General features: G+C 38.9%; 1 protein-coding gene and 1 long non-coding RNA gene across 2 annotated transcripts in view; both read left to right on the top strand.

Annotated features, from left to right (window-relative positions):
• Positions 1-5,136, top strand: part of RRAGC (Ras related GTP binding C) — a 14,753-nt gene extending 9,617 nt beyond the window's left edge. Inside the window, exons 5-7 of the mRNA XM_072885475.1 lie at positions 21-163; positions 1,553-1,701; positions 2,723-5,136. Coding sequence (XP_072741576.1) covers positions 21-163; positions 1,553-1,701; positions 2,723-2,874 — 444 coding nt within the window. The 3' untranslated portion in view covers positions 2,875-5,136. The remainder of the gene's footprint in view (positions 1-20; positions 164-1,552; positions 1,702-2,722) is intronic.
• A 26,619-nt stretch (positions 5,137-31,755) lies between these two features.
• LOC140662242 (uncharacterized) lies at positions 31,756-138,146 on the top strand. Its single transcript, XR_012046022.1, has 3 exons — positions 31,756-31,811; positions 35,786-35,921; positions 138,114-138,146. It is a non-coding gene; the product is annotated as an uncharacterized lncRNA (long non-coding RNA).
• Positions 138,147-144,179: the final 6,033 nt, after the last annotated feature.

The following is a 144,179-nucleotide window of genomic DNA, read 5'->3' as shown; positions in this document are numbered from 1 at the left end:
AATTCTTTCTCTTTCTGAAGAATTCCGGCATTGAAAAAGCTTTTCTCTTCGATGTAGTCAGCAAAATCTACATTGCAACAGACAGTTCCCCTGTGGACATGCAGTCATATGAGTTGTGCTGTGACATGATTGATGTAGTGATAGATGTTTCCTGTATATATGGGTAAGTGATGAATACTCTTAGGAAAAAAGTCCTTAAAAGTTGTAGAATAGGTTGAAAACTGTGCAAGTGGTGCTGGCTTTGTCATCCAGCAAGATGCTATCAAGATTGGTCTGTAGAGCACATTGGTTCTGTGGGTAACTAGAATAAAGCCAAATGATTTGGCAGCTGGATTGAGCGTTTGTACTCAGTTTGTATCCCTCCACTCATGGCCTTAGACAGCCATCTGACATTTGTAAAAGTGTTTCATGTAAAATACGAATACTGCTGTGTCTTGTTTGGCATGGTGGGCGCAAGTATGTTAAAACCTGCAAATAATTGGGGTCGATAGCATGCCACAGCTCGTAATGCGACGGCAAGTTACACTTGCTTTGAGACTTGCCCGCTATCTGAACAGATACCTAGCTTTTGCGAGGTCAGCTCGGGTCTCACTGATTTTCTCTGAGGGTTGCATATAGTGCCTGTTTCTCACAGTTTTTGGCTGAATTATACTTCACAACGGATTTTTGAAGTGGCTCTGGAGAAGCGGTAACTTTATTTTAGAACTGTGGTTGTAGCCTGGAAAATACAGTGCTGCCAAGAAGTACCGCAACATTGAATGGTCTGTCTCCTGATGGGTCAACCCAGGGCTGTGTAACTGTTTGTTTGGGGTTTTTCTCATCAGTGAGTGCATAAAGTAGCTTGCGATACATCTTTTGCTTCTACAGTAATTTAACTAACACTAATAACTTGCAGATAGAAAGCAGCATCCTAATCTTTTCTTGTACATGCAGGCTGGTTTAGCTTAAGACCAAAAAGTGTCCTGCTCCCTGTTCTACTCCCCGCCCACCCCCCAGCCTCACTAAGGAAGCCTTTCTATTAATTTACCAAAAGTAATTTTGCCGAGATGTCACTCCATTGACGTTTCTGCGTAGAAGTCCTGCATTAGAATCTTCAAAACAATCACTTGATACCTTACTGCGGCACTGTAAACTCAGTGAGACAGTGAGTAGCAGTGACTCCTTGGTTTGAAGGTAAACTATGCTATAATTAATGTACTATACTACCTCCATTAGGAATGCTCAGCTGTAAGCTGAAAACAGTATTGACTAAACAGCCACAGCTCTTAGTTTGATATCAAAAGAATGCATGCTGATAGCTTGCTCTTAACTGCTCATCTAAGATAGACAGTATCTAGTGAAGGCCTCTACTCTGTTTAGGCCTAGCTTTCCTGAGAAACTTAAGGTGTGATAATGGTCTTGCGATAGTATGAAGACCTGCATTGCAGGTTATTTACTTGCGTACTGTTCAGTACGAGTAATACTCTTCTAACTGCATTTAACAGGTGTTTGTCTTGAAGTTACATACGCATGCCTACTAGCTTATGTCTCGGGTTAACTCGTTCTTTCTTAGGTTAAAGGAAGATGGCACTGGAAGTGCTTATGATAAAGAGTCAATGGCAATTATCAAGCTCAATAACACAACGGTCCTGTACTTAAAAGAAGTAACAAAGTTTTTGGCATTAGTTTGCATTCTTAGAGAAGAGAGTTTTGAGCGCAAAGGTAAGGACTTCCCCTCATTGAACAGCTTTTATCTAATGTTTTTTATCAACTATAAAATATTAATATGACTTCACAAGTCACCTTGATTTTTGTGTAACTAAAATTGTTTCACTTCTTCTGGGAGGAATTTTCTCCTTTCCTAGAGATAATAGGTATAAAGAGGTCTTATTTTTATTCTTGTGAATCATCGCTTTAATCACTGTCCTGCTGAAATGACTTGTGTAGCTAATGTGGCCTGTGTCACTACCATCTGCTGTAGCTGAATCAGTAGAATGGAGTAATACTTACGATGTTCTGCTGGCAGCTGCTGTATCGTGAAGAGCCATATTCTCTACCACGTGTCGCACTGATGTGATTTTTTTAATGTATGACTGAAGAAATCAACAGTGGTAGGCTAGTACAGTATGTGGTAGGAACTTAAAACAAAGTGTTTAATGCATTGCAGGTCTAACCAACTAAAGAATTCCTTGGACCTGTAGGACATGATGGTATGAATGGTCTTGCATGTGTTAAGGGCAGAAATGACAGTGTAGGCCCTAATTTCAAAGTGTTTGACTTAAATGGTGACAGTACTTACCGTGGCATTTTAAAAAGAGAAAAAGCAGATGTGTTCTTTTAATAACTGTACTGTATTTGAGCTCAAAGTTTTTCTCACCACAGTTAGGATATATATCAATGACGTAAAGTGGAAGATAACATTCAAGTGATGGTCATGCTGTACTAGCATGTTTTTGGGGGGGTAGAGTCATGTGTTGTCCCCTCACATGCTGTTTAATTATGAATATACACCTTGCATTCCAAATGAGTACCTTTTTTTTCTAAAAACTGAGATAGTCTAAATAAATACTGGCATCAGTAAAACTTTGTTAAATCTTCTGAATCCAAATTCATACTAAAATAAGTAGCGAAATAGCTGTTGGTTAAATAAAACATTTTATATTTGTTTTGAAGCTCTGTTGATTACATAAATGTGCCAAGCTGAGCACAGTTTTTCCTCTCCCCTCCCCCTCCTTCTTGACAGGTCTGATAGACTACAATTTTCATTGCTTCCGCAAAGCCATTCATGAAGTCTTTGAAGTAGGTGTTGCGTCCCACAGAATCTGCAACCATCAATCAAGCACCTCAAATATGAAAGCAGTGACTCACAATGGCACACCTAGGAATGCAGTCTAGAGGAGAACTAAAGATGTTGGATAGACTTGTCAGCTCTTCACTCCAAAGTTTTGTGGAACAAGAGAAGAGTAGTCTGAAAGCCTGAAGTACGTTTCACAGAAGAGTGGTGCTAACTGTGGAACAGCAGCTTGTAACTCATGTTGGACAACTGAAACTACTGTAAAAATACTTTGAGGCCAGTGGAGTTAGAAATGCCAGTTTGAAACCAGCTTTATTGCAAGTGCAGTGGTTTTTCAGTTTGGAGTCCTATTTTAACAGTCTCTCTCTGACTGATTGCCCAGTCAAAACTTACAAATAATTGAGTTTTGCGTGAAACACTGAATAGTCACTTGCTCAACTTTTTTTTTAAATTAATCTGTAGAATATCCATCTTTGCTTAAGTTTACCCTTTTGTCATGAAAGAAAAAAAAAAAAACCAAAAGTTGTTCTTATTTAGGCTTGTGAAACTCAGGCTTTTTGTTTGGTGAGACGGGTCTCACAAATCATTCCATAAAGTAGTTCTTGCTCTTGCTGGTGTGCTCAGAGTATTCTCATGAATTCTGTACTTGTTAAGTGGATGCAAGGTAGAGCTCTGTTCTAGTGATTCTGTGTTTGTTTGGAGAGCTGACATGGAGCTTCATTTTTAAGAGATCGTGATATTTTGCTTTCAGACAGCGCTTCTTGGTATGCCCCCTTTGATGGAAGGGAAGTATTAAAACCAGAAATAAACTACCTGCTCTCTTTTGCAAAAACATGGATGTCATAAATCTGTGTGATTAATCCTATGCACAAAACAACTGCATGGCTAACTAAACTGAAACGTCTGCCATCTGTTGGAATAAAGCAACCACTTTCCGCTATTCCCAAGCAAAGAAATGACAAAGTTACTGACTTTTAATGGTGGATCTCTCTCTACCCTCTGACTGATAATCAAGACAATTCCTAGGAAAATGTCTGAGGGTGTTATCCTTGCATGGCAATTAAGTATCAGTGTGCCACAACCTACTAATAATACTGGACATTGAAAGTGCATTGATTCTATACTGTGGCAAACACCTTCTTGTTTGTCGCCATGCAATCTGAGTAGAATAGGTTTTTTTCTGATTTTGTGAATGCTGGCTGTCATGCTATGGGAAGTATATCTGAATTGTTTTAATCTAATTTATTGGTATTATTACTGCAGATGTCATACTGTACATCAGCCTTGCTATGCAGTAAGCCCAGCTACTGGCCCGTAAAGATCTTGCCTCTTTTGACCTGTCCCTATGTGCGTATAGGTGTTGCGAAGCCACTGGACCAACTGACTATACAAGTGCCACTATAAAAGTTTCTGCAAGAAGATCTGTAACTGTAAGCGATCTCTGCAACTGATGTATTTATGTGGTCAGAAATAACCACAGGATTGCTTCTGTGCTTATAGAATGGATTTTCATTGAACTATGTAAAAATTAATATACATGCATTAACATTAGGGTATATGCACATACTGTGTAAATGTTTTTCCTTTGTTTTAAAGATGTTGTATGATACTAAATACATAAAGGATCTGCTCTGAAAGTTACCACAGTCAGCCCGAGACTTGGGAATTCAAGTACTCTAGTTCAGTTCTCTTAATAGCAGTTGTAGTTCTGAACCTAGGCTGAGCCCCTCTTTGGTAATGGAACTGCAGGGTTTTTTTAAGGAAGTGCTGAGGGCTTGTAAGATTGGGTTTTGTAGCTTGCAAGCTCTATCACAGTGTTCTAGTACTCACGGTGAGAGGAGGAGTAATTGGCAAGATCACAGGAAGGAAGAAATTCCCATTTGTGCAGTGAGTTTTCTGTGTTCTAAGTAGACGTGTATGTTCCTCTCTTTGTCTTCACTCTCTACGTGATTTTGTGCTAATAAAATGAAAAAAGGTCAAACTGTAACACTATTGTTTCTGTGGGAGGGTGAGACACTTCTACAAAAGTCTATAAAGGCCTATATGGTTAAGCAAATTTTAAACAGCCATGTTATCTTCACAGTATTTTTAAAAGAAGTTAAACACCACCTTCCCATGTGAGGCTTTAAAAATTTTAGTCAACCTTAGCTTTCCTTTATTGAGAGCTGACTCCAAACTGAATACTCAGTTTTCAGAAGATGACTCTAGACTTTAAAGGCATATAAATGATGAAGTGACTTGTTCTCTTCTTTTGATTAATGGTGAGCCTTAGGCTGCGCCCTGAAATTCTGCCTTCTGGTGTGCATGTTGTGGTGGTTTTTTGTTTTGTGGAGGTTTTTTTGTTTGTTTTGTGGGGTTTTTTTTGTCAGCATTACCTTACTCTTGAATGGTTGCATTTACTAAAGGTTAATGGTAACATCTCAAAATGGAACACTGATCATTTTCACTATTACCTGAACAATATTAGCTTTAAAAGTTAAATTTGTCTCTAGTAAGGAGCACAGTATTTCTTTAGTTTACTAGAACTAGCCTTAATCAATTTAAGGCAGATGCTGCTATTCAAGTAGAGTGTTATTTAACCTGTTGCTGCTTTAGCGAGGCAGTTTTCAGCTTCTGCTGAAATCTTTATGCAGCCCGGGAGGGGGAAGGATAAGGAATTATGCTTTATTTTCTCCCTTGTGCAGGGATCTGTCTTGCCCTTTCTCTGCTGCCCTGCTGCAGGGAGAGATCCTATTAGAGATAAGGGAAGGCAATATCACAGTCTCTCCAATAAAAGGACCGAAATTGTAAAGACCATCAACTAGTGCTTCACGTTTCTGCCTGTTCCACCCCCCCCCGAACCTGTAGTGGTACAGATGCTCTGCAGTCTTTTTTGCAAACAACTGAGGATGTGTGTTTCTAAGAAGAAAAAAGGTGCAGACAGGGGAGTGCGTGGGGGGAAAGGTGACTGGCCTGCAGGGAGAAGGAATAAAACATCTTTCTGTTGAAGACTAAGGCAATCCCTTGCAAGATACCTTTCAAAGCTTTGAGGCGTCTGGCACCAGATGGTTGCTAATCACTGGCTAGGTTTCCGGTTGACAATCATGCCAGCTGTAGCACAGGAAAGGGAAGGAGGGAAAGGCCAAGCCTGGGAAGAGGAGGCAGAGTAATAAAAGATGGTGTCTATCTGCTGTCCTGAAGATTTAAATCCGCCTATCGTTTGGCTGGAAGAGCGAGTGGTCTTCCCTCCCCAAAAGCCACGCGTGACCGAATCACTCCGTATCTAATGGCCAGCAACTGTAAGCGTGGGGCTACGCGGAGCGGGTCTTGCCTTCACGCAGCAGGAAGGGAAGCGCGGGGAGAACGGTCGTCGCGTCGCGGCCTGCGGCGAACAGCCCTCCCTGCGAGGCGCCTCGTGCCCGCGCTGAGAAGAGTCGCTGAGGCGCCAATGGCGGCCGCTGTCAGAGCCCCCGCCCAGGAGCTGAGCGGGGCCGCGGCCGGGGCCGCGCCGGCCTGACGCGTCCGACGAGCGAGGCCGGAGCGCGGTCTACTTCCGCGGTGGCTGCCCCAGGCCACCGAATGGGGCGAAGGCGGCTGTCGCTCGTCTTCCGGACGGAGCGGGCGCTTTCCCGCCCGCTTCCGTTGTTTTCCGCGGCGGCGCGGCGGGGGGGAGCCCTGGCGCGGGCGAGGGCGACCCGGGCGCCGTCACTCCTCTGAGGGGAAACTTGCTCCCGTAGCCGCCGTCCGCGGGATCGCTGCGTGACGACCCGCGGCTTGGCGCGGATCAGCGCGCGCCGAGTTGCGGAAGGCTGGGAATGTTCCGTCCGGTGCTCGCAGCGGGGGATGTGAGGAGGGGCTTTGGGTCGGTCTGAGTGCGTGCCGCCTGACCCCTGCGTGCGTGGGGTCTTTTCTCGTTTACGAGAGGTTTTGCGTTCCCTTCATTGCGGAATAGCGGGTTTTTTTAGCTTTGAGTTCCTACTCGCGGTAGATGGCACTCTTGTAACATGTCTACAAGAAGATTTTTAAAAATGTTTCCTTTCCCAAAGCCATCTTCACTTTCTGTCTGAAGTTAGTCTTCCTTGGGACAAACATACATCCAGTTGCTGCTGCACAGTAGGACAAGTTCAGAGGCGTTCATACTTTTTCCTTGAAGACTGAATTGACTTTTAGAGCAGCAGAGGAAAACTGTCGTCTTTAAACTTTTCTGTTTTGTCAAGTGCTGTTGCTGTATCCCAGGTAAAGCGCTTTCTTTTATTTTTTCTTGCTTTACATTTCCACTGACTCCTGCTACTGTGCGTATGGCCATCTTCTCCCTTCCTTTCCTTTTCCCAATATGCCTTGCCTTCCCAGCACTGGTTTCTGCCCTGAGGGTTGGAAATAGGTAGCAGGAGAGAAGTATCCTTTAAAAAGGAGTTCTAGAGGTGCCTTTTCTGAATGCTGGAGTGTTTTTTGAGTCAACTTACATTTGGCAAAGTTCTCTTATATCGTCTGGATAAATAGGATTTTGTCCTCCTGTCAGTTTGTCCAAGTGCAGAGTAAATGTTTTTTGCCCGAGATCCACCATGTTAGGATTTTTTCCTTTGTGTTATGAACAGAGTATTTTTCCCATGTCTAGAACTATATTTCCTAATTTTCAATATGACTTTTCACCTCGTTTTTGCACCTACGTGATATCCTTTTTAATTTCAACATTTGTTCTCACCACGTGTGTGTAAATGGACCCTGTAGCGAATGAATGATTTAGATTGCTTAAGGAATCACCGTCAAAGATATTACCAAAAGTGATTTTGTTATGATGATGTTTGTAAAAGTGCGACTTAACAAAGTTCGATGGCAAGGTTCACTCTGTTAATTACTGCACAGAAGAAACATACGCAGGAAAACTGAGTTACACTTGAGTTAGAATGAGTCACAGAGGGACCGGGGATGCAAAAGGGTACGGAGAACCCTCCTGTTGAGTCACGAGGTTCTGAGTAGACCCCCTTGCTTTCTAAACTCCTGATGGAGCTTAGGTGCAGCTAAGTCTGATCTTAGTCTCAAACTTGGACAGTGGTTTATGTCTAAGGGATTATATATGCAAAATTTATCAATTCAGCATGCAATCAAAGTTACCAAGACAAAATCAAAGTTACCATACTGGAAGGTTATGCGCAGTATTGGTCGCTTACCAAAGATCTGCCGTTGGTAAAAGGTCTCTCTGCTTCGAGGAGCAACCTTGAGAGGTGTCCCAGCTCAAGGGGAGGTCACCGCCATGCAGCCATGATGAGTAGCAGGGAGAGCTCAAAGAAGGCTCCCTTAGGCTGTCATTTTTATAGATAAGGTGGTTGGCTCGTGGTCAAATTACATGCGATAGGAAAGACATGTGTGAGGCTCCTTGTACCCACAACTAACTTTGTTCCTTGCTAAATGAGTCTTGGAAAAGCCACCCGCTATTCATGTGTCAATCACATGATCGGTGTTCCAAGCTCATATGCATCGATGCTCACTGTGGCACTCGGCTTCTTTGTGGGTTCTCAGAGACCAGATCGGAACCGGAGGAGTTCTTGGCCCGGCCACGGCTCAGGCCTTTACCTCCTTTGGAGCCTGTGCCAAACTACTGCTAGTTTGGTGAAGAGGTCGAGTGCATCCATCACACTCCACCCCGTGACTACAGTCAATCCGCTTTATCGACTCATGAAGCGGTAGCACGGTTACCTCTTGCCTCTATGTCATAAATATGTGATGTATTGCAGATCAGTGGTAAGAGTCCAATTATTTGATAAGCTTAGTTTAAGTGTCCTAATTAATGTTAGTTATATACCATTTTACATACAGAATCAGTTGATTGTGTACATTTCATGTGCTGGATTGATGTAATTTGTTTCATTTTTTGCCAAACTTTGATATACAGAATGATTATAACCAATAAGCATGACAAGGTCAAAACTAACAAAACTACAATAGGATGCAGCATCAAATTCAAAATTCCAGTTGCTGTTGGGGACCATCCAAAAAGAGTTTCCCCACCAAAGATGATGTTCTCCATCTTTCTTCAGTCTTTCCAGGACATGGTGCATCTCCTCTGCATCGTGATGGATGGTCATCAGGGTTCTTTGTCTGTTGTTCTGAATTTATTTTAGCAATTGATTCAGGTCATCATGTTGCAACAGTTTTCTTACCAATGTAAGATTCATTCCAATAGGGGTAGGCAATAAATCTTGATGCAATGTATAGTTAGATTGTAGCAATTGGTGGGTTGTGACAGGAGCTGAATAGTTAAAGTGGCATCCCAGAGAGGAGGTACAGAGATGACAGAGCCAAGCTATTCTTGATAGTGGCTGATGGTATGATGAGGGAGAGTGACATCAAGTTGTAGCATGGGCAGTTCGGATTAGATACTTAAAGAAAAAAGTCTTTGCTGAGAAGGTGATGCAGTACTTGGAAGAGGTTACCTGGAGAGTTATGGGTCTCCATCCTTGGATATTTTGAAGCTTCAGCTAGGAAAAGCTAGGGGTGACCTGATCTAGTGTTGGCGATAGCGTTGAGAGGGCAGTTGGACATGATGCTGCAAAATGTTTCTAACTCTGCTTGCTGAAGAGTATAAGCAACAGATGAAACATTTTCTAATTTGCAGGATATATGCAGCTCAAAATACAGTATCACTGAAGAGAGATCAGTGGTAGGACCACCAGGCATAGATGTGTGGTCTGTAGTGTGCAATGTGTTTAAAAATAGTGAGAAAAATGCTTTTTTTCCTCTCTGTAAGTGCTTTGGTATTATTCCACAAGGAAATGTGAGGTAAGTAAGCAAATGCTTGATTACTGTTAGGATTAAAGCTTCATATTGATGTAAACATTGCACAGGACCAAGCAGTAAAGGCAAAATAAAGTGTGTATAACGTTTTTAAATTAAAGGCAAAATAAAGTCTATATCTCTGTTCTAACTAACTTGATAGTTTTAAAGGATAGATCACCTAAGTTTACTGGGAACCAAGCAAATCTGCCGAGCTTTTTTTAACATATGGCTATACTAGCTGCACTTTAGTCTGGATTTAAAAATTACTTGTAATTCTTCACTGCTCCTGAGCTTCAAAGCTGTATGTTGCTGCCCAGTTTGGTCTTAATGTGTGAACAGGTATCCCTTAAGCATGAGAAGGAAAGAAATACCAATTTCTTCATTTTAATCAACCTTAAATTAACCCTAGCTTGTTTTCTGGGTATGCTCTGAAATCCATGTGAAGATGGTGCTAGTGGGTGTTTGTGTATCTCCAGGTGCACAGCTTTATTAATGGCACCATTATAAAAATGCAGACCTTGTAAAACTAGGAGGGAGAGCCAATTCACAGAGAAGATTGCATAATCTCGGTATGATTTTATTTAAATTTGTAAGTTCTTCCCAGTTTTAGTCAGCAGGTAGATTGTTTTTTGAGTATAAGAGCTTGTTTGTTTTAAATACAAGCATTTTTGTGGTTCTAAATAGAAGTCAAAGTTGCTACTTTGCAATTTGGATACTTTCCTCCTTGGCACTCTGCTCCGATATTTGTTTTGAAAGTTATAATTTTTCTGGGCATGAGCAGCTACTGTTTTGTTTCTGTGATTCACTTTCCAGATGGTTGTGTTTGGGGTGAAATACTAGTTAAAGAATTTATAACAATGTAATATATTCAGCATGAAAAGAAATGTCACTGAAACAGGAAATAACTTAAGATGTGCTTTTTAAAAATTCAAGCTTCATTATTTCACAGAGGAATAGATCAATATTCCATCATTTAACAATTGAGTTTAAAAACGTGCTGTGAAGTGAGGCAATATATCTTATATTGGATGTAAGCTACTTTGATGTTAATTCCCTGGTTTTGTGTCACTTAGGGGCAAATAAGCCTTCCAGCTACAGTCATGACTCATTATGTCATTATGTTAGGCACTTAGTGTACCTCCACAGCTATGCAATTCATATACAACAACAAGTGTGACAGCATTTTTAGCTACTTCGTTAGGCTACTAATTTCTTTGTTTCTTAAAAAAATATCTTTTATAGCTTCAAGCAGAGTGGCACAGTTTGAGTTTATAACGTTGCTTGGGTCCTGCCTGGGAACAGTTTTCATGGTGTTTTAGAAATGTAAATAAAGGTACTACCGTTTTATTTTTCATTGTTGCTGTGACAGCACTGATCCCAGAAAGAAAACGTGAGCTGTATCAAATAAAAAACCCCCAAACACCCAAAAACCAAAAAGCCTCTAGTAAATACTTAGTGATAATACAAATTGCAAAGCACCTCCTTCACCTTAATGAACAAATATCCACAACACCTCAGTCCTTTGCATGGCACGAATATTGACTGTTCACTGGGCTAAAGATTTCTGTGCATCATTTAGAAAACGTTTCCCTCTGGCGATTCTTGAACACATACTATCATAAACCCCGTTCATAGGTGTAGGTATTAGGGGAGGACTTCCACACATCATGAGAGCGTTCTGAACTGTGTGTGCCTGGATTTGGATTACTTCTGCAGTTATTGAACTACTTGTGCAGCCTTTTGTAGTTCTTTTTCACTTGTCTTTGCTGTTAACTGAGCACAGCTGAAGATCTTAACCTGCCCCTCGTCCCCACTCCCACTGTAAAAGTTCCATATAGTGGAGGAAAAAACAGATGAGGAGGGAAAGAATCTGAAATATAGCCTATCTGGTGTATGTTTCTTCAGAACCGAACTACACATTGAAACATTTTGGGTAATCATCCAGGAGCTGGATGATTTTCATGAAGTAGTTGGACTTCCATGTAGCCAGAAGGCATTGAGTGCTTGCTGTTTGACACTGCTAGCCGTGCCCTTTAAACAAATTGTATTTCTATTTATAGAACGTGTCACTGAAATAATAGACCATTTTATATTTGATAATGTAATTAATGCTGACAATTTCCCAGTATTGTTCCAGGTGACAAATAGATTGCCCATTATTCCCAGTCTCTGTGCATACACGGAATGCAATCTCTATGAATGATTGGGTAACATACTATACAATCAAAAGCGATTACCGAGTAGGATATTTCATGTCAACTAGGAAAAGCAGCAGAGTCACTAGGCTTGTGCCACAGCAGCCTTTTGCTGTAATTGCACTCTGTGCAAGCACAGAAAGACTTGGCTTTAAAATAATTTGCTCGGCAGCATCAGAACCTGGTTACTGTCTTACAGCCACTAATTGTATATCATTTCCTCATCAAGTCTAAGAGGTATCCTGAAAACATGTTCATATGGGCTCTGGGGTGACAAATTTGATTTGAGTAAATCAGAAGCAGACTCTTTAAAACAAACCTTCATTCTGTGTTGTAGGTGAAAATATGACAAATACATACAACAACAAAGGAACAAAACCCACCAAAATACAATAAAATACAAAATGCAACTCCAGGTACAAAGCATGCCCGGTAGTAAATCAAGAAAGGTCCTTACTTACTTGTCCACTGACCTGGGCTTAAATTCCATACCAAGCACACGCGGGTATAGCTTGTTACCTACCTTTCACTTGAGGGGAACGATTGGCACAACTTTCCACGTGAGCTGTCTGTCTTTCTGCTGACGCAACTTAGGCAGTTTCTTTTTTCCTCCTGCTCTTTCAAGATATCAGTGTCTTCAAAAGTTCTAGCTTGGATTATAATAGGACTTACTGTATGTGAATACATTGTCTGTATTTTTTGTTGCCATTTATTTAGCTAAGACATTTTTATAACATAAACACAAAATTCTATAGAAGTACATTCACAGCTAGTCTTAATAAATTGGTCCAAGCTAAGCCAGACCAAATCTGTAAAAGGTTTTTGTAGTTTGTTACAGAGAAAACAGGTTAAGGGCTGATGAACCCTCCAGCAGACTAGTTTGTTGCTTTCTCTCTTTTACTGATGATGAGGATATGGTGGTCGGTCATGTTCTTCGGATTACTGAGGCTGCAGTCAGTGAGTGCTACTGGGTATTTAATTGTTACAAAATGAGGCTTGCTAATTAGGTTTGTGAGCAACTGATTTGTCTTTGGTAGCAGGGAGTATGACCACATTTGCTAGCCTTATGGACTTGATGGAGGACAAAAGACTGTTCTGACTGCCCTCTTCCTTTTTGTCCTTTATTTGTGTGTTAATGTTAGAAGATTCTAATTTCCTTTCCTGCTTTTTTACCTTAGATAATGTCACTTTTTTCAGCAATCAGCTAGGTAATTCAGAACTAATTACCCTGATTTACCGCTCAGACACCTGGTGAGGCAAGTGAAGAAAAGCAGTCTGGGACCATTCAGAAGGAAAAGGACCAATTAAAATAAATCTGTGTTTAAACAGGAAGTTAGAAAAATGCTGGAGGCTACAGCTGAGGCATTTGAAGAGTGGAGTGTTTGCAAGATTCAGACTAAGGATTCTGAATTGTGACTTTTCTCGAAACTGTTCTTTTCACGGCAAAATAGACAATATTCCAAATGCAGCAACAGAGCTCAGCTTCAGGAGATAAACTTTTTTTTTACCTAGACCTAGAACTCATGCAGCCATTTTAATAGGGTTTTCATATTTATTTCTTGCAACTACAAATGTTTGAAGTTACACACTTTGCTTTCATAGTGGAATCATCTGGAGGTGAATTAACTCTTCCTCTGAAGTCTGTTGCAATCCTAAGGTAGGACTTCCGTTGATTTAAAAAGTGGCAAATGTGTAAGTTAGGCGGCTGTTGATTCTTTAATGTTCCGTTTTCTTTCCTACCTTGAGAGGAGAAGCTATTCCAGTCTGTTCACATCTCACTTCTGACTTTGATTTTCACAATAGAGTTTTTATTGTTGATGTTGTGTCCATCCCCATCCCCCTCTCTCCTCCCCCTGCAACATCTTCCAGGCTGCTAGCTGCTTATTCTTTATCTGAAATCTGTAAGAGAAAAGCAAAGAGGAAATATTTGCATTTATAAACCTATATAATTGAGTTTTGAGGGACTGATAATTTTGATTACCATTGAAAGCAAGGAAAAAAAATCTCACTTCCCCATAAGCACGTTCGCTCTTCAAAAATTCTGTGAGCCTTCATGTGTCACACTTCCAATCCCCAGTGTCTCAAGGCTAGGTTTTGTCACACGTCACATACCTGTTAGCTGGAACTCACTGGGATAAAAACATGCTCCCAGGCTGATAGTACTTATTGTTCAGAGCCATCCTCTGAGCTGTTGCAGTCACTCGACAGGTTTTCAAAACTTGTTTGAAGATCAACCAGGTGCTAGGCCAGTCAGTTTTTGACCTGGAAGGTGACCTGATTTGCAGTCTTCCCTCCCCTCTGTGCGTGCCCCCCCCCCCCTTTTTTTTTAATATGACCTTGATGGTATTTGATGCAAATACTGATGTTAAAGGCTTTTGGAAAATGACACTGTGAAGAGCAGGGGGTTATATTACAATTTTGAACTACAGAGTGATGAACAGAAATGTTACCTTTGTGCGGGATGATCTAAATGTTAAACAGACAATTATCTTAAGACAGTGTCTTCATCTGAGCTTGTAATTTCAGCTGATGGTACACGATTTTTTAAATACTATTCAAAGACTTATAAGAGATTAATAAATAAAAAAAACCCAACAAAAACCAAACAACAGAAGAACCCCTAAAATAGTCCTGCTTAAAATGAAAGAATTTATTTAAAAAAAAATAATAACAGGAAACATCTATCTTTCTCTTGTCATCCAAGTACAAGGTACACCCTTTATCAGACTGTCTGCTGAAGGCATGACTCTGTAGTAACCTTCCATTAGCTGATAGATCAAAACCCTACCTTTTATGGTTCCTGAGAGAGTTTAACTTCTTCCCATTAAAAATGAATAGTAAGATTTAAAGCTTTCATCATAATGGGGTTAGGAGGAGGTGTTCTGCTTTTTATAGCTATACCAATGATCGAAAAGCCAGTTTAAACCATTGCAAAACTAGGGAAGAGGTCATCATTAGAAGACCAGTGTAAAGAATCTTTTAAAGAATACCTTTGGATTTAATTCAAATTTGGATTATTTCTTGCTGGTGTTGGTAAGTGGGCTATCCGCACTTCATGTCAGATATGAAACAAAGGGAAGGTGTGAAATGTCTCGGGCTCATCCAGAAATCTAGGGGATGAGGTACTTCAGTGTGAACAGTCTTCTGTAAACTTTTTCCTAAATCAGTATACAGTAGAATTAAATGTTCCTCCACACCCCATGCACCCCCCCCAATTCCTGAGTGACAGCTCAAGACCTTTACTCCATATTGTGGGAATGGCAAGAGATATGAGAGAATTTTGTATGCATTTGTCCCCATGCAATGAAAAATATGCCAGGTACCCGTAATAGGCTTAAGAGATGGCCTGCACTGGTCACAGTGTACTTGCTACTTTAAGAACAGTGTGCTGGTTTTGGCTGGGATAGAGTTAATTTTCTTTACAGTAGCTAGTGTGGGGCTGTGTTTTGCATTTGTGCTGAAAACAGTGTTGATAATACAGAGATGTTGTAGTTGTTGCTAAGTAATGTTTGCACTAGTCAAGGATTTTTCAGCTTCCCATGCTCTGCCAGGTGCAGAAGAAGTTGGGAGGGGACACAGCCAAGATAGTTGATCCAAACTGGCCAAAAGGCCATTCCATACCATATGATGTCATGGTCCGTATATAAAGCTGGGGAAGAAGAAGCAAGGGGGGGGGGGCATTCGGAGTGATGGCGTTTGTCTTCCCAAGTAACCATTACGCGTGATGGAGCCCTGCTTTCCTGGAGATGGCTGAACACCTGCCTGCCCATGGCAAGGAGTGAATGAATTCCTTGCTTTGCTTTGCTTGCGCGCGTGGCTTTTGCTTTACCTATTAAACTGTCTTCATCTCAACCCGCGAGTTTTCTCGCTTTTACTCTTCTGATTCTCTCCCCCATCCCACTGTGGGGGGAGTGAGCGAGCGGCTGCGTGGTGCTTAGTTGCTGGCTGGGGTTAAACCACCACAAACAGTTAGATCTCTGGTAGGGTAGAAAATGAGACCAACAAAAAGGAACTCGGTCGAGAGAGAGAGAGACAAACATTGCTGATTAATTATTTGTTTTACCCCACAATCTTCCCTCTGCCCGATCTGAATCAAAACTCTAGAAAGATTTTTCTCTGTACTTTCTTCAAATGATAATTTGGTTCTTCTGCACATTTTTCTTCATCTATAACATCTGTTCCAAAACAGCTACACTAACAGAACTGCATTAAGCTTTCCCACTGCATTCCATTTCCCACTGGAATTGATCTGAGTAAACAGTATGAATTACCCAGAATCCTTTCCCACTGGGCTCTAATCCCCAAATTTATCCAATTCTCTGATGTGCCAAGAAATAGCTACTTATAAAGATGCTCCACTTGGAACTCCCACTTCTATGACTTATTTTGAAGGTTTACAGCTTATCAGTTATGAACTGCTATGGGCATTATGGCCATAGATGCTGTTTTATGATACTGTAGTAAGGAAGCTCACTGCTAGTTTAGCTGCCTTTTTGTACTGTGTTTTGTTCTGCACCAGAGCCAGTCAGTACGGGAGAAGGAAATGATGAGTACAGTTATGTAGTTAAGAAGCTAGACAGAACTGACATCTTTATCCCTAATCATGGATCAGTGCTTTTGATTTTTTAGACTTCTGTGCCATATAGTGAAAAACATTTTGCTTTTATAAAAATATGTACTTTCTGTGTAAGTTATCATCCTAAAAAGAGAAAATTGTCACTTTTGGGGTTCAGGGTTATCGATTAAGTGAGTTATGTTGGAATACCAAGTAAAAATAAACTCCCTGGTGGGTAACGGTAATGTAGATTGTTTTCACTTAGATTCACATCTATTTGGCCGGGTTTTTTTCTGGCTTACAGTGAGTGAATTGGTCATTCAGTGTTCCCTAGTGATCTAAAGATAGTTTATTTTTCTTCCCCTCTAGATGGCTGTCTTGTTCTCTTGTAAAGAATCTGTTACACAAAGAGAGTCTAGTTTAGGGAGAAAGGGAGAAAGTTTATTTAAATAGTCACAGTTTTTACATGTTTGCATATTTGCAATGTACTTAAGCGTTCATGAGCAAAAATGTTGATATGTGACTATATCATTGAAAACCTGCTGTGAACAACTGTGAGCTGATACTACTGGGCAGGAGGGGAATAAGTGCTAACTTGTTTCAGAGAATTTAAAATATTTCCTAATACATTTTTCATTATATGTTGTGGTTTCAGCTGAGACAGAGTTAATTTTTATTATAGTGGCTGGTATGGGGCTATGTTTTGGATTTGTGCTGAAAACAGTGTTGATAATACAGAGATGTTGTACTTGTTGCTGCACTAGTCAAGGGCTTTTCAGCTTCCCACGCTCTGCCAGGTGCACGAGAAGTTGGGAGGGGACACAGCCAGGATAGCTGATCCAAACTGACCAAAGGGCTATTCCATACCATATGATGTCATGCTCAGTATATAAAGCTGGGGAAGAAGAAGGAAGGGGGGGACATTCGGAGTGAGCGAGCGGCTGTGTGGTGCTTAGTTGCTGGCTGGGACTAAACCACGACATTATATCAAAACACTGCTAATTTATCATGGGAAGAAAAATTCTCTTATGGTTCTAATAGGCACAGCTGTAGTAGTATTTTTCCATCTACTTAATTCTATAGGAATTTAGTTTAATTAATTTATCTTAAAATCTTATTTAAGTCTTTTGACTATAGCCACAAATGCACGGGGAGTATAGTAAAGATACTGAGGGAATGTTCTTGCAGTATTTGTAATGCGTTAGAGCACAGGACATAAAATAAGGTTTTTTGAGTGGGTTTTTTTTTCTCTTCTTTCTTCCCCCCCCCCCAAAAAAAAAAAAAAAAAGATTTCTAGCTTCATCTTGCAAATTTGTATTTAGGTGAACTAAGTTTTCAGAAGAAACTTGCGTAGAGGACTGTCTTTAAATGGACTATTGTGAATTGGTTTTTAAAATGAATAAGTGTTTCGTGCACTTTTCATGAAGGAAAGCCAGCAATGCAAAAATCTGTTTATTTTGTAAGCATTGTTTCAAAACCAAAACAAAAAAAACCAACCCACCAGAGGAAACCCCTGAAAACCCCCAAATGAAACACTGATCATATGTCCGTTTTGGCTAGTTTAATAATTTCTAAAACGTAAGAAGTGCTTTACTGATATTAATGAATGCTCATGAGTCTTTGCATGGGAAGTCAGCATTTGGTTTATATGAGTTTATAGGAGGACAATATGTATAGTTGAGCGCCATGCCACACTCATTGCTCAAACCTTTGATTTATTGGATAATTGTAAATTTATGTAATTTGGTAGAATTGTGATTTGTGTGGTTTTTTGCATATGCGTTTTGAAGTATGCACTGTGGCCCTCTTGCAATTACACGTGTAGCTTCTGACCGAGATTCTAAATAGTGACTCCTGAATCTAACTTTGTGGTACATGTAGGATGACCGAGCTTATGCATTCTTATTCCAATGCATTTTTTGAACACCCAAGTCATTACTTACAAGTCAGACATTTAACTATGTTTTGGGCTTTGTAACTTCTTGTAAATCATACAATAGGTGCCAAACAATAGCTTAATAAAACCAAATCTTCAGGAATCGCCCATCAGTGGTGTGGAGTGAAAACTTCCTGAGGTTTTCAGTTCTGCATTGGTAGTAAAACTAAAATTTTTGTTTCTTGAAGTCCTTAATTTATTTTGTTAGATACAGCTGCTTAACACAGGAAGGAGTGAGTCCAATGTTTGCTATTCAGTTGGCATTTATCTTTATTTGTAAATAAATCAACTGAGAACATGACCTTGGTATTTGCTGTGTTTAAGTACAGAGAGGCGGAAGGATGTATTCTACAGTTTTCTGAATTGTGATGAAGGCATTTAATTTTTACAGTGTTTCCTTTGTTTCTAAATGTCTTTACATATATATTTTTTCCTGCTTCTGAACTACTGAAAATGGAGTTTTCTCAATCAGTAGCACACTGAACAAGCAGTGCCCTCCTTTTGACTGCAGCACTGATCTTAGGCTGTTTACAAACAACTGTCTAGTTAATTGCTTTTAAAGACAATTGTTAAGGGATGATAACTTCTATGATTTAGCATTGATTAAAATAATTGCTTTCTGGAAAGGGCTTTCTCGTCTAATAAGTTAATGCTTCTGAAAGGGAGATGTTAAGATTATTAAGCATCCTCCTACTGTCATGAAGAAAGATGCCAGTTTCCGTAAGTGACAATTAGCACAGTCTGATAGTAACTTTGGTTAGGAGGTGACTAGCTTAATCTGCCACTCCTGCGTACAACAGGTCATAATGTGATGGATAAGCAGTTATGGTTACTCCATGATTAAGGATGAATCATGTTTGAAAATCATGATGTAGAGCATTCGGTGATCTTATCAGTCATTCATAATAACTCCTATGTCATGCAGACTTTTTATGAAAAAGAGCAGAGTAATTGGTATCCATCGCATGCACTTGTGTTAAGATCACAATTTCCATGACAGTACTGCGCTTTAATAGAGTCAGTCAACTTAACTTAGCCTATAATGGCTCACAGCACATCAGTCTTAAAGAATACATGAATCTATTAGTGAATAAGTTAACTGTACTTTTACATGGAATTGTACCACAGAAGTCTCTTAGGGACAAAAAGTTAAATATAGAGGAAATACAGTGTAATTAGGTCACACAGCTTCTCAAGTAGTAGGATGAGGATAAGTGGTCAGTTCACTTAAAACATCAAAAGCTAAATAAGAGTCTTTTGAGGTTAAGAAAAACACATCATGAGGTTTACATTTGACTTAATAAAGTTATTTGTTTTTATAGAATTTTCAAGGCTACCTAATTTAAATATATCTCCAACCAAGCAGATGGCTTGGTTGCATTCTTAAAAAGCTTCAAAACCTGCATTTGTTTTGAGTTTCAGAAATGCACGGTCACCTGAACTATTTGTTATTAAAAAAAAAAAAATCAGAAAACTCAAGGAGCAGGAGAAAGATTAAGGTTTATTCATTGTGCAGTTATGTTTGTATGAGAATGATGCGTCACCAGCAGTAGTGACAGTGAAAGCAGTTGTGTTTGAAGAGAGAGGAGGATCCCTGAAATCCGTCAAAAGTAAATGAATGGAAGAGTTGTTGGGGGAGTTTTCATCTTTGGAAAACCTGTTTTCAAGACAACAGAAAGGTGATTTTTCACTTCAATGTCTACAGCAGATCCCTTCAGTCAAAAGTTGGATAATCTTTTTTTATTTTGTGTTGCATTCTTTTTATTTTTTCTGATAGTGCCTTTTTCAAATGATATTTGTTCAAAATGTCAAAATGCCAAATAAGAGCACATCCTTTTCTCAAACTTAATTGAAAATACCATAAAGACAGTGTGAATTTAAATGAAGCTCTGAATTTCATGGTCCGGCTATGCACCTTGCAGGCCAACATGCTCTCACAGATGTGGGATGGAAGACTTACCAAGCTGATCATAATCTTTTTCAGCTATCGTTTTTCCCATATTTCTTCCTTTTGATGCTATATAGATAACGTGAGAAAAGTCATACTGAAAATATCAATGTCGTAACACTGTCAGTGTAGGATAGACACACTCGGCATTGATTGACTTTTTCAGCCTCACTGTTTCAAGGCTTTTTCCCCACACGCATTTGATTTTGCTTTCTTACGTTTTCTATCTGTGAAGCTTACTCCCTTTAGCCCACTGTCATGTGCTGCTAGTGTGAAAGTATGCTTGATATCAAAGTGAAGAAAAAAGAGAAATGTCATGGGTACAGGTATATTTACAGTTTAATGGCTTCTGTGACTGCAGCTTACATAGATACACCTGAGCTATCTTTAAACTAGTTCACTTGGACGCTGCTAACATTGTGACAGCAGAGTGGAATTGCAGTACATGTTAGAGAAGTGGAGAAAATATTCACGTATTTGGAACATGCTAAGATCCGTCCAAAGTATGCAGTTAAAAGTCAGCTTAAGTGAGCTTGATCGATTTGAAGGTAGTGATGTCCCAAGGAGAGACGCATGATTGAAACACCTGAGGTTTCCAATCATGTAAAATTAGGGGAGATGTGAGGTTGTGCTGTCATATTCAGTGTTCCTGTAGTGCTGCTGTTCTCTGATTACACAAAAATATTGCTCACTTAAGCTTTTTTAATTTTTAACACTCTCCTCTCTCATGTTTTATTCTTTCCAATAACAGTGCTGATAGGGTCTGTGTACAAGAAAATATGCAAATTCTAATGTGCGCCCTCTTTTTTTTTTTTTCCTGCTTAGCTGACAAGTCAAAGAAAAGACTTACAGTATTTGCCATCATTGTAAGGGAGTTGAGTGGGTTTTGCCTTATTCTTGTCCAATTGCCAGGACACAAAAGAATGCAAACACAAAAAAGAGAGGAGAATTATCAAAGACAGACACCGTATGTGAATGTTCCACATGTATAGCTCTGAAAAATTTTGTTTTCAGAAAATTTTGTTAAAAAGTAAAAGCTGGAGGTGAACTTGGAGAGCTTCACTGGCTTTTTTTCAGATTAGTGGTGTACTTTGCATGGATGTTTGACTTTGCAGTGGATCGGAACATATGTGCCTTATGGGTCTTTGCAATCAGTCAGTCAGTTTGGTTTTCAGGTTTTTCGAATCCTGTACAGAAGCTACTGCGTGTAACTCTTGATAAAATAGGAAATCATTACTGCAATTTTATTGACATTCCCATCTTTTACTCTCACTGGATTTCTCTTTTAGTATCTGATACTGTAATAATAAGGTGTGTATATGTAAGTACATCGCTCTGCAGAGGATTATTTGTAGCGCCTCTCTCCATTTAGTATTAAATGTATGGTAGAGTATCCGTAAGGCAACTTCAACGTTCCTGGCATGATAGAGTAGTCATGCTATCCATTTTCTGTCTGCTGTGGAATCACTTCTACGTTTCCCTGTATCTTTTGGGGATTCAGTCGAGCAGAACTGTATGTGCACATTCTAAGTCTTTCATTTTTTACCATCATGCTTCCTTTCTAGGAAAGTAATGATAAAGTTTGCTAGCACTCAAGTAGATCTAGGCCTTACATAAAGAATATTGAAATAACAAAAGGTTTCTAGCTACACAGAGAATGAACAAGAAGGAGTAGTAGCAACACCACGTGACACTGCATGTAATCTAGGTATGTCCCAAAACAGTGGGGCATTTTATTGGAGTGGCGTAATAGCATGAAAAAGTTTAAGTCCTGTGGCAAGTTTGTCCAGTGTGTTTGTTGAATTGGATGTTGCCAGACAGTTAGTAAATGGCAATTAGTAGTACCCTGTGTGTGTGGAAGATGTAACTGATGTAACTACATTTTGGCTTAAGTAACATTCATCAAATGCTAAAGGAATTGGCCGTCCCAAAGGTGCATAAGAATATAGGTAGGGGGATAAAAAAATCTTTTTTTATCCTAGCTGCTAGGGTGGAGCTAAATAAGTGAGTCACCTTTTTTGTTTGTTTGTTTTATTTTTAATTCTGCATAACACCATTAATGAAAGAGAAATGTGTAAAATACTTTACCTTTGTGACCCCTGTTGGTTGGAAGGAGGATGTCTATATCTCTCTATTAGGATGTGATAGAAGACTGTATCTTATCTTATTCTTCTGCATAGTACTCTGCCTTAAGTTTTATGACTACCTCACACCAGAAGGTTATTAAACATGAGCATACGGCTTCTGTCCTGGTGGTAGCACTAAGTACTCTCACTGAAATGCACCAAGCATTTGGAGGAAGGAAAAGGAATACAAAAGAACAAATAAAAAAAAAAAGAAGAAAAAAAGCTGTAAAATGATAATGAGGGAGCATGCAGTCCCTCTCAGCAAGCAGCTCAGCAGAGCAGAAGTGTGGCCTCAGTCACGGCACTGTGACTCATTATTAGAATCCTTTGCCTAAAGGCTTGGAGCAGTGATGCAGGAGAACTTCACGCTGAGAAGCTGATAGCTCGTTGGAGTGACTGTGAGACTAATCAGGCAGCCGCGGCTGCTGAAGGCTTGCGCTTGTTTCCTGACAGACATATTCAGAATCAAACATTAAGACTCTCAGGTTTCGTGCATTTCTGTGAGGGCACAAAGCATCCCAGCTTATTCGGTATGAAATGTTGTTGTTGTTGTTACAATAATAAAAATTATTATCATTACCAGCCTCAGTTCTCTGGGGAATAAGAAAATGGCCTTCTGGAACTGCTGCAATTCTGACATTTTGTTTTGTAAAATAATTCTGTGACTTGGACAGGGCAGGATGTTAATTTTCAACATTATTCTCATATTTTCTTGTTAGCCTAGGAAAGGCATTACTAGAATGAATATTCTTCTGGTGCTGCTCTCCATCATTATAGTGACAGCATGGGAATTACAATATTAGCCTAATTCTGAAAATTTTCTACCTTGTGCTCATTTTCTGTTCCTGATTGGTTCAGCGTCTTTGTGTAATGCGACTGCCACATAACTCCTCTTTTGTAATGATAAAGGTATTAATCCTTGGTCACCTCATAACATTGCAGATTCTTTATCGTAATATCTAAAAGTCTGTTGAAGTTTGCATAGCATGCAAGTTTGTGTGTTTGTTCTTAACAGTGTTGTGGGTTCTTAGCTATGTATAGCTGTATGCTTAGCTATGTATAGTTCTTAGCTATGTATAACTGTTCATAAAGAGAGCAAAATTTGATGTTAAATGGAAGCGTGAGAGGCCTACAGGGAAGGGAAGACCAAAGCCTGAGAAAGCCAAAAAAGCTAGGTTACACAGCAGGCTGTTATTTCAGCATTGTAGTTCCCATCTCTTACGTCTTATGGCACAACATAATATGCTGTCCTTTTTCCAGTGATGATGCTGGCAACAGTTACCTCACATTTCTTTATTTTGTCACAGGAAGTCCAGTCTTAAGCATCTAATTTTTGTTGTACCATATAGAGAAAATACCCAGTGCCCAAAATTGGGATCTGCAACAGCCTGCTTACCAAATTGCTTTAACCAGCAAATAGCAAATGCCAAAGAAAACGATGGGCTTAAGACTCTGCTTTGTTAAGGATTCAGATGCCTGACTTCATTAAACAACCAAGGCAGGTTAGTCTCTTTTCTTCATACAGAATACAGCAAGGAGAAGGTTCACTTATATCCAGTATTGATAGACAGGAATTCAAGTGCCTTAGGAATTTGCCCAGTGGAAACTTGGATACACAGGGAATTCGGGTACCCTTCAGAGCTGACTAGCCACTGAGTAGAGCATTTGGGAGTTAGGCTTATAGGTCCCACTTGTAAATTTATTGCTGAATCGTTCTTTTGAGTTTTATAGTTCCTTTTTTTGAAGATGGAAGAGGAGAACGTGTGGTTCTTTATGCCTATGTACATGACCAAAGCAGTAAAACTTATTCGTGCTCACAATGATGTTAGGAACAACAGTTATGGGTTCTTGGGATTTTTAATTGTCTTGCTTGGAAACATGAACTATTGAGATTCAGAAAATTGTTTTCTAAACCAAGTGGTCACGACGCATGCTTTTGTCATCTCATTTCCTTCTTTGATTATATTTGAAATGTATTGAATCCAGGAACGGTTTGAAGCAAAGCACTGTAGGTTGAGATGTGATTAAACCAGAGACAGTATAACGGGGGGAGCATCTGAGACTTTAGTTTGCCTCATCTAGCTGAAATGAATTTGAAATGTAGGATAAACTTACACCCTCATACGTTCCTGTGACAACGTACTTGACATAAACAGCAGTTATACAGAACTATGAATTTGACCTCCTTGTGGCTGGGTTTAAATAGAGTTTAAAATCTGAGCAAGATGAAGACCTAGATTTGGATGCATCTTTATGACTTTGCGTCATTGCATTATAACTCTGTGGAAGCGAATGGACTGCGTATGTCGATTCAGATGCATACAAGTCTGAACCTTAAGTATTTAAAATAGTATTGAGTAATAATTTTAATGGTTTGGAGGTTGGAAAATATTATTTCTGTCTGTGTGTACTTTGTTTTGTTTGAAAATTTCATCATGCTTTGGAATGGTAACTTTCCAGGGCATTATACTTGGCTAGAAAGTATTTGTGTGTCTGGGCTTATTGACTGATAAATAGTAAATTGCAAGCTGTATGGCCAGAATACTTGCCAACGATTTGCAGATTGCAATACACATACTGAAGAAATTTATGGAAAACTTTAGATTCAGGGATTTCGACTTTAAATACATTAAGTAATTGTCTCTGCTTCAGATGTAGTGAAGCTGCTGGTTGGTACGGTGCGAATGGCATGTTGGCAGCACCAGGTAAAAGCAGTTATTGGAGCGTTTTGTTCATCACTGAATACTTGCAAATAGCGCCCTAAATAAAATTAAATAAGGAACATAAATACAGTTTAAAACCTAGGCTTAATGCAAATATAAAGAAACTGTGTAATTCTGTATAACTTGCGAATACAATAAGTATCAAGTGTGGTCTTTTCTAGGTAAATGATGTGGGGCTGCTGGCAGACCTTGCATTGCAGTGACAATCATCTGGCCTAATTTTTGTATCATGATAATATTTTGGTTACTTGATAGGGTCTAGTCACCACTGACCACAGCAAATAACGTAAGTGACAAATTTTGCTCTTTCTTATCTGCGCGTTATTCCCAGACACATCTTGATTGATTTTTTTGTTTGTTTGTTTTGGTTTTAATTCTCTAATTGCTAAGTGAACAGTATAGGCAACATAATTATTATCTGTGCTGCAGTTTTCCTTTTCAATGTTGTTTGTTTCCTGAAGGATTACACTGCATGCTTGTCTCTGTTACTGGCTTCTTACAGCAGAAGATATGGTAAATGCGCTATTTTCTGCCATCTCTTCACTGTATTCCCTCACTGAGTTTTCTACTCAGTCTTTCTAAAGAATTCCTTGTTTCATCTCTTAAAAAGAAACTTTACAAAAGACGGTTTAAATGTCTTTACAGTGCATCTCTTAAGCCTCTAAATGGCCAAGGCATTAGTTAGGGCTTTTTGACTTTCCTTCTGTTCTGTTTATTGCTTTGGGCAAATAATTTGAGTGAAAATACGAATGCTTTAGTGAAGTGCAATACACTGAAAGAACATTATCTCTTAATTTTAAATATATTCTGAATACAGGTAGAATGTGAGACTTGTTTAACATAATATTCCAGTTTAGTTATTGTATAACAGAATAAGAAATCCCAGAGGAATTTTGTTAGCAAGGTAAAATAGAATCACATACACTCCTCATTATTGCAAAAGTTTCCTTAATCACATTGTTTAAACTTTTCAATACACTGTAATGCTTATTAGTGGTTTTTCATTTTCAACTGTCGGATAATTCCTTTTGCTAACTCTGGATAAATAGTAGTCTCAATACTTTTGGTTTTAGTTATGGATGATTTATATATGACCAGACAGCTGATATAATAAAGAAGTATTGTGTTTTCCACTGTGTTGAACTTAGAGGTTCAAATGTGTTAATGCAATTGATTTGATTGTAATGTTTTATAAAAGTTTCTTCAGCTAAAATACTGTTAGTGATTCTTGTTGTCAAAGGTTATGAAAGGAAATTAAAGGTACTTTGAGCTGTAATGACAGCAGATGGTCAGGGTTGAAACCAGAGGAAACAGAAGTAGTCTCATGGTCTCTTTTTGTTCCTGTTTTCCAATGAAAACCATACATTAACAAAAGTCCTTATAATTCAGAGGCACTGAAATGTATCTTCTTTTAAATGGGCATGTGTGAGGAAATAAATGAAAATTTTCCAAGATTTGGAATATCAGTTTGCTATGCAATTTCCAATGATGGTTGCCCTTTTTGGCTATGTTTTCCTTCTATTTCTTTTGTTTATCAATTTGAAATTTGATTTGTGTTTGAGTCGGAATTATTCGAAGAGAGAAGTGGGTAAGGATCTGGAATAGACCTATCAAAATTGTCATGAGCTTTTAAAAACAAATACCTAATTAATTCTCATTTTTTGTTGTTTGCTGGTTGGGATTTTTTTGTTGGTGAGAGGGAGGTACTGAACGTGGTGCTGGTTGGGATTTGTATCCTTTGGTATGGAAAAGTCACCTAGTATTCAAAGAGGAAGACAATGAATGAAGAATCTACTGTTTAAACTTATGAGTGCATTCATAAGAATTTTCAAGTCTAGCATGAGTCTTTAAGATTTGAACTTTATCGGATACTTTTTTTTTTTTTTAATTGAAACAAAGGAAATAAAGGAAGTGGTGTAGCTAGCTATTGAGGTGTTGTAGTCAGGCTAAGTGGTATTGAATAAAGGAGTTAATAGAATTTAAGATGAGAACAAAATCCTACCAATACTGAACTACTTACATTTTAAAAACTTGAAATTTAATAACTTTTTAGGAAACTTAAAGATGGAGAACAATGGAAATGGGACGGGCTAATACTGTATTTCAACCATTAATGCCTTCTTGAACCCATTAGCTTTTCTAAAAATGCACCGTACTCAGCTAAATAGGGTTGTCTGGAGCAGAAAGTGTTCGAAAATATCAAGAGACTGTGGACAATCGCTGTTTAAACTGGATCACCTCTACTATTTAAAAGTGATGATGCGGGGTGTTTGGGTTTTTTCACCCTATGTCTAATCTGTACATGTTTAGCTCTGTTTTCTTTCTTTTCAGACCAGTCTTCAAAAGCCTGCAGAATATTTGTCATTTTCTTTCCATGATGATCTTTATGATGATGAAGTTAGTTCTCAGAGACTTTTCATAAACAAAAAATACTGAGTTCTGCAAGTCTATTGTAATGGTGAGGTTCTTTCTGTAAGTCTTTATTATTCCTTTTAAATGGGAACACCAGAAGAACTTGTGTTACACTTGCTTTGATTAATTGATGCAAACAGCAATAATGGAATAATTTCCCCTTGTCTTTTCTACTCTTACATGCACCCAGTTATTGCTTTCATCCATTTTTCCACAACACCGGAGTGGAAGCTTAAATTGGAGTGCTTCCCTAAGTCCTTCCCGGAAGTGTTCTTCTCCCAAGATCTTGTCCTCTAATCTGTACCTGTGGCTTGAATCCCTTTTCAATATCCACGTTTTTGCATTTTGTTGTATTAGAATATGGTAGAATACAATATATTAGAATATAGCAGTAGTAGTTTGTTAAAAATCCACACCACTTTTTATGCCTGAACAAATCTCCTAATTGTTAACGACTTTGCCAATACTAAAAACGATGGAGAGAGAGGACTTAAGTCTGCAGAGCAGTATTTTTGTTTCAATAGGTCTGTGTATAAAACTTTTCCCAAAGCAGAGATGCTTGAAGAAAAATTGTGACGTTTTCTGGTTTTATAAAAAGTGTCTGGAACCTCTTGGATTTATAGAATTTTAATTAGTGAAGGCATTATGATTTCTTTTATATCATACACTGTGTATAATAAACGTTCTTTATTAACTTTGGGATACTGCATTGGGTTTGGCTAAGTAGAATTTCTAGAGGGATATCAAGTTTATACTTGAAAATATAAAGAGAGAGAATACGCTTTTCCTGCAGCAATATGTTTTAGTTATTGATCCTTTTCCTTTAGCGAGCGTGGCCAATGTTGTTGCGTGGAGTTTTAATAAAAGTACCCGTAATCCAAGACAGAAAATGCAGGCAAACATAAGATCAATCAGAAATCACCGATGATAATTTTTAGTCATTTTTCTGGCCAATGGAAAAGGAAGGGGTGATCCTTCTTGTCTGATCTGCCCCCCTTAACCTTACTAACTGTTGTAAATTATTGCCATTAAAAGAAGTCGCCTCTTTTCAGAGTAAGTCTTTTGAGATAAGATAATTAACATTTTAGTAAATTACAAGGGGCAGCTTATCATGTGAAAATTTGAGTTAGTTGGCTTATATTTAGATTTTTTTTCCTTTCCCTTGTTTAAAACTTAGGAGACTGGTGTTTCCATGCTTCTCTAGCTTCAAAATGTTTACAGAAAATAAGTGACCGCTGCATTTGAACGCAGAGAGTGTCCTTCGTGCCAGCTTCTCCCTGTAAAGTTCTGTGGCTAAAATAGAATTCTGCTGGAACACTGAGTCACGAGGGCTGACCCAGCAGAGCGCTGTGTATGTGACACATAATGAAAGGTTGAACTGTCTGTCTCTGAGGTGGCGTAGCAGATCAAATCACAGAGGATCAGGCGGAGATACGTTGCCTTGCTCTGAGTGACAGAAGTTAATAATTAGTGACAATGATTGACAGATACACTCCATCTGCCGCTCTGACGCCTAGGAGCAGTTATTCCACAACTGTCTGCAGGCAAAATGAACTCCTCTGGGAGAGAAAGATGGTCTGTGATTGACAGCTGCCTCCGAGAGAGACAGGCCACTGACAGTAAAGTCACTGTCAGCAAAAGTGTTGGAGTTTCCCCCTGTTCCCTGGAAGTTTCACTAGCTGTATACATTTATTCTCTTTCATTTATCATGTCAGGTGGTGTTTTAAATATATTACTAGCCAGCCGTTTTCTTAACTGCAGGTTTTTTTTCTAGTGGTAGTGTAGAGATCCATATACAGTGAGATGACTTCACCTATCTTTGGCTAAATGAAATACTGCACACCAGTGTACTGACATAGCTATATCTAATTAATCTGTCTTTCCGTCTGTTGGGAAAGAAGAAATCTTGCATTACTTTCTCTGTATATTGATAGTTTGAATGTTTATGTGACAAAATGTTACATTTTTAATATTTCCAAATGCAGAAAAAATATTTGGAAAGACTTTGTAATTTAACTTAAGTCATGTGGTATTACCCCTTCAGATTTGCAATAGAAATATAGGTGGTTTTTGACAGAGATTGTAATCTATAGCTCCTAGATTTTAATAACATGCGCAGCAAACTGATAACTGATTTGTAACATAAAATTGTACTTAAACAATAAAGTCAAACTAAATTTATTCTCAATTCTGTAAGGTAGAAACATGTAAGAAAATGTATTGTAGCATGCTTAACATATGTATTTCATCACTTTACCTAATTATAGATTATTTGTTCTATGAAAATAAGTGCAAACAGCATTAAACTTTTGTGGGTCTAATTTCTTAGCATAATACTAGCAGCCTTCAATATTTGGGAAGATTTAAGAGTATAATACTTCTTTTTAGTGTTTTTTTGTTTTGTTTTCTTTTGAGTTACATTAGTATATCCAGAATATGTTTAGCCAAACCCTATATAAAATTGCAATTGTGGAACATTAGGTACCAAGCCGTTTCCATTTAGCAGGAAGTAGGTTGTACCCTACCACATGTATAAAAATAAATTCTGCGATCCATTCATAATTGCCTACTTTCTTCCTTCTGGCATATGAAACCACAGAAAAGAATAGAGTTGCTGCTCCAACAAATTCCCACAGATGGTCCACTATTTCTTCATGGTTTGTGTTTCTTTTATTTTGAGGATGTTATTTTTGCACTGGTTTGTGAAGCTCTAAGGTGAGGTCTTCTTTTGTTAATCAAATATTATATACTAAGTAGAGGAGATCTACATCAAATTTTGTTCTCGTTTCCCTTCTCATTTTGAATCCCTCTCCACAATTTTCTGTAGCTATACATTTTGGATTGCCTGGCTAGATAAAAAGCTGTCAAATGTAGAACAAACAAAATACTGGAAGAGGCTTCCTTTTTGCTTCTTTTCGTAATAACCCTTATTATGTAGTGATAGATACAATGCTTAAATTTTGAGTTTGCTTTTTAAAAAAAAATTAATAAATTTGTGTGTTGTGTTTAAGCGATCAGCTAATCCTTATGCACAGGTTGTGTGTTGTGATAGCTGAAGAAATCTAAATGGATTCAGTCATAATAGAAAGCTTGTCTGTAGAGAAGCCTGGTTAGCCTTCATCTTTCTGTTACTGTTCTCTTGCTATATTGTGGCGCTAAAATCTCTGCTGCTGCTCCTGTCAGGCCAGGAAGGAAGTACATGGTATGCTAAAAATACGTACTAGGTTCAGTGGAGCAGTTCCATATAGAAGAGACCCCACACAGCAAAGTTCGAGGTAAAGGGTTCCAAGATCACTGTGCTCCCCATTGGTGGATATTAGATTGCTCTAGATATAAGCATCTTCAAATTGTATTTTAGAATAGTTTCTAACAAAATACATGTGGAGATATTAATGTGTTTGAATATGGATACAATATTGTCAAATGTCAGTTATAACAAGGAAAGGTGTTTCGTTTACACCTGATTTTATTGGTTGCAGTTTCCCTCAAAAGTCTGTTCTTATCACTGGTTTCTCCAGTTCTGATTCCTCTTCACAAAATGAACTGTAGTCTTGACTGACCTTTTTACTGTGTGGTTCTTCAAAGCTAAAGCTTAGGAAATTTGTGTTTGACATGCACGCTGTCACTTGAAAAGTAAGATGAGGCTTTTGAGGGTTCAAATGTTAGTCAGTCAAGTTGCAGCTTAGCTTGACAGGGTTTTGAAGTGTATTTTTCAAAGAAGCCAAGTTAAAATTACTTTTGAATTGTTCTATGTGTGTAAATTAAAGGGTTTGATAGAATTGAACTTTCTGACATTTCTGCATAGTTATGGAAGTGATCTATTATACAATGACACTTATTTGGTCTATGTTTATAACATCACAAAGCTACTTTTCTAGTTAAAATACAAGTGAATTAAAGGTCAAGCTAAGTAACTTGCCTAACTTCTATACTTTTTCTTTTTTTTTTTTCTAAAATCTTCTGGTTTACCTCTTAGCTAATTTTGGATTTATTTTCAAGAATTTTGTTCATCTTTTTCTCTTACAAACTTTAATGATTATGTGAGATTTATCACCATCTTTGAAAAACGTATCATGTAGGTTTTTCATTTTCTAACCTGTTGCAATAGGGAAGCAATATTTACAAATGGAAAGTTAGCTATCATTTGGAGTAAAATTGTCCAAAATTTTCATCTTAGAGCTTGCTGGGAATATATGGAATTATAGGACACGTAAGTGCTTACTCTTGCACTATCTCTGTAGCCCAAAGGGCGTTTGCTGCTTTGCTGTTTTTCTGCTTCAACCTAAATCTAAACCTGTTGGGTATGTCTGATACAGTCAAATGCTTTCATTTTTAGAGGAATGCAGTAGTATGAAGTCTTCAGGATGTTAAGCAGGCACATCTTCAACAGGTAAATAGTTTACAAGTTGTGTTTGTTTATAATTGACTTGATAATTTCTTCCTTCCTTAGTCTAGATGTTTGGCCTAAATTTTGAATTTAAGATTAAATGATCTGTTTCATTTTATTGCCTAGGACTAAACATTGTCATCGTTGGACTTTCTTTTCTTAGCAGGCGTTTGCATCTGAAATACATATGGGCGTGATGATACTGCATTATAAGGGAAGATGCCAGCTGATATTTAGCAACAAGAAACAAAACATAAAGTATTGCAAAATTATCAAATAAGGTGTCTATATAAACTAAAATGTCTTAATTTCAGACTTCCCAAATAACAACAATCTCTTGGTGTCAAACATTTGTTCTACATCAGCTTCAAGTAAGGAAAAATAGAAGACAATCCTAAATTGTTACATTTTTGTTAGTAGCACCAGAACACAGGAAGAGGCTGAATTTTGAACTCTGAAGTGTAGCAATAGTCTGGAAAAGGTATCTGCTTATATGAGGATATAAACTTTCCTCAGTTTGTTTGAAACTGCAGCTTGGTGTTCAGATTTGGAGGCCTGCAAACCTTGGAAAATTTTGATTATGAGAAAGGGTATCATTGCCTTCCTGTCTTGTTGCAGGAGCTTTTAGTATTCTCTGGCTTTCTGCAAATGAAAGACAGAAGAGATTCTATGGTTAATCATAGGGATATAGTTAGAAGGTAGACTGAGCTGGAGAATGGCAAAAACTTTTTAACCCACAGCTGTACATGACTATGACTATGGATAGCATGATATGTTAAGTAAATAGATGAAATCCTGTCACTTAAGACATTTAAAACAAGCCTGCATGAAGAATTCAAGAATTTGACAGTGACACAATTGTCAATAGGCAAAACAAAGAGATTTATAGTATCTTCTAGATCTAATGCAAGGTATCTTGTACAGTGAGTAGGTTATAATTTGTAATTACTAGATTAAATTTTATTAATTACAGCAATCACAAATCTATAGAATCTTTATGTATTTTGCATGTTGGTTCTACCTTGCCTTTAAGGAAAGAGAATACATTGCCATCAGCACTATTCTATCCATTCCTTTCAAAATCCCAGGAGATGTTTTGCTCTGTGGAGTGACAGTGTTTCCTGAACTCCTAGAGAACACAGCAACTCCTCTACTTTTCCTGAGAGATTAAGTGTTTGTTTTCTTCCAAGTATAGACTTTGTCAGCCTGAAAAATGGTGAAGAATAGTATCAACCCCTCTCAAGAACACATAGAGTAGAGCTGTGAACTCCTGATACAGGGCTGTAAAAGAGGAAGTCTGTTCTCTAGTAAGAGCCATCCTTTGTTTATGTAATCTTTTTTTGAGTTACCATCAGGTGGTAATTCTACAATTTGTGTTGTTAAAAAATATTTTTTTCCTTTTAATGGTAGCAATTTCAGATAATTGCTGACTAAAATAAAAAATAAAAATTCCCAGCATGGTTTTATTCATTTATTAGTGAATGGTTTTGACTAAAGAACTTACTCAAATTTCCTTAAAGCTACTAAGCATAATAGAGATCTTCCTTGAGGGATCCAGAATGCTGTGCTGCTTTCTCCTGGTTGCCTTTTTCAGAATAAGTCTTTTACTAACTGCCATTAGAACTGTGCCGAGAAAGTTCTTTCTTACATAACTTGAGGGTTCTGAAGCACCAATGATTTAATGACTTTTTTGATTTTTTTTTTTTTTGTTACCATAAACCTTAAGAAAGTGCATATCTAAAGGGTAGAATCAGCTGCCAGCACTCAAAAAGAACTTCCATTATTCAACTTGTTGGGTTTTTTTTTTTTGTTTGTTTTAAGAATGTTTCATCGGTCATCAGGCTCCAGTTTCCTCAAGTAATGGTAGATATAAGTGCACATAATCCTTCCAGTTCTGGGAAACAGTCCTTGACAGTCTCCCTGCTTGCCGTCCAAGTCATTATTTAGATAAATTAACTAGGAAAGTCTGTGTTACTGTAAAGAAATCAAGTTCAACATACAAAGTTATTTCAGTTATTCCAAAGTCTATATGAAAAAGCTCTTACGCAATATAATGGTATAATATTGGAAAACTAAAGCAAATTTGTTGTCTCCATTTTAAGGGGGAATCACATTACTCTTCCATTAAACAAAAAGTATATTCATTTTCCAGAATGTTACATTTTTGACTGTCAGTAGTCAAGTTGTGTGTCTTTTCCCATTTCAAATCTCTCCTTGATTCACAATTTGAATTAAAGATCTGGAAAGAACAAGGCCAAGTGAGAGAACTGCTTTGATCAAGCTGAGAAGCAGAGACTACAGCTTGGAGTCTGAAGCTTTGGGCTTTTTGGACACATTCTTTCAGTCTGAGGCTTCCTTTGCAAAGTTCAATGTCCATGCCTGTTAGCAGTGGAAGTCAAGTCTTGTTGAGTGTCTGTTTGCTAGCACAGCAGGAGGTACATCATCTGTCTTTGAATAGGGCTGCTGTCGTTTCAGCTGACATGTACAAGAAGCAGCATGCCTTGCAGAAATAAGTGTGTGATAACTATACAGTGAACAAAATATTCTTAAGGCATTAGGAAACTGAACATATCTCACTGTGTTATACTTCATATTCACAATTCAAAATGACACGTTTTTGTAAGTTCAACAGTCATAACAGAATACATGTGTCTGGCCCTGTGAACGTGACCCTTTAAAAACCCTTAAGTTTTATGGACTGCTTTGCAACACAGACTTCTAGAGAGAGGGTTTTTAAGGAGAGGGGAAAAAAAACCCTTATCTGCTAAAGTGTGATTGGAAAGAAGCCCCCCCCCCCCCCCCCGGTTAACTCACAGAACTTAAAATACTTAGTAGAATGAATAATTATCAGCTGATAACATCTTTTTTTTTTTTTCCATCTTCATAATTTTCTTTCCTTCTCTTTTTTTGTTTACACCATGCATTCTAGCGTTTGCTACCTCAGCATTATTATTTCTGAGTTGATGTCCTTACCAGCAAGATGTATCTAGCTGTAATCTTTGTCTCATCATTAGCAGCCTGCTGTGAATCTGTTCTTCAGTTGCTGGCCATTGATTCAGTAATGTACGTTTCCTCAGTGATACTTTCGCCTCAGAGTGTTATTTTTTTCTCCTTCCCATTGTAGAATAATTAACCCTTTTGACCAATATACTGAGATCACCTCAAGTGCTACACATAAGCCCTGCAGGGATGCGAGGAAACAGATGCTACCAGCACTTTATCATTTAATTATGATTACAGATGTTTTTGCACTCAGGAGACTTGTCTATCTTGTCAGTACATTTCCCACCCATTCAGTCAACAGAACGTGAAATACGTTTCTGGGTTGCTTTTGCAAAACAATACTGAGTTACCTCCCAAGAGGAAAAAAACCCATGCCAATGTAAACTGGAATGAAGCAGATTAGGTGTTTTCTCTACAGTCAGAGCAGTGATAAATTGCCTAAATCTGTCTAGAGCTGATTTCAAACCTTTTTTTTTTTTTTTTTAAGTCCCAAGTTACATGAGGACGACTGTGTAGAAATATAGCTGTAGTGTTCATATGTTTTGCGGAGCATGGGAAGCGCTGAGTGATAGTTTGGGTCATCCCTTGCAAGGCTTTTTCTCCTCTTTTTTTTGTCCCTTTAAAGCACATTTTAATGTTGTTCTGTTATTGGTCCGTGCGTTTGGTTTGTTTTCTCAAATTAAGTTGAAGGAGTTATTTCATGTGGAGAGTGGAAATAAGCCTGTGGTAAGGGCAATCACAGTAACAGTGAACGTACGAAATGGCTCAGTTTAAACTGAGACACAGCTGGAAAAGTGGATGAATTTCACCATAGTTTGCTTTTCTAAAACATGTATGTGGTTAAACTGTTTCTAATCTTATTTCTTCAAGACACTAAGGGCCAATTTTAAAGCCATTTAAATATTTTAGCGGAATTTCATTCTTCGCTAACTTGAGATGCCGAACAATATCATATCTATGCTTGACTCCTCAAGATGGTATTTCAGAAGATGAGGACTGTGCTGATGAGGATTGCCTGATGAAGATACAGCTCTGCAGCCAGATCTATCCCTCGCAGAAATCAACTTCCATTCTTCACTTAAGTTCCATGGTGTGTGATCACATGGTAATGTATGTACTTTGCTTTGTGGTTGGTGTGGCTTGTCCCTCCAGAACAGTGGGAGTTAATTTTCTCTTAAAAGTTTTTGCATAGTTTTGTTGATACAACTCGAGTAAACAGTTACTTGTGTGTGTGTGTGTAGCTATCATGTGTGCCACAAAAATGCGTTTATGAAAACGTTCTCGGGAGTAGGAACCTTGTGAGAGCAGCACTGTGTAGAGCCCAGATTCTTTATCAGAAATCCAGCCACAGAGCCTAGGGCTCTTCCTGGCATGGGACCTGGCAGGTTTGGGGCAGGCACAGAGGATCAGAAAGGTGCCTACTGAAGCTTTGGAAAGGTACTTCACCACTTGTGTCTACTCTTCTGCCAAAGCACTGATAACTCTTCAACTCTTAGTGCACTGGTGCAAATTGGTCTGCTGTTGCAGGAGGGAGGGAAGATGAGAACTTACTCAGATGGCTAAAGCGGCATCAGCCTGACTTCTTCTGATGACCCTGAAGAAATTAATGCTTGGATATTTGCAATTCCAAAGCTCATTTCTCAAATGTAATTTTTTTCATTATGATTAAAAATATATCCATCACGTAACTGAGAAAGTTTACCAGCAGTCCTTCATAGAGGACCTGTCTCTGCAAAATTTATCATATGAGAATGTTTTGTTTACATGTAGTTCTTGCAGTTATTTGGATTGCCCATGTGGATTTTGTGTACGCTGGTCATTCCTAAATATTTAACAAATTCATAATAAATTTTGAACATTTAGGAGAGCTAGAGTTAGTATTACTCATAGTCCTCTTTTTTTAAAGTAAAATTTTCAAGACTAAGGCATCAGGGCAAAGACATAACTGTATGCAAATGTATAAGTAACTTTTTTCTATGTATTGTCTTAAGTTGCTAACAGTTTTGTTTTGCTTCAGGGGAAAAAAACCCAATTTATAAATAAACAAAAAAAACTAAAAAGAACAAACAAACAAAGAAACAAAACCTTCCTATTTTGCATCTGTTGCTTCATTTCTACCAGTCAGTTGCATCTGTCTTTGCTGCAATGAGATTACAAATAGAGTTTTTAAAAAAAGCAACAACAAAAAACCCTCTTCGATGGCTTAATTCTTAACTCACTGAGGTCTACGCAAGTTTTATCTTTGGTCTTGTTCTGCTGATACCGAAGTTAACAATAAGTGCTGTGGAAAACAACCTTGTTATTCCCCTGTGTTACCATCTCCAAAAATTACGTGATTTCTTGAGAAGATTTTTTTGCAGTTGGTAATTGATTAAGCCTGCAGCTTGGATTTTGTTCCTGCAGTTTGTAGGTACAAAATTATAGGCTTTGAGAAAAGATTAAAGAAAAGATAATTTTTTTTTTTTTATACACCCAATGAGAAAGCATTAAGAGAATATGAATGATTACAACAACAGTAAATGGTCTGAAAAGAATGAAAACGTATTCTTAAATGCATTGGTACAAATATTTGCTAGTTTATTGCTTTTGCTTGTGTATATTTACATAACTTTTTATGAAGATGCTTAACATTTCTAAAAATAGCTTAGCGGCACACTCCTTTTACAAAAATATTTTCACTTTTGTGGGCACTATGTTAGATCTTTACGCTTTGAAGAGAAAGTCTTAGCTATTGGGTTTTCGGTTTTGGTTGTATAACTTGGAAGTAAAGCAGGTAGTTCACAAAGTGTCGTTAAGTTTTGCATAAGAGATGTCAAAAGGTAATTCAGAAGTATCCTAGTAGTTAGTGCTTTTGCTTATCTTGTTTATAGCTGGAGAATGGATGGTGATTAAATAGTTTTAGGGACAGATGCTACAGTCTACAAATAGTCTTAATTTATTTTAAAATAATTTGTGAGGATTTTTGGTAACTCTCCACATCACAATTAATATGTTTCTGATCCAAGGTATATTTTCTTCAAATGCTTATGTTTGCAAAAAGTACACATCTGCATAATAGAATCTGTTGTGAAATCTGTAGCATCTCGACTCTCTCTCAGGAAGGGAAATAAACAAATATCACTTTCAGACTAATGTTTTTTATTTGATCAGGATGAGAGTAAAAGCAGAACCATTTGTTTATCTAGACAGATTAATTGTGAATGCCTATTAAAATCCCCTACGTTTTCAGGTAAGACATGTTAGATTTTTCTTTGAGATGAAAGGGCTAGGGCCTGCAACAAAGCTGCTCCAATTGAAAATAAAGCTTCACATGAATCACATCAAAGACACTTCTCCTATTGTTAGCTTCTCCCATGCAGGGAAAGATTGTCTCATTAAAAGCAGGAAAAGCACACTGTTTACATAAGACGAGCCTGATTTATAGCATACAATGGCTGCCATATTTATACCACCTTGAGCTTTTCTGCCACAGGAGAGCACTTCAGCTATCATGTGATGGCTCCTTTGAAGGTGTGTTCCCTCGAAAAAGGATGCCTGCGATTGCCCTTGTTTGGTTTCTGTTCGGTTTTCTTCTCTAATTAGGTGGTTACAGATAGAGCAGTATCTAGTAAGTCGAGATGTAAAACAACATAACTGTCTGCAAAATTAGCTTCACAGTTACACTGATTAAGCTGTACAGTGTTAGAAGCATTGTCATACTGCACTATTAAATCCTTGTTCTTGTGGGACTTTCATACTTTTGATCATTAGGCCAATGTTTGTCTAACTGCTAGGGATATTTTTACAGAAAGTGTGTGAAAGTAATTATGGTATAATTATTAAAGAACCCTATCATTATTGTGAGATTTTCTGAAAGGGCAGAATGTTTATACATGAAAAATATTCCTGGTCTGGGAAATACAAATCTAAATTACATATGATGTTGGGTTTTTTCGTTGTTGTCGTTGTTGCGTTTCTGGTTGGTTGGTTGGTTTTGTCCCTTAAACTCTCCTGGGTACAGCTGTCAAAGGGAAGTGCATGGCTCTATTGCTCTTCATTAGTATGTCAAAGCAGGCTAGAAATTTGGAGCTAGACAGCCAAACTTGTCTTGCATGTTTTTCACAATAACTTATCAGATCTGAAAGCTCAAGTACTTCAGCGGTATATAAATAAGTACTTAATTCTATGTAAGTACATAAAATACAAATCTTAGTGTACAGAATACATCAAACACATGAGAAATAATTGCGCTCAGATGAATTGTTTCCCGGACATGGATGATCTTCAGGTCTTTTGTTGCTCTTGTCTGTGGTCATTTTGATATGCTTTAGGAAGAATTGAAATCTGTTTTATTTGGAATTCATTTCTGTTCTGTGTTGTTGATTTGTACCATCAACAGTAATGTTCCCAATAGAATTGCTTAGTTATGTGAACTAACCAGTTTTTAATGAGCTCACAAGCTTCTTGAAGACAAAACCATCACCATTATGATGTTTATAATAGACAAGCCTTGTGTTGTTTGGCAGATAAGATTCCTGGTATGTTTGTTGAACCCCTGTAATATCAGGGTGTTAAGCTGATATTTTAAGAACTAGTTTTATCTGTAGACTTTATGATGTTCCCGCATGCTGAAGCTGCTGACCTTGTACAAGCAGTATCCCTTTCTGTCTGGTAACTGGAGTTTGTATCCAGCATTTTAATGAGAAACAAGGTGCCCATGGTGACGGCTGGAGCCTGCTGACAGCAGTCTTTTGTCAGACTCCCGGTCTCTCACCATCCTGAACTTTGTTTGACCACATTTGTTGCTTGTGTGAAGCCTGTTGGAAGAGCGGCTTCCTAATTTATTTTCTTCATCATTTTCTTTGAATTTTTTTCATGGTTTGCAGAATCTGTGGTTATTTTTTTAATTAAAGTGATAGATGCAATAAAAATGCAAACCCTAATTTTACTGTGAACTGCATACTTTGGTTATCAGTTGCCAATCTCACTTAACTTTGTATCAGAATTTTAAATGGGAAGGCCACAGTTCTATTAAGTAGATTGAGCTGATTTGGGGGGATTGAGGTGACTTTTTGGCTGGACTAAATAACTGATGCTTGGTAGCTTCTAATCAAAACTGTTTCTCCTAAAGACAGCTGTACTGCAATATGACCTGCATGTTTCAAGGTTGCTGTAGTTTGTTCATAATTACAAAATGATCTTACGGTATCATAGCTTCCCACTCACCTTTTTATATTTTTTTCTCCGCTTACGTCATTAGAAGCTCTCTGATCCTCCCATAGGAGTAACTGGCTTCTTGTACATACAATATGTATTTTAAAAACTAGTACTTTAGAAATTTAGATAGGTTGCACCGTTGGTATACTTTTTAAAAATTATTATTTTTCAAGAAAATGAGGCAGTAGTATAAGAATGTTCAGCTGGTACCCATTAAATCAGAAAATACCATTTTTTTTAAATGAATTCAGCATTGGTGAGTTGTACATTTGACTTTGTTGGTTTGGCATTTGAAAATCATGAAACTATTTTTATTTCTGAAGTCCCATACCTCTCAGTTATCCGGTTTGCATTTGCAGTGTTAGCTTTCCTCTTTCTAAACCGTTCAAGCTATCAGCCATTCTGAACTGTTAAGCCTATATTCCTCATCAGAGCAATAATGAGCAACCCACATAAATTCTTCTCAGCATAAGCAACCCCTCCTAGCGAGGTTAGGTTTGCTAGATAAGCATTTCTACTTTCATAAGCGGATACCTGTGGATAAAAATTGCAAAACTTTTTTTTTTTTTTTTTAATTTTCTTTGGAAGATGTATGAAAAGAAGACATTTTGGATGAAATTTGAAGCAGCTTGCAAATTTCTTGTGCTGTGAACTGCTGTGTAAAATGCCACCAGGACTGACTGATACTTGTAGCTTGGCCTTTGGGGTCGTGTGAAGTCATCTCTGTTATTGTAGCAGAAGTCCTCAACAAACAGTTGCCAGAAACCTTTCTCTGTTGCACAGGTATCTGAAAGCTCACTAAAATGATGTAGTTTGGTTTGGGAAATAAGCAGTGGAAGTGGTGCTGAAGCTTGCCTTTTTCTGCTTCTGAAGTGGGTTCTGATATGTGTGGCGAAACTATAAACTTCTGCATTGTTTGTTGCTCTGTTAAACTGTACTGAGTTACATTTCAGTTCTTATAAAATATTTTTTAAAGTTCCTTTTTCATTCTTTTTATTCAAGTTTTATTGGTGCTGTTGATTATTATTTCAAGTTCAAGATAGGCTTTCATATTGGGCTTAGGAAATAAACCTAAAACCGTATTATTTTCTCTTGAGGAATCTTCTAATGATACTGTACTTCATTGATACTGTAAATTCTGTGATTGCATGAGGTTGACAAATTTTGTATTTTCAAACAATCCAGATTTGTTTTCTGGTAACAGGGTAGAATTCCAATTTTACTCCTTCTTGGTGTGTTGTAATCCTCTATTAAATCTTTTTTTTCATCAGGGTCTTTTTGGCTAGTGTGATATTGCTGTGCCTACTGGCATGATACTAACCAAAAACTACATCTCTGGCTATTGAAGGGATTAAGTTGCAGGTCTGTGATATTTCTGATCGGACAGCTAACTGATTGTATTGCCAGCCTTTGTTTTATACTTTTTCAGGCATTTATCTCTATTTGAAACTTCTTAAGAAATATTGAAATATTTTACATGTTCTGTTACTATACTTCCATGTTTCTCCCTTTACTGTGCAAATATTTTAGTTCTAGTTTAGTGACTTAAAACCCATAAAAGTAGGCTTTACTAATTTAAAAAATAATTCTTTTCACCAGCCCTTTTAATAAAGAAGAGACGCCTGAAGTGCCTGGTTATGGTTCCTGTTTCATTTGCAGGGTGTTGGCCCTGCTTCATTCAGTATAAACTGTAATGCAAAGGTCATGGAGATTAAATAACATATTTAAAAATTATAATGATGCAGATAAAATAGTAGGGTTATGTTACATTTTTACAATCTAAAATTTTTGACTAATGTAATGAATCAAGAACTGTGTTTGTTAGAAGATAGAGGTCTTTGACCTATCTTTGACTTGATTAACTGAGAGCGAGATGGTAATTTAAAAATTTATAGGACTGGTATTTAATTTCTTCCAATGCTTTGTTTATAATTAAACAGTTACACTTTTAATGGCCATTTTAATCAGCCCAATCTAAAAATCTCTTGCTGTACTTTTTCAACCAGCATTTCAAATATTGATACTTTTGGTGCGAGAAAATACATATTTTATTTTGCCACTTGTGGACCTAAATGTTTTGTTGTTGAATTAATGGAGACTTTGCCTAAGACCAAAATGAAGAAGCAAGGCAAGGAAAGAAGATTCTAAGCTTTGATTAGAAGAGCTTAGTATTGGCAGGCAGAATGTTCAAAAGTGGCATTCATGAAAGCATTGCCTGCAGTATTGGCTGCTTTCTAATTATAACAAACCTTTCAGAACATGGCATGTGATTTGTTAGAACAATAGCATGCGAGATGTGCATATATAGCATCTATTTTCAAAACATGTAGATATGAATGGTTGGATTCGCTTACCTGAATGCCAGCCCCTAATAGAATTTTAGGTGCTGCCACCAGCAGCTACCTCTCCAGAAGGGTATGGCTCTCCTTTCTCCTATATTATGTGTGCAAATCATGTATGGTTACCTAGGGAGTCTGAAAAGTTCAGAGCTTAGGCTGCGTAGTATCAGAAGACAGTTACTTTTGAATGGTGACTATCTTATTTTTATGCTGCTGCCTGCTAAAGCTGATGTACCCTAATGGTGTTTCATGGGTAATGCTTTAATTCCCCTGAAATTGCCTGAATGGGTCTGTTGCATCTCCAAATACAGATACTCTTTCCTGTTACATACTTGGGGTGATTGTGAAGGAACAGTGTGGCAGTTTTGAGTTGGGTGTAACTGTGATGCTGACTTCAGATTGGCCACATCGTCTTGCTTAGTTCTCTTATGTATTGGGAGCCTAGATCAGTGGGAGGTTGAGAGATGCCATTGGACCAGTTACACGCTGTGATTCAATAAAGGGTCTTCGTATGCAGCTAGGCAGGTTTGTTTCACTGCAGGGCCTCATCACCTCCCTAATAAGAATGCACTGACTGAAACATGTTTTGCCCTTACGGCTCTCCTAGAGGAGCCATCTCCTCACCTCTGCTCTATCTTCAGTCACCCCTCTTTGGCTGTGAGGAAAGTTGTTAAAAAGAATGTTTCTCCCTCTGCTGTTACAATCCACTTAGTGACACAAGAAATGTCACTCATAATGATTAACATTTTAAAGCAGTAAATCTTGAAGGTCAATCTGAAACAGAGGACAGGGAATGCTCATGGCTTTCCTTCCCTCTCTGCCTCCCATGAGGAAATGTATTGCAAGAAAGTAGTGTTGGCAGCGTAATAACGACCCCTTGCTTTTCCATTGTTTTCCATCAATAAAAAGGGTAGAAATTATTTTAGACACATTTCATGTAAATATAAAATAAATAAACAACTGTATGTATAGAAATTGCACTACTTTGACTTATTCCCGTATTCTCAGAAAAGAGCTGCTGCTTAAACCAATGCACCTTCCTCTAACACAGTGCCAGATTGCTCTTTAGAACTCGTTAATTAGACTATTGAAATGATACAGTAAACATAAAGAAAACCCGATAACATAGGAGCAGGGGATTTTTTTTTTTTATACCAAAAGATGCCCCCTCTATAAAACCACCATATTACGGAACTCTTCTCTCACACCCCCCCCCCGGTTTCTTGTTAAGTGCATTCTGATGCCACATTGAAACATAAAATAGGTAGAATCAAGCAGCTACCAATGGCTATTTATATGCTAATATATATCCCCCAAGCTGAAGTAGGCACCTAAAGCCTATTGCTGCTACTAATGATGGCTGTGCTTTAACCTCTATGGAAAAAAGAAAAGTATTTTTCCTTAAGAAAACAACTCCGTTTCTTTAAGATGAAATGTAATTATCTATTATCAGATGTCCTTTAAAAACGGAAGGCCTATTTAAGCTGCTAAAAATATTGAAGCCCTAATTCCACCATAATAGCATTTTAATTTCAGCAAATCACAGCTCTATTGTTACAGGACATTTTGCTGTAGGAACGTGGTAAGAGGTCCATGTTAGCTTTTTAAAGAAACATTTCCCTTTCTTTTAGACATTCAATTAAATCTTTGCAATCATCTAACCTTTTGTGACACAAAATTTTACTTACTAAGTGAGAAAACAATGGCCATTAGCATCTAAAAGAATTTGTTTTAAAAAGTAGTTAAAGTTTAATTGCTTTACGTATTCTCATCAGAATATTTTTTGGCTGTTGGCTTACTCATATACTTTAGAAAGCTGGAGTTTAATTCATTACTGTTTTCCATTTAAAATACTTATTTAAATCGCTGGACAAAGTTGGTGTAAGCTCCTGCTGTAACTGGGTCTGTGAATTGATGCTGACCATCATTTAAAGAGTAATGTCAATGGCAGATGAATGCAAGGGTCACTGTTTTCCATTATCATCAAGTAAATTTACTTTTCCATTTAAAATTGCTTATTTATCAACATTTTTACTGTTCTAGTGCACATACGTGGGTGATGCAATTTTAGCATCCTCATTTATGTTGATGATTTTGTACTATCGTGAGAGTAGATGGCTTATACAAAGCTATGCTGCCAATAGGTACCTCAGATGTCTTTCTAAAAAGTTGAGCTTTGCTTCACCTTTTCTATTGCATGCTACTCCTGCTTATCTTTAGAATTTTTGTTCTACAGGATCAGATCAGAAACTTTTGTGTACTGGCTTCATTATGATGTCCAGTGTGATTATATGAGATTTTTTTTCCCAGCGTTCAGTAGCATAGGGGCTTCCAGTACTGTGAAACAGTTTTGTTAGCTCTGGAGCTGAGCCTTAATGGCACTTGCATTTGAATACCAAAATCTGAAAAAAAAAGAGCTTTCTCTCACATCAGAGAAAACAATGATATATAAAGCTATTTCCCCACCTGTTTCTCTCATCTGAATTTTATATGGGAGTAAGATCTTTAATTTCAGATAGTTTGTACTGCTTTTGCATGGAATTCTATATTTAATGTGTTATTTGCTCTAGGTTTTCACTTTCTGGCTTTTCACTTTTAATCAAAATAAACTGGAAAATATGTTTGGTTACTAATAATGCATAATGAAATTCTAAACCTCCTGTAATGTGCTTAAAAATGTATTATTGTGGTTATACAATCAAACAAAATTCATCTGTGTGAGATTTGTTCTCGATATTGTGAGAAGTGCATTAATGAAAGCTCTTTTGTTGTCAGAACTATATAGGTCATATGTAGTGCAAACGCTTCTGTATATTTCCTGAATAATCATGATAATACTAGGAAATGTACAAAAAAAAAAATTAAAATTGTTAAAATTGAGACAAGTTTTGCTACCTGTGGTGGAAAAACAGCATTGAGAATTACCCTGATGTTAGATGTGTGGCCTTTGATGAAGTGTTTCAGCTTTAAGACTTTTTTTTTTTTAAGAATTTTAGGAACATAGTGAAGAAAGCTAAACAGCACTAACTACATTATTTCTTTGTTCAGTGGGAGAATTTATCTTCTTTTGTACATTTCTTTATTCTTACCTTCCATTCACTTTTCACTGAGGTTTCATAGCTTCATTTGCTCAGTAGATTATCTTCTTTGAGTTAAACTTGTGGTTTTTAAACAGTGAACTACATTGATTGTATTCAGACTATTGATAGGCTTCAATATCTGTCATACTGATGTGAACTGAAGTAAAATGTCCTTATACATGCTCTTAATTTGTGTGTTTTTATGGCAGTAGGAAAGACAAGGCCAAAGCCCCTAAGAGGAGTTAAATCTACTCCTGTCAGATTCCTGTCCCAACTCTTACGTTATCTGGACAGTATTGTGCATCTGTGCATAAGTCGGGTACTGAATTAAAGGTATCTTGAAATATGTAGGTAAAAGAAGCCTACTTCTGATACACAGGGAAACTGACTAGTACAACTTGCAGATCGTCTTCTGTAAAATTGTCTCTAGAGAGTGATGGTCTTTTTTTAATCAACAACCCTTGTTAAACTTGAAGCTAAAAAAAAAAGTCAAATCTCTAAACAGAATAAAAGGATTCTAGCTCTGCAGCATGTGGAATTAGTACTGTCTTATTTTGCAAGGTATAATAAACAGGAAACAGTGTAATACATACATGGAACAGTTATAATTCAATTAAACTCTAGTTATTCCAGCACTGAAAAGAATAGCAGTGGCAGGCCTGTATAGCCGTGGCATATAGCTATATGAAACAACCTATTTAAGGTAAATCAACTCCTACCTAAATGACTGTAATAAGTATTTGCCGAGCAGCTCTACCCCTGGGGGTATCATTTATCACAGTGTAATAGAAAATTGTAATGAATAATAACACCTAACTATTGTGCACGAGCTTGCATATATTAGGGGAAATGCAAATAATGCGTGCAAGTGAAAAGATGAGCATTGTAGTGTTTTGGGGTTTTTTTTCCCTTCCTTTACCTCTCCCCACCCCTTTAAAAACTACATGTCTGGAACGTGTGCAGAATGAATTCTCCCTGCCTGGAAGGTTTGTATTTGAGAGGTAAAGACTATCTCTCTATCATTCTAATCTATGTCTGTTTTCTCTGTGGTGTACTGTATAATACTGGCTTAGGTAATACTTACTAAACAGGAAAGTGAAGTAGAGAGAAAACTGTTCTTCTGTAAGGACTGCGGATTTGGCCCGCACCTTAGCAAATGTGTAAGAATGCAAAATTACAACAAATTTGCTAGAGCTCTAAACAAGATTTTACAGTTGCTGTTCCCCTTAATGCTGATGGCTGATTTTTGGTGCAGCAATCACTCTTGTCCCTGCACCTCTTGTGTCAGATGCCTAAAACCTTCTCTGTGCTTCTCTATTGATACAGATGTCCCTGGAATTGATCTTGCTATGTTACTTATTTATGACACCAGACAATGGGAGGGTTTAAAATATGTGTTAGAGGGGCTAGGATGCTGCCATTATCTTGGTTGTCCAGGGATCTCTTTTATCCTTTGTGGACAGCTTTAAGATTCTGAGAAGTGAAGTCCTTATCTCCAGGGCTGGGCTGTCCTTCTCTGCGATGATCTGGGCTTCTTTAGTTTGCTTACTCAAGTGTGGCTATTCAGTATACAATGGGAACTATATATGTATCTTAGGAAATATAATAAATAATATATTATAATTATATTGCATATTATAACATATTATAATTATTATCTTAGAAAGTTAATATAATTTTGTACTACAAAGACTAATTGGTATAATAGTTAAGGAATGTGATTTTCCTAACAGTTGGAAGCCCCCCCCGCCCCCCCCCCCCCCCAAACTGGATTCTGTTTGATGCATTCTAAATGAAACAGTGCTGAGGTTTTTTGTTTTATTTAAGAATTTACATTCACACTCTATAACATCCCATAGTAAGTTGGGTGAATTTTTTGCACGACTGCAACTTCTGCTTTGTCATGAGTCTAATGGACATCCCATCATCCAAGGTGTGCTAATAACATTCACATAGTTATTATTCCATTAATAAGACCGTTACAACCATTGAATAGCAGAAATTTATTTTAAGGAGCAAATATCACTTGCAAGTGGGTTGTTACAGCTGAATAAGCATATTTCTTGAATTAAGTTCATAAAACACATCTACTAGTAATACTTTAATTTTGATGATGAATGAAAAGAGTGAGCCATTAACAAGGCTTTTAAAAGCTACTGACTACAGTAATACCTTCTGTAAATGGAAATAGCACTTTTTAATCAAGTATTTAAGGTTATATACTCACTAGTAAGTGCTACTTTGTCCATTAATAGTGAATCTAATTCTGTGCTGTAACAAAAGGTAAAAGTAAGAAGATAATTTCAAACGGCTAATTAAGCTATTTTGTAGGCCAAGTTATTGAAGTTGAATCAATGTGAAGATACCTTTTTTTTAAAATTATTTTTTCATTTTGATCATAAATGGGGGCCACTGTGATTACATTGCATTAGGGGGAATTTAAAGAGCAGGAGTGAAATGGTAAGGAATTATTTTCATGTCTTGCTCAGAGGACCTGTACTTTGAGAGAAGTTTTGAGGGTAGGAAGAAAATATCGCCATTATGACATATGTTTCAGTAAAAATGACCCTCCGTGGTGCTGGAAAGTTACTCATTGTTAGGAGTTAATTGCTATAAAGTGACCTTTGTAATAAAATAGGCTTGAGATTATGTGTGCATAATTATACCATCAAATTATGTATTTTTAAAGAGTTTTAGGGTTGGGGGTAACCCACTAGGAAATTGTGGTCTTTTACAGCAAACAACAAATCCCAGACCATCAACTCTAAAACCTACGCTTTAGGGGCTGGTGCCGGTGCACTGTGTGTGGGGGTTTTGTTTTTGTTTTGATTTGTTTTGTTTTTAAGTTGTACCTTGGCGTTTATTTTCAAGATAATTATTTCACATGCAGATCTCTTTGAACAATGCTTCTGTTTCAATATTAAAATGAAAAAGCCTTGTCTCCTAGGGGACACTGTGTTTTGAGTCCTGTTCTTTGTGCAGGTTTAACTTGGAAGAGGGAGTTTTGCTCCCCTGATAGTATATCATAGATGAGTTCTAGTCTTTCATCTTCATACATTAGCGCTATCAACAGCCAAATAATGTCAGGGAAGTTCAGATTAGTGGTTGCAGTTTTAAATGTTATTGCTGAAGATGTGAGAGACCTGTTTTAACTCCTTCTGATACATTTGACATATAGTTCTCTCTCTGGCTCCCCTTAGAAAAAATAGTATCCAAGCCTGGATCTCTCACTTATAAGAAAAAGTGTTTTCCAGCTCCTTCTGATCTTTTTTCTTTTTATCTGGGACATCCACTAAGCATCTGGTGGTTATTGGAATAGTTTGATTTTTATATTACAGAAATCAGGGTACTCTTTTTTTTTTTAATTATTATTATTACTATTTTTCTGTATGAATTAATGTTTTGTAATTTTTAAATAACTTTTTCTATTGGGAAAAGCTTTTTATTTCTCTGTTGAAAGTGTTCACTGAAATCTGCATAGCTATTGTATTTTTATTATATCTTTGGATCTGTATTTCCTTTGTTTTAGTTGTAGGATACAAAATACATTTTCAGGCAAACTGCAAGAACTGATATGTAGTTATTTTCTCTTGTTTACTGCAAGATTGTCTGTTAGGGAAAATTTACCACTGCACATAAGATCAGTTTAAGAACTCCTCAACAATTAAGAGATCAAAATAATTTCAATGAGATTTATTGGCCGCGCACACACATGGATCAACTACAGTAGCGCAGTGTGGATTTGCACGGGGGTTCACTGTAGCTGCAAAAACTGAGTCTGTTGCACACAATGCAACAGTTTAATATATTAAGAAATTTAAGCAAACATTCAAAACCCTTAGTACAAATGGTCTCTGGTGGAACTAGTTTGTAACAGGAAGACGATAATAGGTGCTCCAGAGTTTGGATTGTTCCACTCTAAAATAAAATGACATATAGGAGAGGCTAAGGGAGCAGAGTTTAACACGTCTTCTCAGAGATTCAGTGAAAGGACAAGTGGCAAGGGTCACAAGTTGCAACAAGGAAAAGCTCTGATTTTACATAAGGAAAATAATTTAACAGAGATAGTGGGTAAGCACTCAGGTTGCTCAAAGTACCCGTGACATCTCCATTGATGGTTGTTATCAAAACCCCTCTGGAAAATTCCTGAGCAATGTGATTTAACTTTGAAGTTAGCTCTGCACAAAGCAGGAGTTTTAAATAGATAACCTCCTGGAGTTCCTTCCAACCTAAGTTTTTTGGTTGGTGGTTTGTTTTGTTTTGTTTTGTGATTCTGTGAGCATTAGTCTGCATTTATTGAATTGGAGTGTATGTGTGTAAACTTTGGGAAGCTTCCTGATATTTCTGACTCTCATATTCAATCATTTCCTTAATTCTCTTACTAAAAAGGTGGGAATGTTGTTTCAGTTTGTCTCAACTGTACCCCTAAAAGAAGCGGGGGGGGGGGGTGTGTTTAAAAACTTAGAATAAAAATAATAGTAATTAAAAAACCCAAACAAAACCCTACTGAACTTAATGGTGTGTAAGCAGAGGGAAAGAAATGAAAGCAGGCAGAATAAATATTTAGATGTAAATGAGTTAAATATGTATTACAGCAAGGGATTGGAACAGACACAACTCAGAGTTACAAGTGCCAAAATGATAGGTCATTATCACAGCATGGTGATAATGACAATTTAAAGTCGTATTATCTTTGTGATGAGGGCCATTTTTTCCCAGAAATTCAGGAAAGAACTGGCTCTGTTTAATGATAAATGTTGCTAATAATAAATAATTGGTTATACCGAGACTCATTTGCCTATAAGGCGGTTGATTTAAAGCTGCAGTTCACAATAATTATCACCTTTAGTGGGAATGTGAAAGTTTAGTACTGAGGTGCTTAAAAAAAAAGGGGGGAAAAAAAGGGGGGGGGGGAGAAAAAAGAAAACAGTAACATAACCCCTTTCAGCATTTCCTGAAAGCCAGAATTTGCCTGAAAAATCTTTACTCCTTAGTTCCAATTTGTAACTTGTACTTCATGACACAGAGGTCAATGTGTAGCTGTGGCAGAGGTAAGTCTGCCTTGTTTGCCAAGTGTGGAAAATAGGAATCCAGGAGCTGTTTGTCTTATTTTAAATAGCTGGATAAGGGGCGAGTACATAAGAAGCATGTGAACATTTTGACTAGAGATGCTACTATGAGAAAAGCTTCCAGACAAATTATGTTCTACTTTTGTAAACCTAGCATTATGTACCGCACTTATGACACGCAGTGATGTAGAAGGTTGGTTTGGTATTATGTTACAATAGTCCTGAAAAATAGAATCTTTTTGTCCATTTCTCCAAATAAAACTACCATGCAATTACATAGTTATGCATTTCTTTAATGTCTTGTTGCTTATTCTGGTAATTCGGTTTACAGTTCAGCTGCTTTCATGATGTGAAAATTTAAATGTGTAATAAAAAAAATTACCTGTAAAGTAGTTTTTATAGGTAACATTTTATTTTAAAATAATAACTAACAGGAAATGCCCATAACAACAGAAAATGTGTATTTCAGATTATGAAGAATGTATATAAACTTTTATATGTGGATATGCACAAGACTGCTTGGGATTTGATGATTTTTTTTTTCTTTTAGTTTCCGGAGTTTTTTTGGTGTTTTGGTTTTAAAATGTTCATAGCTTAGAAGATACAAAGCTGTTTCAATTTGACATCTTAATCATGAAACAAATGAAGTTTGAATAAGACAGGTTGAGGGGAGATATGACAGTACCGATGGTTAAATTTACCAAATTTGGACAGAACATATGTGTTGCTCTCTGAACGTATCCAAATTTCTGTTCTTAGCAAGCAGTTTTCAAATGGCATAAATATGTTTAAGCAAAAGTAGTAGTAGTATATAACCCCAAAGATAAGAGAATTTAGGTCTTTTTTTCTTATGTCCCTCTCAAAATATGTATGATGCTACTACTTTTTAATAGAGGGGTGTTTTCCCTCTTTTACAAAAGGTGATAGACAAGATTTTTCTCAAATGTTTCTTCTTTAGGTAGAGAGTAGTGTGAAATGTGGCAAAGCAAGAGTGAAGATACAAGAGACTGCAGCAGAAACTGTTGTAAACCTTAAACTGTCACACTAGTTGGTCATTATTTGGTGAGCATAAATAGATGAATGGAAGATGGAACTTGTTCTGCCAGTATAGGCTAACGTTCTTTATTTGTGTTAGTGGACCTTTAAGATTTGTTATCAAAATTATATGTCTAACAAACAGCAGTCTCATAGCATTCAACCCCATGCAACGCTACAGGCTTGGGGAAGAGTGGCTGGAGAGCTGCCCGGCGGAAAAGGACCTGGGGGTGTTGGTCGACAGCCGCCTGAATATGAGCCAGCCGTGTGCCCAGGTGGCCAAGAAAGCCAACGGCATCCTGGCTTGTGTCAGGAATAGTGTGGCCAGCAGGACTAGGGCAGTGATCGTGCCCCTGTACTCGGCACTGGTGAGGCCGCACCTCGAATGCTGTGTTCGGTTTTGGGCCCCTCCCTACAAGAGAGACATTGAGGGGCTGGAGCGTGTCCAGAGAAGGGCAGCGGAGCTGGGGAAGGGTCTGGAGCACAAGGCTGATGGGGAGCGGCTGAGGGACCTGGGGTTGTTCAGCCTGGAGAAAAGGAAGCTCAGGGGAGACCTCATCGCTCTCTACAACTGCCTGAAAGGAGGGTGTAGAGAGGTGGGGTCGGTCTCTTCTCCCAGGTAACAAGTGATAGGATGAGAGGAAACAGCCTCAAGTTGCGCCAGGGGAGGTTTAGACTGGATATATAGGAAAAATTTCTTCAGTGAAAGCATTATCAAGCACTGGAACAGGCTGCCCAGGGAAGTGGTGGAGTCACCATCCCTGGAGGTATTTAAAAGATGTGTAGATGTGGCACTTAGGGAGATGGTTTAGCGGTGGACTTGGCAGTGCTGGGTTTACGGTTGGACTTAATGACCTTAAAGGTCTTTTCCAACCTAAATGATTCTATGATTCTATTCTATGATTGCTTCTAAACAATAAAATACAGTTTTGATAAATTACTGTCTATATGCAAGTGCCCCTCCAAACTTAAACCTTTTCCTTTCCCTCTCCCTACCAGATGCGCAACCTCTTGGGTCCATATATTATTCATTACAATCAAATAAAACACAGTGGTGGCTCAGTAAACTTGCTTTTCATATAAGAATTGATTTTATTGAGTAACGCACACTGCAGACCCTAGCTTCCAGCAGCCCCGGCTGAAATGAGCAATTCTCTCATTGTAATAATGTGCTTCTGTCATCTCCTTATTATCAGCATGATAAAAGATGAAATATTCACAGATGCTGCCCTCCTAACCTGATCACAGCTTGATATTTGAGCTTTGGAAATGAGTTTTATAAGCTTTAATATACTCCTTGGTGGAGTGACCCCTGAAATTAAACATTATTACAGAGCGGATATTTAAAAAGCTGGGCCCGCAAATTACATCAAAATGAAAATATTAAGGAGTATTACGACTATACCAAGTGGGAACTCAGTGCTGTTGAAACTGTGAATGCCATAAAGCTCAGCACATTGGTGTCAAAAACATCAGAAAAAATAATAACAGCGCAGGCACCTTGACTTCAGTTATTTTATACGTAGGGCTAAACTAAATTACTGGAATGGGTTTTTTCCTATAGGCTGGTTTTCGAGGAAGAAAAGGCACATTATTCTCAACTTTGTCTGTAGCACCCTTCACAGTTCTTTTGAAATGCACGTTGCTTCTTTTCTGTGCAAACACCAATAAAAAATACTTAAGTGTAATGAAACCAAAGATTAAACTTAAAAAAAAAAAAAAAAAAAAAGCCAACATCACTAGATGAAACATTTTGATTCCATTTCCATTGCTATCACTGTTTTGATGGACAGGCTTCTACCGAAGCCTGGGACATGAAGAGCTGAGGAAGTTTGCTAAACGTGAAAATAGAGGAATGTACAACATATTACAGATCTTTCAACCCAAATATTATATTGTCTTGTTAAAGTTAGCAAACAGCAAATTTTAACTCCCTGTAAAGGTGATTTTACTAGAAAGAAGCACATGTAATTTATTAATTTACCTATAGTATCAGTTAAAGGAAGACCTGATATTTCTTTCATGCTTGAAACTCCAGTTTACCAAAGAAACTTGTTCTCCTATTTGATTTTTAAAGCAATATAAAGTGTCTGGAAATGTAAACTTTTACAAGAGATCAGACTTGATATTCCTTTGTGTTCCATATATTCAGATGAGTTAAAAACAAATTGCCTTTTTTTTTTTTTTTTAGTATATTGAAATTTCTTTAAATTATTGGTTTATGGGATGTAGCAATATTTTTTTCAGAAAAATGAAGTAATGCATTTGAAGAGCAAAACCCCCCCACATTTTGATGCCTGCAGCATTAACTTTGTTAATGAGCATATTTATACACAAGCCATTGTTCAGGTTTAAAACTATGCAAATACTATGTCATTGTACATTCCTTTTAATGAATTCCTCTTTTTTTAGCTATGTCCTGCCCTCAATGCTTCTCTACTGATATTAATGGGAGTATTGGTTCTGTTATACCATCACAACCTATCTTGTCCATTAGTTTATGCAAAAACATTTTAGATGTTTAGAACACCATCTACAAGCATACGGTTCTGTTCTGTGGTCCCTTGGGTTCAGGCACTCTCTGCATTGTTAATGCTGCATAAAAATAAGCTTTATTGGCAAATACTGGTCAAAGAAGGTACCTCAGTGACAGAGCTTCTCTGTTACTAGCTGCCCTATGCAGTTTAATTTGAATGTATCCTTTGTCCTTAGGATACTTCAGCAAAATAGATTGGATTGCTGAACTCTTGAAAAGGAATCTGTATCTTGTTTTTACAGATTGCTGCTTCCATAAGGATGCAATACCTTGATGTTTGCTACAGGTATTACATACTTTTCAGGTTCTGAAAACTGTTCAAGATAGCAAATCACTTGTCATTTACGAAGACCAAAAAAGCAGTTCTATGTTAAAGCGGAGGACTGGATCCAATCAGGTAAATTATTATGTAGAATTTTATTGTAATTATTTTATGCTGTATGAAATTGAGAGAATGAAGTGTGTTTTCATGGCTTCTCACATCCAGTAGATGATCTGTCACTTCCCTTTGTAACGCAAAGCTTGACTGCTGAGAATGACCTGTGTAAGTGTACTGTAAGCCATATGAAATAAAAGACCGGTGGGAGATTTGAAGCCTTCCTCCTTCATTCATTACAGAAATAAAACACACTGTGGGTAAGCTGCTTTATTTTCCAAGAAGACAGACCCATAGAAAAATGTGTTTTGTTGCAGACTGCAAATATAAATAGACTGCAAATTGTCATAGAGCAAAGCAAGAATCCTTTTGTCCTTCCAGGGATTCTTTCCTGTTGAGGTGATGTTTTTGCATGATTCAGAATTCTCAGAGCTATTTGGGTTCTGTAGTTCACACTGATAAATGAAAACAAAGCAAGCCAAGAAGGTGCAGGAAGAACAATGACAGGTTGCTCAGAGAGGATGCTGAGTTGCCATCTGTGGAGACTGAGTCATAAGGTGACTAGGAAAAGTTCTGAGCAACCTGATCACACCTTAGTTACCTGTGCTTGTAGCAGAAAATTGAGCTAGATGATCTCCAGAAGTCACTTCTAACCAAAGTTTTTCTATGTTTCGAAACCAAACAGCTCAGATCATAAGACCCAATTCTGTTTCTAAGTCTTAAAGGCTGCTTTGCCGAAGTTGAAGTGTATTAGCTTCAATTGAATGATCATTGAATGATGAAGTTATGTAGAAAAAGAAATCTTTGAGAAAAATAATGTCCAGTTCTTCCAGGTTGCAAGATCTTCCTGACCAAAACTACCACCACAAACGTGTAGCCTGATGTGGGGTAGGCAATGAGCAAGATTTTTCAAAAGTTTTAAAGTGCCTCTAGAGAAATGTTGCCTTTGTTCTGACATCTGTATGGGAACTGTCTGTTTGCCCAGTAATTTTCAACCTCCTGGCCAAGCTGAGTTAAATGTAACAGAAAAGTGGAACTTTCAAAGACAGTTGAGTTCCTATGTGCTTTGGGAAAAATGATTGTTGAGTAAAAGAAGGGCTTATACCCCAGTGCCCCCACGGAAGAAAGAGCACCCGGTTAGATACCTTGTTCAGCAGCAGCCACCAGGTGTATGATGCCCTCCTGTTTGGGGTAGTTCTCCTGATTTAGAGCTGTTGCCATTGGAAAGGGGATGTACAGCAAATGCAGCTCTTGAACCTGTAGGAGTTACAGTTCAGCTATGCACAGAACAACTTGTTTAAAAAGAAGGGGGGGGGGGAACCCCAAACCTGCACCAACCAAGCCCCCCCAAAACCCCATTCCTGATCCTCATGGTGGCATTTCAACCAGTTTTGCTACAAAATAAGTAGTTATTTTGAAGGTGATTTAGTGAACTTGTATGGAGAAGATTGTAACAAACGTTAAGAATATGACCCCGTCATTATACGTTGAAGATTCAGTCTCCAGAGGTTATCCTGTTGTGTATTTTGACATTCTTTCTTGGATCCATTGGACTTGTGTGTTTATATCATGTTGCCTTTGTTGTTTAAACAGTGGAGTGCTCTTCCAATGAAATAACTGACTACCATTTCTAATTTTTATCTTACTGCTATTTATGAATTAGGACAACAAAAATGAGTAGAAAGTTTATATTTATTAGTCATAAGTTAAGCATAAAATTTTAAATAGCTGAAATGGTTTCATGTACTTTATACCTTTTTTAGTGTTGATAGCCTGCAAAGTGGTGCATGCAAATCTGATTATTATAGGTTTGCTGAAGTCCATTTGCAAATGTAAATTTTGTGGTGGTGAAGAGGTGTTGTCTTAATCTTGCTTTAAATTGTAGATTACTTCTGAAATATGCGGCAAGATCCAGAGAAGGGCTAAAGAAGTGCTTAGTGCAGTAATACATCTGGAATTAGACACCCAAGTTTGTCCTTTGTGATATAACATGTTTGTAGATAGTAGTTGTGGTCCTGTACCTTATTTCTCCTATTAGATCAGTGATGAGCGTACTCATTAGAGCTGTAAGATAACGCTATGGAGATTGACAGGTGATTATTCTTCTCTCTTGAGAGGATCTAGAACTAAGGGTTCCACTTTCCAGGAAATTATTTTAATCGTAAGCTATTGGCTGAAGCTTGACATGTAGTTGATTTCAGAAACTCAGAGGAAATTGCATTCTATTTGGTTTCAAGCGTGGCAGAAAGCAGAGTTCAAAGTGTGCTTTTGTTGCTCTTGCGAATGATACTGTTTCTTGGCCCGCAATTAAACTCATCACAACTTGTAATATGAGACTTAACATACATTCTGAAATTTAAATTTCAAGCTCTATGCTATATACAATTTTCTTCTATTTATATCATCAATAAAACATGATCGTGATTGCCAAACATTCTAACCTTAAAGTTTTGCAACACCCCCCTGCCCTGAATTTCTTAAGTAAACTGTAATTGAAAGAATTGGCACCAAAACATGAGTGATTGGAGAGGGAGAAAGTTTCTGCGTGGGGTTAGACCAGTGTTCGGTCTAGAACATTTTTGTCTAGCAGTGGTAAAAGGAGATTCTAGTTAGAGAGAAGATGCTTAGTCCAGCCACTGTCTGTGATCTATCCTCTTCCTATTTCCTCGATGTGCAAAACCACAATTATTTTAAACTGATCTACCAGTACTTTAATGTTCTGTAGTTCCAGTACTGCAGGATTTGGTAAGCAGCTGTTCTACATTCACTGAATCCACTGCTTTCGCAATTTTGAAATGGTACAATTTTCCAATTTCTCAGTTCATCTCTTCTCTAAATTGAAGAGTTCCAGCCTTTTTGTTCTTCCTTTATAAGGCAGCCATTCCCTTTCCATAAGCAGTTTAGTTGTCCTTTTCTGTACGTTTGCCAACTGTGCTACCTTCTCCTGGAGATGTGGAGTCTACAACTTAAGTGCTCAAAGTGCAGGTCACCCAATTTTTTAAATGGCAGCAAAATGCTGTCCTCTCTCTGGGTCTTAACACCTTTCCTGATGATAGCCTGCATTTTGTCAGTGTTTTCTGGGCTTCTGCTGCATATTGAGCCAGTGATTTCGGAGAGATGCCATTGACAACTCAAAGGTCTCTCTTTTTGTCTGTAGCTCCCAGTTTCAAGCTCAGCATTATGAAGACCCAGTTTAGATTATTTTTTTCTTAGTGTGCTGTTTCACTTCTATACTGAAGTTCGCTTGCTGCTTTTTCCCCTCTCAGTCAATTTTTTAGGGTTTTCTGGAGCTCAACTGTTGGCGTGGCATTTGAGAGTGCATACTGATAAGTCAGCGTGCATGTGTTGGCCATAGTATTTTCCAGCAGTACATTTGCAGTCTGTTCTAATTTCCATCATTGACTGAAGAGACGATTCTTTTACCATTCTCTACGTGAAAATTCTTGTGAATGTTAAATAAGATGTGGTATTTCCTCCTTCAAATCCTTCTTTGATATATAGGATGCCAAAAAAAGATAAATTATAAGGAAGGGGATGAAAAATTTAGGTATGTTTTGTTAGGTTTGTTTAGATATGCATAAACTAAAGAGAAACAATCTTACTGAACAGATACATTCTGTATTTATAGCCATTTATTTTCTCCTGATTTCAGTGATCGTTAGACAATCCTCTTAGGGAAACATGAGACTGAAACACAAATCCTGTGCAAGTCATGTAATGAGATTGTGCTTGGTGCATTCAGAAGATAGGGGTTGGTGGTGGGGGAAATGTTTCTTCTTTCTGTGGTGGAATGAAAGGTGCGTTTTTTTGTTTTAAACTGAGGCCTTTCATGACCTTCTGAAGTTCTTGTTGACTTCAGTATGCCTGCCTTAGTGCATGAGCTGCGTCCTTTTATTCTCGACTTATTAATAATGATGCCTTTAAGGCCATTATTTAATTTGTATTTACATCTTAGCTTTTTAAATCTGTCTGTCTACTGAAATGTGTATAGCTTTCAGCATATTGATAGTTTTGAGTTACGTATCTGTGGTAGTTTGGACATCACCAAGTCAATGTGATTGTAATATTCTCTGCACTGATCTAGCCAAAGCTCTTGCTAAATTGAGCTCAGCAGGAGCAAGTCCAGTGACCTCATAAATAGTGGAAATGATTGCAAATCGGAATTCATATATGTTCCTGTCTCGGTGGGTAACCGTATCCCCCACAAAGGAAGCAATCATCTCTCTCAAATTTCTGTTTGCCCTTTCACTCAGATATGTTTGAAGATAATATGGAAAGGGAGATCTTGCAGTGTCTGACAGAACTGTTACCGGAAATCTAAAATAAATGTCCTATATCTAACAGTACTACTTAGAGATGTATGTTTCAAACATTACCCCTGCTGCAAAGAACTTGGGGCATGGTGTATTATAGTTCCCTAGCTGGGTTTGGCACTTTTTGGCATTTGTACTTGTTTCCCTAAATGACCTTTTTATTTTATTAGAAATAAGATTTCCTTTGTTTTTCCTTACTATGCTGTGGTCTGAATTCTTGTTAGTATTCATAGTTTGGTATTGAAACCATGGAGATTCATCTGCAGTTTTCTTTCAGTAACATTCTATACAGTTCTCATCATTCGAGTGGGTGCTTTCTTTGCCAGTCTGCTGAAAGTTGAAAGTAATTATTCTTTTAGTATTAATAATACACATATTAAGAATTCTTGCCTCAACTTCTGTACATTACTTCATGAAGCTTGTAAAACAGGAATCCAGTTCTTAGTATTCTCTTCTGTTTTGTCTCAATGAGAACGTAGCTAGATGTAAGTTGTTATGATTCTAGACATACTAAGCTTCTTTATAAAAGTAAGAATACATGTAGCCTTGTATCCTGGCTGTGGTACTGCACAGGAATATATCCTTAGGTAAAGCATAGAGGAGATGTTTTGCCTAGTATACTTTCCCTTCTTTTGACGCTGGTTTTGAGCTTCCTGCGAAAGCAGTTGCACCTAGATTTTCATACATACTAACCATCACCTTTGTAAGAGCAAAAAGAAACGTGACATAGAATGGACAATATTCATGAAAGGCATTCATATGTTAGCTTTTCCCCCCCAATTTTTAGACAAAAAAAAAAAAAAAAATTAAAAGCATAGAATCATTCAGGATGGAATAGACTTCTGACATCTTATACTTGTCTCAGCTCCTGCACAGACTTTTTAGACATATGTATATTCACATTTTAGTTGGGTTTTTTTCTGGCACTGGAATTAGCCAGGAAACACAAATACCGTAGGTTACACCAACACTGCAGGTTACACGAACTCAAGCCCTTCCTGGTAAGTAAGTAGCTGTATTTTAAGGTGTTTGTTTTTTCACATCACACTTACCTAGACATACGCAGACGCAGCAAGTCAAACTTAGGGGTGGACATAATCTCCTTACTGGCGTCTTGCACAGGGACTCTATAAAATGCAGCTAAATCTAAACGCTCCGAAGTCAATATTAGCTATGCTAAGCAGCCTGTTCTTTGGCTATACAGTAGCTCCTGTTACATGTCGTACTGTATACCTGTCTATTGGCCAGAATTCCTGGGAATACTTTATGTTCTTAGAAATGGATTTGTTTGGGGTTGGAGGTATATTTTGGATCATATTCTTTTCCTGCTCCAGGAGATAGTGACCTCCAGTGGCAGTAGTCCCTTGAAATAGAATCTTCTGACTTCAAAAACTATCCAAGAAAAAATTCTACAGATTTTTTGCTTTTGCCAAGATACAGCCTATCGCTACACTAAAAGAATGGTGAATAAAAGAAATATTATTACTGTAAACTAGACATGACAAGCTATGAGTTACAATGGCAAGCCCACAGCATGGTATATAGGCTGAGATCAGATTTGCAGATCATTCCTTTGTAGAAGCAAACATGCTCCTAGTAGAGTGGCTACTAAGATCCCTGTACTCGCATAACTCCTAGGGGATCTCAGGGAAAGTTAAGCCCAGAACAAGTCGCCAGTAGGGAAACAGTCCAAGCAAATAGATGTTACACAGCTACAGCTTTCAAGGACAGAAGGAGGCACAGAGCTACTGCAAGAGGCAGTAATAAAGGTGCAAGGTGCTTCTAGGATTCAGGCAGTGGGGGTAAGCCAGGAGCAGAATGTACAGACAGGGCAGAGATGATGTCCACATCTGCCTGACTGATGGTTGTGGTTTAGCCCCAGTCAGCAATTAAGTCTCACACAGCCACTCACTCACCCTCCCCCCCTCAGTGGGATGGGGGAGAGAATCGGAAGATTCTTTGCGGGAGTGTTGATCTGCTGGAGGGTAGGAAGGCTCTACGGAGGGACCTGGACAGGCTGGATCGATGGGCTGGGGCCAATTGTATGGGGTTCAACAAGGCTCAGTGCAAGGTCCTGCACTTGGGCCACAGCAGCCCCATGCAACGCTACAGGCTTGGGGAAGAGCGGCTGGAAAGCTGCCCGGCAGAGAAGGACCTGGGGGTGTTGGTCGACAGCCGCCTGAATATGAGCCAGCAGTGTGCCCAGGTGGCCAAGAAAGCCAACGGCTTCCTGGCTTTTATCAAAAATAGTGTGGCCAGCAGGACTAGGGCAGTGATCGTGCCCCTGTACTCGGCACTGGTGAGGCCGCACCTCGAATGCTGTGTTCGGTTTTGGGACCCTCCCAACAAGAGAGACATTGAGGGGCTGGAGCGTGTCCAGAGAAGGGCAACGGAGCTGGGGAAGGGTCTGGAGCACAAGGCTGATGGGGAGCGGCTGAGGGAACTGGGGTTGTTCAGCCTGGAGAAAAGGAGGCTCAGGGGAGACCTTATCGCTCTCTACAACGACCTGAAAGGAGGGTGTAGAGAGGTGGGGGTCGGTCTCTTCTCCCAGGTGACAAGTGATAGGATGAGAGGAAATGGCCTCAAGTTGCGCCAGGGGAGGTTTAGACTGGATATTAGGAAAAATTTCTTCACTGAAAGGGTTATCAAGCATTGGAACAGGCTGCCCAGGGAAGTGGTGGAGTCACCATCCCTGGAGGTATTTAAAAGACATTTAGATGAGGTGCTTAGGGACATGGTATAGTGGTGGTCTTGGTAGTGTTAGGTTTATGGCTGGACTCGATGATCTTAAAGCTCTTTTCCAACCTGTGCGATTCTGTGGTTCTGTGAAGAGCAAAAGTAAGAAATCTCGTGGGTTGAGATAAGAACAGTTTAATAATTGGAACAGAATAATAATAATAATAATAATAATAATAATAATAATAAATTGTAATGAGAAGGAAAACAACAAGAGAGCAAGAGAGGAACAAAACCCAGGGAAAAAAACCAAGTGATACAACCGCTCACCACCCGCGAACTGACGCCCAGCCAGTCCCCGAGCAGTGGTTGCTACCCCCCAGCCAACTCCCCCCCAGTTTCTATACTGAGCATGATGCCATATGGTATGGAATAGACCTTGGGCCAGGTTGGATCAACTATCTTGGCTGTGCACCCTCCCAGTTTCTTGTGCACCCGGCAGAGTGTGGGAAGCTGAAAAGCCCTTGACTAGTGTAAACATTACTTAGCAACAACTAAAACATCAGTGTGCTATCAGCATTATTCTCATACTAAAATCCAAAACACAGGACTATAGCAGCTACTAGGAAGAAAATTACCTCTATCCAGCTGAAACCAGGACACTGATGTTGAATGTTTAGGAGGCAATAAATCACTGGCTAGCAAGCTGCTGAAGGGAAGGAAAGAGGCAGGAAAGCAGAGCTCAAATAGAGAGAAGCCACGTCTAAGGATGAGCCACTGAATTGTAGAAGTGTATACCAAAGAGAAGGAAAATGAAATGTATGCATAACCTCTAGCACAAGTGTAGTCTAACAGTGTAGTCTAACAGTGTAGTCTAACAGTGTAGTCTAACAGTGTAGTCTAACAGTGTAGTCTAACAGTGTAGTCTAACAGGAGCTGGTGGAAAGCCAGGGCTTATGTAAAGCTGATAAGGGGGATTCAGGCTGGAAAACGGAACGTCTGAACAAGAATTACTGTCCTTGGGAGAGAAGCACATCCTGAAGAAAAAAGTAAGCTAATTAAAATGTTTTGGGAACCATCTGAAACAACTAGTAGAAGTGTGATAAGCACCCTCATGCGAACTATCCTCATTATAATACTAAAAGTCACACCCCTCAAGCTGGAGACCCTGGCCCAAGTGGCGACCCCTCACCTTTGAGCGTATGCAGAATATTAAAGTAGCACTGTAGCTTTAAGTTGAAATAAGAGAAATGTAGACCAGTAGAAAACTGCTTTGTGTAATTACTTATGTATATGTATAACTAGACTGTATAAATACAGTACCTGTATGACCGAACTTTGTGCTAGCTTTAATTAAACTCTGAATTTGTTTGCATTTCTACTCATAAGGTAGTTGATTAAGAGTTTATTTCCAAGGTCCTTATCTTAAATCTGTCAGTTCTTCATCCTCTTTTGCTCATCTAACTCTCCTTTTCTTCCCCCCCCCCCGCTCCCCACCCCTTATCAAATGATTTAGCATGTGGCTGAAACCATTGTGTATTTCAGTGTTCGTGATCTATGCTGAAGACCCCATTACATCCAACATAAAATGGTATTACTGGCATATTTTATGGTTGTCTGCAAAAGTGCTGTGAAATTTTAATTGCAACCTAGCTATTAATAAGAAAGATCTATAATCTTGTAGGGATGAGTGATACATTTGGCACTTTCAACCCAAGCAGTACATTTCTTTAAATATATGTACCATTCTGTACTATTAGTGAGGGAGGAGAAAAATCTTACTACTTAAATCATTTTGTTTGCTTACTTCATATAAACATTGACACAGTAGAACTAGGAAACGCTACATGTTTAAAGTCATGAGACTGCAGTCAAAATCTCACCTTTCTGTATTTTCTGTGTTGGGTTATAATACTTCCACTTAAAGGCAGTCTTAGAGCACCTAATCTGTTTACTACTTTGAGGATTCAGGTATCTTTACCCAAGTATTCCTTTTTGCACATCATCATTACATGTAGAAATTAGCTGGAGGGGAAAACATGCCAGAATACCTATGTCTAAATAAACTGGCTTGGATTGGTAGCTCAGTCCTCACAAAAATTTCTGCCAGTCCAACTGTCGCTTTCTTATTCAGCAGCCCAAGGTGCACCTAGGAAAGAGCTCAAAGCAGTCTAAACATCTAAAACAACAGGCGTGCTTGTTCCGCACTTCTTGACTACATTGCGGGATATCTTTTTCTGAGAGGTTCACTTCTATTGCGCTTGGAAGGAAGCACCATTTGTCAGGTTGTTCTGCTGGTATATCAGTGGTGGCAGGCTTATGTTTTGCAGCTGTAAAATCCAGCACACAGACTATGCATTTGCTACCTAGCAATCTACCTATTGCTAGGTAGCCTGATTTTACTGAAGAGGAGACAAAAAGCTGGTAGTGGTTAGCTAAATTGCTAATGGTCCTTATCTCCTTGTTCATGTTACTGATTCATGTCATCTATTGGTCCCTCTTTTGGTGCTCTTCACTGTATCATGCAGTATCTGTATTATATCTCTTAGAAGCAAGGATAAAGTGATGCCTGTTACTCTCAGGTGATGGTGCTGACAGTGATGTTTGAAGCAACCGTTCTAAGAGATTTGGCCTAGGGTTTTAAAAAAAGCCCAGCCCGGAGTTTTACTTTGTAATAGCATCTACCACTGGATATCTGTTTTCCCTGAAATTACCCATTTTCCTACTCATTTATTAATAAAGTGTAATAGTACTGGATAGATAATGTAATCATTACTTTCTCTTCAGAAAAAAGAAGTGTTCCTAACCACTGCTGCTGTGTAGCAGTTTGAGGATAGAGCAATTCAGGCAGTTGTTTTCAACCACCATTTAAAATGTTGTATCATTACACATTGTAGAGGCTCTGACTAGTCCAGTTTTCTGATATCCTCACAGTTCACTTCAGAGCTTAGAGACACTATATTCCATTACTCTGTGGTCCCTTCATAGCGTTCTTACTGCTCTGAGGTAGAAGTCAGAATAGGGCAAAAATATAGTTAACCTCCAAACTCTTAGTGGAAGAAGGGATACTGGAGATCCTCACAGAGGTACTTGGGTGGCTAGGGAAGAGTTTCAGTTTTTCAAATATGCCATTTCCTTCTCTCCTTATTTTCTGATCCAAGTAGAATTTCCATTGGTTTTCCCATTAAGACTGACTGTCATCCAGTGGTCCTATTCTACTGTTGAGTTTCATGTTCTAACCTCAATTGTTTATATTTAAGCAGTCTTACCATTTTAGAATTGAAATTATTCCCTTTGGTTCCTTCTTTAGACTGTATTAAAAGAACATAATGGGCCTCACAGAAACAAGTAAACTTGCTCATTGAGTAGTAGATGCCTGCTTATTATCTAGAGATGGTATTAGGTCAATAATACTTGCAAGTTGCTTGGAAAGAGGTGTGGAGGACAGAAGCCTTTGGGTTTATAGTACTAGTGTAACAGTCAGATGTTGCTGGTTTTACCAGTTTGATAAATATAGGACCCTGTCAGTTTTCTTCCAGGTGCTCCCCCTTAAGGCTAGGCTAGCACTCGCAGCACTGTTCAGCAGCCTTCAGTTGCCTTTGCCTGCGCCTGGTGGTTGTGGTGTTGAAGTGACACATGGACCGTCTGTTAGCAGAGGAAAAAAGTTGTGCAAGCCTTGCATTCAGAAATACTGAGTCAGCATGGCACAGGCTTACTGCCATACGGAAGGATCGCAAAGAATGACAAATAAGTAGGAAGACAAGGAAATTTGTGGTAGTGGTATTTATTCATTAGTCATAAACAGCCAATGGTAGCTTGTGTCACAGGTTGTGGACAGTATTGGCCTCGGTGCTGATGAACACAGTAATAGTTTTGAGCAAAGGGATCCTTTTTGTTGTGGATGTCTTAATGCCTTTCATGAAGTGAAGTGAGTCGATGCACAGTTACATCTGTACTGCATGCTTCCATTTCCTCTGAATGGCTTTCAGCTTTTGAAAATCTGTCTTTCCTTTAAAATGTCTGAGGTGCCAGGTTGTGTAGCAAATTTAAACTAGTTGACAAAAGCTTCCCCTTGCTTAGTTACCTTTCAAAGTGTCCTGGTTTCAGCTGGATAGAGTTAATTTTCTTCCTAGTAGCTGATATAGTGCTGTGTTTTGGATTTAGCATGAGAATAATGTGATAACACAGTGATGTTTTAATTGTTGCTGAGCAGTGTTTAGTAGTCAAGGACTTTTCAGCTTCCCATGCTCTGCCAGCGAGGAGGTGCACAAGAAGCTGGGAGGGGGCACAGCCAGGACAGCTGACCCAAACTGACTAAAGGGCTATTCCATACCATATGACTTCATGCTCAATATAGAAACTGGGGGGAGTTGGCCAGGGGACAGCGATGGCTGCTCGGGGACTGGCTGGGCATCAGTCGGCAGGTGGTGAGTGGTTGCATCACTTGGTTGTTTTTTTTTTTCCCCTGGGTTTTGTTTCTCTCTTTCTCCTGTTGTTTTCCTTTTCATTACAATTGATTATTATTGTTGTTATGATTATTATTATTATATTTTTTTCAGTTATTAAACTGTTCTTATCTCAACCCACGAGTTTTCTTACTTTTTCTCTTCAGATTGTCTCCCCCATCCCACCGTGGGGGGGAGGGTGAGTGAGCGGCTGGGTGGGACTTGGTTGCTGACTGGGGTTAAACCACGACACAAAGGTCACACAGATGTAGTAGTATGCAGAGTCTGTGAACCTCAGCTAAAAAACACCAGGCTGGGAAATATTTAAGTGGACAAGTACCTTCTACTTGTGGACCCTCAAAATAGAAAGCATGAACAGGGAGCCTGTGAACATGATGCAGTTTATGTTCAAAACTCCCATAGCACTCCTTATGTGGCATCTATACTTAAATTCACAGCCTTTATTTTCTGTCTCTCGGAGTTATATAATCTGCTCTGATTATCCCAGAGGCAGGTAGAGTGAGAAATAATGCCTTGCCTGGTACTGAACTAGTCAGGTTACTTGGAGAGGCTCCAAGGTCAGTAGGTGGAAATAATATTTTTTTTTTCAGAGCCTGACTACGTGTGAAAGGGATGAGGATACTCTGCTAAACCTTAGGACCACTGTATGAACTGTCTGCGTCCCTGGTAATTACTCTTCTGGCTTCTGGGGTAGCCCTGCTGTGCTTTCTGAAGTTACTCTCTGGATCCATCCTTTCTGCTTTTGGTGGTTAACAAATCAGCTTTTTGAATATTCAAACATAAAAGAAAAAGACAGAAATCATTAATTGAGCTCTGAAAGTCTAAGCTAGCACCAGTCTGTATGTTTATGAGCTCCCTTGGCAGAGTTCCTTATGTGGCACTGCTATTAAAAGCCAAGGGAAAAATAAAACACACATGTATTGTGTATACATATGCATATGTAAATAAAGTCCAACAGGGTATGATTCACATCTGGGAAAGCAATGTAGAGTATAATTTCAAGACATTTTTTAAGCTGAGCAACATCGTGATGTTTGCACTAACATTTGGGGGCTTTTAGAAAGAAATTCTGAGCTATTCCCAAAGGCTTTAATACAGTTGTGGTGTCTTCTTGGCTGAGTAATTGGTAGAGCTAAAAAGATCATGGTTGCATCCTGTAAGCCCTCCCCAGGCCAGTATCCCAACAACACTGTGGTTAAATCCCCATCCTCATCTGCAGTAACTAGTCCAGAAATTAAGCAGCCAATCAGAATTTGTTACTGGATATTTTAACAAAAATGGTAGTGCTGTATTGAAGAGAGGCAAGGAACTATTATTCTTACCCTTTATATTTTGAAAATGCAGCATGTTGTTTTGCAATGGGAGGTTCTTAGCCCATTATGATCCCAGTAAGAAAGACAATCAGACTCTGTAGGATGTCATTTAAAATGTTATTTATTAGAGCTAACACTGTAAGAAGAGAACAGCATAGATGATCTTATGCCCCTTTAGATGCTGGGAGCAGTGTAGCATCAAACAGGACTCTGACCCACACACAGCACGCCATGCAGACCTTGTCCATAAGCAGAGATTCTCGCCTTCCAGTCAATCGAGCTGTTATATGATTTTCTTACAAGAAAACAACTCTAATTTCTACAGTCAAACAGAACCAATGTTCTCATGAGAACTTCTTGCTGCACTGCTAGGTAAAGGCAAGGCCATGCAGGTGGCGTAATCACCGATACCGAGTGGGAGCTGCTCCTCTTCTAGAGTGAGCTGACTGAGTTTATCCTCCGGTCAAGGGGTTTGTGCATTACAGCCCAGCCCGAAGGACACGCTGTCTGCGCAGTGCAGGCCTGGGCGTGCTCGTGTCAGCTGCACTGTGGATCACTCGCTCATCGAGGTACAATGGTCTTCCAGTGACGATCGCTGCATGTCTCATCTCTAGGCATTATATCAGTAATGTAGAGAGAGCGTTCTGTGAGCAATAACAGATGAGTTTGGCACTTTTCATCTAGCAGATTACATATTCAAAGTGGAGTTGATTCAAACTCATGGAATGAAAATTGTATCTTGACTCAAAAGAGTCAATGTATTTTTGTTACTGTTCTGTTTCCTGAAGGCACTTGAAGAGGGAGGGGGAATGCAGTTACCTAGGTTTGCTTTTTTATTTTTCTTCCCTTTGCATGCAGTGTTTGCCTGAAATTCTCCAAATAATAAGCACAATTTTACTTTCAATTAACAAAATCTGTGAAAGAAATAAGACTGCACTGTCTTCTCTAACATCTCACTCCTTCCTTTCTGCCTGTGCAACCATTTAGTTGAGCAGACTCACATTGAATGCACATTTCATAGGGTAAGGTAAAATAAGGGACTATAAATCTACCTTTAACTGTACTTTGATGCTGTTATTACAGCTTAATTTTATTATTTAACATTTTGGAAGGATTCCTTCCCCCACTTTGATTTTCCTGCCTTCCTTTCATGCTAATTCCTACACTTGGAATTTCTTCTTTTAATCTTTCCTCTTTTTCTCATCTTTCAGGGCCTCCCACTAGTGACCCACTGTTATGGAAAACAGTATCTGCTGGAAAGACACACTATCAACTGCCACTATTTTTCTGTTTCCTGTGACATCTCTATGTCTCCAGTCATAAACTAAACTCAAGCTCTCTTAAGCTGTAAAGGGCTAAACACCACATAAGTGAATTACAAAGAATAAAAAAACACAAACAAAATACAGTTCTTAAAAAAAGCTTTCTTTGTAGGCAATCAGCACAGAAAAATTGTTTTGCTAGACTATAGTAACTATAAATAAATAGAAAATGGAAGATGCTGGCAAAGAAACTGTAGCAAAAATAGACAAACGAAAAAATGCTCCACCCCAAAGCATCAAGTCAGATCCTTTCTCTTCAGCAAGAACTCTCACTGCCATATCCACCACAGTGGTCTTTAACTGTACCTCAGTCACTGAAGTGTCTGATTCCCATGAAAATCTGTACAACTTTCTTGGCATTTTTCCCATTGCTGAGACCTCATTGTTTCTCATAGAGACACAATAATTCATCAATATGCATTATTGAACTTGCTAAGTATCAGGTATTGATTGCAGATATTCTCAAGATTTTGTGGTTTGGTTTGTTTTTTTGGTTTGGTTTTTTTTTTTTGAGAGTGGCTGCCTCTTGAGGAATGTATTGTGAGGTTATAGTCTCTGCCATTTGCAGTCCTGTAAGATTCCTGTGTTGTCCTGATAATTTCTTCCACAGTAAATAGATATAATGAAAATATTTAACTATATATACTTTTTAAATGTAAAGTTGTCTGAAATGTCATTTAGTAGCTGGGAAAAGGAAACCTTGAAAACATACATTTTTTCGTATTACCAGTATGTCCTCCACTGACTAAAAACGGTCCCTGGCCCAGCATCCACCACAGTGGGAATTACAGGTTTTCATTTTCAAAACTATATTTATTACTGATTCTAAAATCATGGAGTGGGTTTCATATTATGGATCATAGCAAAATAATAATATTTCATTATACTCCATATGTTTTTTAGAATATATGGTTACATACCACCTCAAACAGAGAAGACAGCATGTTAGTCCTCAGTTAAATTCCAGCAGTAACTGAAGATTATTAGGCTCATTTAAGGTATGTCCAGGCATTGTGGCCTTTTAGTGAGATTCCATGTTTTCTTAGGTGTGAAAGAGCCAGGCACTGCTAGCAGCAGCAGAACTGGAAGAACACCTTTGCAGACTTACAAGCTTTGCAAACACACTTTTTGTCAGTACTTCCGGGAGACACCAGTCCTGGCTTACCACTGAGTTCAGGGCTTTAGCTGGTCTGGTAACTGAGGAGGGTGCAATACTGCTTTCTGGATATTTGTGAGCAGGAATGCATATGCTGTTCAGTGTTCACGCAGTTTCACACATCTGCCTGTGCATATTGTCTCCGCTGGATTACGTGTGTGCCTGTGTCCTTGGATGTTTACAGTTTTGCAGATGTGCCCGTGATACTTAGCTGGAGCATTCTCTGTCTTGTAAGGAAGCATGGACTGTTTTATTACTATGTGTTAGCAATTTGTGTGACAAGTATCATAAAGTAAAAGCTATCTGCATGTATTGTCAAATATAAACGTGAAAGTTTAGTGGAGGATTTTAAGCCTTTATAAAATGTGCTACCACTACCCGTGCGTTTCTCCACTACTTCAGCAGCAGAGACTTAACGGAGCATTTCCCCTTCCCTGCCGTTATAAAAAGCTCCTGGAGGTGGTGCTATTTAACAAACACATAGTTCAAGGATGCTTATGTGTCAGTTCACTCGAACTAAAGCGGTAGCAACATCCCTGAGATTCAGAGCACGTTATATCAGCTTACAGGATGTATTGGCAGATGTTGGGGGAGGGTTTTTTTGGTGGTGTGTGTTTGTTCGTTTGTTTTGGGTTTTGTGGTTTTTGTTTTTTGGTTTTTTGGGGTTTTTTTTGCTTTAAAATGCACTTGGAACTGGACAATAAAGTAGAAACTTGAACCTCTGATACTGAGAGCAGCTTACAGTAGCCTTCAGGCTAGCATGTTAAGATTTCTCATCACATAGCTGCATGAAGGACTAACTGCTGCTTGTGAAAAATGAATAAGAAAGGCAAACTTGTGGGCACATGGTATTATATTCAGAGATCCAGTCATGGATATGACTCCTTGTGTAGCTCAGAAATCTTTTTAAAAATTAAACTTGGAGTAATTCTGGCATTTTTGTGGTCCATGTAAATAGTAAAGTGGACTCACTTCTGACCTAGGCAACCTGGAATCAAGTATTCCACAAGTGCTTCCATTCTGTTTCTTAAAGTGCTGCTTTGGTTTTCTTAAACATTTTTGTTGGTCTGGAAAGTGGCATCTGCTGTAGTTTAGACACAAGTTCTCTCCTTATCTGGTAGTAATGTCACTCCCTTTCTGTTGTCATAGCTAGATTTATTCATGCCTTCTCGGCACACGCTGAATGCAGCAAGAACTTTTGTACCAGTCCCTTTTAAAGTTGGCATTTTGACCACAAATGAGGGCCAAGACAGTTATCAGTTATGAATAGACTTGTGATCCATACAGAAATGGGCTAGGAGCCCTAGTAAATAAAACCTCCAGACTGATCAATACTACTACATGGTCTTCTGGAGCTCTTTTGACTTTTAAGGGAATCAGGGGTCCAAAGTTAGGTGCCTGAAGTTACATGGTCTGACTACATCTCACTAGGTTCCTCATATGCACAATAAAGAAAGTCTCTATCCCAGCAGCATACAATCTAATTCCATCTTTGGTTGCAACTCTATAGGTCTATGACTCTCTAAGAGACAGAACAGTTTTGAATTATCTGTTACAAACTCACCGAATTACTTTAGTGGATGAAATTTAGGAACTCTCCATGCTTTCCTCCTGTACTGCCTGAGGGGCTTTTGCTAATGTTAGCCACCAGAAAATATTTATTCAACATCAAAATTCTATTTTAACAACTACCAGGTTGACTCGCACTGCATAACTGAAAAGTAGTTGGTTACTTTGTAGCACCCTGTTTAGGATTGTTGCAATGCAAACTACTTAACAGTTAGCATCTGGATGATGACACTGAGGTCTCAAAAAATAAAGCAATACGATGGATCTTGGAGATTATGCTTAAGAGTAAGGGGCTTACTTAGCTGCACCAATGTCTTGTCTAACTTGCAAGGCTATTTGACTTATGCTAAGACTTGTTTTGTCTCGGAAAATATATGCAGTTAGACCATCCTTGCTTCTAGTATTAAAGAGGATTTAAAGATGACACCTCTGTGGGAGTGCTTGCTTCATTTCTAACTCAGAATGGAAAGATCTCCTTCCATTCTCTTCCTGACACTTGTTCTCATGACCCATGATTGAGTACTAGACTGTCATATCAAGATGATTTACTTCCCTCCTTCTTAAGGTCTCCTGATTATCACTTAAGGTTTACCATAATAGGCACAGTCCTGGCTTTACACAGCTTTCCCATGTTATGGCACCTCAGTAGTTAGAAGAAAGGGAAAAAAGGGGGGGGGGGGAAGCCATCACTATGAATACCTAAAGCAAACTTTCTTATATAGCATTCCAAAGCATGAAAGAGAAACTCTTTCTGCATCATAGAAACTAGGAAATACACTTCAGACTATCCTGTAAATCTCCAATTATGTTTGTTGACTGCTGCCTGTCTGGTATGTTGTGAGCTTTATTTATTTATTTATTTATTAAAGTGGGTTTCCATATGACTTTGGGTTACAAGCACCAGGCCTTCCTTTTAATTTTCATTCTTTGTTACCTTTGGTATTTGTAAACTGGTGTATGAAGCATGAATAGACAGAGTTCAAGCACTGAAACATGTTACAGAGATGTCTGAGAATTGGTGTTAATGGCATTAAAGTTATTCTGACAGAAGCAATATTCACTTTATTATGTCTTAGAGGGTAAGCTCCCTAGAGAGAGAGAGCACAAAGGCATAGACTGCCTAGAAACTCTCATTCTTGAGGCTTTTTGTCCTGGGAGACTTAGTTTATGAGGAGTGTAGGGGTGTAAAACAAAACCAAGCCCTAATAAAAGTAGCAGCTAATGTAAGCAGGGGAAGGGATTAAAGAGTCAGGCCTTTTGGGAGAGGAAGAGATGGATATTTGGCCTTGTCAATACCTTGAGAAAATCAGTTTCCTGTTCTGAACTCTGCTTGAGTGTTCTAGAGGAGCTATCTGGATGAAGCCCGTCTATCTCTCTGCAAGGACGGAAGTGGTTTTCGTTGAAGTCTTTGTTGAAATTTGTTGCATGTAAAATCCAGTAGCTATGCTCAAATCTCTAGCAGACTATTCAATCTTTAGTTGCTGACTACTGTACTGACATAGGTGCTTATCAGAAATTGCCATTTTCTATACGCGTTCTTCAGTATGCAGAGCTACCAGTGCTGGAACAGGATCAAAAAAATACTGAGAATACAAACTCTGTCATTTAAGAGCATCATATTTGCAGCCTGTTAACTGTAGGCAGCTGTTGCGGTTACATGTAGGTGTATTCCTATTAAAATAACATGCACTTCCTAGCTGGAAGTGAACTCTAGAAATCAAATCCCTACTGAGAAGTAGAAATTGTTTAATAATAATCTGTATTTATTACATAAATCGGTATTTTTTATTTTTATTACATAAAACTATTACATAAATCTAATATTTATTACATAAATATGTATTTATTACATTAACCACTAGCAGATCACAGATGTTTTATTCAGTGCAAGATTATTAACTACTGAAATATCAGACAAGAGGTCTGGTATCTGGGAATGCCTAATTTAAGAAAACCAATTGAAGCATGGTGTTTCAAATTACAGTATTAGATTATTGGCAATTTGCACTAGAGGGAGCCAGTCTTTAGGGCACGGTGCTTTAATGAAACTTTACAGTTCCCAGGAGGGTACATAGAAACTGAAACGTAGGTGCATAGGTGCAGAAACTGAAACACTTGGGTGTATGTTTCTTTCTGGTTCACTGCTTTTCTGTTAGAAGAGGCAGGCAAACAGTTGTTTGAGCAGTGCATGATGCCCTAATAGCAGAATGACTCCCACTGTAACTGTAAGCATCCATCAGCGTAGAGAACCAGCTGCTGCCATTACATCCACCTGAAAGTGCTTCTCTTCCTCTGTGTGGATGGCAAGGAGCTGTCACTGTCATGCAAGGGGTGGTCCCAGAACTGTGATCTGGTCCCCAGAGCTGTAAAGTTGGACTGTTGCCCATCTTCGTAGGTGAAGCTTGGCATTATCCAGGGTGCTTCCAAAATACATTAGCATAGGCACTGGAGATGGTGGAGCATAATATTGCACTTGAGCACAACTGTAGTAGTTTTAACTGTGTTACCCTTTTATATTGTCAGTGCTGAGGTTTTTAACCAGATTGTCCGTTACTGCAGTGAAACATCAGCTACTTTTCAGTCATTCATCCCGTGTGGTTGAGGTACAACATAAACAGCGCCATGTTACCCTTGAAAGTGATTACAGGTCCGACTGAAACATGTTGAGCTAGAAAAGTGTTAGAAACAGTAACAACTAGCAAAATAAATAGGTAGATCCTTGGCACTGCTGCTTATTATTTTTAAAAACAAATTACTACATCATGAGTTTAAAAACATCTTTTAGAGTTGCAGGAATTTGTAATGCTGAGCTAGTGTTGGCAGCATGTTAGCAGTGCTGATCTCTGGTAAACCCTTACTATGTGTCCGAGAATTTACAGTAGAGGAGAAACATGAGGCAGAATAGAAAGGAACTGGCAGATGTGCTCACCAAGCCCCTTCCCATCATTTACCAGCAGTTCTGGCTAACTGGGGAGGTCCCAGTTGACTGGAGGTTAGCAAATGTGACGCCCATCTACAAGAAGGGCCGGAAGGAGGACTCGGGGAACTACAGGCCTGTCAGCCTGACCTCGGTACCGGGGAAGCTGATGGAGCAGATCATCCTGAGTGCCATCACATGGCATGTAGAGGATAACCAAGGGATCAAGCCCAGCCAGCATGGGTTTAGGAAAGGCAGGTCCTGCTTGACCAACCTGATCTCCTTCTATGACAAGGTGACCCGCCTAGTGGATGAGGGGAAGGCTGTGGATGTTGTCTACCTAGACTTCGGTAAAGCCTTTGACATGGTTTCCCACAGCATTCTCCTGGAGAAACTGGCTGCTCATGGCTTGGACAGGTGTGCTCTTCGCTGGGTAAAGAACTGGCTGGATGGCCGGGCCCAAAGAGTGGTGGTGAATGGAGTTTACTCCAGTTGGTGGCCGGTCACAAATGGTGTCCCCCAGGGCTCAGTGTTGGGGCCAGTTCTGTTTACTGTCTTTATCAATGATCTGGACGAGGGGATCGAGTGCACCCTCAGTCAGTTTGCAGATGACACCAAGTTGTGTGGGAGTGTTGATCTGCTGGAGGGTAGGAAGGCTCTGCAGAGGGACCTGGACAGGCTGGATCGATGGGCTGGGGCCAGTTGTATGGGGTTCAACAAGGCTCAGTGCAAGGTCCTGCACTTGGGCCACAGCAGCCCCATGCAACGCTACAGGCTTGGGGAAGAGCGGCTGGAAAGCTGCCCGGCAGAGAAGGACCTGGGGGTGTTGGTCGACAGCCGCCTGAATATGAGCCAGCAGTGTGCCCAGGTGGCCAAGAAGGCCAACGGCATCCTGGCTTGTATCAAAAATAGTGTGGCCAGCAGGAGTAGGGCAGTGATCGTGCCCCTGTACTCGGCACTGGTGAGGCCGCACCTCGAATGCTGTGTTCGGTTTTGGGCCCCTCCCTACAAGAGAGACATTGAGGGGCTGGAGCGTGTCCAGAAGGGCAACGGAGCTGGGGAAGGGTCTGGAGCACAAGGCTGATGGGGAGCGGCTGAGGGAACTGGGGTTGTTTAGCCTGGAGAAAAGGAGGCTCAGGGGACACCTTATTGCTCTCTACAACAACCTGAAAGGAGGGTGTAGAGAGGTGGGGTCGGTCTCTTCTCCCAGGTGACAAGTGATAGGACGAGAGGAAATGGCTTCAAGTTGTGCCAGGGGAGGTTTAGACTGGATATTAGGAAATTTTACTTCAGTGAAAGGGTTGTCAAGCTTTGGAACAGGCTGCCCAGGGAAGTGGTGGAGTCACCATCCCTGGAGGTATTTAAAAGACATTTGGATGAGGTGCTTAGGGACATGGTATAGTGGTGGTCTTGGCAGTGTTAGGTTAAGGGTTGGACTCAATGATCTTAAAGGTCTTTTCCAACCTATACGATTCTGTGAGTCTGCAAAAGGAAAGCCTTGAAATCATATACTTCTCTTTTCTACCAAAAACAGAAGAAGAAAAGGCACTACCAAAGAATTTCCCAATTATGACTTAAGCAACTGAGGCCACTCAAAAGTCCACTTCATATTAAAGTTATTAGTGAGTTCTAGGGTGAAAGGCTAATGTGTTTGCTTTTCTAAAACATGTCCATTCTGTTTCTTACATTGCTGCAAGCTAGTTCACCACAGCTCAGGATTGTAATTGGCATATTTGGTCCTTTGGCTGGTGGAGACTTATTGCAGAAGTGACAGTAACAGCTTTCAGGGAGAATGGAGCCAGACGATGTACGCAGCTGTCAGAGCCTGGTAGAGCAGAAGCTGCTTTCACTCTGGAGGCATTACTTGGCCATCTTTGCGGCCAACAGGGAAGTAACCAAGGGCAAGACTGAGACTCTGGCAATGAAAGAGTACAGTATTACAAATTCAGGCCTTTTAGTAATGCAGAATCATTAGAGGAGAAGAGAAGATTGAAAGATGTTCGTGAAATGAAGTAATTTTTTTTTCACACACAGAGATACAAGGAAAACTTTTTTTTATTTGCAGACTGAATTGATTGTGTGGAAAATGAAGATTTATTCTGTACCCCCAACTGTCATACGCAGCCTGTATATGATTGTACAGCAGAGTGTATCAAATTAGCATGCAGGGTTTCACTTCTAAGCCCTTGCACCTGTGAAGCCTGGGATCGAACAGTCACCTGGGTTTGAGAAGCAAGGCTCAAATTTGGGTTACGTTGGGAAAACCCTCCAAAGAAAAGTAACTTGATTGTCTGTATTGATGATAAGATTAATGGGCTTACTAAGAGACAGAGTTTATGACAATGGGGAAATACTGTCATGAGCATGCTAGAGAAGAAGTGGGAAGAGGGGGAGAAGTGACAGGATGAAGAAAGGTCAGTGAGGAGTAGCTTGGATCAAGTGTGAAGGTACACACTAATGCACTGCCTGAAACCAACAGCTACATCAGAGAGGCAACGAGCCATTTCTTGATTCACACCACTGGTAAGAATGAGTGCTTCCATAACACTAATAGGGAGGAATCCCTTGATTATGTTGAGAGGCATCTCAATCCTCTTTTTTTTTTTTTTGTATTTAAATTAGGTGTTTTGGTTATATGTATTTGTCCTTTCCAACATTCATCTCCAATAATTTTAGGGAAGCAATTGTTCTGGTACAAGCTTCTTGTGGTGATTTTTTAAGAATTACACAGCAGGAAGACTCACAATAAAATTTTAGTTTACTGAAATGAATAAGAATGCCATTCAGAAGAAAGAGAGGACTAGACAAAAACAAATTACTTGGGCTTGTCTGTTATAGGCATTATACTATCAAAAAAGTAGGCACTGGGACCCAGGAAGATCCTCCAGGTCACCCAGGTTAGGCAGTTAATTCTTTATGCTGAATGAGTGTCAGGCACTTCAATGGACCATTCAGATGCTAAGCAGGGAGCGCCTTGCGCCAGCAGATACTTAGTTTGCTATATATCTGGAAATCTGCTTGTCTCTGGGTATCAGGTATTGGGCTGTATGGTAGAATTCTCTGGGTGCAAGATGTAGTGTGCTAATAAATCTTTTGTCTGGTGTCCTAGTGTTTGGAGCACATACTCCAAAATGGGCAGAATTGAGTTCAAGGTTAGCCTGAGAGGGTTCAGACTCCTGATCTGTTCCCTGAAGTGCCTGGAGGCTATAAGCGATTCAGAGTTAAGGCATATTCTGACTCCTGTTGAAACAGCAAAGAATGCCAAAATCATGGGTTATAAAAGTGTCTGGGGAACTGGCCCAAAACAGAAGAGACGAGGTTTCTGATCTTTGGTCCCTGGACTATTTATGTATTTTCCATGAGGCAGTACCTGGTATTAGAACAAGGATGTTAGCAGGAATATTAACAGGAAAGTGGAAAAGTAATAGACTCACTGTTTACACACTGGTGATGGCTTAAAAAGATTCTGTTTGACTGAGATGATGAGCACTTCAAATGTCCAATAAGAATATTTTGGTTAAAATAGAGTTGTTAGAAGTGAAAATTTTCAAGGGAAATAACGATATGCATCAAAGTGCTCTGTTTTAAAATGAAAGCCAAAAAGTTCATCTTTCTTTTTCTTTTGGTTTATCTGTCTTTCAGTCTTGCCTTTTTGCCCTTTTCAAGGGAAATAGAAGAGGGAAAAGGAAAATCCTATCATGTCTTCTGAATTAAAAAAAAAAAATTCTGCAAGAAAACTTAAATGAAGAAAAAAATGTTTTTTAAACGTAGTGAAACTGTGCCATAATTAAAACAAAGGTCTTGGTGACTTGGTGTCCTCTTAAGTTTACTGTGGTGCTGCCATAAGTTTTGATTGAACTTGGTATAGAAAGGGACAACTGCTCAGGAGGCTTCTGCTCTACCTTGCAAGTGGAAACTTTCTTTGGAGGAGAACACAGGGTTAACAGTCAGTTGGGTGCTGTTTCCTTATAGATACACCGTGTGTCCTTGTGGAGTTTGCCTGGAGCAGTGCTAGCCCTGCCAGCAATCATTCGTATCCAGTGTCAGGCTCATGATTTATAGGCCTGTTTAAGTGAAGGCCCTGCTTACTCCCAGCACAACCATTTGTTTCAACTCTCTTTCATTTTTTAACCACTTCAGAAGGATGTAGTTTTGGAGGGGCAAATCTGTAAAGCTTGCTATTGCTGACAGTTACGGGGTTTTTTTCTTTGTACATGAGAACTACTTTCTCACTGATCAGACCTAGAGAACAATTCAGTGTCACAGCAGTGTAGATTCAAACAATGGTCGCGTTTTTATCTCTCTAGTAATCCGCGCTAACGTTTAGATAGCATTTTTTAACAGCAGTTCTCGCTATATCTCCATTTTGCAAATGGGAAGCCCGTTACTTGAAGGTCCTGCTGAATTTGGCCCTAGTCTAATATGATCAGGAGGACTTTGTGTCCCTCTTTTTAGTATGACAGCAGTACAGAGCCCTTTTACTATCTTCTCCATAAAACCTTAGTTTTAGCTTGGTAATTTGCAATTAAAAAAAACAAAACAAAACAAAAACAAAACAAAACCCTAAATAAACTAATATAATGCTGAATTTTCATTGAAATTATGCATGAAGATCATTTAACTTGAGTTACAAATGTCCCTCAGTTTTTTTCCTAGTGAATGATACAAATTTTTATTTACTTGTAATGGACTGGAATTCTTATAAGTTCTGGCTACCTGTAACTCTGGGTGCAGAAAGCACTAAGAATTAAAAAGACAAAGTTTTCACAGCTTCCACAGTCTGATCCCATGCTTCCCTATTCCATAGCCTTAGAAAGTTTTTCGTAGTATTGAACCTTATTTCCCTTGCTATGATTTGAGCCATTTACCTTTTGCCTTGTTCATATTCCCCCTATGTTCATGGGGGAAGAGCTTATTTCCCCTTCATGTACTAGCCTTTTACATATTTGAATACTTGCTATCATGTTTTTTTCCCCTCTATCTTCTCTGATTTCATGTGCCAGTTCTTTCAATTTTTCCTTGCAGATCTTGTGTTCTACATATCTGCTTGTTCTTGTTCCTTTCCTGTTGTCTGTATTCAGTTTATACATGCGTTTGTTAAATATGGTGCCCAAAGCTTAATTTTTGGTATTCCAGCTAAGGCCTTACTGGAGAAAATATTCAAGGCTTTACAAATTGACATGTCATCCTTGTAGAGGCCCATATTAACCTAAGTGTCATTCAATTTTTAGTTCATGTGACACAAAGGCAAGCATATAGCCTTATAATGTGCCATGATAGTGTATCTACTTGTACTTGCCAGCTATGATAATATAACAGGGAGCCTCAAACTGAACACGCTGTGTACATCTCATTGGATGTACTACAATGAGATGGAACTCTTTACTGCAGGAACAAACAGTGCTTCCCTTTTTTCCATTCCTGTGAGTATGGTTGAATGTACAGCTGTGGTGCATGCCCTTTTTGCTTGGCTAAAAATATTAAACATCCTTCATTTTCATGAGAAGCTGGCGGTTAGCTCATTGGTTACATTCGAAAGTAAAAAGGGAGAGTTAATACTGGTAATATGGGTTACCATGTACGTGTGCTTGTAGTTGCTATGCTGGCATCTTGATCTGACTTTGCCTTTTAGCTATAGTGCAAGTTTCTATGTGGGCTCTGTCAGATCTAATATTGCCTACAAGGACAGCTGAATTTATTAGGCTACTTGTACCTCTTCTCATTCCTACCTGTGGTGACCTCTCTATTCTCCAGGTCAGATGGCAGAATTCTTTAAAGTCTTTTATTCTTGTCTGTGGACTTAAAGATATTTGAAAGTTTCTATAGATCTTTGCTACTGAAAGCAAAAAAATTCTTGTCTGGCTGTGGAAAGCTCTGGAAAGTTTACAGATCACGTACACCTAGGCAAGAGACTGCTCTAATGTAAAAGTTTCAATTTTGCTAATCAGGCTAGCCTGAAAGCGAGGCTATTCATCAATTTGTTTCTGCTGTCTGGAAGATCTTGGCAGTAAGTAATTTGGGCATTACATAAATAAATGATATGTGATCCATACTTTTAGAGGACTGTAAGTTAAGGAATGTTGTATGGCTTCTGTATCTTTTCTTTGGACCTCTGCCTTCAACTAAATGCAATGGAGGACAAGCTGTTGAGGTGTTAATATGTACTACTAATTCACAGCAGCTCTGAGCATCAGACACTAAGATGTTGAGTGCTGAGAGTCTTAGAATGACTGAAATTCTGTAATCTAACTGCAAAATGTAGATGTTGCTTCTTGCAGACATTGGACATATTTGGGGGGTGGGTTTGACTTTGAACAGTAGATGTTTGACAGTCTAGAGAAGCTGAGGCTAGAACTAAAAACTTGCAGAGACAGCAGGGCTTAGGGTTAAAGAAAGAGGGCTTGATAAGACTGGCTTTGTTTATATGCAACTGTCCTGTGTACAGTTCCTTCTGTTACTTATCTAGTTTCACACTATCAACAGTGGAGATGTTCAGAGTGCACACATGATGACAGGCTGGGCAATTTCTACATGACCATCTGGTTTAAAGCTGCTTTTTGATTTAGTCTGACAAGGGGTCATGAAACACAGCGATCATATGAGGATGTTGTCTATTCCCTATAACGCTGGAAGCAACAGGCTTGACATACTTGAATGTTCTTAGGTGATGGAAACAGCATAATTAAATTCCTGTAGCTTATGTGTATGAGGACAAGAAAAAGAATGTCCTAAGCATTCTATCCAAGAGGTCTGGGTCCTTGTATTAGCGCTCGAGTTTAACTCGCAGGGAATCTTCTTCCTCTGAGTCTTACATGAGAGGAATTTGATGGGTTATGGTAAATGGTTTATTATTTCTCCTTTTGCCTTTTTCTCACTGGGGACTGTTCATGTGTTTTGTTTGACTCTGAGGGTTACCAGTGTTAAGAAGTGATCTTTTCTTGGCTTATTTCAGCCTCTAAAAAAAGATTAGTTGTCAGTTACCACCTTTGTACCATGGCTGGCAGAATGTCAGAGTCAGTCTCCTACTTTCCACTTCCTCTGTTGTCTGCTCCTCAGCCCTACTGTACTTTCAGAAGAAGAGGGGAGTGGCAACGGCTCAGATCAGCTCCAAGTGCACAGTAACTTCTTTATAATGTTGTATGGAGCTTTCTTAGCCTTCGTTTTCCCTGATTTTCAGAAATCGTATTGGATTATGAATGAAGGAGTTTACAATACCGTTGTAAAGAATTAGTTCTAGGGCTAGATTTTTGCAGGCTCTTTGTTACTCTGTTATGACTATCTGCTTACATGTAATCTGTAACAGTCGAGTGGTTGGTAACCTGGGCACTGATTGCTGTCCACATGCAGACCATCAGGCTATTGGCTGGTTGGTAGATTTGGAGTTCTCTTTTCTGGAGTAAAGTCTAAATTTGAAATATGTTTTGAATTTTATATTTTTTCCTTCTTCCTTTGGCTTAAATATATTTTCAAAAGAAAATTTCAAATTTGTGTTCTGATTCAGGAGAAGTAAGACACATGGAAATGGTGAAGAAATACTGGTACATACCAGTGCATTCTTCCTCATTCTGTATTGGATGCCTAATTAGAAGGAAACTTTTTGCACCTTTTCAATACAGTTGTGGATTTCAGAGATGGATGCAGTTTAGTGTCTAGCATCTTTCAAAAAGAGACAAGGAGGTGGAAATGTTTCGCTCTACCTTCTGCTGGAAAAGATGCATCTTATTTCTGTTCTGCTGAAAAACAGACTTTGGAGAAGGGAAAAAGGATCATCCAAAAGAAATGGCTATTTAAACATCGATATGTTGTAGCTGTTTTTGTAACAATTCAATTGCAAACAATGTAATCTGTGAGTATTCCTCATTTTTTCCCATATCTTTGTTTCTGCAAAGAAGCTTGATAAAGGTGTTTGGGAACTAAGTTCTAATCCTAACTTGGATAGTAAGTTACACTGTCACTTTCACCAAACTGTGTAATTTTTGCATGTCCAAGTTTCTTTTAATCTGTAGAAATTAAAAACATTTTACTCAGAAGTACTTGTAATGTCTTTATGAAACCTCATAAAGAGATTTTTATGATTACTATGGAGGTAATTGGACTGAGGAGGGAGCAGAGAGGCAGCAGTTTGGGACCAGAGACTCTGTGTTAGTCCAGTTAGGATCTCTGCGATACCTTTAGGGTACAGCACAGTGTGCAGTACAGAAGCTGCACTGTCCCTGGAACTGGTGTGCTGATAAATGCTGTCAGGGCATCAGTGCACATTCTGTTAAGCCTAAACATCTCATGTCAGGATTGTGAGCGCTGCTAGAAGTCTCCTTCTCCAGAGTTCACGTTTTGCTAAAAGCTCGCTGTGTTTGGCCATTCTATGGAGTGTACCGTTTCTCTTTCCTTTCTACCAAGAGTCACCCAAGGGAACCCATAACTTTCTGTATTTGCAGTGGCTTCAGGTTTTGCAACTGAGAACTGTAACATGCGGACCTGTATGGTATTTGGCTAAAAGTCCGGTTGGCCTGTTATATTGTCTGGCACAGGCCAAAAGCAGATGTCTGAGGAAAGAACGTAAGAGTATAGCAAGTCTATTGCCCCCATAATGTACAGTAAGCATATAGCAGTACTCCCCCTGTATTCTGTTTGAGTCTTCAACGCTTTGTAATTACGGGACTTCCTGCAGTGGTTCTACCTAGAAGTCCTTGATGGGTTTCTCTTCTGATATCTTGTCGCCTTATACCTTGAGCTGATAACATCTTTAAGCATCCATGGCATTCTCTGGCAAGTTCCAGAGCTTAACTAAGTGCTGTCTGAAGACTTATACCCCTTTTTCACCTCCACGTTTGAACTTCTAACCTACTGTTTCACTTGATGCCCCCCATTTCTTGTAGTTGAAGAGGCAGAGAACAGTCCCTCTTGATTGCCAAGTGTGAGTTAGCAGCAATGAACACCACTGATGCCAATCATTTTTCAGAGAAAGATGACATAAGATTTGATGCAAGGAATATGCTTATTTGCTGATGTACATATGATAGGTGGTTAGGATAGGACTGTTAGACAGCTAATCAGATCTGGGAATCAGGACCACGAGCTTTGAAAGGACAGACAGATCAGAGTGTGTTCACAGACACCAGGACGCTTAGGGAAATATTTCCTCACAGTTGAATGCAGTATGTAGTATTGCACGGGAGTCCCATTTGATCTCCACTTGTATATCTGATGTCAGATTTGTTGCTTACGTAAAGTTCATTTTCTACAACATACCAATTTCTGAGCAGATTGTGTTTAGAGAAGGATTCATAATAGCTAAGCCTTCAGTTTCGGTTATCAAAACAACTGTCTCAAGGACCTTCAAACTCTCCACAATATTCAGGAGCGATGAGGCCCAAGGCAATGGTTGTTGCTGGTTTTGATTTTTCTGTTTCGTTTTTAGTAGGCATGCTGATCTTCACAGTCTTTATGACCAAAATATAATTATGTTCTACTGAATATGAGACATTGGAAGTAGAAGCAGCTTTAGACGCAAAAATCTTTTCTCGTTTCTGTGGATGAGGCTGAGGAAAATACAGCAGTAGAAATCCTTGCCCTATTGATAATTTTGAGTAGATAAAATAAAAATTATTTGTAAATGATTGTAATCAAGATGAAGGGAGAAGAGTGATAGAACAGGGAAAGAATTTTGAGGTAAAATGAGGAATTTCCTTTGTTTTGTTTTCTGCCTTTAGCTGTTTAGTTCTCCTCATCTGTAGAGTACTTTGCACAATATAATACTGTTAACAGGATAATGCTGAGAAATAGGTTTAGAAGGTAGGCAGACTCTGTAAGTAAATAGTATTGAACACCTCTATTGGAAAGAAGGCATCTTTTTTAAATTTAGAAAGATCCATACCCACAAGTAGAATAACGCACAATACAGTTTGAATTAAGCTCGAGGCAAATGTCTGGCGCTTCTGCAGTTCACGAGAGCTCTTTGAAAATGAAGAATGTCAAGTGCTGAAAAATGCAAGGAAGGGGCTGTGTTAATGTCTCAACATTATGAAAGAATAACTAAACAAACCAGTTAGGCTTTTGAAGGTTTTGCCTACAATTATCTTATGCCACTGTTTTGTCATTTCAATGCAATCTGTTGACGGTTTCAATGGGATATATGAATCAAATGTTAAGGTCTACATTTAAAACATCATGAAGAAAATCCTTTTGTGTTCTAATAATGGAAGCCTTCTTTTACCAACTTCAAGCTAGTAGAGTGGTTGCTTTGACTGTCTTCTACCAACTTTGCTATCCTCTGTCATCTTCAAAATCCATTGTTTCATGGTGTACACATGCTTAAATGCTTGCCTAATCTGACCCTCAAAAATTTACCTTGTGTTTGTTTTTGATTGTGTGGCAGAGCCATCATATCCAAAGGTGTATTATTAAATGTACAGAGCTTCCTAAAGGTTGTTCGCTTACATCTTCAATTTGAAATCTATGGTCAGGATCCCACTGTGCTGAATGCTGTATAAATAAGTTTTTCTTGTTTCATTTTTTGTTTTATTTAAAGAGGCAGTTCCTGTCTCAGAGAGCTTACAATCTAAAAGGAAGACAATAGATAGCAGTTTAGTAAAAAAAGCTGTTAGGGAAGTAGAGGGAATGAAAGACACTATGCTTCTTAGAATGAAAAGCAGTTCATTATAACTGTAAACATAAAAATACTTACTGAATTTCTTTTCATGCAATAGCATTTTCAGGTAAACACAGCCTTCCTTGTGATCAAAGATTGGCTTCCCCTGCAAACATCCCTATTAAATTGCTTCTAAAATGATTTAAAGCGAAAATTCCAGTTGGTGAAGCTTAAAATTAGAAAGTTACAGAATCAGAAACACATGTTGACAGGACTTGCCTAGGGATAGAAAATTACTGCTTTCTCTCAAGTTACAGCAAAATTTTCCAGTTGTCTCTTCTTTCAGTGTAGCAGGTCTCTTGCAAATCTCATTGTGCTGTCTATTTTTGGCCCAGAAGTTCAATAATGGAAGAGTATATTTAACAGCAAGCAAATAATCTAGTTTTGAGTTTTAAGCAGGGTCGCTGGGACTGACCATATCACCTGCATTATCAAACCTTCCTTCCAATTCGATATTTTATGGCCACAGCTTTAATTTCTTCAGAAGTCCCTTTGTTTATCTTTGGTACGTTGTCTAAGTAAGAGGGGGTCAAACACTTAGCCATTTGCACAGCTGTCGGTGTTCTATCTGTTCTTTACCTGTCTGCTGCTTCTTACTGACCTTGTTTTGAGTTCAGTTTAGAATTTCCATGTTTATTTGCACTGTATTTACTGACCTTTTACCCTAGCTTTTTCTGCTGTGAAGTATTATAAGCCATCTTGAAGTCCAAATACATTATGTCTGTTAGTCTGTCCCATCAGTTCTCATTGCGACTTTTTCACAGAAGTTAATCAAATTTGTTCAGCGTGACCTACTATCTCATGATGTCCCGTTGTACCTCTCCCTTTGCATGTGTCCCTTTATCATTTATGTCACTTATGTCCCTCTTGTAATGACTGCATCCAACATACAAACCCATTTTCCTTCAGTATTAGTCACCTTTGCTTCCCTTCTGTTTTCTGTACTGCTGCTAATGCTTTTTCCTCTGCTTCACTAATTTTAGTATTTACCACTGCTCCATCTATGTTACTTATTCCAGTCCAAGTCCAGCATATATTAAGTGAATAGGATGTGAGTTGGTCCTGAATATGTTGGTCCCCTTTTTTTAAAGTAGGCGGAATTCAATCTCTGTGTATAACACACATCTGATCCATCAAGATACTTTAAATGTCCCGACAGTCAATGGCCATAAGCAAACCCAAATCCTGCTAATCTAAACATAGACATTCCCTAAGGAAGCTTTGTTCTTCTTAGTGAGGCTAAAAAATCCTTATTTACTGATGTAATGCAGTTTTCTAGTACGCAGCATTCAATTTAATATTGGTACTTCAGTTCAAGTCATTTCATCAAAGTAATTTTGAGGGTCCATTTCTTCTGTATTGACATTTGGCTGCAAATCAGTTCTTTGAATCTACCCATTTAAAATTCTGTTCTTGTTGCTGGACCATAAATGTTGATATTGGCATAAGCAGTAACAGAAATCTGTTGACCGGTGCCATAGCAGAGCCATTGTATTGCTCATGGAGACATGTTCCTTATAAACTCACCATCTGTTTTCTGGCTTCTGATGCTTCAATTTGCCAAGCTGCTGAAGTTTTGAAATATTGTTTCTTCCTTTTTCTTAATCCTTGCCATTAATATTTGAAATGTTCATCAAACCAGATAATTGCACAATGAAGTTTTTTAGTTTCCTTGAACAGAAAAATCTTTTTCTTACTTCAGAAATACTGCTGAGGGGGAAGTCCTTATTAATGTGTGCCCAAAATGTATAAAAGCATAAAAAGTGCATCTGCCATACCATAGGCTGAACTATCTGTACAGAGAAAGAGAGGTGAAGTCATAAAAGTATGCGTGTATTGACTTGTTGCTTTTTGACTGTTATGTGGATTGCTGTGGATTGTTGACACTATGTGAAGACGTTTGCATTTCATCATCAGGTTTTGATTTGATATTCCTTTTGAAAGGGACTGTCAGTACATTCCACTTTTTTGCAAAGATGGTTGGAATATGAAAGTCCTCAGAACTTGGCACATTCTTTTCACTTTGGTTCCCTCACCCCAAGGAGGGCAAGCAGCGTAAAAGGAAATCTGAGAAGACACAGTCGGAAGGAAAGCTTATGGGAAGCGTAACAGTGGAAAAGTCAGAGTAGAGTGGTTCATACCTATTGAATCTGGTCTGTTAGTGAGCCTGTATTTTCCCATGCTCTTGCTCTTCTGTGTCTATTGAAATCTTCTGTTGTTGTTGTTCCAGCTTTTAACCTGTTAAAGCCCTGGCTATATTTCATGGGTTTATTTTTACAGCAGACAATACATTACAGGAAGACTCACTTTGAGTGTGTAAGGGATGAATTTCTTCTAGCATTTCATTGCTGGTTTGTTCTTTTAGTAGTGATGTGGACACTAATTGTACTGCCGCTGCATAAACAACTACTGAAACATTCTAAATAGACGCATTTAACATCCATAAACAGACAGCATTTCTCTTAGGTTTGTTTGTCTATTTAAATAATTTCTTGAACAATTTTTGGTGTGAATTTTAAACTTGGTTTGTGTTACTTAACTATGATAAGAAAGGGATTGTTTGGAGTTGTTTGGTTCCTGTTTAGGAATGCAGACTTCTCATTTTATTGGTATTCACCTGCTTATATAAATTCAAATGTTTATCTAATCGTTAATCACAACTTACTTGCTGATATACTAGTGGAACAGAAGTACAATGAAGAGTAGAACACAACTCGAGCAAGATTGCTGTTCTTAATTCTAGTGAGTATTTGTGGTATTGTTTTTCCATCATCTGTTCTTGTCTTGTGGTACATGAATACTTAGGAAATATTTTGGCTAAGAGTTAGAAATGGCTGAACAGGTTTGTTTTAATCTAGGAGTTCTTTTCATCCAAGGGGGCGGGGGGGGGTGGGGGAGAAATGCATAGGAAGCCTATTTCTCTGCAGTTGTTATGGTCAAACACTGGCTGTTTATCTTATGCTTACGTCATTTTCTGTCTACTCATTTACTAGCATTCCATGAATAAGAAATTATCTGAAAGAAGTAGCCATAATAGTGACCATTATGAAGGAAATCCTCATCATTTCTTCCATTGCCTGCACCAGTATTTGCTAGACAAAATAACAGAGAATTGGCTACTGAGTGCTAAATGTAGATATGATTTGACAGCAATTGCCTATTCCTTTGTACCATCAGTTGTGATGCTTTGTTGCTCATGTATATAGGTTTGGCTTGTAAGAAGATGCATTTAACAGAAAATTAGTCATCCTCTACTCTCAGAGCTTATTTGTAGTGTATTTGTCAACAACTACTCTTGAGTGGGTGGATTACAGAGAGATGCAAAGTCTAGAGTACTTCCCCCTCTGAGGCATTGGCTGATCATTTAAAAACTTCCCTAGAATGTATGAAAAACAATCTGTGGTAACACAGAGTCTTTAGAACCTGTCAAATCAGAGCATTTACTATAGAGCTCATCGGGGAACTTCATAGAAGCCAGAGAGGGTTGTGGACAAGTTGCTCTGAGTATGAAGCCCCTTTCTCTTTTTGAATAAAAAGGAAAGGGGGGGGGGGGGGGGGGAAGAGAAAGAAAAAGGGCAAAGTGAGTGATGCAAGCCTAAGATAGAATTGATAACAATCTGGATAAGAGCAACAACAAATTGCCTTTGAGAAAACAAGGTTTTGATTTTTCTCTCCACTTACAGAGGGACAGAATGATCTTTGCCATAGTTGTTATACAAAAGTAAATTAGAAAATAGTGATGTAAGAAGAATCTAATATTAAGACTCCAATTCCTATTATAAATCAAATGAAAACCTGAGAATATTTCCTCAGTGAAAGCATCTGGCACAAACTTTATGGTCTGTAGTGGTGCTGTGCCTCCCAGTCAAGAGTCATTTCTCTTTGGGGAATGGCAGATAAATGGTGAGGGTGAAGGAAATTGTGTTATCTAAACTAGGGAATGAAAGCATCTGGCTGGAAATCTGTAATTGGTATGTTTTGGCCCTTTCTTCTAGATGAGACTTAATATGCCATTTGCTCCAGGTTGTTGGCAAGTCCTCATAAACTGCAGCCAAATGAGGACGAGTTGCTCTGAGAGTTCGAGTTACCTTTTGAGTATTTCCCTTTTTGATCTACTGTATTTGCATTTTGCTCTATTTTTAAAGTTCTTTCCAGCAAGGCCTTTGCGTAGTGGTTGTATGGTCTCATGGACTTTTTGTTTGTGGGGTTTGTTTTTTTTTTTTCTGACTGCTTTATCTGTCAAACTAGCAAGATGCTTTTCCAGCTTTTTGGTTAATCTGATTTGGAATACATTTTTCTTCCTAAAAATGCCCCCAGAGGAAACAAGATTGTTGGACAATTCCGTTCAGAAGAATTCAATTTATTTCACTTCTTCCAACTGCAGGGTAATTTAAAAATAAATGATAGAACCAATGATTCAACGTATTAAAACTTACCATTTTTGTCTGAGTGATCAGTAAGTATGCTAAGAGATGTTTCTGCCTTTGGAACTTCTCTGCCTTGCTCAAGTATTTTATTAGAGGGGGTAGCCTCAGAGTGAAAAAAGTGACTCTCCTAATGTTTCTGTACCACAGATACTAAGAGAGAAGAGGCAAATGATGGAAATAAGTAAAGTACAGTAGTCTAGAATGTGCAGTAGTGAATACTGTATGTTGAAACAGTTCAGACTTTTAAGCAAGTAGAATAAATACAGATTTTTAGATTGCAGTTATAAATCTAGAAGGATAAGTTGAGTTGTTTGTTTGTTATCCTCACAGTATAGGACAAGTAGTGCTACAAGAAAAGCCCAATTGAAGTTGACAGATCAGAGGAGGTGATGGGAAATGGTTTAGAGGAGGTTCCTTTGGCCACAGATTCAATAGGAATATGTGCAGAACTGGGGAGTTAACTGCAAAAGATTTTGCCTCAAAAACATGTCTAATTTCATTTTTAAAACCCTTCCAGTGGAGGTGAAACTGTCTTGTATCTGTGTATTATTTAACCCCAGGAGGGTTTCATAATGGACATCAGAATTGATGAGTTGTGACAGACACTTCCTGAAGTCTGCAGTAGCCATTCACACTCGAGGATCTAGTGACCATCACAACTGCAGTGAGTTTCATGTATTTTTTTCAGGTGCCTGGGTAGGATGCATTTGGTGCCAGTGATAAGATTGGATCATTATGCAAACTCCTTGCACTTAAAAAAACCCAACCTCTCCTTTTAATTTATCAGTTTAAATGTAGACTACTTTCACATTAGACATGAGTGGAATATTTGACAGGGGAAAAATAATTTTTAGAAATTACACCTTGCAGCCCAGAATCCACTGAGCAGATTAGATAAGCTGTGAGTATATATTGTAGCTGCTTAGTTGTCATCTTCAAATTGATCTTATGATGGAAGTTTGGCAAATTATAAGTAATTTCAAGACTTCTTTCTCACTTCTCTAGCTATGTTTGTTTCTTTCCTTGAGATGCTTATTATGTTTCTCCTCACCTATTCATAAATATTATCTGCATGTTGATATTTCTCTGGTATTTGATGATTTGGTATATGGGTTGGTCCTTTTTCATGTTGCCTTTTCCATCACATCTTACTAAAAAAGTTGAACTTTTTGCCAGAATTTTGCCTGCTTCTAGACTCTAGGTTTTTAGACCAACTGGTAGTAGTGGGTGTCTTCCTTCCTTTTGCAATTTTCTCATTCTGTTACATATATTTACTTTCTTCATTGTCCTTCAATGCTTAGTTCAATAAGCAACAGTAACTTTGTCTTTTCCACATAGTTGTCATTTGTGTTTCCAAGGAATTTCAGCTCCCTGTTCTTGAGGTGATAAATGAACAACTTGACAATTTCTTTACACTTCTAGAAGCGTTTCTGGGTTGCTGTAGTGTGTTGATACTGTGTAAGATCTCATTCTTTTAAAACTCACGTCAGGTGCCTGTGAATTTTATTATTCCAGACACTGCCTAGCAATCACCATGACATTCCCATGCCAAGATCCGTGTCCCATTGCAATTGCGAATAATGAAGCTGCTGTGATTCTTTTTCATCGGTTGTTAAAATAGGTGTTGTTAATATTGTGATGTCAAACCATCTTTCTACTTAAATGTGAATTAGAGACTACTTCAGGGAAGGACAGTGCTTTTATACAGATGTTAAAGACAGACTTTCTTTTCATTGCTTTGTTTGAGCTCTCTCTCCTGTAATAGCACATATTCTTCCTGCAACATTTTTTTGTCATGCTTTTATTGTATGTTTTTCTCCACCAGATTTTCTGCTTGCCCTTTTTCCCTGCCCTTCAGTGCCATCTTTCATTCTTTTGAGTATCAGGTCTTTTCCGAGAAGTTGGTGGATTCTATACCTGAGAAAGACAATGCAACTTGTATTTAAAGGCTGAGGGAGAAAATGCATTGCTGACATGAACTCTGAAAAAATTCTGGAAGACATTACATGCTGCTCTATCTTCTGCTGCATTTCGATGCACCGTTAATGTCAGGTTTCTCAAAACAGTTACCGATGGGTGCCCAAACTGTCAGCAAATGGTACTTGAACTGCACAGTAATCTGTGGAAAGTTAGTCACTTATCCTTTTTTTCCAGAATCTGAAGAGAATTTAGTATGTAAGCCTGGAATTATTCTATCAAAGATGACTGCAGTTCTGCAGCTGGCACCTTCCACTTCAGTGACAACTTTTTTTTTTTTTTTTTTTTCTTCAGAGCTAACACAGTATTTGTTTCATGTGACAGGTCCCACTTAATATGCAGTGCAGAAGCAGAACTACAAAGAATGTAAGATAAGGTGAGAATGTTGAGGTGCTGGTTTTGGCTGGGATAGAGTTAATTTTCTTCATAGTAGCTGGTATGGGGCTATGTTTTGGATTTGTGCTGGAAACAGTGTTGATCACCCAGGGATGTTTTCGTCACTGCTGAGCAGTGCTGACACCCAGTCAAGGCCTGTTCTGCTCCTCACCCCACCCCACCAGCGAGCAGGCCGGGGGTGCACAAGGAACTGGGAGGGGACACAGCTGGGACAGCTGACCCCAACTGCCCAAAGGGCTATTCCATACCATATGATGTCATGCTCCATATATAAAGCTGGGGAAGAAGAAGGAAGGGGGGGGACATTCGGAGTGATGGCATTTGTCTTCCCAAGTCACCGTTACGCGTGATGGAGCCCTGCTTTCCTGGAGATGGCTGAACACCTGCCTGCCCATGGCAAGGAGTGAATGAATTCCTTGCTTTGCTTCGCTTGCGCACGCGGCTTTTGCTTTACCTATTAAACTGTCTTCATCTCAACCCGCGAGTTTTCTCCCTTTTACTCTTCTGATTCTCTCCCCCATCCCACTGCGGGGGCAGTGAGCAAGCGGCTGTGTGGGGCTTAGTTGCCGGCTGGGGTTAAACCACGACAATGGTCAGAGGGTATTTTTCCTGTGATGCAGTTATTCATATTAGCTTTAAATTGTAACTTTTATTTAGACAACAAAGATTTAAAGGAACATAACAAATTATACCAGTTCTGTGAACTTTCCACAGGAAAAACAGCTTTTTAAGCCTCTGTTGAAAACTAGTATTTGGCAAAGGTTCTTAGGAACATTTATTAATAGATGGTTCTCTTTTTTTTTTTCTTTTTTTTTTTTCCTCCTAATAGAGAATGATACACTGTAGACTTTTTTTTTTAAATATATTACACAGGGTAAGGTTTGATTAAGGTTAAATAACCAGCTTCAGTATTTTTAGAGAATTAGCTTGTAATTTAATACTTTCTCTCTTCAGGTTTTAGAATGAATGGCATTCTCACATACATGAGTTTGTGTTATGCTTTGAGATCACTCAAGAAGCCTAGCTTCCTTCCATGGTCCCTGGGTGATCAGTTAATTTTAGGATGGCTCTTTGAGGACCGATCCTATTTTCTGGTTGCACTACCTCAAGAGATGTGTCTTGCTTTGACACAGGTAAACCATTTCCCACCCTGAGGATATTTCACTCCAAGGTTAATTCAAGTGATACAGTAATGGTCTTTAAAGAAAGTCTTCCTGTATTAATTTTCTAGGTGCCATCTCTGTCTGGAAGAAGTCTGCATCAGAGTCCACCTATTTATCTTTCCAGTTTATCAGCCCTTGCTGGTCTCACCACTTTTTTTGCCACTTAACTTTTTTGCTACACTCTTCCAAGGTTGTTGTCCTCTTACATTTTAATGTCCCCTTTGGTCTCTCTTTTCTCAGTCTTGCCAGTGCAGCTGTGTCAGCAAAGTTAGGAACATGTGTTTCCCTCTGTATAGTTATAAAACTGGTTATTGTTTTAGTAAGGTTGTTCATTAACAACTCTCAACAGCTTCTTCTCATCTTGTCTTCCACAGGTAACTCAACATACAGGCATATAGACACCTGTAGGCGCATCGTAAACAACAATGTAGATACTTTTCTTTGTCACGGCTCTTCAATATATAGATCTGAAATGATGCAAGAAAACTAAGTACAAATTCTGGCATTACTTCTAAAAGTTTACTTGATGTGGTTAACAGCTGATATATGTATACTAGGTTAAGCTACTAAAGCATTCTTGAGAGCCTAGAAATATAAACATAGAAGGTCAGTCTTTGTTTTACTTGCCCCTGTCACGTACAGTTATTTTGGCTTTAGGCACACTTATTAGAATAGAGTAAGCGAAGCTTGAACAGTTGTTCGTATTGTCATACCTGTGGATAAATACCATCTCCAGTCAACAGAGAGGCCCTTGCCAGGTAAGCCCAATACCAGTAATCACAATGCAGTTTTTAAAATATTCTTGGATATTGTTTCAAATGACAGAAGGTGCAGTAGGCTAGAGAAATGCTAAAAAGACCAAAGTATGGGTTTTCTTTCTCAAGAGATGGAATATAGCCAATTTTTATTCTTTTCTTTCTTTTTTCAGCAACTAGCAGCCTTTTTGCTTATTTTAAATGTTTTGATCAATTAGATGAGCCAAGGGTTGTTTTGTAGTTTTTCTTTTCTTTGCATTTACACTTGTTAAAACTTAGCATTTCTGTCTATGTGGAGTGGCATTTTCCATACAGCACTCAGTATTTCCACAGATGACCATGCTTGCTATTGAATAAAACATTCTAGTATTGCCATGTGTGGCTCATGTAGTTTTATGGGCTAATAGTCCTTTGTTCTATCATAGTTAGCAGCAAATTGCAGTTTAAGGTCTGTCAACTGCCGTTCATCTCGAAAATTTTGCTGTCTTTCCTTCCATTCCTTCTCATGTGGAAGTGGACGCTACAAGCAGAACTGTTCTTTAAAGGTACTTTCAATGTTAGCTTGTGGCTTTTCAAAACACACGACAGTTCACTTGAAGGGAGAGTTCTTGCTGAAGTCTTTGTTGTTTAAGTGGAAGTTCCAAAGCAGAGGAGAGGCTGGACTTTTTGTGCTTTTAGTCTCAAAAGTGGGATATGATACAAGATACAGTGATACAAGAATAAAAACACTGGTTTAAAAGGCCAGTTTAATGTTAGGAAGGCTCATGTATTCCTGTAAGCTTGTCATGAGTTCTTGGAATTCATCGCTTAACTGCAGGCAGTAGGTCTTCAGAACATTCAATTAAAAATGGTGCAAGTTCTCTCTGTCTATCAGGAAATATGAACAGCAAACATTGCCTCATGAAGAGCAGTACGTACTGCTGTAGGCCATGGACTTGCTGCGTTACCTGGAGTAGCTCAAGCATAACATAAAGGCCAGTACCCCAGCAATAATCAGTAATTAATATTAGAAATTATTTAGTGTTTGTATCTACTGTAGTTTTATTCTTGAAGTGTCTTTGAAATGTTTAAACTCCTCAGGTTCACTCTATCTGCAGAGCTTTTGAGATGTGACTTTTATTGTGATCCATCATTGCTTAAAGAGCAGAAAGGATACCGTGTTGGTGATTCAGAAATTGGTTCTTGTCTCATAGAGTTTGAGGCAGTAACCAGCGGCCTAAAGTATAGGGTTAAATCATAGGAAGTACTCAGGTCCTAACTAGACGTCTGTCTTGAAAGCATTTTTCAAAGAGGTACACTACTATTCTGTAAAAAATGGCCATTCTTCTCTCAGTGCATGTGGCCAGCTCTACAGGCAATGTTTTACGCTTCAGCTGTATTGCTAACACAGTTGAACAGAAGTGAAATCTGGAAAGTTACGCTTTTGTTATAGTGCTAAGCGTAAGATGGTTGAGGCCAAAAGTTTAGTAGATGTCTGATGTAAGACCTGCTGAAAAGCCTAACTGTTGAAAGGTCTACCAATCTTAAGTGTTTGGGTGTTATTTTACTGTATTGCTGCATGGTCCAGGAGTCTGTGAGGATTTAATGGATACAAGCTCTTTGGGAAACCACAAGAAAACCATCATGACCTTCCTTCTATCCTCCATCTGGTTGTCTGCTGATGTTTAGCTCATATGCTAAAGGATACTAGTGCCACAAAATTATGTACTGTTATGGATACTCGTTCCTGCCCAGGCTACATGGTCATATATTATTCAACTCAATATTCTGATGATCAGTGTTCTGGACAGATATTTTCAGTGCATCTTTATTTTAATTACAATCTGTCTTTCTCACCATTCCAGTTATCTGCTTAAATGTTTTCAGGTCCAAGCTGTGGTTTTCCTGGAGATTTCCATATTTTGCCACCTGTAGAGAGACACCTGTCACAGTGAGAAGTCCTCATACTTAATTTCCACTTTCCAGATTATCTATCCTCCCATAAATTATTTCCCTGAGTGGGATCATACTACCTGACATGAGGGATATTGTTTAACATAAGGAAAACTAGGTATGAGAATCTTAAAGTCTTTGGGGGTATATTTCCAAGGTTACTTTAACATCTAGTTAAATATTCTTACTATTTCTTCTACAAATAGGACTCAAAAAATAGAGACACGGTATTTGTTAAAATACTAGCCTTGAAATTAAACTGGATTTTTGGTTTTGCAGTGTTTCTAGAGGACACTTTTAATTGTTTTTCAACAAATCTGTTTTCATTTTTATTGTGTAATAACGTTAGTAACGCTAGTGACACAGAGCTGGTGGATTCTCTGTGCTCATGGTGATGAAAGTTTGATTTGTACCACTTTTAATATGATCTCATTTTAATAAAACTATAAATTTCCTGAAAATTATTGGAAATTGAATTCTTCCCATGCATTTGGTTACCAAAGGGGTTGCTGTCTTATATGGAAAGGGTTTTTCCTGAGTATTTTCAAATACATTTATGCTTTTCCTTCATAGATTACTTGCTGTCTTCTTGGTTTCCAGTGAGCAGTATGCTGCGACAGAATCCTTTTCTCCAGTTCAGCATGAGATTGATTACTCTGGGTGTTCCGGGGACTGCTTGTGTCTCCAGGCATAAATTCTGCCCTGCATTTTCTCTTGCTGCTGCTTTTGGCACTGTGCTGCAGCAGTAAGTAATAGGATGGGGGAGGGCTTGGCATGTCATGCATGCAGCCGTACGTCACAACAAATAGCTTTACAAAAACCACTGATATGATCCACAAGGCAGAATTTTTGCTTCGCAAAATTTCTTCCTGGGAAGGAAATCTGGCCATTGTGTCTGGGCTGAAATACAAAACATAAGGCTACCAGTTGCTGTCTTACCTCTTAGGAAGTCAGAGGAAAAAATAGTGAAGCTTCTTTCGAACAATGGACAACTTTTTGTTCTACCATTATAATTATTATTTACGGTGATAACACAATAAGAAAGTAAGATATTGTAGGGAAAAAAATCAGAAGGAAAAGCTTTAAAAATGTTCTTATTGTTATTGGGTTTGCAAAAGCTTATATTGGAGTGACTGTATATATGCTTTGGCATGCCGGTTTTGTTATCTAGGGCTCATTAGTACGTCCTTGTCCCCCAGTCAGGCTCCAAATTTGATTCAAATATAAGGCCGCATATGCTTCCCCGGAAAGCGAGAGCTGTGCAGAAAATGTGCTACAATCGCATGGAAAAGGGTTACAAGTCCAAGATTTGGGGATCTTAACCTTTTTTGGCTTTTCTGTTGAAGAACTGTAGTTTGGATGACAGCCCAATATAGTTCTGGTGTTAGGTGCACTCCTTGCTACTCACATCCTGATTTCAGATGTCCTCCTTAATTCTGTCCTGGGAAGAGCGGTTCTGCTGAAAGATAGTAAATGCTGAAATGTCAGACACTCTTGAAACTTTTTTTTTTTTTAAACCTTTTCTGCCACCAGTCTGATGGCTTTAAAGGTTCCTTCCATTGAAAGGGTGCCTGCCTGTTTTTCTGCTTCTTAGCAGAGGTTTTTGCTGGTCAAACAAGGAAATCTGGAAATCATGGTCCGGCTTCACTGTCTGTGCTTTCATTTCAATATGCTTAAACCCGAAAGGTAAGTGAGGAAGGGCAGGCACAAGATATAAGGTACAGTGTTGACGGGGAACTGAACTGGGACACCAGGTCACACTTATATTCCATGGCTACCGTACTAGCAAAGTGGGGCTAATATATTCCTGGCTTCCAGAGGTCTTCTAGAGTTGAACAGTTCAGTTGAAAGATTGGAGGTTGTGGTATTAAGGAACATATATATGAGCTAAGGAGGAAACATAATTATTTCTACTTATAGAAGGAGAGTTGTGTTAGAAAATTCTGGAATTCTGTATTTCCCTCAGAGTTTCAAGCTAGCCTGTGGTAGAGGAAACAGGTGAATGAATGTCTTCAGTATTATGTTCCAGGGCCTTGGTGCTGAAGTAGTCCTCCCTCCCTCTTAAGTGCCCTTCAATTTTGAATCCAAAGAGGAAGAAAAGAAATAATCTCGGCATAGCATATTGTGACTGAAACAGACAGGTAATTTGGCATTCTTTCTCAGCAGAAAAATATAGTGATATCTATTCAAATAAAACCTAGTTCCACCCCAACAACTGCCTTAAGTCACTGATGGCTATGGTTTGCTTAGGTTGTGTGACAAAGTGGCTGTCAGTTTCTTGTTATAATGCAACTGATACCAGTTTTTCTGGTATCTGGATTTTTTTTTCTGCCAGTTCCATGCGGGGTGGTGTGAGTGTTAAGCAAGCTCTAGATTCAAACAGTAATGTGTTTGGACGCGAAGGTTTATAGCCCTGGTAGACAATATAGGCACACAAGACAGCCTTTAGTGGCGCTGCACAACAAGTCATTTTAAGGAGCCTGCAGCTACCTCTGCTACTGGTTGAAATCAGATTAAATTGCGTTCTTCCCATGATTAGTCACTTCTTGGGAAGAAAGCTTTGTTAGGGTCTTCGTGCTTTGTACTGTGTGTTCTGGCTCACAGCTCAGAAATATCAGTGATTTGGGTGATTACTGAGAAACACATTGTGTGCTGGGGAGAATAGGAGAGTCAGTCTGTGTGATGGTATGTTCAGTCAGCACCTGACCAAGATAGCTTTATGACTAATCCTGTCATGTTTGGAATTCTGGAGTTTGGAACTCTGGAGTTTTGATCTTAGAGTACGGTTAGCAGCTCAAGAGCTGTGTACAGTAATGTCATGCTATTTAAATACATAAATATGAGTTTTCATTCCACTGCTTACTCTCTCTTTCATGCACACTGTCCAGTGAAGCTAAGATCCCAGGCTCTTTGCTAAAGTTCTGAGAAAAAATAGAGGAAAAGAACTTAGTGTGACTATCAGTATTCAGTTAAAATTGTTAAATGGTCGGCGAACAAGCGATTTTGGACTTAAGGAATTTAAAATTAGCTTGGGCATATATCGGAAACACTGAATAACTACTAGATTTTCTTTTCAGATTATTCACGCTTGCCACCAAGCATCTGTGTTTTCCACATAAACAGGGAAGTGCCAATAGCTGCCAACTTGCAGAGTTATTCCCTCTGGATCAAAGAATGGGATATGTATTGCAGGCTAATGAACGATGTCGATTTTAGCAGCATTTCCTTGGAAATGAAAGTTTGGGCAGAGAATGATTGTTGCCAGAGAAATGTCTTGTTCTGTTGCATTTCCTCTACAGGAGAAGAAAATTAGTTGGCGCCCTATTTGTATGAACATACTTCTACTGCAGTTCCCAAGTTTAGCGAAGAACAGGCAAGCCAAGTCTGTCTTTGCTGATGAAGGGTTCACTTTTGTGTTTTCATGATTCATTTCACTTTGAGCTTATCTCCTAGAGGATAAATTCCAGCATCCCGAATATGGAAAACATTGCAGGCCTGGGCCTCTTACACATGGGGATTAAAAACTGGGAAACTGCTTCAATGTTATACTTGGGTATAATCTTCAATATTATACTTAGGCAAGACAAAGGAACAGGTAGGTTTCTCACTAGCAGTCTTTTAGGCAGTTTTCCAACTGAAGATGAGCAAAAAAACCTGGGTGTGTTTGTTCGCTAAATAAATTGTTTCCAGAAGCACATAAGGAGATTTGGATGTAAGGTTAATGATTATGGTAGAGCAAAAACATCATAGCAAGGGTGTCCAAAAGGGACAAGGGAGCACCGAAGTCACCCAGATGTGAAGGTAAATCACTGTCGTAGAAAGTTCTTAATCTTGTTGCCAACAGTGGTTTTTAGTAACTAATCCTTGGACATTTTTTGCCCTATTTTTAGCTGTGTGGCAATATAGTGGAAAGTAGGGAATATGCTCTCTCTCTTAGCCTGTATGGTAACAGACTAGCAACTGATAAATACTGTGAACCTGTTCATTGCTACTGTGAGTGAGGCTAACAGAACGTTTGATGTTAGACAATTGGATCTATCCAGACACATAGATTTTCCTTGCAGTGCTCACAACAATAACCTTGAAAATACGTTTGTGTTTGGCTGTCACTGTGCATTAGAGAGAGAACAGACACCTTTTCAGCTTTATTTTTTTTTTAATAACTGCACAATGATTTCATTGCCATCGTGCAAGCTAAGCTGGTGCTGTTTGGTTTTGTTCACTGAATAGTGACAGGGCTGCAGCTGCTTATTTTTTAAATGTAACTCTTTCATTGCTGCTAGGACTGAAGTTGTCATATCCCATGATGGGAGAGCAAGTCTGAATATCATTTAATCCAGTAAAACATTATCTTTGCAAAAGATCTTTGCTATGAATTTTGAGTACTAATGTTAAATTAAATGAGAGTTCTAAGTCTGATCACAGAGTCAGTCAATCTAAACTCAGAAAAAAGGAATGTGGCAAGATGCAGGAAGTCCTTTTTTATGGAACTGCCTTTAATATTAAGACCAATTGGCTTTTCATCATTTTCTTTGAAGTAGAGGCTTCATTTGAAGCACTACTTTCCTTTCTTCCTCTGTCCAGATTGTTTCATTTGAGAGTGTAGAAAGGAGCTGAGGAACTGAGCAACAAGCTCAAATGTGTTTGGGAAACCAAACAGCTTACACCATTTTCTAGAACACCTTCTTAGCTGCATCTGTCAGCAGTGGACAGAGCAGAGTTGTGTAAGGAGAGGAGACTGAAAATGATGCAAGCCTCACTCGCACATACAGCTGAAACCAGGACATGGTCATAGGAACTGGTAGACCTGATGTTAGTCAAGTCCAGCATATGATACAGGACAGACCTCTAATTTTTTTTTTTCTTGACACCCATTCATAGTCATAGGACTTGAGTAGTGTGGTTCTATTGTAAATAGCATAGTTGTTGCTGCTCCATGACTTGGCTACTAAACATAGGTAGCCTTTTTCTCATGTCTTGAGAGGGAACACCACCATTGCTGTTGAAGGAGCTTCTGTTGCTTTCTAATTGCTTACCATTTTTAATCAGTTGATGTTATCATGTGGTACCCCTGATAACTCTTTGTTTGTTCTGTTTATTTCCTGTCCTTTGCACTTACTTGCCTCTCCTCATATTCCTATTCTCAGTTTCCCTTGTGGCAAGGGGAAATATGTTTACAAAAGAGGAGTGTGTTCACACTTGGTCTTTTTTTTTTTTTTTCTTCGCTTTGGGCCACAAGTGTCCAGTGTGTATGATAGCAAGCCCATCTGGCTCTCGGAACAGTTTCTGTAAGAATTTGTGCTGCAGCACACAGAATATGACTCTTGCCTTGTAAGCCATCTCCCAGGTTTCTATGCTTCTTCTGATATTGATGGTAGTTGTGAAAGGATGGGAGAGAAGAGGGCGGGGGGGAGCGTTTGCTAATGAAAGTGTGTCAGACATGGTGAATTTGTGATGCTACAGCCTATGGAAAATGATTGTTCAGCATCTGTTGTATTAAATGGCCAAAGAGAGCATTGCTTATTTGTAATTTCCTTGTGAAATGTCTACAATTGAATCAAATGAAACAGAAAATAAATCCTCCTTTAGCTGCTTTTTGCTTGCCTATACATTCAGTTGGACTCCTCTAAAGTAGCAGGGTATATCTAGGAGTAAAAAGCTTATGTTTTCTTCTAGAAAACCCTCCCAATTGCATATATTGCTTTCTCATCAAAGAGATTTTCCTTTACTACCTGATTAGGTTTGAAGTTTTCAGCATTTCTGTGAAGATTGCTTGGGAAGAGACGGAACACTATAAACTGTAGCTAAAAATACAATTTTTCTGTAACTGTCATAACAACATTTGGGCTAATTCATTCTCAGTAGAATAATGACATCCAGTATGTAGTGAGAAATATTCGTGAAGGAATCTGTGAAAACTTAGATCTGCCTTACTCCCCCAATAAATCAGGAAAACTCATTACAGTCCTCTACTTAAGAAGAATTAAAAATAAGCTATGATTAGAGATTCTTTTTGGTCTGATTTGAGGACAGTTGGAATTCCTTTAAGTATCAGTGAATTTAGATTTGACAGAACTCCAGTTCCAACAGAATTTTTTTCTGCATATGCCCTGGGAGAAGGCCAGAGGAATTTAGAGAATATAGATGAAAGGCAGAATTGCAGTACAAGGGGAGAGTAACAAAAAGAAAGCCATAGGCATATGAGGAAGAATATAGTGGCTGTTTGTGAAGTTATTCATTTAGGAAATGGGATGATTGAGACAACTGATAGGTCAAGTTCAGAAAAGTGGACTTAAGAGACTAATAAGTGTCACTTACATTGTGTGATGCGTGAAGATTTTAGCGTGTTCCACAGACCTAGCAAACTGAGTGTGGTTTGGCAGCTGCCATACAACTCGCGTTCTTTGTGATTTCCAGTACTGAGTCTGTGCAGAACTTTCTACTTGATGAAAGTACAGTGAATGTGGAGATGCAGTAGCTGTTTTAAGCAAACTTCAGAAGAAGTCATCAACCACATGAAGCCAAAGCATGAAGGCCTTGATGGGAGATTCTGGGTTGCAGAACAGAAGAACCCAAAGCATCAAGGTGTTCCAAATGAGCTACAGAAGCAGGCTATCTCTTTCCTACAATGTGAGCTTATAAATCAGCGAAGTGATTTGTAAAGGGGGTGATTTGGACCATCCAAATCTCCTCCTCAGCTGCCATATAGCGGCATTTTCCTTCCTGAATTTGCAGCTGTGCTTGCTGATAGGCAAGGCTAGAAGCATAGCAGGGGAGATACAGGGAAAAGTGGGAACTTTAAATGAAGGTTGAAGATAATGAGGTTAATTGGCTTTTGTCTGATGGACTGTTTATTTGCTCTGAAAATCATGTAGATTGAAAGAGCTTGTTTGCTTTCTTCTTGGAAACAAAGTAACATTTCTTAATCCCCAAAAAGCTTCCTGTTCTGTGACCTCAAAGACTCTGCCTTAATTTACTTGATAATGCAACTGGGGATAAATGCTGGGTTTTTTCTGAAGAACCCAAGTATTTTGGGTTCTTGCTGCCGTCGATGTTAGGAATGCGCCTTAGTTATGAGAACCTGAGCATTTCCGCCCATAGCAAAAATGTCAAACATCTTCATAGGATCCTGCTGTTTTCTGCTGGTGCGCGTAATGCAGTGCTGGGCAGAGTTGCACTCGCTGCCTTCGGTGCTGACATTGTTCCGTTGTTGTTGCTAACGATGTGGTGCTGTCTTGTTCTGCTGACTGTGTGCCAGACATCTGCTGACTGCGGTTCAGATATTTCACCCACTGAGCTGAAGATGTTTGAGATCACTGGGGCATGATCAGGAGCACTTGACAGCCACAAGGTCTCAGCAGGGGGACTGTGGAATGTAGGCCAAGGCAGACATAAAGCCTTTCATGTTGTTATAGTTTCATTTGCTTATGGCTGCACTGAGGCAGTTGCCTGAACTCCGGGCTTTATTTATTTTTACTGTTCTTCAGAAAAACTTTAGTTTGTTAGAATGGTAACTGGCAGCAGGCACGTTATGTACAGTGGAGAAGGTAGAGGGCATTCATGATTAATCAGCTGACCTCAGCTTTTTTTCAAATCCATCAGAGGTGTTTTAGGTTTTTGGTATCTGCCTCACTGTTATCTGTCCAGTAGTGAGACTTGAAATATAAAGGTTTTATGGCGTTTTACTCCCTTTGAGAAAACCGCCCGACAGCCAAATAATCCCCACTTTGCTTGTGGTCTGTCAGAGGAATATCACATAGAATGGAATCATAGAATAGAATAATTTAGGTTGGAAAAGACCTTTAAGGTCATCAAGTCCAACCGTAAACCCAGCACTGCCAAGTCCACCGCTAAACCATCTCCCTAAGTGCCACATCTACACATCTTTTAAATACCTCCAGGGATGGTGACTCAATGACTTCCCTGGGCAGCCTGTTCCAATGCTTGATAACCCTTTCACTGAAGAAATTTTTCCTATATATCCAGTCTAAACCTCCCCTGGCGCAACTTGAGGCCATTTCCTCTCATCCTATCACTTGTTACCTGGGAGAAGAGACCGACCCCCACCTCTCTACAACCTCCTTTCAGGTAGTTGTAGAGAGCAATAAGGTCTCCCCTGAGCTTCCTTTTCTCCAGGCTGAACAACCCCAGTTCCCTCAGCCGCTCCCCATCAGCCTTGTGCTCCAGACCCTTCCCCAGCTCCGTTGCCCTTCTCTGGACACGCTCCAGCCCCTCAATGTCTCTCTTGTAGGGAGGGGCCCAAAACCGAACACAGCATTTGAGGTGCGGCCTCACCAGTGCCCAGTACAGGGGCACGATCACTTCCCTAGTGCTGCTGGCCACACTATTTTTGATACAAGCCAGGATGCCGTTGGCCTTCTTGGCCACCTGGGCACACTGCTGGCTCATATTCAGGCGGCTGTCGACCAACACCCCCAGGTCCTTTTCTGCCGGGCAGCTTTCCAGCCGCTCTTCCCCAAGCCTGTAGCGTTGCATGGGGCTGCTGTGGCCCAAGTGCAGGACCTTGCACTGAGCCTTGTTGAACCCCATACAATTGGCCCCAGCCCATCGATCCAGCCTGTCCAGGTCCCTCTGCAGAGCCTTCCTACCCTCCAGCAGATCAACACTCCCACACAACTTGGTGTCATCTGCAAACTGACTGAGGGTGCACTCGATCCCCTCGTCCAGATCATTGATAAAGATAGTAAACAGAACTGGCCCCAACACTGAGCCCTGGGGGACACCATTTGTGACCGGCCACCAACTGGAGTAAACTCCATTCACCACCACTCTTTGGGCCCGGCCATCCAGCCAGTTCTTTACCCAGCTAAGAGTACACCCGTCCAAGCCATGAGCAGCCAGTTTCTCCAGGAGAATGCTGTGGGAAACCATGTCAAAGGCTTTACCGAAGTCTAGGTAGACAACATCCACAGCCTTCCCCTCATCCACTAGGCGGGTCACCTTGTCATAGAATGAGATCATGTTAGTCAAGCAGGACCTGCCTTTCATAAACCCATGCTGATTGGGCCTGACCACCTGGTTGTCCTGTATATGCTGTGTGATGGCACTCAAGATGATCTGCTCCATAACCTTCTCCGGCACTGAGGTCTGACTGACAGGCCTGTAGTTCCCCGGATTCTCCTTCCGGCCCTTCTTGTAGGTGAGCATCACATTTGCTAACCTCCAGTCAGCTGGGACCTCCCCTGTTAGCCAGGACTGCTGGTAACTGATTGAAAATGGCTTGGTGAGCACATCTGCCAGCTCCCTCAGTACCCTTGGGTGGATCCCATCCGGCCCCACATGTGGCAGAGCTTCATACTTCAGTCTTCCAGCCATACTGAATCAGACCAAAGGTCAGTTTAACTGCATACCTTGTTTGTGACAAGATAATAGCATGTGCCTAGAGATGAGTGTAAGAAACATGAAGTGATACTTTCTCCAATTACTTTCTGAGCTTTCAGCAAATTGCAATTCATGCATTTCTTGCAGTTCTTTATAACATGATAGGCAAATATCTGTTAGAAATGTCATACCAAGAGTTTATTCTGCCTTGAGGCACAAAAATGAAGTTTGCATTCCTGAAAGTGGTTTTTCAACACTGTTAAATCAAGGGATAGGCAAAGTCTGTATTGCTTTTATTCATTTCACCAAGGCTAGGATGATTTAGGAGTTACAAAAACAGACAAATGCATTTTTGTCTTCCTCCATTATCAGTAATATGCATTTATTTTGCATTAACTTTAAAAACAAACAAACAAAAAAACCCCACTTGAAACGCAAACTATCATGGGCAAGTTGTAACTAGTATGTGTTATAAAAGGACAGAGGTTTAAGGATTGCCCTGATACTGCTGTCTTCTCTAAGAGTCATAAGGAAAAGCACTTTACTTATATGCAAATCCAAGCATTCTTTTAATATAATCATTAAAAGTTTTTCAGGGAAATTCAGATGCATGTAAGTGGTAATCTCTGTTACTTGTTATATAATGTATTTCGTACGTTACACAACTGGGTGAAACTTTTCTGTCTTAAATTTGCTGAAATTTATTAGGTTACAGCTGCATCTCATGGCTTTTGCATATGGAAAATCCCAGTAACAGTGTTGCATTAAAAAGGGAGGATTTTTTGGTACTGAAGTTGCATGGTTTTGTTGATCTTTAAATATGAAGGAAAAAGGATTGCTCTTGTTCATTTTGGAATGTCATATTCATCATGAAAATTAAGTGGCTGTGTGTTTGTTTCAGTCAACAGATTAACCTAGACAATATCTTGTTAATGTCACAAACTGGGAAGAGGAATTGCTGATTTTAATTCATCAATGACACCATGAGAATATATCATTTTTATTTAGCCAGCTTTACCTTCCTTCTAAATTATTGTCTGTAGGTCAAATGTGAATTATTTTTTTTTAATTGAGGGAAATGCTATAGTAAATAGCAAAATTAAATTTAATCATGATGTCTCAGATGCGTATATAGCAACCAGAACAAATAAAGCCAAAAATACTTTTATTGAAGCTACTGTGAAAGTAAGGGTGTAATAAGCCAGTGCAAATATTGCCTCAACCATAATTGCTGCTAAGAATCATGAACCGCAGCGTCCTCTGTTATCCATGTCTGAATTCTTCGCAACCTGTAAAATGGTAATGCTCAGTTCTCAAGTACAAGTTTTGAAAGGGTCCTAGTTTTTGATAAACCCAAAACAGGAATTGTCAAATAGGACACCGAGTTCCAAAGCCAACATCCCTATTTCCAAGCAAAAGCTCATGTCTCAGGATTGGTTTATGTATGGAGAAAGTCACTCTTGAGCAAAATCCAGCATTGTGAGAGAACATTTTACATGTAACTCAAAGTAAATAGTGAAATATATATAGTTATATAATGCCGTTATTATGGTAAAACAATTGATACATCACCCTGAATAAAAGTTAGCCTAAGCTCCTCACTTGCAGGGAAGAGAGTAACCTACAGTGAAAAATGTTACATTTTACTCCGACTACAGATCTTTTTCCTATGATAAAAAGCAGAAGCAGTCACTCTTCTGCAGCTTTTCTGTAGGTATAAAAATGGTAAGCAGAGAAGAAAAGAGGACAAAACCCAAAGAAGTTTACATCTCAATTTTATTTCCTACTCAGTGTGAATGTAAGAGGTTAAATGGCAAAAAGTTATTTTAAAATACAAGTGAGATATCATTATGAATGAAGAGATCTTGTTAACAAAATGAGCAGTTTCTACAGTTCCTTATATTACAAATGGGCATGCTGTAGTATGCGTGATAGCATTTAACACAGATGCTGTCATTAATAATTATTTCTCTCAGCTGAAAACATTGTGCTTTGCAAACAGCATCATATATTCCTGTTGTTGATGAGACGTTTTATGGCAAGCATGACACCTTGTTACAGAGTCTGTGGATCGTATGCTCTTAGGAAACAAGGTTGAATATTCAGAGGCAAGACACAGATCTTGCATCTTACGTCCAGTCTCTTCTCTGCCATACCAGATAATATTTATGCAGTTAGCTTTTACTAGAGATTAGTCCAGTGCATTCATGGGGGATCACAGAAAATAATTTTTTCAACATCATACATGTAATTAAAGGGCAGCAGTGGCTTTTGTTGCATGAATCCTGTACTGGTAACGTCAGAGGTCATGGAATGATTCTATGTAAATCTCAAGTAAACAGGCGTAAGGCATTTGGATCAGCAAAACCTGAAGCTCTTTGGTTTTTATGCTGAAAAGCCTTTTTCTGAAAGATGAAGATAGATGTTTTTGACAGATGGGTGACCTGCTGGACATGTCTTGCTTAAACCTGACAAAACTTTTTTTTGAGAGAGGGAGGGGATAATCAACTTACCAAATAACCTGCTAACAATTGGAAAATGGATTCTGGAAACAGACTGTCCTGTTGGGGGTTGAGAAGAGACTGTGTTATGACAGAAAATGTTGTGAACCCTCTGGGTGCATTAAACAATGTAAGTACAAAGAAGATTGTCCCCTCAGAAGAAGAAACAGCACTATCTGACAAAGAGCAGTGACAAATGCTTCTGCGATTTTGAAGGCATTTTGTTTGTGGGAAAGTAACTGCGGAATCTTGAAAACCATTCCACTGACTCTACGAAGTAAATGACAAGGGCAGTCTGTGCCTTGTGTTACCGATGCTAAAGAATTATGGGCTTGCCCTGATATATCTGAATAGAGAAGCTATCTGTCAAGGGCATACCTTCTCAAGAATCAACTGAAAAGAAATAAATTGCAAGGATGTCTTGTGTATGTTGCAAATAGAAATGACAGTCTGTAGTCTCTTACATGGCTTCTTACACTAAGGAAGAATTGTTAATAATTAAAAAACCCAAACCCACAAACAAACAACACCCCCCCCCCCCCCCCCCAAACTTACTGAGATAAAACATTGTGACCACTCTGATGTGGAAATAATGTCTGAATGAAATACAAAAATTTATAATGAACTTTTAGCATCGTGGACTTCAGTAAACGAGAGGGAGAAATAGAGCTCTGACCAAGCTAAAGAAGGAAATACTTTATTTTTATCTTCTTCCAAGATGAGTGCAAATATTAAATCTACAGTTTGGAAGGCAAAATGCTGACAAACTGTGTAATACAAGAACAGGAACTTTGATATTCCTTTTGCTGCTCAGATGCTTCAAGACCGGTTAAAAAATGCTGCCTGATTCCAGGGATATTTATGATTTACAGGTGGCAGCTGGAGGTAGGCATCTAATTCTCTGAGAGGCAGAGCAGAAGCCTCACTCCTTGTTGTTTTCAGCTGGTTAACTTTAGTGATTCTTTATTCAATATATAAATATTTGTTGATTCCATTCTGGGATACCAATTTGTCCACCATATTGTTGGCAGAATTCAGCAGTGCTCTGGATTCTACTGTTTGGCAAGATGTCTAAAAGTTACTTGTTGCCATACCCCAGTCTTTCCATGTTTCTGTCTCATTGTCTCCCATGGCATGCTAAGCATACTGAGGCACATAATAAATACTTAGATGTACAGGTGTGAACATAGGAGATGTTGATGCATATAAATTGTGAACCCAGTCCCAGATTGTCACCTGGTTTGCCTGCTAAGCCAGTCTCATCTTCTTATGCTGTATATCTCAAAACAAGACTTGGCTGAAGCAGTGCTGTCTCAGAGTTCCTCCTTCCTGCCAGCCATTGACTTTTTGCAGCCATTTGAATTTTTCTGAACTGTAGCAGCTGAATTTATTGAAGCTGGAGATATCTCATAATCTGTGCGGACACTGAGTCCCAGTTCCTCGATGTAAGTGTGAGAGACTTGAATATGAATCAGAGCTTAATACACCGGCTGCATGAACTAGTGCTGGAATGCAGCCCAGTCTCACAAAAGACTGATTGGATGGTGCCTGGTAGACATTTTACAGCAGGCTAGTCTATCTGGAGTATTGGTGCAGAGAAAGTGGTGCCACATGGTAGTTGTTGATATTCTGTGTATGTGGTGAAAGCATGTAGTAGGGAGGCAAAGGCGGTTCCATAAGACTGATTTGTTGTGGTTGAGACTCATTTATCACATCTTTCAAGCGAGTTGTATGCAGGTGCTTGCAGGTCATTGTGGGAGAGATCGTAAGTATGCAGCCAGTCTTCAAAGGAAAAGAAAACATGGTCATAAGTATTTCTAGTGGCAGGAATCTACATACTCAGCTGTGGCTGACATTTTTCGGGTTTATAATATAAAGACTAAAGCAGACTAAACCTCTGTTTAGCTCAACATCCTGTCTCCAACAGAGGCCAATAGTGGAAGCCTAGGGAAAAGCGTGAGGACAGATGAATTTTTTTTTTTCCATGAATTTGTCCAGGTGCTTTTTCTGTGTCCATGTATAAACCCTTAGGGTAGAATCTTCTGCCACTGAGTCCCACAGTGCAGCTCTGCCTTGTACAAAAAATGTGCAATGCCCTTACTGAATCCACCTCCTGATATTCAAAGATTCCATGCTCTTTGGCTTTTGTGTTAGGAAAGTCAGTGAGGAATTGTTCTCTGGCCATCACCTGCAGGCTTACAGTCCATTTTGGAAGGCATTCATGTATTTCTTCATGATTTTCCATTGAACTTTGTGTCTTTCCCAGTTCTACTATGTCCATTTTCAGATACATTGGTAAGAACTCCTAAAAAGTGACATAGTCATTTTTTTTCATGTTCTCAATTTCTTTCATAACAATTCCTAACCTTCTACTTGCCTTTTAGACTGCTGCTAAGCAGACAGACATGATTTTTTCATAAAACCATCTGCAGCTAACTCCCAGATCTTTTTCCTGAGTGATAATAGCCACTTTGGAGCTTGTCAATATGTATAAAACATATGTAAACTTAAGTAACTTTTCGCATTATGTTACACTTTACACTGAATTCTGTCAGCCTTTTTATCAGTCATTTATGAAGTATTATCCTGCAATTCTTCAGTTAGCTTTTATTTTTATGTATTAAAACTATCATTAGCCAACTTCTGATTCACTACAAGCAGTTACCTTACATTTCACTCTTTTGCAGATTATTAATAGCTTAAACAGTACAAGCCCTAATTCAAATCCTTTACAACTTGTTAGTGACCACTCTCCATTGAGACAACTGGGTAGTTTCTGGAAAAAGTTTTGATTTGAGATATTGTTAAAATGTGTTTAGAAGAATTTGTTGTTTGGATTTCCCTTATCTGCATGCTTTTGGCTTCCTTAAAGAACCATGCTAGTTTCGGGTGTTGTTTTATAGGACATAACCTCATATTCCTTCCCCAGTCTATCACATGAGTGCATATTAAATAGTTTTGCACTGTGCCTAACATGGGAATGGCAGTACTGGATCAGACCTAAGGGTTACTTAGCTTAGTATCCTGCCTCTGATGTCAGTGTTAGGAAAGAGTATGGAAATAGGGCAAATACATAGCGATATTTTCCTGGTAGTCTCTTTCCAGACTCCAGAGCTGGAGACTTTCTAAGACAGAAATAATCATCTTTGTCTTAACAACTCTTAATATGTTGTGCTCCTGTGAATTCTGTCCTTGAGTCCATTCACATTTCTAATGTCCTTAATGCGCTACAGAAAGGGGTTTTACTGCTTACCTAGTAATAGCTTCCCTGGTTATTGATGTCAGACATCATCATCTGTGATCGCTTGCATCACCTCGCAAAGCTTAAAAAAAATGAGTGTAGCCTTTTCCATCTTCCAGTTCTTTGGAGGTGGGAGATTACACACAACAGGTAGTAGTACATCTGTTCCATACTTTCATTTCTTTTGGGGCCAGTAACAATCTGGTGCTGGAGGTTTGCTGCTCTTGAGGTTTTTTCCCCTAGAATGTCATGTAATTGTGCTTCAGCTTGAGAAGAGATCTTATGACATGTCCCTGTGAAGATGGATTCCAAGGTGAAAGGCTCTAAAACTCCTCCACAGTGAAGATGGATTCAAAATAATTTACTTTGTTCTGCTGTGGCCTTATGTTTTCTGAGTGTTTCCAGGAGTCTCTAATGGGTTTTTGGCTTCTGATGTGTTTGAAAAAGGGTATCTTGGCTTTTATGTGTTGACTACATTGGTCCTCATGCATGTTCTAGCCTCTCATATTATGTTTTTACCTTGAACCTGCTAGAGTTTGTTCTTTCTCATTCTTCTCATATGGATGTCAATTCAACTTTCTGCAGGATTATTCCTTATTACTAATAGCCTCCTTCACCTACTTAACAGTGCAAGTGTTTTGAGGACAAGGTGGACATGGATAGGAGTGCTTACTCCTACCAGAAAAGTTCTAGTTGCTCATGGATGATCAAACAATTGTCAGCTGTAATTTTTAAAGAGAGACTGGACCCAACAGAGATTGGAGCTGCTTAAAGGTAACTCTATCCAACAGGATAGAAAAAGCCAACGCACCATTCCTTGTGGACTATTTAGCATCAGTTTCTCTAAGTACTTGTGATTGTCTTTCCACACTTTGCCTGTGATAGCAGTAATCAGCTTTTAGCAGAAATAGTCACACTTGCAGTATATGTCAACAGGCATGTACTGTTGTCTTTGCTATCCTAGTCCATTGTAGACAGGTAAATGACATGATTATTAACCACTTAGAGAATGTACAGTGCATAAGTTTTGTCTTTCATGCCTCTGATACCAAATTAAGTCTTTTGGAACTGTGTGTTCCTGGTGCAGATTGCCTAATTATGACTCGGTCTTCAGAATTGGTATCATTATTATTTTAAGTTATATCTTTATTTGTTTTAACTGCATGCTTGGTGTGTTTGTAAACTAGACTCTGGCTTAGGGCATACATTGTATATACTTGTGTTGTGTTCTGCCTCTGTCAGGGAATTTGTGTCTCAATTAAAATGGAATGTAAGCTGCTAAATAAGAACATTAGTTTGAAAGTTAGTCATGTATGGTGCTGAATAACATGTTACAGCCATATACCTTGCTTAAAGCAATGTGGAGTTGTCAATCCTATTGAAAAGTTCCCACCCCACCCACCAAACTAAAAGAATTAGATATACTGTCAAAGAAAAATGCAAAATGAATGATGAGTTGTTTGTCCCAGTGCTCTTAATTATGTATTACAGTGGTTTTAAACCGTTAAAATGACCCTCAGAGTTAGTTTCTCTCTCAGTTTACTAAGTGCAGGGTGTAAAGGCATTTTCAAGATAGCTCATATATTAAAGGACCCGAGTGGCTCAACAAGCTCCAGGTTTAATTTCATGATTCTGCTGCTTTCAAGAGATTACTGTTTGATCCTCAGTGCCATCTATTCAGTTAAAGATGGCAAATGAGTTGAGCGCCATCATTTTGAATCGCACCATAGAAACCACAGGGCAGGTTTATCACTTCAGGGCAGTTGTCCCCAGTGTAGACTAACAATCTGTAAGTGATGAGCCTGCCCTTGAAAAGTAAGCTACCATATCCACTGTGCAATTGGCAGTAGTTCAGGAGAGCAGCTTTTGGTAAGCTTTTTGTGCTGTTGCTTCTAATGTATTTCATGAAAGACCCAGGCATAGTGAAAGCACTATTAGAAAATGTTACGTTCTTGATAAAGATATTCTAATGAATATTCTTTTATTAATTCTCAGGATTTGAAAACAGACCCCTCTGTCTTCATTGCTAGTTAACTGAGGTTTTTGCTGTCATTGATTTTGATGTAGTTGAATTTGTACAGTGGAATAGATACCACATTCCACATGTATATAGTAAAGCTCTGTTTTGCATTGAAATCGCTATCTATGAAGAAATCATAGGATGATATTAATACCAGCTCTGAAAGGAAAAACCTGCTTTTAGGATGTCTTTAATACTACGAGATCCTTTTTCGTTAGTGAGAAAATAACGTCAGTTTGTATGTGGTGTGCTGATTTTAACAGGTATTGTGATTTATTTAGCTGCACTGAATTCTAAATGGATAAACCACTAAAATTACACATACAACTGAATAATTTTATTAAACAACATTGTGTTATTACACTATGAAGATACAACTATGTTAAGATGTGTTGTTTTTTTACAGTTGACAGAGCATATGATGCCAGACATTAAAGAGTAGTACATGATTCTGTGAGATCATTTATGAGTTTAAAATATGACAAAATAGTTGTGGATTTATTTTGGCACTCAGATAATTTTGAAAGATCACATTTCAGCTTCCCCCCACCCCCTACTGAGAGAGTGAGTTCTGATAATACTATAATACTGTACTTTCTAGCTGAGGTGAGTTCTGCAAGTAAAATTCTATGAAACCTTACTCAGCCTTTTGGATTTGTAAGTTGATGGTATATCAGATGCTTACGCTATTGTTCTATAGGAAATAAAAAAAAGGATTTGTATACTCAAGAGTTGCTTATATTATTGTTCATAATGATGTGGTGAAACTCTGGAAAAGTATTATTTTGAAAGTACAGATTAGTTGTTTATTTTGTAATATTCATGGCGGGGGGAAGGAGGTGCATAAAGATACATCTTGGGGGAAAAAAACCCTAATTACAGGTGAAAAGCTCCTGTATTACTGTTTTCAATATGTAATGCAAACTTTTACAGTTTGGCCTGAGGTAGACTTTTACCTGAGTGTTCCTATGGCATGCTGCTTGTGCTTTTAAAAATGACAGCTTAACTTACTTCCAAAAGTGCAATACATTTTACTTTAGCAGACTTCCTAAGTTGCTAAAAATTATTGAAGAATAAAATAAACCTACCTTCAAAATGAAGCAACAGCCTGATACTTAATGTGACGTCTAGACAGGTTTGCAGTAGAATATCTTCCATTTTCCACTTTAACCATGCAGTGATCTGGGCACTGAAAAGCTGCCACTGTGATTCAAGGCTGAAACAGAATTTATGTCTTTTATTAAAATTCTTGATCTTGTGGAAGGGAACTTTACTGCAACTCCAGTGCATATGTCTGTAGGGATTTATGATTTTATTTAATACACAAAGAGAAAAGAGGGAGGAAGAATTCATAATGGGCTTCCTACAGATTAGGAATCCTTGTAGTCCAGGCAAAAGGATGGTCTGCTCCTTTATTTTACTTTCATCTCAGAACGTCAAATAAGTAATTGTTACAACCATGATTAAAGAATTAAACTTGATGCACATTCTCGGCTTGTGTGGGCCAAATAATTGTGACCGCCTTATACTTAATGAGGCCAGGAAAATCATCAGAGCACCTAAACAGAAGTTTTGTTTAGGTACACTCCTTCAATCCTTGAACAAAGTGTTAGCAGGTAGTACTTAACAGGACTTCCTCCTCTCTCAGATCTTGAATGTTTTGGCGTCAAACCTTTTGTGCTGCCAGCATCACTATGCTGTTGGGGTACCTGGACTTGTCTGTTTCTATTGGTGCTGTGACTCCCCACTGTGGGTGACTGTTGGTAGAAGGCTTCTAATGGGGCGGAGGCTTACAGCTGCTGCCACTGCTGTGTCACAGAGTATGGTCTTGAAATGTTGTTTGGCCAGTGGGTCAATGAATGCTCTCTGTGTTGATCAAGATTCTGGAACACCATCCTTCTCACTGGATGAGTGGAAACCCTGTGTGAGTTTGGCATTTCTGGCATGCAGGAGGGCATCCTGCATGTGTCATTTAACTCAGCTGTTCTTTTATAAGGGTTCACAGACTTGGAAATGGTCCTTACTAATGCACATCAACACCAATGAGCTGTCAACACCAATGAGCACGTCAACACCAATCATTTTAATTATGCTGCATCGAGGTGCTTATTATGAGTAAAAAGCCAACATCTCCAGTAACTATAATTAGTTTTTGCACTAGAAAAAGTAAAGAAGGCCTTTAATTTCCAAAGCATGCAAGAATTTTATTTTATTCATGCAAATCATGCTTTCTAGAGCCAAACAATTTTGCTTGATTCGTCTTGTGACTGCTTCCTTCATCCACCATGGACATGTTTACATGCCAGTTATTGCACCGCCTCCCTGTGGAGGGCAGTGCTTTAGGCTTTAGTTAATGTTTCATTTCATTACATTTCTGAGTTCACTGCGAGTGTGTCTGCAGTCTCTCTGCCTGGGTACATTGATCCAGTGCTAAACTCCTTGCAGCTCTTGGCTTAGTGACACTGCTTTGTCAAACTCCTGGTCCATTTTTGAGAAAATTACCCATCTCCCAGATGCCTTTATGTTTTATGAGCAGAGACAAGTTCTTTCCATTTATCGGTCTTTGTCCAATTCTTCCCAGTCATCCCTATCTGAATTAGAGCTCTTGTCTGTTCTGTTGCGCTGGGACTGTTCTTTACCGCCAGCAGCTGAAAAGCACTCATGGCATTTTCCTTTAGGCCTAGAAGCTAGCTCTGCAGCCTCATGAGAAACAGTTACTACCAGTGCCACGTTCTGGGAAGTTTGTTCTTTTCTGAGACACCAGGAATGTTTTGCCCATAATGTAGGATACACATGCTAATAACTTCTGCCTAAGTGTCATACACCTAATCACCGAGATCATGTGTTACCGCTAGACTAGCACACTACTTTGTAGTGTCCACAAGAGCGATGTGTTTGTGTGGGTGAGCAGGGCAAATGATGATGGCATATCCATCTCTTGAAGTACTCGCTGCCAGACAAAGAAGATTTAAAATTCTTTATCACATTTCGTTTATTGTAAAAGACACAGTTTTGGAGGAATACGCACAAAAGTATTAATCTTATGTTAGTACTAGGGGAAAATTTATCCAAGTACGTGGTGTTCCTGTCTCCTGAGCTCTTCGTTAGCATCTGTAGACGCTCTTCCAAAGGACCAGTTAATCCTGGTTGTTATGCCATCTTCTCAGCCGTGATGTCCTAAGGAGCAAATAAATGGAAATGCAACCATTATTAAAAACCTTATCAATATTTTACCCCACCCCTCAAAAAAGGAACAAAGCCCCAACACTGTGAAGTTATTGATTCATTGGAGATTTTTTTCATCCACGAGTTTACGTTTAATTCGCATGCCTAGCTTTGATGTAGACAGCTACTCGACAGGGTTTCCTCGTTGTATTGGGTTTGTGTGGCAAGGTTTTGGTAGTGGGGGGGCTGCAGGGGTGGCTTCTGTGAGAAGATGCCAGAGGCTTCCCCTATGTCTGATAGAGCCAGTGCCAGCTGGCTCTAAGATGGACCCGCCGCTGGCCAAGGCTGAGCCCATCTGTGATGGTGGTAGCGCCTCTGTGATAACATATTTAAGAAGGGGGAAAAAACTAATGAGCAACAGCAGCCGGAAGAGAGGAGTGAGAATACGTGAGAGAAACAACTCTGCAGACACCAAAGTCAGTGAAGAAGGAGCGGGAGGAGGTGCCCCAGGTGCCAGGGCAGAGATTCCCCTGCAGCCTGTGAAGGCTGGTCATGAAGACCATGGTGAAGCAGGCTGTCCCTGTGCAGCCCATGAAGGTCCACAGTGGAGCAGATATCCACTCACAGCCCATGGAGGACCCCACGCCAGAGCAGGTGGATGTGCCTGAAGGAGGCTGTGACCCTGTGGAGAGCAGCCCATGCTGGAGCTGTTCATGAAGAACTGCAGCCCATGGGAAGGACCCACATTGGAGAAGTTCATGGAGGACTGTCTCCCATGGGTGGGAGCCCATGCTGGAGCGGGGGAAAAATGTGAGGAGGAAGGAGCAGCAGAGACAATGTGTGATGAACTGACTGCAACCCCTATTCCCTGTGCCCCTGCGCCACTCGGGAAGAGGTAGAGAAATCCGGAGTGAAGGTGAGCCCAGGAAGAAGGGGGAGGGGTGGGGGGAAGGTGTTTTAAGATTTGTTTTTATTTCTTATTATCCTACTCTGATTTGATTGGTAATAAATTAAATCAGTTTCCCCAAGTCGAGTCTGGTTTGCCTGTGACTGTAATTGCTGAGTGATCTCCTATAACACAAGCCTTTTGTTATATTTTCTCTCCCCATCCAGTTGAGGAGGGGAGGTGATAGAGTGGCTTGGTGGGCACCTGGCGTTCAGCCAAGGTTAACCCATCACAGTAATCTAGGGAGATTTACTAGACTGGAGTACTTTTTATGTTAACAGTGTTCAGATTTTTATCTACTTACTTTCCGATTGCAGTAAATAAGTAAATAAATGCATGCCCACATGCATATGCCCTGCCTTCCCCCCTCGCTCTCCACCCAGGTGTACAAATATTTTTGGTTTGTGGAGCTTCCCAAATTCTGCCACTTAAACCATCAAATCGTAGAATGCTTTGGATTGGAAGGGACCTTTACAGGTCACCTAGTCCAACCCCCCTGCAGTGAGCAGGGACATCTGTAACTAGATCAGGTTGCTCAGAGCCCCATCCAACCTGACCTTGAATGTTTCCAGGGATGGGGCCTCCACTACCTCTCTGGGCAACCTGTTCCAGTGCCTCACCACCCTCATCGTAAACAATTTCTTTCTTAAATCCAGTCTAAATCTGCCCTCCCTTAGTTTAAAACCATTGCTCCTTGTCCTGTCACAACAGGCCTTGCTCAAAAGTCTGTCCCCGTCGTTCCTATAGGCCCCCTTTAAGTACTGGAAGGCTGCTATAAGGTCTCCCCGGCGCCTTCTCTTCTCCAGGCTGAACAACCCCAACTCTCTCAGCCTGTCCTCACAGGAGAGGTGCTCCAGCCCTTGGGTTGTTTTCATGGCCCTCCTCTGGACCTGCTCCAACAGCTCCATGTCCTTCTTGTGCTGAGGGCTCCAGAGCTGGATGCAGTACTCCAGGTGAGGTCTCACCAGAGCGGAGTAGAGGGGCAGAATCGCCTCCCTCGACCTGCTGGCCACACTTCTTTTGATGCAGCCTAGGATACGGTTGGCTTTCTGGTCTGCGAGCGCACATTGTTGGCTCATATCCAGCTTTTTGTCCATTAGTACCCCCAAGTCCTTTTCCGCAGGGCTGCTCTCGATCACTGGCTTGTCTCAAAATCGGGGCTTGTTAGAGATTTACTCAAGTTTTGCCTGCTGAGGTAATATGTTTCAAGGCTTCCAGGCCATTCTGGTATGCCAGAGCCATCATACAAGTGACAGCAAGACAATATGTACTTTCTGAATCATCCGGGCCTAGTTCCTTCTATTCTCTTTTTTCACTCTGTCAGCATCTTAATTTAGGACTTAATGTTGGAAATGTTTGTCTCTGATTAAGTTCCAGGAGGTGTGCTTGCATAGGTATATTTGACCACGTGCCTGTTTTTAGTATGAGATCTTTTAACCAAAAATGTAGCCCTGACCCATATCTGGTGTTCATACTAGTCCTTTGCCAATTCTTATGCTCTTTCATAAGTTCATCTAACAAATCTGATCTTATGGTTTCTTTAGGCATAACCTAAAAGAGTTAAGAAATGGGGGTGAGGTGTGTGTATATATGTGTAAGTGCAAAGCAGCTCTTTCAGGGACCTCCTAACCACAAGGAGAACACATCCAGAACTACAGTCTTTTTTATGTCACTTTTCTTCACCTGACTACATCACAGGAAAAAATGTGAAATCTTGACTTCTCCTCGACCGTTTTGGTTGTTAAGTACTGCTGTGGGTCTGAAGTCAAAATAGTTTCTGTCCTCCTCAAACTCAGGCAGAGCAGTTGCACCTGGGCTTTATAAGAATTGCATGAGGTTAGATAGGATAATCCTTACCACATCATATTGTCATCTTTGCTATTCCCCATGCATTTAAAGCTCCCAAACACCACTGAGTTTTAAAGGATTCAGAGAATCATTTAGGTTGGAAGGGTCTTCTTGAGATCATCTAGCCCGGCCTCTTGCTGGAGCAGCGTCAGCTAGAGCAGGTTGCCCAGGAACAGCGTCCAGTCAGGTTTTGAGTATCTCTACGGGTGCAGACTCCACAGCCTTTCTGGACGACCTGGTCCAGTCTCTGACCACTAACAGAGACACATACAGAGATTGAAATCTCTGTATTTTAACCATCCTTGGCTTTGAACTTCCTATTCTTGCTAGCCTATGTAATACCAGAGCTTGTCTGGCATTTTCCCTCCCTCTAATCTTTTCTTTGTGAGTACTACATTAATTGAATTTTCACTAATATCAACTTGAAAATAATATTCTAGCAGCTGTTGTTGCTCTGGCTGTTCATTTGCCTTATAATTATTTAAAGATCAAGAAGGAATAGTTAGACCAGTTTTAAACTTACTGGCAGACATTCAGGGCACATTTCTGCAAAGCTTTTTCACAAAGTAATGAATTTGCAAGGCAGCACTAAAAGAGGTCTCGGAAGTAAAGTGACATCTAGAACATTAGCTCTTGTTAATTATGTTAATTATGGTGTAAAAGAGGACTGCTTAACTGCATTCTGCAGCGACAGTTCATCTGGCCCTCTGCCATCTTGTGGCAGACCTGTTCCCAGGGGCAATTTAGGCAGGCATAGTGAGTGAGTGAGATGCCTGCTGTTCTTGATTGCCTTCTTTCCAAAACATGGCTTTGTCCAGTGGTAATGTGTCACACATATCTGTTAACCCCGTGATGTGGAAAGAACCCAGAAAACAGATAGCAAGAGCAAGATTTCTCTGAGTTAGGGTAATGAGCAGTAGTTGTGCTTGCAACACTAAAAAGCAAACTTTTTAACTTTGGTGACCAGTCATTCAAGATAAATTAGAGGCTGCAGGTGACCCATAGGTTTAGAATTGTTAATCCAAATGATCCAAATTACTTAAGCAGTAATTTCAAGTAAGAGAATATTTGCTTAAATCACTTCTGAAATTGAAAACTTTGAAAAGGCAATTAAAGTAGAATAACGTGGCATAGTATTGGTATATAACATGGTGCAGTTGCAGATCAGGCTTCTGTTGTGCCAGGCCCTCAATACTTGCTTGCATACCAACATATCTGCACATCCACTAAATAGGTGGAGAATATTGTTCACCACGTATCCATTTCATACCATGGGAATTGCTGGCTCTTATGGTATTTTTCTGAGGTGATAAATTTACATCTGGCAGGCATATCCTTATTGTGACTTTTGTGTCTTTTTTTTTTTTCCTTTCAACTGCAAAAAAAATAGAGTAATTAAAAAGTGCAGTTGGTGTGCAGTACAAGATGTTAACACTACCACTGTTTGCAAAGTATACTTGCTACTATATGTATATTCTGTAATAATAGAATAATGTTTAAATATGTACTCACTTTACAGCACCATACTGTACTCACTGTACAGCACTGTGCTGTAGAGTAAAATATCTCTTAGTAATGTGTGTAGAGAATTAAACAAAATGCTCCAAAGGCTTTGGCAGAGACAAGGAAGAAAAGATTTCAGGACCTAGTATAGAAGGGGCTGTTCAGTCAGCAGAGCAGAGGCTGTTTTGATTCATTTTGTGTTGATCCTGCTTGGTATGTTTAAATAAGTAAATAAATCCATCAATACTTTTTGGAGACCTTAGGAGAGAAGGCTTGTGGGTTTTTGCTTTTTTTTCTTTCTCTAAGGTTTTCCTTTACCAGTGTGTACTGGGTTTGGCTGGGATGGAGTTAATTTTTTCTTCATAGCAACCTGTACGGTCCTGTGTTTTAGACTGGTGACCAAAACAGTGTTGATAACATACCAACGTTTTAGCTATTGCTGAACAGCACTTGTACAGTGTCAAACCCTTCTCTGTTTCTCACTATGCCCCTCACACCAAGTAGGCTGGGAGTGGGCAAGAGGCTGGGAGGGGACGCAGCCAGGACAGCTGACTCGAATTGACTGAAGAGATATTCCATACCATATAGCGTCACACTCAGCAATAACTCTGGTGGGATAGGGGGAATTTTTTCCAAAGTTAGCTGTTCCTCAGGGACTGGCTGGGCATCAGTCTGCTGGTGGTGAGTGATTGCTTTTGCATCACTTGTTGGTTCTTTGTTTTGTTTTGTGGTTATTGTTGGTTGGTTGGTTTTTTTTCCCCCTTCTCTTATTAAACTGAGCTTTATCTTGACCCACAAGCTTTCTTGCTTTTGCCCTTCTGATTCTGCCCCCCATCCTGCCTGGAGTGGGGACTTACCTGCCAGCTGGGGTCAGCCCACTGCACAACGTCTTCTGATTTCCTTTCTTGGACCTATTGTGATATTGAGGAGGCAACATGTGGCTTCTTCAAAGAGGAATCTCAGGAGGAGAAGCATCTCAGTCTTGCACATGCCCTACAAATTATGTGTTTATAAACACTAGTAAGAATCATGACATTATAAAACATTGTCGTGCACCAGCCACTTCTGTCAACCTGACATTTCTTCAATATGTTTAAAAAGTCCATACTAACATCTTAATTTATATGGTTTTTTCCACATTGCTTTAAGCTCCTCTGCTTCCCAAATATTTACTTTGTTTATTTTTTACCATAGCACAGTTGAGCAGATGTTTGTGTTGCAAATTTTATGTCTTAACCTCAGAAATAATAATATATTTACAAGAATAATTATGTGTAATTTAAGAAAGAAATGTACCTTTTGAGACAGGGTGTTTGGGGTTTGTTTGTTTGTTGGTTGGTTTTTGGGTTGTGGGGTTTTTTTGTTTTTTCCTTCCTCCCTTCATGTCACCAGTTTTCTGCAACCCATTAGGTATTAGGGTCTTGGTCCACTCTTCTAAATTACAGAAATTTACATAAAGGAGCATGAATTTTCAGACTATAACTGCATACACTGGTTAAATGTGTGAGCTGTGGTCATGTTGTATGTCATGGCCACCTTTGCCTGATCATGAGCCAAATATATGAGAATGAAATTGAACCAGCATCTCAATATTCCTATCCTCTAATTTCATTCCTAATTGCTGGGATTCAAACTAAGCAAGAAATGGGATGATGACAGTCCATCTCTGTGTTAACAAGCAGTAAAGTCAAAAGTTTGTTAACAGCCTGAGCATTGTTCCACAGATAAAATGTTTCAATGAGATGCTTAAGCTCAGAAAAGGTTGCTATCATAGAACACAAAAGCTTGTTTTAGTTGTTCATGTGGTTGTGATAGCCAAGAATGCATGTCCAGTTAGCGTAAGGAAGTACCATGAGAATGCAGAGTAGCGCTTAGATAAGTAAAGGGAGTACCAGATTTAGACTTAGGTCCAAATGCTTCTACATTTAGGCGTATTTACTACCTGACTGTACTATCTGTTTGAGTTGCATGGGGTGCGGGACTGTATTTACTTGACCTCTTTATAAAATGCTTCCAACTTATCAAGCCTTGTTCAAATTATTTATGTAAAGTGTATTGACTTTTCTTGAGATAGTAATAAATGTGTTCTGCATTTGTATTATTTCTTGCTAGGCTATTGCAGCTCAGTCTGCACAAAGGGATGGTGCCAAGGGAGGGGTTTTGCTGTTGAGTTCTTAGCGATGCAGAATTTCATGCAAAGAATGCAGCGGAGAGCTTGCTTTCCAGGCCGAGCTCCTGCCTAGGCTTTCACGGGAAGCACACTAAGGAAATGTGTAACTGGTAGACAAATGAATTCTGCCTTTCACCTTCAAACAGAAGAGTGATTATATTTTTCTGGATGCTCACAGGAGGTTAGTGTAAAACTCGTCACTGGGTGTCACTGTTACACCATAGGAGTCTGGGTGAAAGTGGCTTTCTCTGGCCTCGAATTACAAAGGTCTTAAAGGCAGATGTTGTTAAGTACAAGTGGCAGAAGCACGTAGCGTTGGTGTGACTGTGGAACCTATTATATGTAAAGAACACACTAAAAGGATATTTGCATAGTCTGCCAGCAGTGCTTATAAACTCCTTGATGTTTCTTGATGTGCCCATATTGAACTCTGAGAGTGAACAGCAGTGATACTTTTCTCCGTGCTTTTCACAGTGCAGGGGGTGGTGGAGAGCCGCTGCCTGTTCTTCGTATGCATCAGTATTCAAAAGAGCCTAAACAACATTCAAATCGTACGTACAGCATTTATGTACAAAATCGTAAAACTGAAAGGGGTTGCTAGAGGACATCTCGCCCATTCCTGCCCTGAGTAGGTCAATTATGTCTTAAACTATCCCTGACTAATGTGTTTTTAGAAATGGCACTGATGGTCAGTGTTCTTGGCGATCTCTTCCAGTACTTAATCACTCTTCTCACAGAGTTTTCTTAATAACAAACCTCGATATCCTTTCCTGGAATTTAGTTGTTATGACTTGTTCCACCTAGCAGGAACCGAGAATTAAACCTTCCTTTTTGCTTTGTTTCAGACTCTTATAGGGTTGTTTTTTGGGTTTGGGGTACATTTTAAACTTTCATTTAAGCTAACAATCAAATAAACATGTACATCAGCAGTGAATGGGGGTTTACAAGACTACCCATGGCGCCATCACAAGAAAAATAATATATGACAGTTCTTACAAAGTAAGAACCATGCCCACTATTAAAATGATTATTTTTGTCTGTGTTTTATTAAAGGGGAGAAAAATGAAAGTAATTCAAAAGTATTTATTTAATATTTGAAGTCTGTGGCTGGTGATTCAAGCTTTACTGGATTCTTTCATCATTTTCATTCAGGCAAGACAACCCCCCCATAGTTCTAAATATTTGGCTCTGTTTTTCCTCTTTTGTTTCAGATTGGGGCGTTTTTCCATGTCCTGTAATGTAGTATATCACATTTTGGGAGAGGGAGGGAGGAAGATTTCTTCAACGATTGTGTAATACTAGAGCATCTAGTAATGTGAAGAGTATCAGGATTTCATTCTGAGAGTCAGCAGGCAGAACAGCAGATCAGTTCACCTCCATGGTCTTTTTCTGGCCACTCAATATGGGCACAACAGCTACACATTGAAAATCCTTTGCATAACAGAATAGCGTTATCATGTCTGTAGTCTTAACGAAGAAAGATGTCTTTGTTTGTTTACACCCCACCCCAGCATTCATCTTGTTTCTCTCCTGAACAGTCTCACAGTTCTGCAGCATGTCTTTGAAGTGTAGCACGAAAACCTGAATGTATTCTCCATCTAAGATTTTACCAGTGTTGGACAGGGAGATACTTTTCCTATCATATAAACAATATTCCTATATATGCCATTAGTATGATTTTCTTTGATTAATGGTGTTGAATGGTGAATGTTTAATAGCATGTCACTAAGGCTTAGCTTGTGATCTGTTTCATCCCCAAGATTCCTTTTCTATCCAATTTCCCATTCCGGTTTCAGCGCAGTTGATTATATTTGCCTAGGAATAACTTCTTGCATTTCTTTTTCTTGAATTGTGTGTGTTTCTTTCAATCCATTTCTGCAGTTTAAGATAAATATGAGTTACAATACTGATCACCAAAGTGCTTGCAGCCCCGACTGTTTGTAGTGATTTGAAAATTACTTAAGTTACAGCCTATTCCTTTACCTAGGCCAGTCACAAAAATACTGAAAATTGCAAATTCCTAACAGGCCTCTTGGATTACCTAGCAGTGAGCTACTGGGAGCTGCTAGAATTGTGATTTCCAAACTGGTTTGCACCCTGTTTTTGCAGCATGCATGTTATGTGAAGCAGTGTCAAAAGGTTTGCTCATACCAAAGCATGGGACTCCTGTCTTTCTCTTCTGTCCTTAAGGCTTATCAGTTTACCCTGGGAGGAAGTTAGACTAAATTGACATGGAGGTTGAGGAGGGGTGTGTGTCGTGTGACAAATCTGTGATTGCTGTTAATAACTTGCCTTTTCTTCCAAGTATATAAAAGCTAGATTATTTCTCCAGTTTCCTTCTGGATATTTTCAAAAAGAATTATGGCACTGGTACATAAATTCTTGGCTCCTCCTTTTGTCCCTTTTTAAAGATAGGATGTTTTGTCCTTTTTTTGTTTTCAAGAATCATAACCATCTTGATAAGAACTCATAGATACTTGCTAGTGGCTCTGAGAGTACTTGAAATACTTCTCTACCTGCAGCATACTATGTACACTATACCACCTATGTAATAAATACAAACACAGGATTAAATAAATGCTTACAACACACCTAACTGAAATTTTACAATTGTTTCATAATTAAATGAGCCCATGATATCTCTCAAAGACAAATTCTTCACTTAAAGTGGCATTACAATGATATCTGAATCCAAGTCTTTATTATAATAAAAGTTTCATTTTCACCTATATTTGCCTGTGATTTTAGAATTTCCTTTCTTATTGTTACATAGAAGCAGGGGGGCATTGCAAAGAAAGGACAAGAGTGGTATTTTGAGGTGACTGGAGGGATTTTAACCACTCGAAAAGAAAAATGTAAACATTTAAACATTCCACAGTCTCTAGATACCGATTTTTGTGCTAAGAGGTCAACCCTGCTTAGTTTAATTGCTGATGTCACAATACATTTAGTTACGTTTTACCTTTTCCTTAAGGTCAGTGGAGCAAGATGTTTGCAGGTCATCTGCTGGAACTGTGCATCTTGGACAGGATTGATGAGGCCAGTGCTGTGATGGTCAACTAATTGCCCATAACACTTGTTGAAAACCTTCTAGTTAATTAAATGCCATGTTTATCGTTACTATAAATGGACACAAGCTTTTCTTTCTTCCTCATTAATCGCCCCACATTTATTGGCGCTGGTTGACTCCATGCTCTTGAGATTTCCCAGTTTGTCGAGGAACATTTAAATTATTTTCTCAGAAAAGGGGATTAGTACCGGCGTTCTTGTCAGTTGCATTGACAGCTGTTGCTTTCTTCACAAGCATATTAACTTGACCTCATTAGTTTTTGCATCCAACTCCCTTAAACACAGAAGATTGTATTTCAGTAGGAGCCAATCATGTTAATTACATCTGATCAGTTTGCATATTCATAAGCCATTGCCGGTTTTATGGACAGCAAAAATAAACACCATATCTTTTTAATAATTTTAAGTGGGTCACTTTCAGGACTGTATCTGTTTTAAATAAATTATCATATTGTTAAGGGCCATGGGCAAAAGCTTTCTATTAGTAATGTGACGGTTTGGGTTTTATTTTGTTTTTTAAGGACAGCAATATTTATGAAATCACTACTAGCCAACCACTTTAAAGATATGATGGTATATCTTACCTGGTTTGTGGGAATTCTACATACTGTGCGTAGGTAGGAAGCCATTTTTACATGGAAATGCCATAATTAGCAATTTGAGATTCCCAAACTGCACAGAAAGCAAATCACAGTAAGGGATATAATCATATGGTATTTAAAACTCTTGTAACAGCAGTACCTAAGTTTGAGTTTTGTTGGTCTCTGCTAGTGTTTTCTAGTATCCTTTAATGGTGTTTCTTGCATGTAATTTTTGGAGTATCAGTGGTGTGTACATGGCAAGTGAAAGGCCTGTGTAAAGACCAGGTTTCTACCTTGAGGAGTTTACCTGGATTGAATCTGACGTTTCAGCCACGTTGCCACTGAGGGGACAACATAGGCTCCACGGCATGCTGAAATGCTTGCTCCGTTTATTCTGCAAACCCCAGTTCCTCTGCCTTGGGTACATACCCAAAACAGTGCACACCAGTCTCTGAGCCTTCCTGGATCTTTCAGACAGTGCAGGTAGGATTTATCCCAACTGAAGAGAGAGATCGCAGACTTTTACTCTTGTGGTGCAAGTCTCCGTTATTTGGTGTTACACAGACTCTCGCTTTGCTGAAACATGATGCAATGGAAGAGACACTTTGTTCCCCTGGACACTTCTCCTTTACCAAATTGTACCCTTGCACGAAGAGAAATCCATTTCTACTCTAGGGTTTTAGACTTGTGGTCTGTAGGGGAAGCAAGGCAATACAAAGGGAAGACGTCTTCTAAGAAGAACCAACATAGATGCGTTTTGCTGAAAGAGCTATGGAAGAAGTTCCAGTGAATGTGTTGGTGGGGGACTGTTATGTCAGTGATCACAGTAGGCATCCAGCTATATAAATAACTATCAAATGAATAAAATAAAAATATGCTTATGCTCAGCTTAACTGAAAAAAAAAGTGTCATCAGATGAACATTAATAGGAGAAATGAACTCTACAAAGAGAATGGAACCTGTCTTTCTGCAGCTTGTGCTTCTGGCATAAAAAACATTGGCGTGTAGCATTTGTTCTGTTGTGGTCAAAGGAAACATACGGTTTCTCTGCTTTCAGGCAAACTGAAGAGTGGGGGGAAACCTTTCCTATTTGATATTTTCTTCCATCTCGCTTGAGATATGCATTTCCAGAATGCACAGACAATTTAACAAAAGGTAAGGTAAATTATCTTAAAAAAACCCAAGCCAAAACATTCATTCATGGATTTGATTATGTGCCTTGGGGGGGAGGTGGATTTTCAGACTAATTTTTTGTAATCGTTCCTCAGATATTTGAAGGATATTGTCAAGAAAGGGTTTGGGGCTGTTGGTCTTTCTCTGACTTGTCGTAGGGAAGTGTTTTTCCTCCCATAGACAGACAGACAAACAGACATTCACAGAGACTTTTTAAAAAATAAATATATACTTTTAAAATTAATGTTTAGTTTTCACGGACACAAAAAATAATTTTTACCACAAAAAAAGTTCTTGTCAAAGAGCTTTGCTTTTCCAGCCTCCTCCTTCTCCTACACAAAGGATTTGCTCTTTGGGGTAAACAACTCTATCCACATTTCACAGCAAGTCAAGTAAGGAACGAAAAAAAAATCAAATTCTGTTCCCATTTTAGAAAAAGATGGTTTCAGCACTTGGGTTAGACTTGAAGTATTCTGCACTCCTGATTTTATCATCAGACCTGCTGTTGTCCAGGCCTCATTTGTTTAAATACAGTAGGGTTTAAATCTGGTTCTTTGAGAGTGTGTTTTGTCTTTTTCTGCATGGTCCCTCATGTGCTGTTGCGAATTGTCATTTGCACACTCTGTGAGATTGTACAAAATTCCTTCCAGTATCAGATGGGCGCTGAAGTTCTTCACAGAGATTTCCAGCAGGTTTTCAGTTTAACATAAAAAAGTATTTTACAGTGGTTAGTTTTAACTCTTGGGTCTGATCTGTGAATTGAAAATTGATTTTACAGTACAAAGTAATTTTTCATGTTATTATCTAGATTAAAAGGAGGTTTCTATACTGAAACCTCCTTGATTTTGTAATATACTATCATATGTGCAATATGCTTCAGAATTATAGCTAATAGTCTCAGTAAATCCTAACATACCTGAATCTTTACAAGCTCATTTACCTCTGAGAAATATATAGTGATCTTTTTTTGTGTGCGTGTGTACTTAGTCTGTTTCAAGTGAGACTAGATACAGAGCAGGACTGATTGACAAATTAATGCTTTCAGCTTCTGCTCAACGTGCATGAATTATAAGTACAAAAGCCATGTTATAAACTAAAAATGTTAACTGTATTCCATTTCTAAAAGCTACTAATAATGAAAACAAATCAAAATAGTAATGTAGCCTAACTCATGCAAGAATAAAAGAACAGGCAGAGAGGGGGACTGTACAGCAAAATAATTGTTTTAATTAAGAATCAAGGAAGACTAGAACATTACTTCATTTTTGATTGATTCAGTTTGCAGGGGAGTCACATAAAGCATATTTACATCCATTTCCTCTTAACATCATACAATATTGATATAATATCGAACATCTAAAAATTAGTGTTATCAAAATTGAAATATTTATTCACAAAGTATGAAACATCCAGCTAATTTTGCTAGGTATCTAATGAAAGCATACTTTTCAGTTACTCTAAACTGTTATTTTGGAAACCTCCAGTGACAAACCCCTGTGGAGGGAGCTGTTATAATCAATTAGTAGCGTGAGTAATAGTCTTTTCATTGATCAGAGTGTAGTAAATACCTCACCTATGTACTGCCTTGGGACCTGGTCAAAAGTCTACTGAAATGTCACTTGAAAGTGGGGACTTTGTAGACTTCAGGCAGCTTTGGATAATCCTGGTTTTCTTGTGTTAAAGTGTAGGAGCAATATGGTAAGCAACTGACCTTAGTGTAGGTTTGCAAATACATGTATTTTTCTGCTTAGTTCTCATTATCTGAAAAATCGTATTGTATTTGTGGACTTTTTTGCTAACAAAAATGAAGAGAATTAGCGATTCAAATGATGGCACCACACTTAAAAAGCAAATTTTGATAGCCTAGAGTACAGGAAATGAGATGAGAAATAATTTCCAGAGTTCCGTTGTTTGAAAAAGTTTACTTGATTTACACAGGTCACAAAATAGTAATCTCAAATATTCAGCCCAAAAAATAATTTCTGATCTTAGATTCAGATTACCTTGGATTTGGGTACAAGTTATGTCTGTCTTCTAGTTAGTTTTAGGAAAGTTGTAAATGAACCTGATGAAAATTATATTTGTGATGTTCATAAAATAAACAGTTCAGATGTAAAGATGGAATGGCTTACATAAAAAGGAGTAGAATAACCAATTCCTTTATCTTTTTTTTTTTTTTTTTGGTAATGGTTCAGTCAGAGTCAAAGAAGGTGATGTCTTACATGTGCTCTTGAGAATTACTGTTTTCCTACATCTGAATAACTGTAGGGTTTTCTACAGTAAGACATAAAACAAGGCCAAGGGGATAGGTCAAAACCATCAAAAGTACTTGTTGCATTGTTATCTATGCGTAAACTCATAATAAGTTTAATTTAAACTTTTTAAAAAAGGAACATTAACTTAAAGTGTAGACAGTAAAGTTATACTTATTTCAGATTTTCTATAACCATAAAATGTGTTTCAGATTTGTTGATTTTTAAAAATATCAAATAACATTTTTAATACAAGCATAAATAAACAGAAGTACCATTTTTTAATATTTATGCTATAAGAAAAAACACGATCTGGGAGATACATACTTGAATTTCTGAGAACCTCAGATAGTCTGATCAGCCACCTTTATATTTATACAAATGCAGTGGAGAACAATGGATATACTTCCCTGATAATTTTCCAATACTGCTCCTTTTTCTTTGTGGACAAGCGTCAGAAAAAAGACAGCTCGCGACGTGGCGTTGCCTTTTCATTTGTCAGTTGAGAAAGAAGAGCTTTATAACTGTAATGTAAGAGATTCTGAAAGATCTATATTTTGAAATTTTAAGGGCCTATAACACAGGTAGGGCCCAATCTCTTTCATGCCAAGCAGAAATCACAGGTTTAAGACAGAGCAGATTTCAGTTCAGCATCTGGTGAGTTATAGGACGACAGATACAGCTGCAAAATATTTGAGTATCAAAGATGTTTGTGCTCATATCACTTCCATATTTTATTTAATGACAGCTCAAGTGGTATGACAAAGAAGTATTTATCTTGTTTTTCTGTAGAAAAGATTAAGGATTTTGTAAGCATAAAAACAATAAGATAAATACATCTAGTGTGATGATGTAAATCATAGGACAGTTTGATGTTTTTCTTTGACTCCTAGCTTTACCATCTTAATTAACTTTTCTCAACGTTTTAGTGTTGTATTTTCATATTGACTCTATAGAATCTCAAAAAATAAGACAGTATTGTTCCTATTAATTTATTGTGTTTCACATAAAGACATAAACATTTTGCTTTATGTAAATCAATATTCAATTATGGTAGAGAATTATATAGAAACAGCTGAATGTAGCTGTCATACGGAATTAGGTAATTTTACTCTGAACATTATTTACCATATAATAGAAAAATTATTCAGTGATGATTTGTTAGTATAGAACAGATGGTTATTATTCATACAGAAAGGAATAGTACGTGCAGAGGAAAAACAATATTTGCAGATATTAAATATTAGTGATACTTTCCATGTACTTTTCTCTGAAATGCTGTTGCAATCCATTATTCATACTGGCAATTTGCTTTATTTTGTGTAGTATTCAGACCTGTGGCCACTGCCCCAAAAGGCTTACAATTAAATGGATGTAAAAACCAAACCAAACCAACCAAAAAACAATCACATAAATTTGAAAGCCAAGACGAAGACCAAAAATTGCCAGATTAGGCCAAAGCCAAATCCGTTTAAGTATCGCGTTCAGTTCTTACTCCATTTCCTGACTCCCTCTTCCCAAAATAGCTTGTGCCATCTGGAATTCAGTCTGGGGACTATGGTTGTGTCTGCCACTTCTAAAATGTAAGTTGTGTTTGGGGGAGGGTGGTGAGGTTTTGTTTGTTTATTTTTTAGTCACACTAACTACTGTCCTATAGCTCTGCGAAGGGTGTTTTGCCATAGCTTTCCAGAGTATCTGACTAGAGTGCTATTTGGTAGGTATATGCAGAAAGGGGTGTGTGAACATAATTAAAGAAAAGAGTCAGATTTGACGGTTTCAGCATGCGGGTTTTTAAATCGCATTGGGAATGTTTACATAACTGCTCAAAAGAGGCTTTTTCCATGTACCTGTTTACACTCTTTACTTTTGAAATTCTTGAAGCAATCAGCCCTTGGAGAGCCCTTACACAGCACTTGCAAGCCCTTGATTGCTGAGGAGAAAAGCCGTGTTCGTGAATCATTGGGAAAACATTCCATAACAAACTGGTCTTTTAATGAGGGTCACCACTGCCTTTGCAGTGGCTAGAAGGAAAGGGACAGGGGGAGAGAGATGCTGTTATATTGTAAAACTGTTTGAGAGACACAATAGTGGAGGAAAGGCCCAGACACCGGGCCTTTGTGTGCAAATTTCCCACCAGAGCTAAGCAACTTCCCCCCCCAGCCCCCCCTCCAATTTAATTAAGTGGGTTTGGAGTCCAGCACTGGCCTAACAAGCACTTCTTCATGAATGAAAGATTTGTCTCTGGCAGTGAGGCAAGGCTCCCAACAATGTCAACAGCAATTACTGCCAGCTATGGCCGTTTTAACAGCTCGCATGAACAAGAGGGTGCTGGGAAGGCAGCGTAGCGTATAAGGCTGGTAGAAATGTTTTGGGGATTGTCTTTGCCTATCTTACAGCAAACTTGTCATCCGTGCACCCAAGGTTTTAACCAAAGCTAGGCCTCCCATGGGAAGGATTTGTCTACAGATGCTAATGCAATCAGGGAGCTTTCTGGCAGATGTGACACCAGTTGATATGAGGGAGCTGGGAGGCATCTGTGTTACAATGAGAGGCGACGTTTGTTTGGGTGAGGTATGAGACGCAAACAATTATCCCAGAAGAAGTGAAGGTAATTTCACTTAAATTGAATGGGATGCATCACTGAAGGTTATCGCGATCCCATTTATAAATCCACTGATCCTTCTTAATTTGTAGGCCTGTTTGAATGGAATTTAATGGCGACCTAATGAATCTTTTCTTTATATTTTGCTTCGCTTTGCTTTTGTTAGGGACACATTGCTTGTCTTAAGCTTTCCCTTTGGAAAACTGAACTCTCTAGCACTAAGGTGAATTTTTCACTTGATAAATAGTTAAAAACAAACGTCAAGCCCACAGTTTCCTGTGTTAGGGGAAAAACATGTGCAGCAGCAGTAATCCTACAGGTCCTATGTGGTCTGCTGCCTGTGCCCTGAGAACACCTACTCTGCTGGTTTTGCTAACCACGTCCTGAGAAAAAGTTGTTATGCAATTGATATTTGGTAGGGAAGTAATGTATTCTATGGCATAATCCGTATGAAATTGTGATGTGAATTGAAATTTGTGACAGCATGGTCAGTGCTCAGCGGCCAACGTGTGCTCCACTTACATGCACAGTTCACAGTGTGTAGAACCTAAGCCAGGACACACTGTGCAGGCTAACTGAATTTACTGAAGACATGTCCACGTAATAGCAAAAGATTAAACCGCTGACAAATATGAACAAGGCATTAAAAGGAAAGGCACCACAGTTTATTAAAATAACCATTTTGAATTATGAACTAATGAGTTATGATGATATTTGAGCTCAAGTGTATAACTATATCCCAACTCGTTTTCAGAGTCCATAAAATTATTTCTTTTATAGCCTTTGAATTTTTGTCGCTTAATTTTTAAATTTTTTTTTCTGTTTTCTGGGAGGGGAAGGAAGGACCCATCGTCTGTTGTTACGCTGCATAACTGTTAGACACAGTACATAAAATCAGACAAATCTGAGAGATTTTTGAAGATATGGAAAGTTTCGTGTTGAGTTTGAAATCTGTAGGTTTTGCAAGCTGTACTCCTGAAGCAGAGATTTCAAAACAGTGAAGTCTGTGGTTCTCACAAACAGCCTTTGGTGTTTGGCAGTTGGTTCCAGAACATCTACTGAAAGACTTAGAATTATTGGGTACTGTAGTCTCACCTGTGGCTCAGTAAAGGCTATACTCTTTACAACAGTTCTTCTGTAAATATTGATAATTTTGTCCATGGCTAAAATGTTGTGGAATAGAATAGACTAAAACTGTCACAAAACAGGAAAGCTTTTTAATTGCTTTTGGTTGAATTCTTTCACCCATTATTAATTGCTTTTAATTGCAATTAATTTTCACCCAAAATCAATTGCTTGAAGAGAAGTTTGGTTTTCCAGAACTCCCAGTCAGATGGTGTTACAGAGCACCTCCCATCACATCATTTGCATTTTCATGCAGTGAGTGTGAAGTAAGTGTGGTTTGCAGTGATCATCTTAGCAGTGCCAATAAACTATTCTGGCATCTGAACTGTAGGTAATAATAGATTTATCTCCTCAGTCAGGAGTTAAACCCAAAATGTTTCTTTTTTTCTGTTTTTTTTTCTAAAAAGCCTATGACAAACTAGTTGAGGGATCTTAAATCAATTATTAGTAGCCCATTCAAAATGATGTGCAATCAGAGAGCTTGGGCATCCTAGTATGTTGAGGTTTGCACTTCAAAGCGGTGGGAAGACAGAAGTTGAGGCATGTTTGTCTGGAGCTGCTGTAATGGTGGTAAAATATTACAGTGATGAGAAGCTAGCAACAAAACTGTAGCAGCTTTGACTCCTAGCTGACTTACCCTAGAGCATGTCACCTCGGGTAACCCTCATGCCGGTGGGATACCTGCACACAGTAGTCTGTTATGTAGATGAATCAACTTAATCGTGCATAGTGTAAATATATATGTGCCTGTGTGTAGATATGTATGTCATAATTTAATACAATCTTACATTCCCAAACCTGACGTTTTATGATGTTGCTATTGGATTATTTAGTTAAACCATAGTGAGCTTGCTTATTTAACAGTACCATCAGGTTTTCTACTTGTATTCAGTCCTATTTCACTCTGTAAATGCCCTGAGACTCCTTGCCAGGATAGAGAAAAATTCTGTGATACAGTTCTGCACTGTGCCACTCCATTCTCAGAGAAACCAAATGCTGCCTGAAATTGCTTCTTTTTACTCAGGTTTATGAATGCAGCTTCTGACTTGGGATGATTCCTGTCAGTTTGAAGCCTTGACAGTACCATTTAAGAATTGACGAGACATACAATGAACTGCCTGAGCGTCAGCTTGAAGTAGACAACAAGAAGTTTCTTTGGGGCATTTTTGCAAGCAGATCAGGGTGAGAAATACAACTCTGCACATTTGTGTAATGCTTTCTCTGTATAATGCTTTGAAATGTATCCAGTTAATGATTATAACACCTCACAATGTCAGTCAGGGTTTTTTCATCCAAGGTGACCAATTTATTTATTTTGGTTTTGTTTTTGTAAGAGATTTTCATGGTAACAATTCTCTTGGTTACATAATCATCTAACAAGGCAAAAATTCAATTTTTTATTTTAAATGGGGGGGGGGGGGGGGGGGGGGGGAAGTGGCAGTTATTACCAGTATGTTCCCAGTGAGCAGAAACACATCTATTTAGCAATTTTATTTTTTTTAAGCATTAAAAGGATTCTTTCAGATTTCCAGATTTTTTTTTTCCTCTCAACTCTGCACTTCTGAATGAATTTCTTTTGAGAGGCCTAGCTGTAGTCCACTTACTACTATCAGAAAAGCAGCACTCTGTGTCTGTGCCTACTCTTTCTGAAAAATACTCTGCAGGTATGTCTTCATGAACATACTAAACAATTCTGAAGCTTGCCTTTTTTATTAAGTAGTGTGTCAAGTCTGCATCCACATAATCTAATTTTTGGCACGTTAAGTCAATACTCATGGCAGGCAGTTTTCTAGTGGTAACTCTTTCTTTTCCCAGTTGCTGTGCACAATGCTATACTATGATGAACCCAACTGGTCACCAGTGTTCTGTCTGAGAAGCAAGAAAATTTTTTTTCACAGCTATTATACACTATCTGTTTTCCTAATCACAAATTGCAAGTACTTTAGAAGACTTTTTTATTTTGTTTTCTAACTTTATGTAAAATCTATGCTTCTTTCTATTTGTTGTTCTGTGCTCTGTGTTATTGTTTACGCTGTGCTGTGTAATATCTGGTCTCGGGCATTATGCAGATGCAAGAGAGCACACGGTGCCTTCAGCTGCTCTGTGAAGTCTTAGGACAGAAGTCTCCTTGTTCCCCTAGTCACCCTCGAGCAATTTAAATGACAGAGGAATGTGAGGGAAAAGTTAGCTTCTGTTCATCTTCAAATGCCTCACCTCATCAGTCTACCCACAGAGAGGAAATTTTAGAAGTGGACAACCTTTTAATTTTTTGTTATGTTTTGAATAGGTAGATGAGGAAAAAGTTTTCAGTACGTGAAAAGTTAGAGGTGCGAGGACTGAAAGGATTAGGCAAATCTGTGGAAAAACCTCTGGAAGCAGGATTGTAAATTTGAGTAATTTAATCAGTGGATGCATAGGATGGGGAAGGAACTGATGTAATCAGTTGTTTTCATGATGCTTGACTGCAAGACTGCTTTTCATATGAACAGAAAAAGATTGGAAACATTTCTGCTCAAATGTGAGAGCCTAGGATTTTGTGTGTGTGTGTCTACCTTGTTGCAGAGTAGAAGGACTTTTCTCTTGAATGCTAACACAGTATTTCTGGAGTGGCAGAACACACCCTCTGGAGCCCAAATTTTAACTGAGGTAGGACTTTCACATGTGGAAGAAAGGCACATTACAGTGCTTCTTGGAATTTGTCAGAGGTTTAAGGCTTTTAGTATAGACAGAGTGAATCACTCTGAATAGTCATTACACTGAATTATTCGATTTTTGTAAATAAATTATTCTTAGAAAATGTGTAGTATTTTGTAAAGTTGAAAAAAACCCTCCCACATGTTTCTGATGCCTTCAGCGAAGTTTCTAGGATATCATATGTAAAACAGAATGTTCCCAGTAAAAAGAAAGTGTATGCTATTTTTTATTTTATTCTCACTTTATTTTTCCTCCATTTAATAGGTAAAATATCTGACATGAGAAAGTATTATAACTCATTTGTTATCACAATGAGTCAGTAACATTAGATGTAAAACTGGAATTTTGTTCATATCTCCCAGCTTTTTACAGTCAGTACAGCAGAAGTTAAAAATTCATTTTACTTGAGCACCATGGCTGGTTTAGGGGGCAGAAGCTTGGTAGCTATGTGCATATACAGGGGAAAGCTTGTGGCTGTTGGGGGCAGTGTATGGTAATCATGGTACAGAAATCCCTGTGCCAGAATATGCTCTTTTTGTGGAGCAATTTATAGATAATCTAGCAGGTAAAAATTTTAATTTAAATGCTCTCCAGCATGGCCATTCATGTGGAAAAATGCAAGAATGTAGAAACAGACAAATGCAAGGCTTGTGTGCTGCCAGCCTCTATTCTTGGATTTCTGATTCCTGGTTTCTTGGAAGACGTGGTGAGGGCTCGTTTGTGACCCAGTGTCATCTAGAGGCATATTGCCCTCCTTGGTTTTACTTCAAGAGATAAAATGTGGCCTTGTGTCCCTTGCACTGCTCCCTGGTACAGACATACCCAGAGAATGGTACAACTAAAATGGTTAGGAAACTAAAACAGAGGAGAAAACTGCAGTGTCTCTTTAATAATACAGTATTTACCTCCTTGCAGTATAATACAGGTGAAAGAAAGCAACCCCCTGTTGAAACATTTGCTTTCTTGGGAGAGCAAAGCGTAGACTGCAAAGAAAGGAAATTGCCAGATGATACGGTACCTACGGCTACAATTTCAACAAGAACAAAATCTTGACCTAGAGTCACTGTCCAGAGCTGTGGCCTGAACGAACCAATTTATGGCTTCACAAATTCAGCAAAAAGACTTTTTTTCTCGAGATGATGGTCTTCTGGTGAAGGATTTGTTGAGAAGCTCAGAAATCATCAGTCTAAGTTATTGGCCATATATATGGCCTGCCAATAGCCATAATTACAGCTGAGTGAATAATTCAGACCAAATAATTTGTCTGACAAAGTTCTTTTTCATCTCATGAAAAATCCGTTAGTATTTCACAAGCTCTTTGCATTTGTTTGTTGTTCACATTTATTTATTTGCTCTTGCGTAGCTTTTATTGGCTGTATAAGTCACATGGTATGGTTTGTTCTTTCTCTTGGTTGTTTTTCTTTTTTCACTCGCATTGTTTGAGCCTGTTTGTATACTCATATTAAATACTGAGCAGCTGGAGGTCTGTGTGTTGAACAGCTCTTTACAGTTTCAGCACTTCCAGAATATATTTCTTAGATGCTCTTCTCTGTACGTATACATTTGTCTCCTCGGGTCTTCATTGCCGTATCTGGTCTCTTCATGGTCCACAGTGTATTCGCTAAACTTACTGTTGTTTCCATCTGGATGCTCTGTGCTGTATCTCTGTATTTTAGTTAATGAGGTTCTGCTCTGGTTCTGAGGAGCTCTACCCCTTTTTGTTTTTCTGTTGTAGGATAACCTTTGTGAATAAGACACGACAGGGGGATTAGATATTTGTAACTTCTGCAAAGAAAGGAATGTTACTGGTTCATGATTTGTTACACTCATCTTCTTTACTGACAACATCTTTCACAGTTTCTACCTTGAAAGCTGTGGTGTTGTATTACTGAACTTCAGAGCGTTTGAGGATTCCAAGTTACTAATCAAGTCCATACTTTAGTTGTTGATTTAAAAAAAAAAAATTCTGTTTCTCTTTGTACCTAGAAAAAAAAGGTATTTATAGACCTCTTTCTTTCTTAAGTTGGTCAAGGCTTCAGAATTGCTTCAGGAAGTTTACCTAAAGAATAACACTGAAGAAGGTTGTGCCTTTTCAAACAAATTTACAAAGAAAAAAAGTTTTACTTCTTTTCAACACAGGCTTCAAAAGACTGTGCTGCTATTAACAAGCCTTTAGTCTAATAAATATACACAGGAATGATCTAGTCTAAAACGTTGTTCTTCATGGTAAACGCATATCATTTGTGCTATATTTTTAAGTACCTTCTCATCATTAGAAGGACACAGTGGTCATTATGGAATGTATCTGTGTTCACAGAGTTGAATAGACTTTCTCTTTCCTCAAATAGGAAGAACAATATATTTTCAGTAACGCTGACTTGGGCTAATACTTTTTGTTTTGGTTTACAGCCTGTGCAGAATCAGTACAGGACTCCTCTGAATGTCCTAAAGGTATGCCAAATTATTTTTGACAGCTCCTTAAGGAAGACAGATCTAGTCTAGCATGTAATTAATGCTGGTGATTCCACTCTGATCTTTTTACTCCTATAATGTGCATCTCTGACTGAGAAGGAGATAATGGACAATCATGTAAGAAAACCCTTGATTATGGCTTGATTGAGCTTGTGTGAGCTCTAGACAGCTAGTGTTGTCATGGTTTCCAGGCCATTTAATGTATGACATTTTTGCAAAGACAAGATGTTAGATAGCCATCCAAAAAATTGTAATTTGGATTATGTCTAACCCCTCTTTGAATGTCAGATCAGGTTTATTTTCATAGAACATCAGTAACCAGTTTTCATATTAGAATCTATAAAAACCATATTGTCTTCCATAAAATTTGCAAAACAGAGGACTTGTCTGTGAGGAAAAAATTTCTGCCATTCAACACAAGAAGCAGATCTGCAGTTTTTAGCAATACGTATTGGTAAACAGTTCCCAATCTTCTCAGCTTTTAGTCACCATGTTAATAATGAATTGCAATTTAAAAAAAAAAAAAAAGAATCCCATTACTGTAGGATCAGTAAAAGTGTCCTGAAAATTCACAACCTCAGTATCTCCACCCAGGCTGAACTTTCAACAAAACATAAAATCACAGAATAATATAGGTGGGAAGGGACCTCTGAAGGTTAGCTGGTCCAATCCACTGCTCTGAGATGGTCCAACGTAGATCAGGCTGCTGAAGGGCCTTGTCCAGTGAGTTTTGAATTTCCTCATGGAGGAACTGTAGGGACAATACAGTATTAAACCTACTGAATATAGATACCTTTCACCATGAAATGTGCTTGATGCTTGTTGCCCTACAATCTGTGTGTATTTTGAGAAATTGGGTTCATGCATTGCAGTTTACTCCACAGATAGGACTTGAATTCTCTCAGCTGATGCTTTAGGACATTTGAGGGTAGTATATACGTGCACCAAAATAAGTAACTGACAGCTCTGCATGAAGACTCTGATGCCTATCTATAGCTAAGTGAAAGTGGAGGAAAGGGGAGGGCAGTATGAAACTGGCATTTTTACTAGAGGCAAAAAAACCCACCCCAACCTGACATAAAAGGGCTAGGTTTGTTATATTCCTGTCATCTGGTTTCTCTAAATGGACTTAAAAACTTTAATTGTATTTACCAGCAAGGAGACAGCTTGTTTGAGCATGGCGAGCTTGCTCATTCTGATTATCCTAATATGTCATTTTACACTGAAATGAGTCTTTGGTCAAACATTATTTATTTTGTGACAGGATGGTGTATGTCTAAACATGACAGGTCTTGCCAGTGTATGGAGGCAAGTAGCTCTTGTCACTACCTAAAGAACTGTTATACTTGTGTGTTTTGTTTTATTTTTACAGACCTGCACCTATTTTCCGAGGATAGAAGGACTGGGTAAAGGAGAAAATGTAGGGACAGAACATATGAGATAATCACTTGTAGTTTATTTGCATCACAGTGATTTTAACTGTATTACTGGCAATGCCACTGTCTACTTTTTCATAGTGCTGCTTTTCCACAGGCCGTACAATTAAGGTTTAAAGACACACCATATCAGACAGATATTTGTTTTCCCTTTTCTTCAGTTAACACATTCTGGAGTCTTTATCCATACAACTCCATCTATACAGAGATCACAAGCGCCAGAGGAGACTCTCTCCTGCGTGCTGGGCTGTCTTAATACTGTGTCCTCTGTGGAGCAAGCTTTCTGCTCCTATGCAGGAGAGCATTGTTTCCCCAACAGTTTGCAATGTTTTCCAGGCATTAAGTAGCACCTTGCTCTTAGGATTGTCTTTCTCAGTCTTTGGAAAAAAACAGAAGTCTCTTCCTCTGAATCTTAAGAAACTTAAGCCAAGATACTGGGTCATTTTCAGTGTCCAGCTTTTGTGTATTGGTAAGCACAGACATCAGCATAGTTCTGCAAATAATTTTTTTCCAACAGTGATTTTTTTAGAACCAGTAGAGGGAGCACAATAACAAAAGTAATTGAACTTACAGATCTTTCTACTTGTCTGTAGTCTAAGAATCTAAAAGTGTTCTTCAGATATGTCCGTGTTGCAAGTCCGTTTTACTGATAAGTGAAGTGTGTGGCGAGGTGGGGTAGTACAGGAAGCAGAAAGGCAGGGACACAGCTAAATTTCAAAACAAGAAACAGTGTTGCTCATTTTCTGTAGTTGCCATCGAGAATACACAAATAAATGACAATGCTTTGTGCTGGAATACTAGATAATCTAATGCAGCAGCTCAAGTAATTCAGTAGCCTGTAGGATCCTTGTTAAATCTTGACAGAAATGCAATTCTTACTGACTTAAAAACATGCCTTACTCATTTAATCATTTTACGTGGCTCCCAGTAGGTTCAAGGAAAATCAGAGAGATACCGTGTACATCCTTTGTTAGGAGGAGGTCTTTTAGTTATACATACACATAAAGCATAGTGAAGATTTTGAGTCTGACTGTTGCTTAATGTTTGTGGACAATAATGTAACCATATTCTACTGGATCTGTTCCTGTGGTACCAAAATTTTTCTCAAACCAGTGGTCATTGCCCAACTTTTTGTTTTGTATTTGAGTGACTCATTAAGTGGGCACTGCTGTAATGCATAGGGATAATAGTAATGAGAAAATAATTCCTAAAGCAATGGGATTGGTCCTCATCTGTTTCAGTTTTGCTCTTCGTCTGTTTTAGTCCCTGATACTATAAGCTTTTTTAATGTATCCTTGTGCAGGCCCCAGGATTGGGGCTATTGACATGGTTGATAGAACTGCTAATAGTTCTTGTGATGTTAATGTGCCATCCAGCAATGGAGCATACATCTTTTCGTGACTGATAAGCACTCTCAATCGTGCAGAGATTCAAAATGGTTTGCCAGCGGTTATACCTTCTCCTGCTCTTCTGATGTTGTTAAATTTGATATATCTATTGGAGGCAGCACCACAAAGCATCATCGTCAGCTGAGCAACGGAAGTTTCTAATGTCCCCTGGGAGAACAGCTATACATGATAGGGACTCTGGGTATGAGCATGTCATTTAGACTGGGTTTGATTATTTAAGTTTCCCTAGCAAAGTCAGTGTTGTGGAACTCGAAAGGCAGTCCGTTACTTAGATTTTTCTCTTTCCACCTAAATCCAAAATTTACTTGAGTTAACTGAAGAACCACAGCTATAACTCTTATGTTGGCCAAATCACATTAGTGGGTTGGCTCAACAGTTTGAAATTCAGCATCGCTGCTGCTACCTTCTGGAACAGGCCCACTGCCATTCTGTAAGTGCACTGTAAAGCCTTCAATTGTGATTAATGGTCAATGTGTTGATTGCTTTAAGCCAGCATGTCAGTTGCGTTTGTCTGTAGCACCTTCTTTCTACTGTCAAGCTTGTTGGGATCTGTGTGCCTGGGATGGAGCCTGAAGCATTTGGCTTTTTAGCTGTGAAGACAGGATTTGCAAATTAAAAGGAAGAATGCTAATCAGTTAATGTCCTTGTTTGTTCCTTTTTAAACTTTGTGGACTAGACAGTTAATCAATTATTTGAAATGATGATTCCTGCAATGCTCACATATGAACAGCAGCACCCTAAGAAGAGTCAGTGGGCAATCTTGTAATAAGATTGTGAAGTGGGTAATAATTTCATTTCTTACACAGTCTTGGCAACTATAATACACTGGTAGTCTGTGTGCTGATGCTTATTTTAATTTAATCAAGATTCGTAAGTAATATATTTGTGGTTTTGTCCAACTGTAGGATGCATAGTTTATTCTGGGACACACATTAATGTGTAGTTAAACTGAAAAAAACCCCCACAGAACCTCTGGGGGAGGGTAGCTATGATTTATGTTCTTTGCTTTTTCTGGTTTTCTGAGAGGGATTCCCTTGCCTTCCTTACCTATGTTCTTTTTTCCATTTGGCTTTCTGTTTCAGAACGCACTTAGGTTTTCTTGCAGGTTGGGAGGGCATGAGCTATGCAGAACCACAACCCAGCTTCATATTTTTCTTTTTAAAACCTAAACGTATATGGCTAACAAAATTTAGAGACTGATTTGTTAAGGCTGCGTGCTTTACAACTGCTTTCATTTCTTTGTGGTGCAATAGAGAAGTCCCGTGCTGCCAAATTGTTCGTGTTGGAGGTCTTCTGGCATGGGTCATATGGCATTAGGTGCTGTGTATACTTGAAATTGCTGGGAATTATCTTAGTAGTTCTCTTTCTCTGATTTTTCTAAACTGCCTACTAATCATGGGTGAATCTTAGGGGTTCTGATAAAAGCAGTCAGAATAATCCAAAGAAATTAGTCATGTGTGTGAACTTCTGAAAATTATCCAGTTCACCTGGGTTAAAGCAATGCTGGCGACAGGATTTTTCAGTTACTGTGCACACAAGCAGACAGTGCAGCAACGGTTACAGTCCAGAGAGATCCAGTGGTTGTAAAAAATGACCAAATCAGAAGAAGGCAGTGAAGCTTTTCTTTCCCCAACTGCTCAGTGAGATGCATGACGTTTTTTTTCCACTCCCTCCAAATCAGGTGCAGTTTGCAGCTCTCATGTACTCATGCAAGGTTATTATGATACCATGTCCTTCCATCTTCAGTGTGATACTAGACTGAAAATTGTTGTTATATGAGGGCATTACAGACACTGTAAAAAGACTGTGATACTGTGTACTTCGTGTACATCCAGTCCACTGTTCACTGTTTCTGTACTGGACTGTCTTGGACAAAGATGCCAAATTCATATTACTGGCCCTTTGCTGAAAGAATTACCAAGAGAGAAGGCAACGCCACGTGTCTTGTAGTTAAATGCATATTCCTTTATCAAATATCCTCTTAAGAAAACCAGCAGTGATTACACACAAGCCGGGTGCGACAGGGATTGAGGGGGACAGAGTGGCAGATGTGGGCTGCTCTGAGTCCTGTCAGGAAGGAATGATTAATGAACAGCAGCTCCAGCTGAGGCTAACCTTTGGAGAGCTGAGCAGGACATCTGCAGAACTGTCAGAGCTCTGACAAGGACAGAGCTGAACAACCAATTATTCCACCATCACTAAGGTGGGCTGTCAGTTTAATCCGAGCCATTCACTTAGGCAAGGACAGGGAAATTTCTCCTTTACATAGCACCACTCTATTGTGACCTTAACTATTTCAGTACCGCTGAGGGGAACCATGGGGCAACACCACATATAGAGGAGCTCCTGCAGACTGAGTTAAGGGTAGGGTAGTCAGAGACCCTGTGTTAAGAGCTGTTGTGCAAAGAGTTGTAGTAGCTCCCTGCTGAACTATAATGACATGGGAATTCTTGTGATTTTAGAAAATGGTGAATACTAAGTTGAATATTCTGCAGACACCCCAGTATTCATCACTGATGTTGTCAAAGTTTTGTAGTGACATGAAGATCTGGTAATTGCTAACACATTCTGACTCGACCACGCTCAGCTGTGTTTGTCCTCCACAAGAAGGCTAAGTATTGTTCCAGGATGGTTGACAACAGCTACTCCAGAGACCTGTGGTGTTTTTAAAAACTTCTAGGAGCATTTCGGTTGGCCGAGTGTGAGCCAGAGTCAACCCAGACCGGGAGGAGACCTTTTAGTGCAGGTTTAGCTGCAGACATGCGCCTGGTGCACAGAAGACATCTGAGTCCTCCAGTAGGGTTATGTACCTTAGCACAGCCTGCAGTCCTGGCAGTAAGCTTTTGGCCACATGATAGTTTTAACTCCTGCATAGTGCGACAGTGCTCGTGCTGTATAGATTTTCCTAAGTAAGTTTTCCAGGGATTTTATGTCAAAATGGCTTTCTCTTTCTTATACATCTGTCTTCTGCCATGTGGGAAACTGAGAACTGGGGAAGCTGCAAGCACATATTTGGAACCTGGAGCATGGCTACAAGCATATTACATGAGATATACTTGTAACAAAATACTTCAGCATTGTTACAGATGTCCTGAGTGCTGGGAAAAGAAAGCAAGTACTCTAAGGTAGCTAACTCTTTTTTTTTTTTTTTCTTTTTT

The sequence above is a fragment of the Ciconia boyciana genome, chromosome 21 (genome assembly GCF_034638445.1).
Source record: "Ciconia boyciana chromosome 21, ASM3463844v1, whole genome shotgun sequence".
Lineage (NCBI taxonomy): Eukaryota > Metazoa > Chordata > Aves > Ciconiiformes > Ciconiidae > Ciconia > Ciconia boyciana.
This window is presented reverse-complemented; position numbering and strand designations above follow the sequence as displayed.